The sequence below is a fragment of the Coregonus lavaretus genome (assembly GCF_964263955.1).
Source record: "Coregonus lavaretus genome assembly, chromosome: 5".
Lineage (NCBI taxonomy): Eukaryota > Metazoa > Chordata > Actinopteri > Salmoniformes > Salmonidae > Coregonus > Coregonus lavaretus.
Window position 1 is genome coordinate 58,066,922 of NC_139992.1, and position 144,179 is coordinate 58,211,100.

Below are 144,179 nucleotides of genomic sequence, written 5' to 3' on the forward strand. Positions count from 1 at the left end.
TACAGACACCTGTGATAATCTGAAGAACCCAAAAAGGCCACTAGATGTCATCTGATAAAATGTCATATATTCCTTGAAAGTTACCTAAATTCTGGTAGTTTACTGGTAAACTTCAAAAGTTTCCAGTAATATACCCTCCATTTGCAACCCTAGTAGTATCAGTTAGTAGATGAAAGTCATTTAATTTTTTTTACTTGGGATACCTAATGTTATAACGTTACAGATTTCACCTGCAAAGTAAAAATGTTAGTACAAGGCAGTGATCTAATGAACAAACAGTTCATCTCTCCCCTGTTCTCCACTGTTCAGATGTCCAAAGCTAAGGCTTCTCCCCCTTCTGGGTGCGCTCTGAACCTCAATGATACACAAATTCAAGAGGTTGCTATTCGCATCCAGGCATCATACCGAGGTCACGGGTACTGGATATTCCTTCTCTTTGCTGACTTGACACTAAAGCAACTGGACAAGTAAAGTCAAGGACAGGTGTAGGTTCTTAATTTCATCAGTTTCTCACAGCAGGGAAATAATCCTGAACAATCAAGAAATATGAATTTTTCTGTGGATTATAATTAATGGACATTTATGTAGGGGTTGATACATTTTTTGTTAGGGCAAATCAAGTCTGAATTTTAGTGGAAATTACAAACTTTAAAAACCTTTTAAAACCTAGAATACACTACATGTTTGCATTTCCTGCTGTGCAGGATAATTTCCTACAACAGGGTGATCAAATGAAGATCCTGTATCTGTACAATAAAAAAGTATATACACTGAACAAAAATATAAATGCAACATGTAAAGTGTTCAGTGTTTCATGAGCTGAAATAAAAGATCCCAGAAAGTTTCCATAAGCACAAACATGTATTTCTCAAAGATTTCGTGCTGAAATTTGTTTACATCGCTGTTAGTGTCGATAAGAATGGGGGCGTGCTCGGTCCTCTTCTTTTTCCTGTAGTCCCAAAATCATCTCCTTTGTCTTGATCACGTTGAGGGAGAGGTTGTTGTCTTGGCACCACACGGCCAGGTCTCTGACCTCCTCCCTATAGGTGGTCTCATCGTTGTCGGTGATCAGGCCTACCACTGTTGTGTCGTCTGCAAACTTAATGATGGTGTTGGAGTCGTGCCTGGCCATGCAGTCATGAGTGAACAGGGAGTAAAGGAGGGGACTGAGCACGCACCCCTGAGGGGCCCCTGTGTTGAGGATCAGCGTGGCGGATGTGTTGTTATCTTCCCTTACCACCTGGGGGTGGCCCGTCAGGAAGTACAGGATCCAGTTGCAGAGGGAGGTGTTTAGTCCCAGGGTCCTTAGCTTAGTGATGAGCTTTGAGGGCACTATGGTGTTGAACGCTGAGCTGTAGTCAATGAATAGCATTCTCACATAGATTGAGGGAAAAAAGTATTTGATTTTGTACGTTTGCCCACTGACAAAGACATGATCAGTCTATAATTTTAATGGTAGGTTTATTTGAACAATGAGAGACAGAATAACAACAACAAAATCCAGAAAAACGCATGTCAAAAATGTTATGAATTGATTTGCATTTTAATGAGGGAAATAAGTATTTGACTCCTCTGCAAAACATGACTTAGTACTTGGTGGCAAAACCCTTGTTGGCAATCACAGAGGTCAGACGTTTCTTGTAGTTGGCCACCAGGTTTGCACACATCTCAGGAGGGATTTTGTCCCACTCCTCTTTGCAGATTGTCACGACCCGGTGCGAGAAACAGTCACTAATAATTGTCAGAACCCAGAAGATGAGGCAGACACAGCAGTACTAGAGATGGTGGTTTAATAAAGAACAAAATCTTCAGGCAAAGAAACTAAATCCACAATGTCCAAAAATAAAGCCAAGAGGCACAAAGAGGAAAACCTCCAAAAAACAAAGAAACTCCACAAAGTGGTAAAAAACAGCAGGGAAAAACAAACCTCAAAAGACTACTCAAACAGAACACAATAACTAAACCAGAGAACCTCCGGAAAAATCCCACCAGAGAAATATCAATATAACACAAGGCTTGGGCTGGGGCTGGGTGCTAACTTACAAACACTGAGCAAGGAACTGAGGAACACACAGGGTTTAAATACTAACAAGGGAATGACCTACAGGTGCAAACAATAATTAGATCAAGAAAAAACAAAAGGTACAAAAAAGGTGCAATGGGGACATCTAGTGACCAAAACCCGAACAGTCATGGCCAAAACCTGACAGAATCCCCCTCCTAGGAACGGCTCCTGACGTTCCTACCAGCCTTCTCAGGGTGGAGGGCCCTGAACTGACGAATGAGGTCAGGGTCCAGTATGTCCTTGGCAGGAACCCAGGAGCGCTCCTCGGGACCGTAGCCTTCCCAGTCCACCAGATACTGCCAGGACCGCTGCACCCGGCGGGAATCCAGTATCCGGTGGACGGTATAAGCCGACTGGCCACCGATGACACGGGGCGGAGGGGGAGGTCTGCCTGCCGGAATAAGGGGAGAAAAAACAACAGGTTTTAATAAAGAAATGTGAAATGTTGGATTGATCTTAAGGGATCTGGGTAAGTGCAGGCGAAAAGTAACGGGATTGACTCTCCTGGCAATCTTAAAGGGACCGATGAACCTCTGGGACAGCTTGCGAGACTCCACCCGTAGCGGTAGGTTCTTAGTTGAGAGCCATACTCTCTGGCCGGGGTACAGGGTAGGACCGGGACGGCGACTTCTGTTGGCTTGTCGTTGGTACTGCTGAGAGGAACGCAGAAGATTAAGACGTGCCTTCTTCCACGTAAGCCGACAGCGTCTGATGAACCTCGAGGCTGAAGGCACTCTGACTTCTGCCTCCTGGTCCGGGAACAATAGAGGCGCATAGCCAAACTGACACTCATGCGGGGACATACCAGTGGAGGAGGAGCACAAGGTGTTGTGCGCGTACTCGGCCCAAACAATGAAGGATGACCAAGTGGACGGGTTGTTGGAAACCATGCATCTGAGGGTGGTTTCCAGCTCCTGATTCATCCTCTCAGTTTGGCCATTGGACTCCGGATGGTACCCGGAAGATAAACTGGCCGTGGCCCCTATGAGTTGGCAGAAGGCCTTCCAAAACCTTGAGGCGAACTGGGGACCTCTGTCGGAAACCATATCTTGCGGGATCCCAAAGACTCGGAACACATGGTTAATCACCAACTCAGCTGTTTCCTTGGCAGAAGGTAATTTGGTCAAAGGAACAAACCTGGCCGCCTTAGAAAACCTGTCGATGATGACTAGGATCGTAGTATTACCATGGGACGGAGGAAGGCCAGTGATAAAGTCCAATGAGATATGGGACCAGGGTCGGTTGGGAATAGATAGAGGGTGAAGGAGTCCTTGAGGGCGAAGGTGAGAAGATTTGCCCTGGCAGCACACGGAACAGGCCTTGATGAAAGTGGCAACGTCTTCCTTCATGGTGGGCCACCAGAACTTACGCTGGATGAACTCCAAGGTGCGGCCTACGCCCGGGTGACAGGTGAGGCGAGAGGAGTGCCCCCACCGAAGGACTTGGGACCTTGCTGCCTTGGGAACAAACAACCGATTAGCAGGACCTCCACCAGGGCCCGGTTCGATGGCTTGAGCTTGTTTCACGGTATCCTCCACTTGCCACGAGATCGGAGCCACGATCTTAGCGGCCGGAAGGACAGTCATGTCAGTATCTTCTCGAATGGCAGGAGAGTAGATTCGTGACAAGGCGTCCGGTTTGAGATTCTTCGACCCGGGTCTATAGGTGAGGATAAACTGAAATCGGCTGAAGAAAAGAGACCATCGAGCTTGTCTGGCGTTCAACCGCTTCGCCTGCTGGATATACTCCAGATTCTTGTGGTCCGTAAGCACTTGAAACGGTTGAGAAGCCCCCTCGAGCCAGTGTCTCCATTCCTTCAGTGCCATCTTAACCGCTAGGAGTTCACGGTCCCCCACATCGTAATTCCTCTCGGCCGGGGTAAGCCGGTGAGAGAAGAAGGCGCAAGGATGAAGCTTCTTGTCTTCACCCCTCTGAGACAGGACAGCTCCAACCCCAACCTCTGATGCGTCTACCTCCACCACAAAAGGTTCCTCCGCCGTTGGTAGTGTCAGGATGGGAGCAGAGAGGATGCGCTGCTTGAGTCCTTGGAAGGCCGTCTCAGCTTCTCTTCCCCACAGAAACCTTGTGTTGCCACCCTTGGTTACCGCCGAGAGAGGGGCTGCCACCGAGCTGAAGTTCTTGATGAACTTGCGGTAAAAGTTGGTGAAGCCCAGGAAACGTTGAACTTCCTTAACGGACTTGGGGGTGGGCCAATCCGCTACCGCCTCTACCTTCTTGGGGTCCATCTGGACTCGTCCGGGTTCCACTATAAATCCCAGGAATTGTACTCGAGAGGAATGGAATTCACACTTCTCCGGCTTAACGTACAAATGGCTGTCTAGGAGGCGTTTGAGCACTTGTCTGACATGCTTAGTGTGTTCTTGAAGGGAGCTCGAAAAGATGAGGATGTCATCCAAGTACACAAACACGAAGATGTTAAGCATATCCCTAAGCACATCGTTTATGAGCGCTTGGAACACAGCCGGAGCGTTGGTCAGGCCGAAGGGCATCACCGAGTATTCGTAGTGACCAGTAGGCGTGTTGAAAGCGGTCTTCCACTCGTCCCCGGGTTTGATCCGCACAAGATGGTATGCGTTCCGCAGGTCAAGCTTAGTGAAGACAACTGCTTCCTGGAGCAGCTCAAAGGCTGTGGCCATAAGAGGTAGCGGGTAGCGGTTACGGACGGTTATGGCATTGAGTCCCCGGTAGTCGATGCAAGGTCGTAAACCGCCGTCTTTCTTGGCCACAAAGAAAAACCCTGCTCCCGCCGGCGAGGTAGATGGACGCATGAGGCCTGCTGTCAGAGCGTCCTTGATGTAGGTATCCATAGCAGCTCGTTCGGGAGGAGAAAGGGAAAAGATCCGACCCCTGGGAGGGCAGGTCCCCGGCAACAGGTCGATGGTGCAATCGTAAGGTCTATGGGGTGGTAGTTTGGTGGCCCTCTGTTTGCTAAATACCAGTTTGAGGTCATGGTAACACTCGGGAACTCGGGACAAGTCGATGGATTCTAGAGACTCGGAAGGAGAACTCTGGGAACTCGGGAAGATACAAGTGGCTTGGCACGTGGGACCCCACTGCTTGATAGTGCCCACAGACCAGTCGATGTGAGGGTTATGGCTGTGAAGCCAGGGATAGCCAAGGACGAGAGGAAACTCGGAACAGGCGATCAGATGAAAGTTCATCACTTCCTTGTGTTGGGAAACTGAAAGTCGTAAGGGGGTAGTGGCACGAGTGACAAGTCCAGATCCCAAAGGACTTCTATCCAACGTAGTAACCCTTATGGGGTCACTTAGAGGTTCAGAAGGAACGCCATTCTCCTTCGCCCAGATCCCATCCATGAAGTTACCTGCGGCTCCAGAGTCTACCAAGGCTTGAAGAGAAACCTCGTGGTCGTCCCAGGAAAGGGTAACAGGAATGAGCAGGCGGGAGTTGGATGGATGGGAGGAGGTTATGTTTCCCGTTACAGTCCTCCCAGGCCTGCACGGGAGAGTGCGTTTCCCTGGAGCCCGGGACACGTGGAGCGGAAATGGCCCGGTTTGCCGCAATATAGACAGCATCGCTCCCTCATCCGGCGGTCTCTCTCAGCCTGGGAGATGCGTCCAACCTGCATGGGTTCTGGTGGAGCCAGCGAGGATAAAGGTGGAGACTCGGAGTTGGAACCGATAGGAACTAGGGTGAGCGGTCTATGGTTTTGTTCTCTCTCTCTCAGACGCTGGTCTATGCGTGAAGCCAACTTGATAAGGGACTCAAGGTTGTCCGGTGGTTCCCGAGTGGCCAGTTCATCTTGGATGGTGTCAGAAAGACCCTTCAAAAAACACACTGTGAGCGCCTCGTCGTTCCAGCCACTTGCTGCTGCCACAGTGCGGAACTGGATGGCATAGTCCGTCACGCTGCGCCGACCTTGGCGGAGAGTCAGGAGCTGTTTGGCTGAGTCAGGGCCGTTGGTAGGACCTTGAAACACTCGCTTGAATTCTTCAGCAAAGGTAGAGTAGCTGGCACAGCAGGGACTTTGGGCATCCCACACAGCAGTAGCCCAGGCTAGAGCCTTTTCCGACAGCAGGGTGATGATATATGCTATCTTGGACCGGTCGGTGGGAAACGACGATGGTTGCAGCTCAAAGGAGAGAGAACATTGGGTGAAAAACCCCTTACAAACACTTGGGTCCCCTGAGAACCGTTGGGGAGGCGGCAGACGAGGTTCCGCCAGGGGATTAACTGCCAGGGGCCCTTGAATCGGATGAACTGGAGCAGAAGCGGTTGCCGGGGAAAGTCGATCCGAAATCTGCTTTATGGAAGTCAGCATCTCTGACAGAAGTTGAGAATGTCTAGCCATTAAGGCCTCTTGCTGACCCAGAGCAGCTTCGTGGCGTTGGACAGTCCCCTCATGGTGGGACAGCATGGAAAAAAAATCCTGGGTACTGGCTGCCTCTGGGTTCATAATAAGGGCTCAGTGTTTCTGTCACGACCCGGTGCGAGAAACAGTCACTAATAATTGTCAGAACCCAGAAGATGAGGCAGACACAGCAGTACTAGAGATGGTGGTTTAATAAAGAACAAAATCTTCAGGCAAAGAAACTAAATCCACAATGTCCAAAAATAAAGCCAAGAGGCACAAAGAGGAAAACCTCCAAAAAACAAAGAAACTCCACAAAGTGGTAAAAAACAGCAGGGAAAAACAAACCTCAAAAGATTACTCAAACAGAACACAATAACTAAACCAGAGAACCTCCGGAAAAATCACACCAGAGAAATATCAATATAACACAAGGCTTGGGCTGGGGCTGGGTGCTAACTTACAAACACTGAGCAAGGAACTGAGGAACACACAGGGTTTAAATACTAACAAGGGAATGACCTACAGGTGCAAACAATAATTAGATCAAGAAAAAACAAAAGGTACAAAAAAGGTGCAATGGGGACATCTAGTGACCAAAACCCGAACAGTCATGGCCAAAACCTGACACAGATCTTCTCCAAGTCATTAAGGTTTCGAGCCTGACGTTTGGCAACTCGAACCTTCAGCTCCCTCCACAGATTTTCTATGGGATTAAGGTCTGGAGACTGGCTAGGCCACTCCAGGACTTTAATGTGCTTCTTCTTGAGCCACTCCTTTGTTGCCTTGGCCGTGTGTTTTGGGTCATTGTCATGCTGGAATACCCATCCACGACCCATTTTCAATGCCCTGGCTGAGGGAAGGATTTTCTCACCCAAGATTTGACGGTATATGGCCCCGTCCATCGTCCCTTTGATGCAGTGAAGTTGTCCTGTACCCTTAGCAGAAAAACACCCCCAAAGCATAATGATTCCACCTCCATGTTTGACAGTGAGGATGGTGTTCTTGGGGTCATAGGCAGCATTCCTCCTTCTCCAAACACGGCGAGTTGAGTTGATGCCAAAGAGCTCAATTTTGGTCTCTTCTGACCACAACACTTTCACCCAGTTCTCCTCTGAATCATTCAGATGTTCATTGGCAAACTTCAGACATGCCTGTAAATGTGCTTTATTGAGCAGCGGGACCTTGCGGGTGCTGCAGGATTTCAGTCCTTCACATCGTAGTGTGTTACCAATTGTTTTCTTGGTGACTATGTTCCCAGCTGCCTTGAGATCATTGACAAGATCCTCCCGTGTAGTTCTGGGCTGATTCCTCACCGTTGTCATGATCATTGCAACTCCACGAGGTGAGATCTTGCATGGAGCCCCAGGCCGAGGGAGATTGACAGTTATTTTGTGTTTCTTCCATTTGCGAATAATCGCACCAACTGTTGTCACCTTCTCACCAAGCTGCTTGGCGATGGTCTTGTAGCCCATTCCAGCCTTGTGTAGGTCTACAATCTTGTCCCTGACATCCTTGGAGAGCTCTTTGGTCTTGGCCATGGTAGAGAGTTTGGAATCTGATTGATTGATTGCTTCTGTGGACAGGTGTCTTTTATACAGGTAACAAACTGAGATTAGGAGCCCTCCCTTTAAGAGTGTGCTCCTAATCTCAGCTCGTTACCTGTATAAAAGACACCTGGGAGCCGGAAATCTTTCTGATTGAGAGGGGGTCAAATACTTATTTCCCTAATCTATTTATAATCTATTTATAACATTTTTGACATGCGCTTTTCTGGATTTTTGTTGTTGTTATTCTGTCTCTCACTGTTCAAATAAACCTTCCATTAAAATTATAGACTGATGATTTCTTTGTCAGTGGGCAAACGTACAAAATCAGCAGGGGATCAAATACTTGTTTCCCTCACTGTATACTTGCGTACTATTGTTTGTACAGATGAACGTGGTACCTTCAGGCATTTGGAAATTGCTCCCAAGGATGAACCAGACTTGTGGAGGTCTACCATTTTTTTGCCGAGGTCTTGGCTGATTTCTTTTGATTTTCCCATGATGTCAAGCAAAGAGGCACTTAGTTTGAAGGTAGGCCTTGAAATACATCCACAGCTACACCTCCAATTGACAAATGAAGTTAATTAGCCTATCAGAAGCTTCTAAAGCCATGACATCATTTTCTGGAATTTTCCAAGCTGTTTAATGGTGCAGTCAACCTATTGTATGTAAACTTCTGACCCACTGGAATTGTGATACAGTGAATTATAAGTGAAATAATCTGTCTGTAAACAATTGTTGTACAAATTACTTGTGTAATGCACATAGTAGATGTCCTAACCAACTTGCCAAACTATAGTTTGTTAACAAGAAATTTGTGGAGTGGTTAAAAAAGGAATTTGTATGACTCCAACCAAAGTGTATGTAAACTTCCGACTTCAACTGTACGTGTTTGAAGACCCCAACATGGTGGCTCTGGTGGGCAAAACAGGGTCCTGGGGGACCAGGGGAAATACACCATCACCATCAATAACCCGTTCGGGAATGCGGCCGGCTCCACCTGCATTCAAGTGGAAGGTGTGTACTTTTGTTGTTTTTGTTTAGCAACAATGACCCGGTCTACATCTGGTATTGAAAAGAACATCCACGTTGGGACCAGATATTTCCTTGGATTAAACGATTGATGCATATATAGGTATATTTGGTCACAACAAGGACACCAACTTGATCTCATAGTTTCACTTCGGGAATTTATGTAATTGGATGAATGTCAATTTTTGACCCATTAAAATAACGTAGATTTTTTACCCATTCATTCTGCGTAGTTACAGGGTTCATTCCGCGTTGTTACAGGGTTAAAACAGAAACAACTCAAAGGGTTACGTTTAGGTATTAATTCTGAGTGGTTAAGGTTAGGGCTATGGTTTGGGGAAAGCATAAAACTCAATAAAATAACAAATATGCGCTGTTTCCATTTAGTATCATCAAGTACTCTCCCTGCTTGCCAGACAATTGTGAACTGCTGTGGCGCAGTGGCCTCAGCAGTACATTCTGGCTATGAGTGTCGTGCATTCAAGCCCAATGTTGTGCCATCGTTTTTTTTCTCTCCAAAATCTACGTGTGTTTCTAGTGACCAGCCTGGGAGGACACCATGATCAAAATCAGATTAGGCAAGTAGTCCAGAAATGTCCAATCCCATTGAATGTCCGATTATAGGATGTATTTTAATACCAGATGTAGATGAATAATTGCCTCTAACCCATTGGCCAACATTTGGCATGGGTTGTCATCATTTTCTGTTTCAAATCTTGTTTTTTTGGTTGAAGTGACGTCAGATAATCAAATTACAACCAGGTAAAGACGTCTTTATCATGACTACATCAAAATTCCTGGGAAATATGTCATATTTTGGCTGTTATCTGAGGAGTTCTGTCCCCTGTTCAGAACTTTATGAATTTGAAACATAATTATTCTGGTTCCTATTAAACAACAAGCAAAAAAACATATTTTCAACCGATTTTGCTGACTGGGTAGCTTGAGCAAATGATCCTACAGGGATATGGAGAGGCTTTGCTCTCATGTTCCCACAGTTCCTGCAAAGGTTGCCAAGGGCCCAGACAACTTGAAGGTGAAAAAAGGCACAATGGTAGTGCTCAAGGCTTATATACAGTGCATTCTTAATGTATTCAGACCCCTTAACTTTTTCCACATTTTGTTATGTTTATTCTAAAATGGATGAAATAGTTTTTTCCCTCATCAATCTACACACAATACGCCATAATGACAAAGCAAAAACAAGTTTGTATACATTTTTGCCAATTTATTCAGAATAAAAATATCAAATTTACATAACTATTCAGACCCTTTAGTCAATACTTTGTTGATGCTACTTTGACAGCGATTACAGCCTCAAGTTGTCTTGGGTATGACGCTGCAAGCTTGGCACACCTGTATTTGGGGAGTTTCTCCCATTCTTCTCTGCAGATCCTCTCAAGCTCTGTCAGGTTGGATGAGGAGCGTCGCTGCACAGCTATTTTCAGGTCTCTTCAGAGATGTTCGATGGGTTCAAGTCTGGGCTCTGGCTGGGCCACTCAATGACATTCAGAGACTTGTCCTGAAGCCACTCCTGCGTTGTCTTGGCTGTGTGCTTAGGATCGTTGACCTGTTGGAAGGTGAACCTTCACCCCAGTCTGAGGTCCTGAGAGCTCTGGAGCAGGTTTTCATCAAGGATCTCTCTGTACTTTGCTCCGTTCATCTTTCCCTCGATCCTGACTACTCTCCCAGTCCCTGCTGCTGAAAATCATCCCCACAGCATGATGCTGCCACCACCATGCTTCACCGTAGGGATGGTGCCAGGTTTCCTCCAGACCTGACGCTTGGCATTCAGGCCAAAGAGTTCAATCTTGGTTTCATCAGACCAGATAATCTTGTTTCTCATGCTCTGAGAGTCTTTAGGTGCCTTTTGGCAAACTCCAAGCGGGCTATCATGTGCCTTTTACTCAGGAGTGGCTTCCGTCTGGCCACTCTACCATAAAGGCATGATTGGTGGAGTGGTGCAGAGATGGTTGTCCTTCTGGAAGGTTATCCCATCTCCACAGAGGAACTCTGGAGCTCTGTCAGAGTGACCATCCGGTTCTTCCCCCCTGTTTGCTCAGTTTGGCCGGGCAGCCAGCTCTAGGAAGAGTCTTGGTGGTTCCAAATTTCTTCCATTGAAGAATGATTGAGGCCACTGTGTTCTTGAGGACCTTCAATGCTGCAGAAATGTTGTACCCTTCCCCAGATCTGTGCCTCGACACAATCCTGTCTCAGAGCTCTACGGACAATTCCTTCAACCTCATGGCTTGGTTTTTGCTCTGACATGCACCGTCAACTGTGGGGCCTTACTTAGACAGGTGTGTACCTTTCCAAATCGTGTCCAATCAATTGAATTTACCACAGGTCGACTCCAATCAAGTTGTAGAAACATCTCAAGGATGATCAATGGAAACAGGATGCACTTGAGCTCAATTTCGAGTCTCATAGCAAAGTGTCTGAATACTTATGTAAATCAGGTATTTCTGTTTTCGCTTTGTCGTTATGGGGTATTGTGTGTAGATTGATGAGGATTTTTTTCATTTAATCAATTTTAGAATAAGGCTGTAACATAACAAAATGTGAAAAAAGTGAAGGGGTCTGAATACTTTCCGAATGCACTGTAAGGGGGGAGCCTCCACCAGATGTTGGCCGGAAAAAAGATGGTGAAGACATTGAGAAGCTGACAGTTAGGCCTGTGTCTTTTTTTACTTTGTTTTTATTGTCTGTAGTCAGACACAGTGCATATTCAATACACAGGCAACCTTTCAGACCAGACAGGCCTGTTTTATTCAACAAAACAATATATAGTTGGGTCAGAAATTCATCAATGGTTGGGAATATTTCTATCATGGTATCATCAAACAGACAATCATCAATGAATGAAAGCTTATATTATTGTTAGGAAACAATTATTTGAACAGATGACTTAATGACATTTACATATTTTGTCTCTCTGCCAAAAATGAAAATGACATCTGGCTTTATATTGATTTGGTATTTTCCTTGGTTTAGATTACAAGCCAGAGTTAGATGGACATTAATAAGAGTTTATCTATCTGTGATTCACGAGTATTCTACGACATTGGGGACACAACCCTGACAATCAAAAACTCAACGCTATCAGATGCGGGCAAGTATGAGAGTGTTTGTGGAGAACAACCTGGGAATGGACCAGTCCTTTGCTCGTGTGGACATTATGTAAAGAAGTTGACAATTTCCGTTTTTTATTTTTAACACATTTCTAAAAACCTATTTTTGCTTTGTCATTATGAGGTATTTTGTGTAGATTGATGAGGGGAAAAAATAATTTAATCCATTTTAGAATAATGCTGTAACGTAACAAAATGTGGAAAAAGCAGAGGTGGGTAGAGTAGCCAAAAATTGTACTCAAGTAAAAGTACTGTTACTTCAGAATAATATGACTCAAGTAAAAGTAAAAAGTAGTCATCCAAATAATTACTTGAGTAAGAGTAAAAAAGTACTTGGTGAAAAAACTACTCAAGTACTGAGTAACTGTTGAGTAACGTCTGATTTATTTTTTAACACAAGACAACAATCAGACAGACAATAATACAAAATAATCATCTTTAATGAATTACAAAATAGCTTAAATTAAAATAATTCAGGTAAATTCAAGTATTAAAAAATAAAATAATAATAAATAAAATATAAATAAGCACAAGTAACACAAATTTCCAAACCTTTATACTTTTTTTACCAGGCAGAACTAGAACGAGGCAGCCCATAAACTGTGTGTGTGTCTCCACAGTGACAGAACAACAGAAGGAAACACACAAACATTTCATACCAGGCATGCTGAACAGAAAACTGCACACCAGAAGGAAGCGGTCAACATAAAATAATCAATAGGTGTTGATTAGGCCTACTCAGTACCTTTGTATTGCATGGCAAGCAACAGCCCTTTTTCTGTGTGCCTAGAAATGAATACTCTGATCTGTGATTAGGCCACACTGCACATCTCACTGAGCAGAGGAAAAGAGCAGCAGTACACATCAACTGAAAAAGCACCAGTCCATGATAGATGGCCAAATAAAACAATATTGCAGGCCTAGTATCCCAGAACACAAATTAAGCTGAATGCATGTTCTCTAAAAGGCATTAGAGGAGAGTGATGTAGTTGTAGATCGGGCATTATGTTTACTTCCAGTTCCAATATCTAACAAGAAAAGTCAGCAAAAAAAAGTCACACTAACTATATTGCCACCCTGTGGTTTGTCACTGACACACTATAATCCTAAATGACAGTAACATTATACAGAGTTATATAGGTCAATGTCTACTGGTTCACATTTGAATTGATAAACAAGTATATTTACCAGCATTTAAGATGTTCTCCTCTGTGGTCCAGGATGTTCTGAATCTTGGTAGGAGTATTGCTGCTGCAATCAGCTCAGGCTCTTTCATGACGTCTCCAAAACGTTTCTGGATCCCTTGCTGCAGGGCGTGAACAAGAGGTGTACACATTTTGCAAGTTGACTCCAACTTCTTCAGCTTGTCCCGCAACTGGTAAAGTGTTGGCAGCAGGAGGCCCATATGCACAGATGATTCCCCTTGGAGGATATTAAGGGCCATGGCAACAGGCTTCATCACAGCAGCATACTCGACCAAAAACCCATTTTCAGCTGGATTGAACCTATAAAAGATGTAACGATAAAACAATTACTTATAGCTATTTCTGGTACAATGTCTTTATTATGCATTGTACATGTTAAATACAAAAAATATATATATATATATACATTTCATTCAAGTCATCCACAATTGTCACACCACCATGCAAAGAAAACTTAGTTACTTGAGACAAGTGGATTCACCCATTAATCAGCAAGGCTTATTTACTTTTATTATTCTTTAAAAACAAAATATACATTTTGTCAACTTACATCTTTATCTTTAATGCTGTGCAGACATTGCGAATTGCTTGTTCTCCTTGCTCTCGGTGAATGCGCACAATCCTTTCTACAGCGAGGAACAGGGAGCTCCAGCGTGTCTGATTGGGTCGGAGAAACTGCAGCTTGCATTCACGTTCCACTGTTTCATGAGCCATGGTTGACCTGCTGGTTTTATTCCAAAGAGCATGACATTTTGCAAAAGCAGACCGAGACAGCCTCTTGTAGGTTTCGTTTGCAGCTCCTCCTGCAGCAGTGGCATCAACTGTGGATATAAGATTGAGGAGATGGCATGCACACTTTTGGTGCCTTGGAAGTTGGTACTCAAGGCCTGTGTTGTCATCCAGAATTGCAGACATCTTGATACTCCACCTCTGACTCACTCTGATCTTCTGTTGCATCATCAAGGGTGGAGTCACTCTCCTCTTGTACATTGATGGCTTCCTCCTCTTTCTCCTCACCATATAATCGAAAGGAAGTTTGAGCCACTGTCTGTTGTCGTCCTGGTCACTTTTTCCCTGATGTGGTACTCAGAATGTATTTCCTCTAATGCAGCAGCAAGGACATCAAACGTGTGCGAGCCTTTGACAGGTCTACAAGCCAATGTGGAGTGCCTCTCCAGTGAGGTGTTGTCTATCCAGTGACAGGTGACACCTAAGTAGCTACGTTAACAACATAGTTCACAGCACTCAGCTTTTTGATGATTATGCTCTTCTTGTGTTTTGCAGCTTCTTGTATTCTTGTGCATAACGTTTTCCTTGTCATTACTGTATGAGGTTGCAAGGTTTCTATCAAAGTATTGAAGGATGGCGTCTCAACTACAGAAAATGGTTGGTTGGCCTCACATACCAAATTTAGCATCAGCTTGTTAAGCGTTGCTTGTGTTACCCGCCCTGGGGCAGCAAAGGCTGTGATTTTTGCATTTTTCACAAGAGTATCACTGGAAGAGGAGGACTTACGCTTTCTGTGGTTCTCTAGTAAGTCTGTGTACTTTGCCAGTTTGTTGGGGTGAATCCTCTGTGGACAAAAAAAAAATCTGTGAGGCTACAGGGAGATCAAGACATTAAAAGAGACTTATTATCACATCAAATGTGGATATATATATATATATATATATATATATATATATATATATATATATATATATATATATATATATATATATATATATATATATATATATATATATATATAGAAAATGTTTAAAACATATGTAACCTAAAAGACAAACATTCACCTATCCACAGCAAAAAAAAACGAATTTAGGAAACTTACCGCTACATGTTTCCTCAAGTTAGATGTTGAGTTCTTGAATGCTGAAATGTCCGTTTGTTTTGGTAGACACAGAAGACACCGCATAATGTAGCTGTTCTTTCGCACTTTTACTAAGGTAAACATGCTTTCAATATGAGGCCAGGGGTGCGGGTGTTCCTCCTCGTCTGTGTCTGCATTGCCGACGGCTAATTCGGACATTTTTGTGTTGCTATGACTGTAAAGCCAACCCGTCCCGCCACTGAGATTGAGTATGGTAAAGTGACGAGACTGCACAACTACGTTTGATTGGTGAAACACAGTCACGTGGTAGAGCCTTAGCGGAAGTCTCTCTCTCTGTCAAAATAAAACATTAAAATAAGGCATATGCGGGGGGATAAAGACAATGACGCGTAGAATACCAAAGAGGTAAAAAGAAAAGTAACGACCTCATTGTAGCCTAATGTAGCGGAGTAAGAGTACAGTTTCTTCTTCACAAATCTACTCAAGTAAAAGTAAAAAGTATAGTGATTTAAAACTACTCCTAGAAGTATAATTTTTTCAAAAACTTACTCAAATAAATGTAACGGAGTAAATGTAACTCGTTACTACCCACCTCTGGGAAAAAGTCAAGGGGTCTGAATACTTTCCGAATGCTCTTTATGTGTTTGGGCATTACTTTTCAGAATATTGTTATTTATTAACTAACAATGTTGACAGTCATTTGGTAACTCATGAATAAACAATGATAAATTATTGCAAATGTTATAATGGCTCATGAATTGTAATACTTATAATGCTTAAATGTTTTAAAATAACAAAATACTCATATATTAATAATATGTAGCAGGGTTGGGGTCAATTCCATTTCAATTCCTGTCAATTCAGAAATTAAACCAAATTCCAATACCAATTTCACATTTTCCCAATTGAAAAGCATTGAACAGAATTGGAATTTCAGTGCACTTCCGGGAATAGAGTGGTGAGGAGTAGGAGAAGCTTTGCCGACTCTTCGTGTCCGGAAGTAATTTAGCCATTCATTGTAGCCATTGACGGTCTGTGCAGTTGCTATTTTCTCAAGTTTTCTCGTGTCAATTAACTTGTGACATTCCTGGATTACACATTATACTAATAAAGTCAGATTTAATCAACAAATATGATAGTCAGATTAAAAAAGGATAAGGGTACAAGACTGTGTACATATCTAGCTGTGTTGGCAAAATCACTACCTATACCATCTAACCAAGCAGAGAGAGGCTGCCCATTTTCACAGTTCCAAGACCAGTCAGAAATGTCCAGCTAACCCTACGCCAATGATGCCAGTGGATCTCAAAACTAAACTTGGATCCGCGTTAAGTAGCAATTATATACATTGCCACTATTGTCTAAAGACAGATATCTTGAACCAGTCATGACTATACAACAAAATAAAACAATACATTATTTTGAAGGTTCTTTCCAGCGACTTTCTTAGTTAAATTATTGTATAACTAGCTAAGGAGCTTTGAAGTTGAGGGTGCAGTATTTATTAAGTATGGCAATGAGGACGAAAATTAGAATAGTTCAGCTAGCCAGCTAGTTTAGCCAGGGAAAAACTGAGAAAATGAGCTCGGGCTTAGTGCGCATGTGCGCAGCTGGGCAAACATGCGCACTAGGCTAAAAGCCAATTTATGCTTGATCCGAAAATGTGGTCGGAGGCGCAAAATGGATGGTGTGATGCAATTGCGGAGCCTCCGGAGGCACGCAGAGGCCAAATTGAGTTCCATACTGCATCGCCATGCGCTGGGCTCTGTATAGCTCCACATTGACATGATTGGTTGATGGTAGGTGAGGGTGTGAGGTCCTGTATAAACACAAACTCACTTCCTTGACAACTTCCTTCACAACAGCTCTGAGCTGCTCCACAAAGCGCAATAAGTATGAATGCCCTGACTTCTGCAGAGGCCATATCACCGTAAATGCTGCGCCGCCAATGTAGGAGACAGATTGTAGTTTTTATGCACTGATATCAGGAGCTGGCGGTGAAAAGTTTGATTAAACAATTCAGAGACTGAAACAAATAAATCAGGTGAAATATTTAAGGAGAGCGAATCGATATACAATCTTGAAATCAGCTGTAACTGTCAATAATAAAACAAAGCTTAAAACAATACAGAAAATGAATGGTGAAATCGCTTCCGGACACGGCAGATTCCTCCTCCTCACCACGCTATTGACTGGAATTTTAATGGAATTGCCCCCCAACCCTGATATGTACACTATCAGAGAGGAAGATCATATTTGACATTATACATAGGCCTAGTTTATTAATTCAAGTTATTATAAAGTATGACCAATAACTTCCTCAATTATTCACTTGCAGTGTTTTGCAGGTACAGTGGGGAAAAAATATATTTAGTCAGCCACCAATTGTGCAAGTTCTCCCATTTAAAAAGATGAGAGAGGCCTGTAATTTTCATCATAGGTACACGTCAAATATGACAGACAAAATGAGAAAAAAAAATCCTGAAAATCACATTGTAGGATTTTTTATTAATTTATTTGCAAATTATGGTGGAAAATAAGTATTTGGTCAATAACAAAAGTTTCTCAATACTTTGTTATATACCCTTTGTTGGCAATGACACAGGTCAAACGTTTTCTGTAAGTCTTCACAAGGTTTTCACACACTGTTGCTGTTATTTTGGCCCATTCCTACATGCAGATCTCCTCTAGAGCAGTGATGTTTGGGGCTGTCGCTGGGCAACACGGACTTTCAACTCCCTCCAAAGATTTTCTATGGGGTTGAGATCTGGAGACTGGCTAGGCCACTCCAGGACCTTGAAATGCTTTTTACGAAGCCACTCCTTCGTTGCCCGGGCGGTGTGTTTGGGATCATTGTCATGCTGAAAGACCCAGCCACATTTCATCTTCAATGCCCTTGCTGATGGAAGGAGGTTTTCACTCAAAATCTCACGATACAAGGCCCCTATAATTCTTTCCTTTACACGGATCAGTCGTCCTGGTCCCTTTGCAGAAAAACAGCCCCAAAGCATGATGTTTCCACCCCCATGCTTCACAGTAGGTATGGTGTTCTTTGGATGAAACTCAGCCTTCTTTGTCCTCCAAACACGACGAGTTGAGTTTTTACCAAAAAGTTCTATTTTGGTTTCATCTGACCATATGACATTCTCCCAATCCTCTTCTGGATCATCCAAATGCACTTTAGCAAACTTCAGACGGGTCTGGACATGTACTGGCTTAAGCAGGGGGACACGTCTGGCACTGCAGGATTTGAGTCCCTGGCGGCATAGTGTGTTACTGATGGTAGACTTTGTTACTTTGGTCCCAGCTCTCTGCAGGTCATTCACTAGGTCCAGGGGCGGCCTGTTCAATAGGGCGATATGGGCGACGCACTGCCAAACGGGAAAAGGAAGGGATTTTTTTTCTAATAAATTATATCACGGCAACAGTAGTTATCAGTGTTGTAATCTATACGTCTGATCTGCCACAGTGCCACACTGCCACTAAATGTCGAATCAGGCTAAAGTCGTGCTTCAAATGGCTCCCACCCCTTTTGGGGCGATTTCAGTCAGGTTGAAAATCGCCCAGAAGTCTCTCATAGCCTCTAATGTAAAATCTATTTTTTTCAAATTTCAGAGCCTTCAATACAATCTCTATGGGTGTCTGAGGGCTTGCACTTATGCGCTTTCGTCATACGTAACGTAACGTAACCATGAACGTAACTGAGAAAAGAGCGGATTGTGTCTTTGAAAGAAGTTCCTTTTTGTCGGCGAACAAATGAAGATAAATTGGCAACGAAACAATTAGGACCTCCCAGACCAAATTTAATAATTCAACAGGTTTCTACTAAAGGCGGAAAGTCCTACACCCGAGGATTTTCCAAAAATTGGTACGAACGGAAAAATAACATTGCCACTCAACTTGATGAGGGATACAGGCTAGCTGTCCGCCGCCACAACGATGAGGTTAGTGTTGATAATCACAAGTTTACTGGAGAACTGAGACCAAGTAGAGACTTTGGACAGGGTGGATATGGTATAATAAAGGCAGTTTATTCAGAGGTAAAGATATCTGGAATCGCGTGCACGGACCCGTTCGTCAAACTCTTAGGGAGCTATAAATTAAGCCCCATTACTTACCATATCAGATAAGAGAAATTGCTGCAGCTACATATATTTTACATCCTGGCCCTACATAGTTCACTATTTGCATCACTTACCAAAATATTACATGTGGTCATATATGCTTGGAAAGTGGAGATGCCATAGAACGTCAAAAAAGTAAACATTGCTGGAGACACATTGCCGTTTTGGAGAAGACATCGCGTTTGCTAGCGAAGAGATTTGTTGTGGCAAATGAACTTGGGCTGGGAATTGCCAGGAACCTCACGATAAGATATATGCATCAGCATTGCGAGTCTCATGATTCTATACGTATTGCGATTCGATACTGTGATTTTATTGCGCACCATATGTCTGTTGCAGAGGGATCAGAAAGCCATGAGAACGAGTTTTGATCAGTCATGGAAATAAAAGTGCTGAAAACAAATTGGCTCCCAATGTGAAAAGATTGAGAACAAGCTATGAAGGAACAATAATGGTGTTTTGGTGCAGGTACAGCCAACTAGCGCTAAAATATTGCGATATTGTCAATACAGTATATCGTAAAGTATCACTATGTAACTCGATTTCTTTCACCCCAATCCCTCAAATTAACGGTAAATAACTGAATTGTTTGCCCCACATTTAGCTAAGATGATTAGCTAGCCAGCTAAAATGTTTTATTTAGTTAGCAGTCGCATCTACAATAGTTTACTGTCAATAACATGTCTCCAAAAATGACGTGGTGTCTCCAATTGTGTTGACATTTTACAATTGCGATGCGCATCCATGAGTATCCACTTTCTGTAGCTCAGCTGGTAGAGCATGGCGCTTGTAACGCCAAGGTAGTGGGTTCGATCCCCGGGACCACCCATACACAAAAATGTATGCACGCATGACTGTAAGTCGCTTTGGATAAAAGCGTCTGCTAAATGGCATATTATTATTATTATTATTATTATCTGAAGAGAGCCCCGAAACATTGTGTGCAGACATTTTATGCAATAAATGAAGTAGGTTGAATCTAGTAGTTCTGATCTTCTGATTGGTCCTGATGAGTTGGGCGAGGTCCCCTCCAGGCTACTGTCACTGTTGCATTGGCTCTGAGTCGGGTTCTCTGTCTTCAAATGTTCAGCCTAAGAGAGGGGATTTTTGTGTGTGTGTGTGTGTGTGTGTGTTTAACAGTGATGATGTGTGTGTGTGTGTGTGTGTGTGTGTGTGTGTGTGTGTGTTTAACAGTGATGATGTGTGTGTGTGTGTGTTTGTGTGTGTGTGTGTGTGTGTGTCCTCAGAGCAAGAACTCGTGAGTTGGAAGAACTGAGAGGCCTATGGCGTGGGTGTTGTCCTTGGCCACCTGCTGACAAGGCTGACAAGATAGGACCCTTTTGTCCATTGTTATTGGATAGGAACAGAACTTATAACCAGCTCCTGACCTAAATAGATCTTAGCACAACATTTTACTCAACATATCATATTCCATATTCACTATAACAAATATATTTACTACGACATTAGCAAGAACCGCCACATCCTCAGCCGGCTAATCCAGTGTGTGAAGTTTTGCGGAGTGTTTGAGTTAGCTTTGCGAGGCAAAGATGAAACTGAGGGCTCCACCAACCCTGGTAAGCCAACACTTTTGAGATCAGTCAATAAATGCTTCTGGTATTGACTTATATGCTGCCCCTGTCTTCATGTTGTTGCTGGACATATCTTTTTTAAAATGTGTGTAGGTCACCTAAATCATCAGAAAAATTGCCCCCCCTGAGAAATTTTTCAGGAGCCGCCACTGACTAGGTCCCCCCGTGTGGTTCTGGGATTTTTGCTCACCGTTCATGTGATCATTTTGACCCCACAGGGTGAGATCTTGCGTGGAGCCCCAGATCGAGGGAGATTATCAGTGGTCTTGTATGTCTTCCAATTTCCTAATAATTGCTCCCACAGTTGATTTCTTCAAACCAAGCTGCTTACCTATTGCAGATTAAGTCTTCCCAGACTGGTGCAGGTCTACAATTTTGTTTCTGGTGTCCTTTGACAGCTCTTTGGTCTTGGCCATAGTGGAGTTTGGAGTGTGACTGTTTGAGGTTGTGGACAGGTGTCTTTTATACTGATAACAAGTTCAAACAGGTGCCATTAATACAGGTAACGAGTGGAGGACAGAGGAGCCTCTTAAAGAAGAAGTTACAGGTCTGTGAGAGCCAGAAATCTTGCTTGTTTGTAGGTGACCAAATACTTATTTTCCACCATAATTTGCAAATAAATTCATTAAAAATCCTACAATGTGATTTCTGGAAAAAAAAATCTCAATTTGTCTGTCATAGTTGACGTGTACCTATGATGAAAATTACAGGCCTCTCTCATCTTTTTAAGTGGGAGAATTTGCACAATTGGTGGCTGACTAAATACTTTTTTCCCCCACTGTAGGTCTACTGCACATGTAGCCTACACTGGCAATAAGTATTGTGTTTACAAGCATTTACCATTCTAGGGACGTATAGTTGAAGACGGAAGTACATACACCTTAGCCAAATACATTTAAACTCATTTTTTCACTGTTCCTGACATTTAATCCTAGTAAAAATTCCCTGTCTTAGGTCAGTTAGGATCACCACTTTATTTTAAGAATGTGAAATGTCAGAATAATATTAGAGAGAATGATTTATTTCAGCTTTTATTTATTTCATCACATTCCCAGTGGGTCAGAAGTTTACATACACTCAATTAGTATTTGGTAGCATTGCCTTTAAATTCTTTAACTTGGGTCAAACGTTTCGGGTAGCCTTCCACAAGCTTCCCACAATAAGTTGGGTGAATCTTTGCCCATTCCTCTTGACAGAGCTGGTGTAACTGAGTCAGGTTTGTAGGCCTCCTTGCTCGCACACGCTTTTTCAGTTCTGCCCACACATTTTCTATAGGATTGAGGTCAGGGCTTTGTGATGGCCACTCCAATACCTTGACTTTGTTGTCCTTAAGCCATTTTGCCACAACTTTGGAAGTATGCTTGGGGTCATTGTCCATTTGGAAGACCCATTTGCGACCAAGCTTTAACTTCCTGACTGATGTCTTGAGATGTTGCTTCAATATATCCACATAATCTTCATTCTTAATGATGCCATCTATTTTGTGAAGTGCACCAGTCCCTCCTGCAGCAAAGCACCCCCACAGCATGATGCTGCCACCCCCGCGCTTCACGGTTGGGATGGTGTTCTTCGGCTTGCAAGCCATCCCCATTTTCCTCCAAACATAACGATGGTCATTATGGCCGAACAGTTCTATTTTTGTTTCATCAGACCAGAGGAAATTTCTCCAAAAGGTACGATCTTTGTCCCCATGTGCAGTTGCAAACCATAGTCTGGCTTTTTTATGGTGGTTTTGGAGCAGTGGCTTCTTCCTTGCTGAGCAGCCTTTCAGGTTATGTCGATATAGGACTCGTTTTACTGTGGATATAGATACTTTTGTACCTGTTTCCTCCAACATCTTCACAAGGTCCTTTGCTGTTGTTCTGGGATTGATTTGCACTTTTCGCACCAAAGTACGTTCATCTCTAGGAGACAGAACGCGTCTCCTTCCTGAGCGGTATGACGGCTGCGTGGTCCCATGGTGTTTATACTTGCATACTATTGTTTGTACAGATGAACATGGTACCTTCAGGCGTTTGGAAATTGCTCCCAAGGATGAACCAGACTTGTGGAGGTCTACAATTTTTTTATATTTTCCCATGATGTCAAGCAAAGAGGCACTGAGTTTGAAGGTAGGCCTTGAAATACATACACAGATACACCTCCAATTGACTCAAATTATGTCAATTAGCCTATCAGAAGCTTCTAAAGCCAATTCCAAGTCTGGAATTTTCCAAGCTGTTTAAAGGCACAGTCAATTTAGTGTATGTAAACTTCTGACCCTCTGGAATTGTGATACAGTGAATTATAAGTTAAATAATCTGTCTGTAAACAGTTGTTGGAACAATTACTTGTGTCATGCACAAAGTAGATGTCTTAACCAACTTGCCAAAACTATAGTTTGTTAACAAGAAATTTGTGGAGTGGTTGAAAAACGAGTTTTAATGAGTCCAACCTAAGTGTATGTAAACTTCCGTCTTCAACTGTATATCTATCACATACTGTAACATGTCACAACATTTTTTCACTTTTGATATCAGTGAAACATTTTAAATCCCCCATTTAAAAAAATTATCCACATAATTCTATTTGAATTCAATGTCAATGTCAAATCTTAATACAGTACATATTTTGTCAAGTACTGTATATACCTGAATCTCTGCAGCGCCTCAGAGCAGTAGTCTAATACTGTAATACATTTTGTAATACATACACTACTGTAGGCCTACATAGTATAATAAACACTTTTAGCATCAGGCCTATTATATTACCTCAAAGCATTGAACAAAAATAAACAAGATTATTTGACAAGATTATTAAAACTCTTGTTGATGTGTGCTGCGCACACTTTGAAGACTATCCCTAACCTCCATTCTCCTTTTTTAGTCGGTTTCAAGGCTGCCCTCATCGGCTACTCCTGATCAACAAAGTTCACAAGAAACATTCAGCCTACAAGAAACAGCTCTCAAACATCGTTACGTCAACGGCCGATTGACATCAGCTTATTTTTGATCGTTGGACTTGTTTGGAGGAAAAGCTCAAATATTATTCAATAATATGTTGTCTTCTGTTAAATATGTTATGTTTTTTATGTTTTATGATCCGGTTACTGCATGCATTGATGAAAAGGCAAACATGCAAAATAAAGAGCTGTTTGTGACATTGGCTACATAATAACTTTCTCTTTTCCAATGTTGAATGACCTGAACTTCATTGTCACTTTAAGACTGGGCTGCCTTGATACCGTCAATTTCCAATGTTGTATCGCGAAATTGTTTGAAGTTTTCTGAATTTAACTCGATATCAAAATTAACCTTTTTTATTTCAACATTTTAATTCATATGCACCGATGTTTCCAATAGATTAGTTTTAGAATAGGGCTATTCGAAATTATTTTTCCTGCGCACAATGCTCATATGTAGCCAACGACAGGGAGTGGCAAAATATAAATAATATTAGCTATTTAAACACCTTGAGCTATTCTACATATTGAATATTATTAAACGGCTGCTTTTCTTGATTTACGGATGTAATGGACAACTCGTCCTCAATAATCACGCAAGTAACAAGAGATGAAGAGGATAACTATACTTTGCGCGAGGAAGGTGAGTTTGGAAAAGTTTTAAAGAAGTGTTGTGTTGCACATGACAGTGTATAGGCACAAGACAGGGTGGTGTTTTAGATTGTCGAGGTCAGAACTACAGAAAGAAAGCAATTGTAAAGTTAAACTGTATCTGTAGATACCGCTGAAATATTGCACTAATAGGCCTGATCAATAATTTAAATTATTGTAATTCACAGTCGACTTTTTGACTAATCGGAATGATCATTGTGAAGCCATCATAGACATGGCCTAATGAAATAGGATAGGCTGTTATTTTAAACGAATAATTTAATAATTTACTTATTTTAGTGTATTGTATTTACTAAAGGATATAGTTGAAATTATTGATGCAACATATAAATTGGAAATCACAACAGTGTTTACGAAAGTGTTGGGGGAAGGGGGCGGGGCCGACATGTTTGACTGTAGTCTGAGTTGTGTTTTTTGTAGTAAAGTGAAAAGTTATGGAAACATTGTAGGCTAGGCTAGACCTGCATGGCTAAAAAGACTGTTGGTCAAATATGATGGTAATGAAAATGTAAAGGCTAATTGTCCTCCAAGAGACATCAAGCTCCTCAGTTTCATACTTTTAGTAGTACGCTACACTATGCCCAGCACGCAATAAAAAGCATGCTACTTGCTGTGATTCGCCTTCCTAAAGCGGATGTAGCCTAACCGGCCGGGGGATGGCGGTATTATTCATTTGACATCGTTTGTCATTGTGTCCAACTGGAATCTATGCAGCCGGCGATGCACTCCTGTCCCCCGGCGACCGGCTCGTACATAAAACATCCTCCATTCAGGCTGCAAGGGCGTCTATTTCTTCCTTAACTAGCTTTAATGGTGAGTTTCCATATTCCCACGACACTGACAGTGTCTTAGAAGTGTATCTTTCTAAAGTGCTTGTTAGCACTTGCAAAGACGCATCATTGATGCCATAGATTTGATACAGATGTAATGCATTTCATACTATTTGATGGAGACATTGACATAGTAAATAATTTATGTGCTTGAGGTTTCCTACCCTTCAGAATATGCTCATCTTTAATGTCTCATTAACGTGGGCTGATCAACAATATTTGCAATGAATATGTACAGTGCATTCTGAAAATATTCAGACCCCTTGACTTTTTCCACATTGTTACCTTACAGCCTTATTCTAAAATTGATTAAATCGTTTTTTTTCCCCTCATCAATCTACAGACAGTACCCCATAATGACAAAGCAAAAACAGGTTTTTAGATTTCTTTTTAAAAAACGGAGCAGGTTTTCATCAAGGATCTCTCTGTACCTTGCTCCATTCATCTTTCCCTCAATCCTGACTAGTCCCCCAGTCCCTGCCGTTGAAAAACATTCCCACAGCATGATGCTGCCACTACCATGCTTCACCGTAGGGATGGTGCCAGGTTTCCTCCAGCTGTGACGCTTGACATTCAGGCCATAGAGTTCAAACCTGGTTTCTTCAGACCAGAGAATCTTGTTTCTCATGTTCTGAGAATCCTTTAGGTTCTTTTGGCAAACTCCAAGCGGTCTATCATGTGCCTTTTACTCAGGAGTGGCTTCTGTCTGGCCACTCTACTACAAAGGCATGATTGGTGGAGTGGTGCAGAGATGGTTGTCCTTCTGGAAGGTTCTCCCATCTCCAAAGAGGAACTCTAGAGCTCTGTCAGTGACCATCGGGTTCTTGGTCACCTCCCTAATCAATGCCCTTCTCCCCCGATTGCTCAGTTTGGCCGGGCGGCCAGCTCTAGGAAGAGTCTTGGTGGTTCCAAACTTTTTCCATTTAAGAATGATGGAGGCCACTGTGTTCTTGGGGACCTTCAATGCTGCAGACATCTTTTGGTACCCTTCCCCAGATCTGTGCCTCGACACAATCCTGTCTCGACAATTCCTTCGACCTCATGGCTTGGTGTTTGCTCTGACATGCACTGTCAACTGTGGGACCTTATATAGACAGGTGTGTGCCTTTCCAAATCATGTCCGAGTGGGTCATTCCGAGTGGCGCAGTGTTGTAAGGCACTGCATCGCAGTGCTAGCTGTGCCACTAGAGATCCTGGTTCGAATCCAGGCTCTGTCATAGCCGGCCGCGACCGGGAGACCCATAGGGCGGCGCACAATTAGCCCAGCGTCGTCCAGGGTAGGGGAGGGAATGGCCGGCAGGGATGTAGCTCAGTTGGTAGAGCATGGCGTTTGCAACGCCAGGGTTTTGGGTTCGTTCCCCACGGGGGGCCAGTATGAAAAATATAAAAAATAATGTATGCACTCACTAACTGTAAGTCGCTCTGGATAAGAGCGTCTGGTAAATGACTAAAATGTAAATGTCCAATCAATTGAATTTACCACAGGTGGACTCCAATCAAGTTGTTGAAACATCTCAAGGATGATCAATGGAAACAGGATGCACCTGAGCTCAATTTCGAGTCTCATAGCAAAGTGTCTGAAACCTTACACTACCAGTCAAAGGTTTGGACACACCTACTCATTCAAGGGTTTTTCTTTAGTTGTACTATTTCTTACATTGTAGAATAATAGTGAAGACATCAAAACTATTAAATAACACATATGGAATCATGTAGTAACCAAAAAAACTAATGAAAATATATTTTATATTTGAGATTCTTCGGACAGCCACCCTTTGCCTTGATGACAGCTTTGCACACCCTTGGCATTCTCTCAACCAGCTTCATGAGGTAGTCACCTGGAATGCATTTCAATTAACAGGTGTACCTTCTTAAAAGTTAATTTGTGGAATTTATTTCCTTCTTAATGCGTTTTAGCCAATCAGTTGTGTTGTGACAAGGTGGGGGTGGTATACAGAAGATAGCCCTATTTGGTAAAAGACCAAGTCCATATTATGGCAAGAACAGCTCAAATAAGCAAATAGAAACGACAGTCCATCATCACTTTTAGATATGAAGGTCAGTCAATCAGGAACATTTCAACAACTTTGAAAGTTTCTTCAAGTGCAGTCGCAAAACCCATCAAGCCCTATGATGAAACTGGCTCTCATGAGGACCGCCACAGGATTGGAAGGCTAAGTTCATTAGAGTTACCTGCCTCAGAAATTGCAGCCCAAATAAATGCTTCACAGAGTTCAAGTAACAGACACATCTCAACATCAACAGTTCAGAGAGGACTGTGTGAATCAGGCCTTCATGGTCGAATTGCGACAAAGAAACCACTACTAAAGGACACCAATAATAAGAAGAGACCTGCTTGGGCCAAGAAACACAAGCAATGGACATTAGACAGGTGGAAATTTGTCCTTTGGTCTGAAGTCCAAATTTGAGATTTTTGCTTCCAACCGCCGCGTCTTTGTGAGACGTGGTGTGGGTGAACATATGATCTCTGCATGTGTAGTTCCCACCATAAAGCATGGAAGAGGAGGTGTTATAGTGTGGGGGTGCTTTGCTGGTGACACTGTCTGTGATTTATTTAGAATGCAAGGCACACTTAACCAGCATGGCTACCACAGCATTCTGCAGCGATACGCCATCCCATCTGGTTTGGGCTTAGTGGGACTATCATTTGTTTTTCCACAGGACAATGATCCAACACACCTCCAGGCTGTGTAAGGGCTATTTTACCAAGATGGAGAGTGATGGAATGCTGCATCAGATTACCTGGCCTCTACAATCCCCCGACCTCAACCCAATTGAGATGGTTTGAGATGAGTCGGAGTGTGGGAACGGAGTGTGGGAACAGGTGAAGCTGGTTGAGAGAATGCCATGGTGTGCAAAGCTGTCATCAAGGCAAAGGGTGGCTATTTGAAGAATCTCAAATATAAAATATATTTTGATTTGTTTAACACTTTTTGGGTTAGTACATGATTCCAAATGTGTTATTTCATAGTTTTGATGTCTACACTATTATTCTACAATGTAGAAAATAGTAAAAATGAAGATAAACCCTTGAATGAGTAGGTGTGTCCAAACTTTTGACTGGTACTGTACGTAAATAAGGTATTTCTGTTGTTGTTTTTAAGTAACATTTGCACAAAAAAAAAAAAAAAAAAACTGTTTTCGCTTTGTCATTATGGGGTACCATGTGTAGATTGATGAGGTTTTTTATTTATTTAATCCATTTTAGAATAAGGCTGTAACGTAACAAAATGTGGAAAAAGGGAAAGGGGTCTGAATACTTTCCGAATGCACTGTATGTACACTTCTGTTGCCAAACCCTACACACATCCTGTTGGAACAATGTGTACTGAACAAAAATAAAACACGACATGTAAAGTGTTTGTCCCATGTTTTATGAGATTAAATAAAACGTCCCAGAAATATTCCATACGCACAAAAAGCGTATTTCTCAAAAATGTTGTGCAAAAATTTGTTTACATCCCTGTTAGTGAGCATTTCTCCTTTGCCAAGATAATCCATCCACCTGACAGGTGTGGCATATCAAGAACAATAATAGGCCACTCTAAAATGTGCAGTTTTGTCACACAACACAATGCCACAGATGTCTCAAGTTTTGAGGGAGCGTGCAATTGGTGTACTGGCTACAGGAATGTCCACCAGAGCTGTTGCCAGAGAATGTTCATTTCTCTACCATAAGCCGCCTCCAAAGTCGTTTTAGAGAATTTGGCAGTACGTCCAACCGGCCTCAAAACCGTAGACCACGTGTTACCACGCCAGCCCAGGACCTCCACATCCGGCTTTTTCACCTGCGAGAAATCGTCTGAGACCAGCCACCTGGACAGCTGATGAAACTGAGGAGTATTTCTGTCTGTAATAAAGCCTTTTTGTGGGTAAAAACGTATTCTGATTGGCTGGGCCTGGCTCCACAGTGGGTGGGCCTATGCCCTCCCAGGCCCACCCATGGCTGTGCCCCTGCCCAGTCATGTGAAATCCATAGATTAGGGCCTAATGAATTCATTTCAATTGACTGATTTCCCTATATGAACTGTAACTCAGTAAAATTTGAGAACTTGCTGCATGTTGCGTTTATATCTTTGTTCAGTTACAGTGGGGAAAAACAGTCTTTAGTCAGCCACCAATTGTGCAAGTTCTCCCACTTAAAAAGATGAGAGAGGCCTGTAATTTTCATCATAGGTACACGTGACAGACAAATTGAGATTTTTTTTCTCCAGAAAATCACATTGTAGGATTTTTTATGAATTTATTTGCGAATTATGGTGGAAAATAAGTATTTGGTCACCTACAAACAAGCAAGATTTCTGGCTCTCACAGACCTGTAACTTCTTCTTTAAGAGGCTCCTCTGTCCTCCACTCATTACCTGTATTAATGGCACCTGTTTGAACTTGTTATCAGTATAAAAGACACCTGTCCACAACCTCAAACAGTCACACTCCAAACTCCACTATGGCCAAGACCAAAGAGCTGTCAAAGGACACCAGAAACAAAATTGTAGACCTGCACCAGGCTGGGAAGACTGAATCTGCAATAGGTAAGCAGCTTGGTTTGAAGAAATCAATTGTGGGAGCAATTATTAGGAAATGGAAGACATACAAGACCACTGATAATCTCCCTCGATCTGGGGCTCCACACAAGATCTCACCCCGTGGGGTCAAAATGATCACAAGAACGGTGAGCAAAAATCCCAGAACCACACGGGGGGACCTAGTGAATGACCTGCAGAGAGCTGGGACCAAAGTAACAAAGCCTACCATCAGTAACACACTACGCCGCCAGGGACTCAAATCCTGCAGTGCCAGACGTGTCCCCCTGCTTAAGCCAGTACATGTCCAGGCCCGTCTGAAGTTTGCTAGAGTGCATTTGGATGATCCAGAAGAGGATTGGGAGAATGTCATATGGTCAGATGAAACCAAAATATAACCTTTTGGTAAAAACTCAACTCGTCGTGTTTGGAGGACAAAGAATGCTGAGTTGCATCCAAAGAACAGCATACCTACTGTGAACCATGGGGGTGGAAACATCATGCTTTGGGGCTGTTTTTCTGCATAGGGACCAGGACGACTGATCCATGTAAAGGAAAAAATGAATGGGGCCATGTATCATGAGATTTTGAGTGAAAACCTCCTTCCATCAGCAAGGGCATTGAAGATGAAACGTGGCTGGGTCTTTCAGCATGACAATGATCCCAAACAGACCGCCCGGGCAACGAAGGAGTGGCTTCGTAAGAAACATTTCAAGGTCCTGGAGTGGCCTAGCCAGTCTCCAGATCTCAACCCCATAGAAAATCTTTGGAGGGAGTTGAAAGTCTGTGTTGCCCAGCGACAGCCCCAAAACATCACTGCTCTAGAGGAGATCTGCATGGAGGAATGGGCCAAAATACCAGCAACAGTGTGTGAAAACCTTGTGAAGACTTACAGAAAACGTTTGACCTGTGTCATTGCCAACAAAGGGTATATAACAAAGTATTGAGAAACTTTTGTTATTGACCAAATACTTATTTTCCACCATAATTTGCAAATAAATTCATTAAAAATCCTACAATGTGATTTTCTGGATTTTTTCTCTCCTCATTTTGTCTGTCATAGTTGACGTGTACCTATGATGAAAATTACAGGCCTCTCATCTTTTTAAGTGGGAGAACTTGCACAATTGGTGGCTGACTAAATACTTTTTTCCCCCACTGTACATTTAACCTTTATCCTGGTTACAGCTGGGGCCTGTTCAGGAAGGTGCAGAACGTTGTGTAGAACAGGGAATAATGTCAGCTCTATTAATTACTATCTGCACATTCAGAATGTTTCACAATGTGTGCAGTTTATTTTTTTTCCAACAAGCATTAAAACCTGATTCAGCTAATTGTCAAGACCTTGATAAGATGCATTTGGTGTTTTAATGCTCAAACAGATGTTTTTGGGGGGCTGCTGGCAGTGAGTTGGTCTCTATTCTTGTGCACTGCACACACAACCCGCTGGGTACACCATGTCATTTCAACATGGAGAATTGGGTCATATTTGGTAGATACAAAAAGACTAAATGCCCTTAAGTTGATGACTTTTATCAGTTTTCCACGTTGATTCAACGTCATCACATAGATTTTTTTGGGTTGAAATGACGTGGAAACAACATTGATTCAACCAATTTATGCCTAGTGGGTTGTGTGTCCAATCAAGATAATCCTCTGACATATGTATGCTAGCAGACATTATAGTGAGACTTTTCCTTCACGCTCTCGTGCGTTGTGGATCGTTTGAGCTCTGAATGTACCAAGGCCTGCCTGACTGCCCCTCTGTGTTCGCTTTGTATTGCGAAATACGATCTAGAGGTGGCGGTACACTCCAAGATGGCTCTGAGGGCCTTCTCTCGTCTTCTCTTGGTTTACTTCCTCTTGGTCAAAGGTAATGTGGCTGTGACTGCATTCCAGTAGAGGGGGACAAGCTATGCCCTGTTCTTGCTGGGCCCTGTCAATTCACACAACTTTTAACCGAGTGTGAAGACGTCTCAGATAATTGTGTGATCTTTTAAACCAAAATCAAATAAGTTGTATAGATGTGTATAAGTAAGTGTGAGTTCAAAGCAATCATGCAATCAGTAGCCTATATCTTAGCTTTCATTATTTGATTGTTGACATGATTCATGTCAGATTTCCTACTAAAACAAATTAAGAGTTAATTTCCAAAACGTTATATCCACCAATTTTCCACATTTGTTTTTTTTCATCAAAAATGAATGCTTTTGGTTACCTTTATGTGTGTCCTCAGATTTTTTATTAATAGATTTTAGATGTTTATTGCAAAACGCTATATATCCATTGTTTAGCTGGAATGGAATGTTCGTATCCTGTATATTTAACATATAAATTCAACACATCATACATTTAGCCTCATGCTATAGTGTTTGTTTAGAGTTAGTATTTGGTTAGACCTTGTTCCAAATGGCACCCTATTCCCTATATACAGATGTAGGATCTTAATTTGAGCCAGTTTGCTACAGAGGGAAAATAATCCTGCAGCAACAGGAAATTAGAATTATTATGTGTATTATAATAAATTGACATTATTGTAGGGGTTGATACATTTTTCGTAAGGGAAAATCAAGTCTGAAATTTCAAAGTGGAAATTAGAAACTTCAGAAGCCTTTTTAAACCTCAAATACACTACAAGTTTTACATTTCCCACATTGCATGAAAGTTCTTCTTCAACAGGGAATTTCTATCTGCAACGTTCAAGAAAGGTTTTCAACTGAACGTGGCCCTGGTAACATTACCAGTAGCCTATATGAAAACATTTGGTGGCACAAAAAGAAAGGAAAAGGAATAGCAAACAATTTATTGACTAAATTCCTCTTGCCACTACACTATATCTGACTGGGTAAATAACATTATTTTGACTTAATTTGGACCAAGTGACTCAGACTTGAGCACTTGGACCAGGACTGGAGCACTGGGACTTGGACTTCAGCCATATGGACTCGTGACTCGACTCGACTCGTGATTCGACCATTGGTGACTCGGACTTGGACTCGGACTCGAGCACAGGGGACTTGAGACTCGATTCGGACCCAAGGTTTAGGGACTCAACTACATCACTGGGCAAAACAGTACATATGTTTGTGCATATGGAAGTCAGTGATTTATGTTTACTATATGTTGATGAGGCACACACACACACACACACACATACATATATATATATATATATATATATATATATATATATATATATATATATATATATATATATATATATATATATATATATATATATATATATATATATATATATATATATATATATATATATATAAATGAGATGTAACTAAAATGGCCCACTGTTTTATCATTTTGACTAACTACACTAAATCATTATTCAAAAATGTGACTTAATGATATTTTAGTCAAAATGACTAAGACTAGACTAAATATAAAAAAAGAGTGCCAAAATTAACACTGACCTAAACATAGCTCCTACCCCAACTCAGGACTAATGACACTGTTGCTGCCGTCCTGCTCGCTCCAGATGGCGTGAAACAAGTTGTCGGATTGTAACAGCGTATCTTGTGTCGAGGCGGTAAAGTCAGGCAGTAAAGTCAGACATGGAGTGGGCCTCTCTCCGTCTGGAATGGAATAGAAGCAGAGGTGTGCCCGAAAGAGACCCTAGATAAGCCACTTTTAACTCAGTGGGCTAAAACATGCTGGCCTTAATAACGCTTTCCCCTTGTAAAAGCTGTAACCTCATTATCAGTGCTGTAGCCTCTTGGGAGACAGGGTGTGAGCAGGGGAATAATACCTAATGAACTGAACCACTAATGTGGTGGTTAATGTTTGTTGATTATTGGACCATTGCTCCATTTATTTGTATGTTTATTTGTATGTGTACATTTACTACATTAGCACTTTAGCTGCATCAGATAAACATGAGGCTTAACCATTTCCTCCTGTGGCTGTTACCAACACAAAAAGGTTTTGTTTTGCGCCTCCGTTTATGGCCTGGAGTGAGTGCACGCTGGGCTATATATACAAAGAATCCCATCATTAACCACTGTCAGCAGCTGCTCGTGGTGTGCTATTTTAAAGTGCTCTGATGTGTAATATCAGAAGAGCTAACGTGGAGGGCAGTGTGATGTTTCTTCACACCCCTCCGTTCACCTGCCCAGTTCCTTCACACATGTTTGCACACAAACCTCGCGACTTGTAAACCCCAAACAAGTATGCGCCCTTGGTATGCATAATCCCATGTGTTTTAGTCCAGTTTCAGCTCCAATTGAAAGACATCTTCAATTGTCCTCTCAGTTCAACATTAATTAGTTTGTGAAATGGGTAAAGTTTATTTTAAGGGCGATGAAATGTAAACCATCTGCCATTGTAAATTGCTTTGGGTCAGTTTAATATTTGATAAGTTATATTCTTGCCATTATATTATGAAACAAGTTTAAATTGAAGATTACCTAGTTCAAAACAAATTACAGAACATTGTTGTCTCGGGAACCTCTTGGAAACAAGATGATTTATCTTTAAGGAGGATTTGATCTGGCAAAATATGTTTTACGGTGTTACTCCATTGATGTTTGTGTTGTCATGAGAGACTTGTCAGTGGCCCACTCTTACAGAGTGGCTTCAAGTGCCCTCTCATCTATTCAAAATGTTATGCCAGAGTTGTTTAACAGAAAGAAAATATCACCCATGGACACTTTGGGCAAAACCTTCAGTGTCACGTGGCACCCTAATCTCTCATGATGACAGCTCTCCATCCATCTAAAATAGGCTAATTTGTCATAGATTCTGTCCTGCAAAGACCAGCGTTCATCACTCTGTCAGTAAGCTAGTTTCTCAGATGTGTTTGTGCCAAGGAACTGTAGCTAGATAGATTCTTAATCTTGAGCACTGTTTTACTAGTCACAAAACAAGACAACATGTATTTCCTTTTACATTATTCTGTTGATTTAGACAACTATTGTTGTCTATAGTGCAATATAACTTTTAGATTAATTTTGCAACTACTGAACAAGTTATTTTATCTGACTTTTCATAACTACATCACAGTGGCTATAGCCAGATGAGTTTTAATGTGCAATAGTGATTTAATAGAAGACGTTGGTTTTTAGCTTAAATATTTTGAAAAACACTTCCATCTAGTCAGTCAGATGGACTTTGTAATACATTTAAAGAGAAGAACTAGAGCCACATTTCAGGCTTAACTTACTGAATATTTGTGATTCTTCTAAGACGATTTTTTAAAATATTGACTGAAAGATTCCACCTGATTATTCAAAATCATAGGAAATCTGCTGTATTCCAAACTAAGCATAGACAATGTAAACCAATGAAAAGATAAGGGAGTGCAAATAAATACTGTTTTTAAGTGTCAGTGTAGCTGTAGGTGGGTGTGGTGGTGGAATCAGGCGCAGGACGCAGAACGTAAGTCCAAAAGACTTTAGTAGATGCACAAACACAAGCACGAATAAATGCCCTGAGGCGAGAACTCCGCACGCAGGCGAAAACAAACGGGCGCACTAAACAGGTGCGACAAAACACTCCAAACAATGGAGAACAGCTCAACCGAGCAAACAGTATACGCACTAGCCAACCGTACGACAGTAAAACAATCACACACAACACTAGACAAACACAACGAGAACTTATAGGACACTAATGACACTAAACGATAACAGGTGTAACAACAATCAGACAAAAGCAAACGAACATAGAAACATGCAACGGTGGCAGCTAGTATTCCGGAGACGACGAACGCCGAAGCCTGCCCGAGCAAGGAAGAGAGGCAGCCTCGGCCGAAACCGTGACATTAAGGGCTAGTCATGTCTATCAACTTTCAACTATCGACTCAACTTTTTCATTTTAAATTCAATTATTATTTAAAATATTAAACAATGATTTATTATATACTAATTGTGTGATAAATTTGACAGATTTATTTTGTTAGTTCCTGTCACTTCATATTTTTTGTATTATTTCCATGACTGAGGTGGGCATCTGACTTTGTTATGTAAGCCCCGTCTACAACCACATTGAGGTAACATGAGGACAACAGAATATTATCTGAATAATTTCTCTTTTAGGTGCCCATGCCATTTCCTCGAAGAAACCCTGCAATCGTGGCTTTTTCCAAAGTCTCTTCTGCTGCCTCTGTCACAAAGAAACAAAGCAAATCCCCATCAACAACAATGACCCCTTATTGGTGGAAGAAAATGGGACCATTTCAAAAGTAAGCTGTCTTCGTCCTTACATCCCTCTCTCCCTCTTGCCCTTTCTTGTGATGTCGACTATCTCACACGTGGTCAACATGATTGAGAGCCACATGGTCGGTACACATGTTTTCTTTGCGCTATGTCCTTTCATGTTTACAAGCTCTCTGGTCAATAAACTATTGCAGTTCGCCCTTAAAAGTAAATATTTTCTACCAATAAATCAATCCAGATGACAGCACGAGTAAAAAAACATATCAAATAAAATCAGCACACACTATAATGTATTATCAGACCACAGTCATTCTGTGTCGGTGTATTAAGGCACATTACTTAATAGCATTCCGTACTAAACAGGAGATGATATCAGGCTATTCCAATTTTTTGGCAGATGACAAAGCCGCCCAAGACTCTATTGAACACATTCTTGGAAAACAACATGGCAGTTAGCTCGCTACGGACAGATCAGGTGTTCAAGACTCTATTGAACACATTCTTGGAGAACAACATGTTAGTTAGCTCACTACGGACAAATCAGGTGTTCAAGACTCTATTGAACACATTCTTGGAAAACAACATGTTAGTTAGCTCGCTACGGACAAATCAGGTGTTCAAGACTCTATTGAACACATTCTTGGAAAACAACATGGCAGTTAGCTCGCTATGGACAGATCAGGTGTTCAAGACGCTTCTCGGGTGTCAGTTTCAGATTTATGCCTTACTTCAGCTTTTTATAGTGATTTGATATTCCAGGAGTTATTTGTCACGTCTCTTGAAGCCCCAAAATAAATTGCTAAGTCTCCTGGAGAGGGAGCTGTGTGCTAGGCTCAGTGTGGTTGTGACCTCCTGTCATGTCAACATGTACACTGCTGCTGCTGTCTCAGACGGGCTGTGGACTCTGTGAATACCCCCAGCAGTGCAAGCCACCAGTACCAAAGGAGCTGTCTGTGAACTACCAGCCCTCTGGAGAAAACAAGTCTCTCTCTCTATGCTTGGAAGAGTTTAAAACCTCTGAACCCTACAAACCTATTGGAGAAGGTCAGCTCTCTGTGTACCTAAAGAAGCACTCTGGTCAAAGCAAAGCTTTTGACACATCTGCCAAAAGCATGCCTGCTGAACACTGTGAGGTGTCTGAACTAATTGAAGCCATGGATTCAAGCGAGCCTTCTGAGCAATCTGCTGAACCCTGCATCATTGTGGACGAAATCAAAAACTCTTTGGACTATACTGAACCCCAAAAGGTCAATGGACAGATTGATCCCTCTGTGCACAGTGCCGATCATTACAACATGAATGGAGAACATGCAGAGGAGAGCAAACCTTCTGTGCATTATAATAGGCATTCTGTGGGCTTTGAGCAATGCATCAATAAGCCCTGTGAGGACTATCCAGCTCTTCACAAGCACACTAATCAGTGTAAGTCTTCCGAGTTAAGCAAATCATTTGAACAATGTACTCAACATTGTGAGTGCTTTGAGTTCAGCAAGTCCTCTGAGCACTGTGCTAATGACTGTCTAGCTTCTGTATTTAGGCAACACTGCGAACATTGCACAGGACACTTTCAGTCATCTGAACAATGCAAGCCTTCTGATCAACACTGTATGTCCTTTGAGCCAAGCAAACCTGCTGAGAGCTCTGTGTTTTTTGAGCAATGTAAGATATATGACTTCATACCTGACATCTCTGAATCCACTAAATCAATCAGATCATTTGAGCACTGCACTGGTATTTGTGAGTATTCAGAAAAATACAATCATATTGAACACCCAACAGAATATAATGAGACTACAATGCCATGTAATGAGGATTTAAAGCCCTCTGAGCCAACAGTTCAACAAATTGAAATCTGTGGGCTTTTTGACTCTGAGTTTTGCACAACATTAGAACCTATACATTCTTCAGATTTGAACAAGCCTTCTCAACGCTATGCTGAACAAGTTGTTCCCAATGAAAGTAGACATGTCTCTAAAGTTTGTGAACCCACTGAGCAAACTCTGCTTACTGAACAAAGCAGTCATCAATCTGCTGAATATGATATACCCTCTGGGCACTGTGAACTGCAAAACAATCTCTACGAGCAAAGTGAGACAAGTGTACAGTGTGAACTGTCTGAGCGATGTAATTCTTGTGAGAGGTGTCCCGGTCAACATCAAAGCATAAATGACAAGTACTATGAGCCTAGCATTGCATTATATTCTGAGGAAGACAAGTCTTCTGAGTGCTCATCCATTGAAACAAGGTATTTTGAATCTTGCATAGATGACAGTATGAATTCAGACCCATTAACTGATTCAGCTGAATCCTATGAAGCATTAGTGGAAGAAGGAGCACCGGACAAATCCAGTGATGATAAAGTTAAATTCTGTTCAGAGATATGGGAATCTTTTGACAATTGTCCAGATGCGGTAGAATGTGAGGAAAGCAATCCTGATGAAGACAAACCTCACTCGGATGCAGTCGTTGTTGAGGAATTCTTTGACTTATTCGATAAAGAGGATACTTATACCTTTTCTCAAAGGCGACCTTATACCTCCTGTTTTGAAGGGGGAGGGGTTCATGAGCACATTTCTGAACAACTTAAACCTCACGTGTCTATTATGAATGAGGAAGAAACACATATGCCCTGTGCCAAAAAAGGGCTTGAACCACTTGCTTTAGATGAGAAAATCAATGAGAATGAAGATTTTAGTCAAGAAGAAGTTGATGAATCTTATGAAACTTGTGCTGAGGACAGACAATTGAATGTAGACTGTGCTGATGATGAGGCATCAGCCTCTGGATCCTTTGCAGAGGAGGAAACATGTGAATCTTGTTTTGAAGAAGCCTCAGCTTATGAAGTTGACGTTTATGAAGCTTTTGTAGCAAAAGAAAATGCTATTAAGGCTGAGGCCCACAAGCCCTTTGTTGAGGAAGATGAACTTTGCATTGCTGAAGATAAAGCTGGTGAGGCTCAGGCCAATGAACCCTTAGTTGATGAGGACAACATGTACGAACACAGTGCAGAGGAAGCTTCTCATGGATCCTCTGCTGATGTGTCTTTTGTTGACGATGATGAAGCATATGAGGGCCAAAATGATCAGACTTATGAACCATGCTTTGAAAAAGAGAAAACTTGTGATGAAGAAAACCAGAAAATACGCATCACAGAAGATGAATTATACAAGCCATATGCTAGAGACAAAGCTTATGGATCCTATGAACAGTGTGGTGAAGATTGCATCGCATATGGCTGTGAACATACAACATTTTCCACCGAAGGGGAAGCTTATACACTCTGCACTGAGGAGAAAGCCTGTGATGAAGAGCACCATGAATATGAAAGCAAAGCCAATGAATCTAATGTAAACCAAGAAGCTAACGGATTCTGTGATGAAGAAGACTCTCATGATACATGTAATGAAGGAATTGATGACAGCACTCCTGAGACATATTTTAAAGATGGAGTGTGCACTGAGGAGGGAGAGCATGATGCTCCATGTGCTGAGGAGAGTGAATGTTCTGACTCATTTGAGGTTATAACCAAAGACACTGTATTATGCACTGAAGGAAGCAAACCAGCTATGCCTGATGGTATTGCATTCAATGGAGATCAAACTGATTCCTCTACAACCTCTTTGAAAGAGATAGATGAGCAAAACAAGTCATCTGAATTGTGTGAGGATCTGAACACACCATATCTGTCTGAGAACTGGGAGGAACACAATGGTGTCTCAGAGCATCTCCAACCCTCAGAGTCAGAGGACTTTTCAGAGCAGGTGTCTAAGAAAACAAGCCCCTCTTTCGATGGTGCTGAACATAGTAAAAACTCCATGGTCAGCGAGCCACCTGAACATCACGCCGAACAAACAGAGCCCGCTGAAAAAAGTGAGCTGGATGAGAAAATGGAGTCGCATGAATTCTTTAAGATTGTGGCCTCTGAACAACCAAGTGAGGAGTCTGAGGAGGAGCTGAGTGACGATGAGTCTGAGGAGTCCTGTGAATGCGAGTACTGCGTTCCACCTAGAGACCAGGTATTTTAAGGTCTTTGCACCTTTCTTCCACTGGAATAGCTGTGACATGCACCTCATTTGATTTAGAGCTTCGCTTTCAAATGATATATGAACGTTTCAGGTATTGCATCAAACTGAAATTTGACAGAGAAAATAGTCAAATGTGTTTGTCAATGTATTTGGCCTATTTTCTTTATGTATTGACCATTCAGTTTTAGTTTTGGCTTTGGATCAAATTTGTGGCAACAGAACTGAAATAAAGGAGGATATGGCTAAACATAGGGCTCTTATTGCTTGACACAGCGGGTGGTAAATGTCAACCTATAAAATATATGATCTCCTGACCTGGTTATTTACTCTGCTGGGGAAAACAAATTTGGATTGCACGGTATTATAGGCTGCTTATTTGGTCATCACATATTCTCTAGCTAGTATAGTCGGTTTCACAGTGTTGACTACTTGATGAGGGAAGGGTTAGCTCATAGTCAGCCCACAGACCCATGATAGTCCACAGTCACATTGACATTTACTTGTTCCATCAACAGAACACCAGCTGTTTGGAAATTGCTGTCTTATGCCCCCCTATGGACACACTCCTCTATAACTAATTTCTCTCAACCTCACAAGCAAACCTTTTATCAGTGTGTTTTCTCACTACGATTTCATGAGGTAATGTTATTAATCATCAGTTTAATTCATGACCCACATGCACATTTTTGAATGGTTTTTGCATCATGTCACAGTGTTGTCTTGATTTGCTTTAGAGCACAAACATTGCAAAATAATCCAATTGCATCTATGAATTTGATGTCATCATTTGGCTCTTCATTTACCTAACATCTACCTATTTGCGTTTAGGTCCCAGCAAAACCTCTGCTCCCTCAAATCAAATCAAAAGATGCAGGGAAGATCTGTGTGGTGATTGATTTGGATGAAACATTAGTGCACAGTTCATTCAAGGTAAGCTGATGTGTGTGACCCACTCTTTAAGGACAAATGCTAACGGACTAGACTTGATTGTTTTCCACTCTCTCTTTTATACTAATTAGTAGAGCAAAATGTAAATAATAATTTATTTGATGAAGAGCATTGTTTTTATTCTATGTCCATATCAATATTAATTTCTTCAAAAAGACTTCAAAAGCAAACATACTTTTAGGAGATCCTATACTCAAGGGATCAAGAAACACAATTCTTGCCAAATTCAAGCAAGTTCTTCAGGGTCAGATAACCACTCTTGTAATGGCCATGGTTAAAGAATACATTTGACTTCCAAGGAACCGTTCACACCTAGTATTGAAATTATAGTCCATATCAAATAATGTGTTATATGTCCCTTTGTGTTCACAACTTGCCTATACAAGTTTCATGATTGTATCTGCTGTGATCAGATTTATTTGGAATGTTAATTGTTGTTAATGAATGTTTAAGTTGTTAAAGGGATAGTTCGGGATTTTGGCAATGAAGCCCTTTATCTTAACATCCCACTGGGCACACACTAGTTGAATCAACGTTGTGTTCACGTCATTTCAATGAAATTACATTGAACCAACGTGGAATAGAGGTTGAATTGATGTCTGTGCCCAGTGGGTTGTGGATACCGTTTTTATGTCTCTGCGTACAGTTTGAAGAAAGTTGCTAACTAGCATTAGCACGATTGCTAACTAGCGTTAGCGCATTGACTGTAAGTCTATGGGAAGAGCTAGCATGCTAGTTGTTCCTACAGACTTCCAGTCATTGCGCTAACGCTAGTTAACATTGGATCGCAAAACTGCCTCTAACTTCCTTCGTATTGAACGCAGAGACATACAAATGGTATCCACGAGTTAATCTGACTGGGGAAGCAGATAAAGGACTTCATTGCCAAAATCCTGAACTATCCCTTTAATGGTTGAGTGCACCATTAAAAATGTTGTTGTGTGGCTTCTAGCAAGTATTCTTATCTATGCTACTCGGTATATCCACAATTGGCTGCGTAATGGGCATTATGTACTCTTGCCCACCACAGATGGTCTTGGCAATCTAATCACAGTCTGTCCCAAAGGATGTCACCGGATTGGGCCACAGGTTTAAACTATCAATGAAAGTGGCAGCATTTGATTGAAGGCGAGTTGTAGTGGTGCAGTTTTGAGGCACTTGTAGTTTTGGTTAGGGTGTATATAATTGGATTGATGTTCAGTTTTGATAGACCAAATGTTAATTTTGTCTCTGGAACAGCAGTGGAGATCTTTATTTATTTCAGCATCTTGAGAGAATGCGAATGCGCGCTTAGGGACCAGTTGTGTAGCCTCAACGTGCAATTTCTTTCAGCAAAATAAAAGCTGACAGTATTTCATTTTCAACCACATAAAATAATTTTTACAAACATGTTGTATCGTTTTCACAGCTTTTCATTTCCTTAAAACCGGTCAAACTGATGTCATTTGGAAATCTCCCTGGTCCCTAAACGTCCTCACTCCATGAGAGAAGCATAAATGAAAGAGAAAACTTTACCGGTGTCAACTAGATTGTTGATGGTGTAATTCCTGTCCTAGAACGGAAATTATAGTTTAGGTTCCACCTCAAAGACTGACTCAGGCTGCTATTCAGCAATTGGGGGTGGGAACGTGGTGGTGATTTCCACATGTTTCAGAGAAATAACAACAAATAGGCCACTGACTGACAGCTGTCAGTGTAACTAGCTAGCATGCTAACATTGGCCAGCTAATGAAAGTTATGTGAGCACCATTTCAGTTAAGACGGGTGAAAATAATGATTTCCTAAAAAAGAATATCAGCATACCTGTCAAGAGATGAGTCTAAGCTAAATAGTGCCTATACGAGCTGTTGACATGTTGAGGGTTGTTGTTTGATAATTACAATGAAACCGTGTCGGATTCCAGACGTCATTACAATTGGACATGCACACGGACATGATCAAATAGCTATATACTTTGTTCTCTCTTATCATTTCAGAAAGTATTCATACCCCTTGACTTATTCCACATTTTGTTGTGTTACAGCCTGAATTCAAAATTGATTAAATAGATTTTTGTATCTCACCCATCTACACACAATACCCCGTAATGACAAAGTGAAAACATGTTTTTAGAAATGTTAGCAAAGTTCTTAAAAATGAAATACAGAAATATCTCATTTACATAAGTATTCACACCCCTGAGTCAAAACATGTTAGAATCACCTTTGGCAGCGATTACAGCTGTGGGTATTTCTGGTTAAGTCTCTAAGAGCTTTGCACACCTGGATTGGACAATATTTGCACATTATTCTTATTTAAAAACTCTTCAAGCTCTGTCAAGTTGGTTGTTGATCATTCCTAGACAGCCATGTTCAAATCTTGCCATAGATTTTCAAGCCGATTTATGTCAAAACTGTAACTAGGCCACTCAGGAACATTCAATGTCATCTTGGTAGGCAAATCCAGTGTATATTGTCCTGTTGAAAGGTGAATTTGTCCCCCAGTGTCTGTTGGAAAGCAGACGGAACCAGGTTTTCCTCTAGGATTTTGCCTGTGCTTAGCTCTATTCCGTTTATTTTTATCCCAAAAAACTCCCTAATCCTTGCCGATGACAAGCATACCCATAACATTATGCAGCCACCACCCTGCTTGAAAATATGAAGATTGGTACTCATTGATGTGTTGTCCTAACACTTTGTATTCAGGACATAACGTTAATTTCTTTGCCACGTTTTTTGCAGTTTAACTTTAGTGACGTATTGCAAACAGGATGCATGTTTTGGAATATTTTTATTCTGTACAGGCTTCCTTATTTTCAATCTGTCATTTAGGTTAGTATTGTGGAGTAACTACAATCTTGTTGATCCATTCTCAGTTTTCTCCTATTGCAGTAAACTCTGTAACTGTTTCAAAGTCAACATTGTCCTCATGGTGAAATCCCTGAGCAGTTTCCTTCCTCTCCAGCAACTGAGTTAGAAAGGACGCCTGTATCTTTGTGGTGATTGGGTGTATTGATACCATCCAAAGTGTAATTAATAACTTTACCATGCTAAAAGGTATACTCAATATGTGCTTTTAGAACATTTTTCCCATCTACAAATAGGTGCCCTTCTTTGTGAGGCATTGGTAAACCTTCCTGGTCTTTGTGGTTGAAGCTGTGTTTGGAATTCACTGCTCGACTGAGGTACCTTAGATACAGTGAGGGAAAAAAAGTATTTGATCCCCTGCTGATTTTGTACGTTTGCCCACTGACAAAGAAATGATCAGTCTATAATTTTAATGGTAGGTTTATTTGAACAGTGAGAGACAGAATAACAACAAAATAATCCAGAAAAACGCATGTCAAAAATGTTATGAATTGATTTGCATTTTAATGAGGGAAATAAGTATTTGACCCCCTCTCAATCAGAAAGATTTCTGGATCCCAGGTGTCTTTTATACAGGTAACGAGCTGAGATTAGGAGCACAGTCTTAAAGGGAGTGCTCCTAAATAGCTTGTTACCTGTATAAAAGACACCTGTCCACAGAAGCAATCAATCAATCAGATTCCAAACTCTCCACCATGGCCAAGCCCAAAAAGCTCTCCAAGGATGTCAGGGACAAGATTGTAGACCTACACAAGGCTGGAATGGGCTACAAGACCATCGCCAAGCAGCTTGGTGAGAAGGTGACAACAGTTTGTGCGATTATTCGCAAATGGAAGAAACACAAAAGACCTGTCAATCTCCCTCGACCTGGGGCTCCATGCAAGATCTCACCTCGTGGAGTTACAATGATCATGAGAACGGTGAGGAATCAGCCCAGAACTACACGGGAGGATATTGACAATGATCTCAAGGCAGCTGGGACCATAGTCACCAAGAAAACAATTGGTAACACACTATGCCGTGAAGGACTGAAATCGTGCAGCGCCCGCAAGGTCCCCCTGCTCATGAAAGCACATATACAGGCCCGTCTGAAGTTTGCCAATGAACATCTGAATGATTCAGAGGAGAACTGGCTGAAAGTGTTGTGGTCGGATGAGACCAAAATTGAGCTCTTTGACATCAACTCAACTCGCCGTGTTTGGAGGAGGAGGAATGCTGCCTATGACCCCAAGAACACCATCCCCACCGTCAAACATGGAGGTGGAAACATTATGCTTTGGGGGTGTTTTTCTGCTAAGGGGACAGGACAACTTCACTACATCAAAGGGACGATGGACAGGGCCATGTACCGTCAAATCTTGGTTGAGAACCTCCTTCCCTCAGCCAGGGCATTGAAAATGGGTCGGGGATGGGTATTCCAGCATGACAATGACCCAAAACACACGGCCAAGGCAACAAAGGAGTGGCTCAAGAAGAAGCACATTTAAGGTCCTGGAGTGGCCTAGCCAGTCTCCAGACCTTAATCCCATAGAAAATCTGTGGAGGGAGCTGAAGGTTCGAGTTGCCAAACGTCAGCCTCGAAACCTTAATGACTTGGAGAAGATCTGCAAAGAGGAGTGGGACAAAATCCGGGTGTGTTCGTAAATTTAATCTGGAGTGCCAGAGTGTGCTCTTGGCATTCGTAAACTCAGTTGTCAGATTGGCCTTTCGTAAATTCGGCACGTTCAGAGTGTACACTAGACGCTCTGGCCGAAAAGTAGTGTTGATCCGAGCGTTCTGACCTAACAACAGCAGTCAAGCAACATTCTATTGAAATAGTTACAATGAACCATAATCCCAACTCATAACGTTACTACCCTGCATGAATCTGCAGGTAGCTAACCAACCAGGTTCAATGTTAGCTAGCTAACATTAGGCTATAACTAGCAATGCAAATGACTCTGAGATACAAATAATATTACTACACAGATCATACATGTAACGTTAGGTAGCTAGCCAGCCAGCTAACGTTAGCTAGCGAGCTAACAGTACACTTTAACTTGAAATGAAAACAACAATATTAGAAACATGTAATATCTGAAAATGTTGCTAGCTAGACTCTCTTACCCGTATACATGGATGGATGCTTCTCCCTCTCTGTCATGGATGCCATGGTTGCCGTTAGTTTGAAGATGTAATCCGGAGACAGGTGTTTTATACAACAGCCTTCTGTGTGGTCTCTTTTCGACTCCGTCTGCATATTTGCAATCTAACGCCAGAATTTTCTCCATCTCCTTAGCTATCATATTCTAATTTCACTGATTTCAAAACTCTTCTACTACTACGTGATATCTTTCAAGAAAGCCTCGTTAGAAAGGATTACCTACACATACTGACCAGCTCATATTATAGACAGAGGCATGCTAAATGGCAGACCAATCCGAACTCGTCTCTCGGCATGTCCAACCCACTCATTATCTCAGCCAATCATGGCTAGCAGGAAGGTTGCTGTCTTTTTCTGTGGCTAAACCAACTAGGCTCTTAATTTAACAATTGTATTACTATTTACACATGGCACACAAGTTTGTTATTAAGGCACATGAAAGTTCACATGTTCCAGAAGGCATTTCTGCAAAAAAACGTATTTAGATTTTTTTAAAGATTTTACTTCAAATGCCGCTCCTGTGAAGTAGTGACGTGCGACATACGCCTGGTTTCCTGAAACAAGTCACATATCATATGGTCCTGTGTAGCTCAGTTGGTAGAGCATGGCGCTTGCAACGCCAGGGTTGTGGGTTTGATTCCCACGGGGGGCCAGTATGAAAATGTATGCACTCACTAACTGTAAATCGCTCTGGATAAGAGCGTCTGCTAAATGACTAAAATGTAAAATATCAATGCATTATCTAAATTGCGGCTGCGAATCCACCATAGAAATAGAAAAATATAAGCTCTGTTAATATGGATAGCTTATTGAATGGTTTGAAGCGTGTATTGAAGCAATGGACAAGTTCGTTTTGCATTAGGATAAATGGAATGGTCGAAAACTAGCAAACCCTGCACACCCGGGCCATGCAAAACGAATTTGCCTAAAACGTTAGTGGTCAAAACCATTAATCTTGGGGCGACGGGTGGAACGGGGTTCTAAAATGCAATCATATCACGCAATTTTAAAATGTATAAAATTGTCATAAAAACAAAAAATGCAGACTAGCTGACAAATTATCCAGTGGATGAAAAAAGGGGAGGTGGTAAAAAAGCAAAAACATTAGTTTGCACCCCCTATTTTTAATTTGCTACATGGCAAGGTGGCCAAGTGTAAGGTCGTCACTAGTTAACACAGCCACAAAGTAATAAACTTAGTTTATTTCAAAATGTTTCTCTTCTTAAAATGTTAAATCTAACTGACACCTTAACCCTAACCTTAACCACACTGCTAACCGTAGCCTAACCTTAACTTTAGACGAAAAAGCTCATTTTTGTTTTCATGAATTTGTACGATATAGCCAATTTGAACTTTGTGGCTGTTTTATCTAGTTGAAACACAAGTGTAGGCTACAGAGAAAAGTTGTTTGGCTCTCAGACGACTCGCGAATAGAAATAACTTTGCAGCAGGTGATTCTGATTAATAAACATTGCCATTTTGGTGGGTGGTAACATTGAAATAAAACCCAGCCCTTAAAACGTAATCTCACTGAAACATCTGATGTCACTCATTTGGATTTGGCACGTCAAGCCAAAATATATCATAATTTGACTAGAAATTATGACCTATTGACTTACATTGTTGTGCAACATCATGGGTAAGCTCTGGCCATCGTCTTTCAGCTCGAAAAGGTAGATTTCTACTGGTGTGGGCGTTTAAAAAAATATGTTTTTCCCACACTCCCTGTCGTTCCAGGGATGTAGCTCAGTTGGTAGAGCATGGCGTTTGCAACGACAGGGTTGTGGGTTCAATTCCCACGGGGGGCCAGTGTGAAAAAATAAAAAATAAAAATAAAATAATGTATGCACTCACTAACTGTAAGTCGCTCTGGATAAGAGCGTCTGCTAAATGACTAAAATGTAAATGTAAATGTTCCGCCATCCCTGAATAATTTGTGCAGGTAACCTACATGAGCCTTTTGAAGTTTGACATTCAGATGAAAACATCATGACTGGTTGTGTTTATGCCATATTAAAAGGTAGGCTAATACATGTTAAAAGCTAAACAATACATCTTTACTGTTAGGCCCATAGAGATCCTATTAAATTAATAGGGATTCTATATGTAATTCCATGATTTATTTTAAGCGCATGCACACATAGGAGGTCCAGGTACCGGGAATAAATTAAATCTACTTTCACTCCTGAATCTACTAGAATACCGAAACAAGGTTGGAAAACTTAATACCCTTCAATAATCTCCAATGACATTTATTTATAATGTCTCTGAATTAATATTTTGATATATAAATATAATGATATGTTTGTATATGAGGTATATATGACCTCATTGATTTACTGTGCTCTCTACAGTAAGCAGAGGAAGTGCACTTTACCCAGGAAGCCTTGTAGGATAAGCTTTTTATTTACGAGGGACTTCAGTTTTGCATCAACCCTGTGCTCAACCCTATGCTCACTGACCTGCATGTTGGGTGGCTACGGTCATGCTAGTGGTGTGGAGTAAGAAATGGGACATTAAAAATGGGACATTATGAATCACTGACATCTGTTAAATGGACTTGAAATGATTTAGCTATCTGTGCATGTGAACCAATGAGCATGAGGTAGCTAGTTATGTGAACAAGTCTGGTGTCCTGGTAGAACTTTCAGAGAGCAAAAGCAAGTGTCTCTCAAAATTAGCTAGCATCAAATTCTGACTTGGTGTCAGACGTGGCATGGAGTCAATAAACATTTTAAATTAGCTACACTTGTTGTCAAGGTAAACATTGAAAGCATTCCAACTGGTCACATGTGCATTGCAAAAAACCCATGCAGATACTGTAACTGTATGTAAGTATGTAGTGCAAAAGGGGCATGTCCAGCCATATAGTTTGCTAGGCTCAACACTTTATTACTTCATAGATTATGAATTTAGCTGTCCTACATAGCACATACTCGTGAATAACCTAACATTTGAGAGACATATTTTAGGTAACAGACCCATCTAAAAAAAATCTAACATTTATGGATGCTGTGAGATACAGTATATTTCAGTGACTCAAATTGAAACATGATGGACCTTTATCTTTACTTGACAGTCTTTACAAGCTTGTAAAGTACATCTTTAAAAATACTTCATTTAAACATCTCTTTCTTACTTAAAAGCTGCAATATGTAACTTTTTGGGCAACCCAACGAAATCCACATAGAAATTTAAGTTATAGATTTGTCATTGAAAGCAAGTCTAAGAAGCGGCAGATCTGTTCTATTTGCGATATTTTTATGCTTTCTGTTCTGTTTGTTTTTTGCATATTTTTACATTCAGTTTTGTACACCAGCTTCAAACAGCTGAAAATATAATATTTTGGGTTATTTAACAGTAGAACCGCCTGGCCTATCAGCCTATAAGTACCCGCTAGAGAACGTTGCCGAGCGTTCATTTTAGCATATGCATCAGATGCATATCAACCCGCAAGGTGCAGCAAACATGAGCACCAACACTTGATAAATAGTACATAAACTATAACATTTTAAAGGATTAATTGCATGAATAAATATTTGTGGAATATATCAATAAAATAAAAATAACAACAATAGTTAATTGTTTAGATAGAGTCAAGGATATGTTTTTTTTTATCAGTCTACAAAGTCCTAGAAGAAACAGGCCTGTAGCCGTTTCCCTTACAATAAAAACATTACAGTGGAATCCATTTGATCAACTTTATTTGTAGATTCGATTAGTAATAGAGTTATAGTAATTAATTAAGTCCAGTTACAGCTCCTTTGACAAAGTAGAAACGAATAAGATAATAATAATAATATAACCAGGTGCAAAGGTGAAATTATTTGCTGTATTCCTAAACAAAAGCACCAATGCATGAACAATTGTAAAGGATGAACTGCATTAATAAATAGCATTTTTTAATTTTATTATGTTCGTTTTTGCTTTGTAGCCAGAGCAATGTTCCTCACGAGTGGTGATGTGCTGAATGCATGGACAGCACGGATATTCTTGGAAACAGTGACATTTGGAAATAGAGCTGCACCTCTTGAATTATGAGAGTTATTTGACAAAGGTAAATGTAATAGAAACTGCAGAATATGCTCTTTCTGATACTATATACAAATCTAAACGTTTTACCTGCATGTGACTCTGAAGGAGGATTTGATGAAGTGATGATCCTTTCCCTGCATGTACATTTTGACAACTGATAGGCCTAATATTGTCACTCATCAGATTATTGTCAATGTAATCTTGTCTATAGGCTAACTCTTATTATGTGTGAAATTAGATTTGCTATAGTTTAGGTGTAGATGTGCCAGCTGTGCAGGCTAACTGGCATCAATTGTTTCCCGCTCATCAAGTTGGATGGAGTCAAGGATATGTTTGCATTATTCTAAAGGCCTACTGCAACACAGCATGATTTAATTTCCCTTACAATACATTTGATTAGTAATAGAGTTACAGTAAATAAAACAGTCCTGTAACAGTTTCTTTTTACAAAGTAAAACGTAAAAGAGAGTGGTATCAACCCGCAAGGCGCGCGGTCAAATTATTAACATGAGCGCCAATGCTGATAAATGTGACCGACTTCCTCGTTTCGGTCTTATGTAGCAAATTTTGAAATTGTGTTTTTTACATTGGATTAAAGTAGAGACTCAGAGCTAGACATGTGTATATGATATACTGCAGTTGAGGAACAATGGGAAAGTAATTCTGCTTTGAAAGTTGATAAACTTGTAACCCCACTTTTGAGAAAATGGCCCTTGAATGTTTTGGTACACCTACTGGTGAGCTCTTCTTTGTCTACACCCATTCAGCATCTTTCACACCCTCTTAAGCCTTAGCCCCACCTATCTCTTTAGGGATTCACATGTGAGTTTATTTGTCACATGCACAGGATACAGAAGGTGTAAACAGTACATTGAAGTGGTTACTTGCGTAGTGGCAATATCAATAACAGAAAGTGTCCAGATATTAATATTAGATGACGCTTACCCGACATGCTTGTCTAAATTGATGGGTCGGAAATGCTATAACCACCCCCCAGCCACATCTATCTAAGTGGATCGGCCACTAATGTCTAGACATGTACACATGTTAATGAAATACAATAGATGGCTGTAATCACCCCCAGACACACCTGGCTAATTTGATGGGTCACGTAATAATGTGGCCGAAGTGGAGTCTTGTGTTTAGACATGCAGCTAGCTAGCTAAACAATGAACCGGCATAATCCCAACTCATACTACTGCCAATACAAATATTGTCATAGCTCTAGCATGAATCTGCAGGTAGCTAAAGCTATCACACTAGTAGGTAAATGTTAGCTAGCTAACATTAGGCTATAACTAGCAATGCAAATGGTTTTCTGATTCAAATAATATTACTGTACACAGATCATACACATAACGTTAGCTAGCGAGCCAGCAAGCTAACGCTTGCTAGCTAACTAACAGTACGCTTTAACTTGCACTAAAAACGACTTTCTGACAAAATTAGAAACTTAGATCTGAAAATGTAGCTAGACTTTTACCTGTATACATAGATGAACACTTCACGGCAGACTGAAACCATTTAACTTAGTTTTGTTTATAGCTAGAGTGAGGGAAAAATTTATTTGATCCCCTGCTGATTTTGTACGTTTGCCCACTGACAAAGAAATGATCAGTCTATAATTTTAATGGTAGGTTTATTTGAACAGTGAGAGACAGAATAACAACAAAAAAAGCTGAGCAGCTGGGACGATAGTCACCAAGAAAACAATTGGTTACACACTACGCCGTGAAGGACACTCTTAAAGGGAGTGCTCCTAATGTCAGTTTGTTACCTGTATAAAAGACACCTGTCCACAGAAGCAATCAATCAATCAGATTCCAAACTCTCCACCATGGCTAAGACCAAAGAGCTCTCCAAGGATGTCAGGGACAAGATTGTAGACCTACACAAGGCTGGAATGGGCTACAAGACCATCGCCAAGCAGCTTGGTGAGAAGGTGACAACAGTTGGTGCGATCAAAGCAGCTGGGACGATAGTCACCAAGAAAACAATTGGTAACACACTACGCCGTGAAGGACTGACATCATGTAGCGCCCGCAAGGTCCCCCTGCTCAAGAAAGCACATATACAGGCCCGTCTGAAGTTTGTCAATGAACATCTGAATGATTCAGAGGAGAACTGGGTGAAAGTGTTGTGGTCAGACGAGACCAAAATCAAGCTATTTGGCATCAACTCAACTCGCCGTGTTTGGAGGAGGAGGAAACAAAATCCCTCCTGAGATGTGTGCAAACCTGGTGGCCAACTACAAGAAACGTCTGTTTTGGGTTTTTCCACCAAGTACTAAGTCATGTTTTGCAGAGGGGTCAAACACTTATTTCCCCCATTAAAATGCAAATCAATTCATAACATTTTTGACATGCGTTTTTCTGGATTTTTGTTTGTTATTCTGTCTCTCACTGTTCAAATAAACCTACCATTAACATTATAGACTGATCATGTCTTTGTCAGTGGCAAACATACTAAATCAGCAGGGGATCAAATACTTTTTTCCCTCACTGTATGCACATGATGGCATATTGCATTAGCATTCATGACAATTTTTTGCCAATTTAAAATGTTTTCTTTCCATGCTAGCACTCGTAACAACATAACTTGGTGAACTACAACAAGAGAATAGATTTCAGGCATTCACAGCTTACATTTTTTAATGCATTTTGTCTTATTTCACTGTTAAATGAACCTTGCATTGTTATACACAGATGCCATTTTTGTAAATTTGACATTTATCTCAGGTGGGTCTAAAGGGTACAGTAGCACAAAAAGCACTACCTCAATACAGAATGAAAATTACAATAAAGCAATATTGTTCAATATGATCAATACTAACTTAGCATAATATTGTAATCTATAGTGTATATTTATAACCCAGATCATTGGTTTCCAAATATTTTATTAGTAGACTTTGCTATTCTGTCTTTTTCACCATAAATCACTGCTGTTCCAATTAAGCCCAGTATGCTCCTATTAAGCCCGGTTTGCATTGAAACACATGGGGATATGATGATATCCATGTGATGATATCCATACTATTCAATGAACATGAGCATATGTTTTCTGTTCAGATTTAAGTTGATTAAAACACACAACTACAGTTATAATGGCGCCGGAGGAGATGGCTGCCATTTTACAGGATCCTAACCAATTGTGCTGGATATCAGAACAGCAATTACTCACCTTGAACTGGATGAAGATTCTTTCTTTAGCGAGTCGGACACGAAAGATTTACGACAGATAACGGACCAGGCCCAAATCCCCATCATTCGCATGATGAAAAGACACCGATACAGGGGACGCAGGTCCGGGTGCCTTGTGAGAATTCGTCGGCGAGTGGGTAACCCGCCTCTACCATCCGTCCTATTGGCCAACGTGCAATCATTGGAGAATAAACTGGATGAGCTCCATTCAAGACTATCCTACCAACGGGACATTAAAAACCGTAATATCTTATGTTTCACCGAGTCGTGGCTGAACAACGACATGGATAATATACAGTTGGCTGGGTTTTCCGTGCATCGGCAAGACAGAACTGCTGCCTCTGGTAAGACAAGGGGTGGCGGTCTGTGTCTATTTGTCAATAACAGCTGGTGCACGAAATCTAATATTAAGGAAGTCTCTAGGTTTTGCTCGCCTGAGGTAGAGTATCTCATGATAAGCTGTTGACCACACTATTTACCAAGAGAGTTTTCATCTATATATATCGTAGCTGTCTATTTACCACCACAAACCGATGCTGGCACTAAGACCACACTCAACGAGCTGTATAAGGCCATAAGCAAACAAGAAAATGCTCATCCAGATGCGGTGCTCCTAGTGGCCGGGGACTTTAATGGAGGGAAACTTAAATCCATTTTACCAGCATGTTACGTGTGCAACCAGAGGAAAAAAAACTCTAAACCATCTTTACTCCACACACAGAGATGAGTACAAAGCTCTCCCTCGCCCTCCATTTGGCAAATCTGACCATAATTATATCCTCCTGATTCCTGCTTACAAGCAAAAACTAAAGCAGGAAGTACCAGTGACTCGCTCAATACAGAAGTGGTCAGATGATGCAGATGCTAAACTACAGGACTGTTTTGCTAGCACAGACTGGAATATGTTCCGGGACTCATCCGATGGCATTTAGGAGTACACCACGTCAGTCAGCGGCTTCATCAATAAGTGCATCGATGACACTGCCGCTTTCAAGGAGTGGGACTCTAACCCGGACGCTTATAAGAAATCCCACTCTGGCCTCAGATGAACCATCAAACAGGCAAAAGTAAATACAGGACTAAGATTTAATCCTACTACAACGGCTCCGACGCTCGTCGGATGTGTCAGGGCTTGCAAACTATTACGGACTACAAAGTGAAGCCCAGCCGCGAGCTGCCCAGTGGCATGAGCCTACCAGACGAGCTAAATGACTTCTATGTGCGCTTGAAGGCAAGCAACACTGAAGCATGCTTGAGAGGACCAGCTGTTCCGGATGACTGTGTGATCACGCTCACCGTAGCTGATGTGAGTAAGACCTTTAAACAAGTCAACATTCACAAGGCCGCAGTGCCAGACGGATTACCAGGAGGTGTACTCCGAGCATGTGCTGACCAACTGGCAAGTGTCTTCACTGATATTTTCAACCTCTCCCTGACCGAGTCTGTAATACCTACATGTTCCTCCCGAGTGGCGCAGTGGTCTAAAGCTGTGCCACTAGAGATCCTGGTTTGAATCCAGGCTCTGTCGTAGCAGGCCGCGACCGGGAGACCCACGGGGCGGCGCACAATTGGCCCAGCATCGTCCAGGGTAGGGGAGGGAATGGCCGGCAGGGATGTAGCTCACTGGGGGCCAGTATGAAAAAAATAATAATAATGTATGCACTCACTAACTGTAAGTCGCTCTGGATAAGAGTGTCTGCTAAATGACTAAAATGTAAAAAATTTAATGTTTCAAGCAGACCACCATAGTCCCTGTGCCCAAGAACAGCAAGGTAACCTGCCTAAATGACTACCGACCAGTAGCACTCACGTCTGTAGCCATGAAGTGATTTGAAAGGCTGGTCATGGCTCACATCAACACAATCGTCCCAGAAAACCTAGACCCACTCCGATTAACATACTGCCCCAACAGATCCACAGATGACACAATCTCTATTGCACTCAACACTGCCCTTTCCCACCTGGACAAAAGGAACACCTACGTGAGAATGCTACAGCTCAGCGTTCAACACCATACTGCCCTCAAAGCTCATCACTAAGCTAAGGACCCTGGGACTAAACACCTCGTTCTGCAACTTGATCCTGGACTTCCTGACGGACCGCCCCCAGGTGGAAAGTGTAGGCAACAACACATCTGCCACGCTGATCCTCAACACGGGGGCCCCTCAAGGGTGCATGCTTAGTCCCCTCCTGTACTCCCTGTTCACTCATGACTGCGTGGCCAAGCACGACTCCAACACCATCATTAAGTTTGCAGTGGATGACACAACGGTGGTAGGCCTGATCACCAACAACGAAGAGACAGCCTATAGGGAGGAGGTCAGAGACCTGGTGTGGTGCCAGGACAAGAACTTTTCCCTCAACGTGTGGTGCCAGGACAACAACCTCTTCCTCAACGTGATCAAGACAAAGGAGATGATCGTGGACTACAGGAAAAGGAGGGCCGAGCACGCCCCCATTCTCATCGACGGGGCTGTAGTGGAGCAGGTTGAGAGCTTCAAGTTCCATGGTGTCCACATCACCAACAAACTATCATGGTCCAAACACACTAAGACAGTTGTGAAGAGGGCACGACAAATTCCTATTCCCCCTCAGGAGACTGAAAATATTTGGTATAGGTCCCCAGGTCCTCAAAAAGTTATACAGCTATACCATCGAGAGCATCCTGACCGGTTGCATCACCGCCTGGAATGGCAACTGCTCGGCCTCCGACCGCAAGACACTACAGAGGGTAGTGCGTACGGCCCAGTACATCACTGGGGCCAAGCTTCCTGCTATCTAGGACCTCTATACCAGGCGGTGTCAGAGGAAGGTCCTAAAAATTGCCACAGACTCCAGTCACCCTGGTCATAGACTGTTCTTTCTGCTACCGCACGGCAAGCGGTACCGGAGCGCCAACTCTAGGTCCAAAAGGCTTGTTAACAGCTTCTACCCCCAAGCCATAAGACTGCTGATTAGATAATCAAATGGCTACGCGGACTATTTGCATTGACCCATTTTTTTTACACTGCTGCTTACTATCTGTGCATAGTCACTTTACCCCTACCTACATGTACATATTACCTCAATTACCTTGACTAACCTGTACCCCCGCACATTGACTCGGTACCAGTACTCCTTGTATATAGCCTCGTTATTGTTATTCTATTGTTGCTCGTTTATTTTCTACTTTAGTTTATTTATTAATATTTTCTTAACTCTTATTTTTCTTATGTGCATTGTTGGTTAAGGGCTTGTAAGTAAGCATTTCACGGTAAGGTCTACACCTGTTGTATTCAGCGCATGTGACAAATAAAATGTAATTTTATTTAATTTTATGCATATTATGCATCTAGCCATGGTGTCTTTACAAAGATTGGAAACAATTAGGAACAATTAGAAACCTCTGTACTCTCTCTAAGACGTTTGGAGTGGACAGGCAGTCGTTGATGCAAAGAGAGGAGAATACGATCAGGGTTGAGGGATATCAGGGATAGAAGACCTACAAGTCAAAAAAAAAAAAAAAAAAACATTGTAAAGTGGTTATCCCACTGGCTATAAGGTGAATGCACCAATTTGTAAGTCGCTCTGGATAAGAGTGTCTGCTAAATGACGTAAATGTAAATGTAAAGTGGTGGACAATAAGGCAAACAAATGAGGGACATGAAGATGACTATTGGGCAGTGGTGGAAAAAGTACCCAATTTTCATACTTGAATAAAAGTAAAACTGCCTTAATAGAAAATACTACTTGAGTAAAAGTCTAAAAGTATTTGGTTTTAAATATACTTATGTATCAAAAGTAAATGTAATTGCTAAAATATACTTCAGTATCAAAAGTAAAAGTATGAATCATTTAAAATTCCTTATATTAAGGAAACCAGACGGCACAATTTTCAAGTTTTAGTTATTTACGGATAGCCAGGGGCACACTCCAACACTCAGACATCATTTACAAATGAAGCATTTGTGTTTAGTGAGTCCGCCAGATCAGAGGCAGTAGGGATGACCAGGGTTGTTCTCTTGATAAGTGTGTGAATTGGACCATTTCTGTCCTGCTAAGCATTCAAAATGTCACAAGTACTTTTGGGTGTCAGGAGTAAAAAGTACATTATTTTCTTTAGGAATGTAGTGAAGTAAAAGTACAAGTTATTTTAAAATGTCTTCAGATAGGCTTTAGGAAGACAAGTTGAACTAATTAACAAGAATAACAATATAGCACATGTGAATCAGCTTTCAGATAATTAATTGAAGGTTGTGTGTGTTATAGACTTTGTTGCATGGCTTCTTATCCACAGTGTGGGTTCAGGTTTGTGTTCTAACCAAGCAATAACACACCTGATTCAACTAATCATGTCTTGATTAAAGTCTATGATTAGTTGATTAGTTGATTCAGGTGTGTGTACTGGTTGGCAAGAACAAAAGCCTAAGTCCACATTGATCTATGTGGATACGATTGGACAACCCCCTGTTATAAGTGCTACTTTGATGATGAATAGCAATGATCTGTTTATTTTAATAACTTTAGGGGAGATTAATATAATCACATTTTAAATAAGAAATGTCAGTTTGTACGTTTTGAACATTTGGAAATTAATTTAAATTGATTATTTAAGAGGGGGGCTTATTTGGAATACCCATGGGCTTAAAGGGTACACTCTGTACCCACTAAGCCCAGTCCGGACTTTTCACATATTTTATCAAATATTTTTTGTCTTATTAAAACAGTCATAAAACTTCACATGAGAGATTAATCTTTCATTTTATATTAACTTTTCTTACAAAAATTATGGCAGTATATGTTAGAAATGTCTAAACTCAGATTTTGGTGGGCTTAATAGGTACACTTACCCTAACGCTTCTTACGCTTCGAACACACCGACTGCATCATTACGTTTTGGTACACCAGAAGTACATTCATTTCTAATGGAACGCTGCGTTTGCCTTGCAGCATTGCTTTGCAGAGGCAGTTGCAGTGCGTTCTGTATGGTGCATACGTTGGATTTATCGAACGTATGCGTCAAACTGTATGTGTAAACGGGTTGACAGAAATGGTAGCAGAAGGTGAATGTTTAACTTTTGTTGCACACATATCTAGATGATGCTGCATACTATTTTGCGCAATGACGCAGTCGGTGTGTTCAAAGCTTTGGACTTGCTTTCAATGAGAATGACAGATCTATAACTCACATTTCTATGTACATTTGGTCGAATCGCCCAAAAAGTTACATATTGCAGCTTTAAGTAAATGGGTTCTGTACTTGATTCTTACATCATATGTTCTTGCTCTCAACAGCCATTGAACAACGCTGATTTTATAATTCCAGTGGAAATCGATGGAACAGTTCACCAGGTAAGCACGATTCATTTGAGTTTAAATTCTTAGCCTTTTTCACAGGTTCTCTCCTTCATAGCACCACAATCGAAGCAACAGTAAAGTGGCCCTGACCTCAAATACAATTCTAGAATCTATTATCAGTGATATCCATGCTATGTTGGATGCCTCTCCTCAGTTTTGAAAGTGTTTCATTAGTTCCTACCAATGTTTATTCACCGGTGCTATAGCGCTAGTACGCTAGGCTAGCTACCTGACAGAGCATTGGCCTTCTCTGTTGACGGGTCCCAGCAGCCGGTGTCTATTTCTGTGGGCTGATGAAACAAGGATGTACTGACTGGCTTCTCAGAAATCACAGGGCCCATCAATCTCAGTCCCTAGAGCAGATTCTGCCCAGTCCATTGGAGATCACATCGGAGATTGCAGATACTGCTGCAGTTTTGCTTAGTGTAAAGGCTAACACTGGTCAGAAGACAGAAGAACACTCCTGTTTTATACCCCAGGCCTGGGTCTGTTTCAAGTAATCCAGGATAGGCTTGTTTAAGCAGGGAGAGCCTATTCGGGATGACTTGGTTCAGGAACAAGGCCGATAGCGTCATGCTCTTTCAAGGAATAGATGTGAGCAGAACTGGAATGAAAGTTCTATATTGACAGCCATATCCTTCCATATACAGATAATAGGCTGCACCTGATTGACCATTCCACATGGACATTTAGGGTCATCTGGCATTTATGAAGTCTGATATGCTGTCAGAGGTGTTAACCTCTCTTTCAGTCTCTTTCAACGTCTCATTTTTATGTCCCAACCCATTAACCTCAATATCATCTGGCACCCCATAGCAGTAAAGCTGGACAAACAAGGCAAGGTGCAGCCAAAAGTGACAGATGGGGGGAGTAGGCACAACTCTCACTCCAAAAATTATTTAAGATCCTCTAAAGGAAAAAAGTATTGTTGTCTATCAACAATGACAAGCCACCGGGGTCTGACAACTTGGATGGAAAATTACTGAGGATAATATCGGACGATATTGCCACTCCTATTTGCCATATTTTCAATTTAAGCCTATTAGAATGTGTGTGCCCCCAGGCTTGGAGGGAAGCAAAAGTCATTCTGCTATCTAAAAATAGTAAAGCCCCCTTTACTGGCTCAAATAGCCGACCAATTAGCCTGTTACCAACCCTTAGTAAACTATTGGAAAAAATGGTGTTTGACCAGATACAATGCTATTTTACAGTAAACAAATTGACAACAAACTTTCAGCATGCTTATAGAGAAGGACATTCAACAAGTACAGCACTGACACAAATGACTGATGATTGACTGAGAGAAATTGATGATAAAAAGAGTATGGGGGCTGTTTTGTTAAACTTTAGTGCGGCTTTTGACATTATCGATCATAGTCTGCTGCTGGAAAAACGTATGTGTTATGCCTTTACTCCACCTGCTAGATTGTGGATACAGAGTTACCTGTCTAACAGAACACAGAGGGTGTTCTTTAATGGAAGCCTCTCCAATATAATCCAGGTAGAATCAGGAATTCCCCAGGACAGCTGTCTAGGCACATTACTTTTTTCAATCTTTACTAATGACATGCCACTGGCTTTGAGTAAAGCCAGAGTGTCTATGTATGCGGATGACTCAACACTATACATGTCAGCTACTACAGCGACTGAAATGACTGCAACACTTAACAAAGAGTTGCAGTTAGTTTCAGAGTGGGTGGCAAGGAATAAGTTAGTCCTAAATATTTCTAAAACTAAAAGCATTGTGTTTGGGACAAACCATTCACTAAACCATAAACATCAACTAAATCTTGTAATAAATAATGTGGAAATTGAGCAAGTTGAGGTGATGAAACTGCTTGGAGTAACCCTGGATTGTAAACTGTCATGGTCAAAGCATATTGATACAACAGTAGCTAAGATGGGCAGAAGTATGTCCATAATAAAGTGCTGCTCTACCTTCTTAACAGCACTATCAACAAGGCAGGTCCTACAGGCCCTAGTTTTGTCACACCTGGACTACTGTTCAGTCGTGTGGTCAGGTGCCACAAAAAAGGACTTAGGAAAATCCCCAAGTCCCCATGTCCAGAACAGATTATGGGAGGCGCACAGTACTACATAGAGCCATGACTGCATGGAACTCTATTCCACATCAAGTAACTGATGCAAGTAGTAAAATTAGATTTAAAAAACAGATTAGAAAACAACTTATGGAACAGCGGGGACTGTGAAGCAACACAAACATAGGCGCAGACACATGCATACACACACACGATAACATGCGCACTATATACACACGGATGTTTGTACTGTAGATATGTGGTAGTGGTGGAGTAGGGGCCTGAGGGCACACAGTGTGTCAGGCCCACAGTGTGTTGTGAAATCTGCCTTGGCAGCAGCTAATGGGGATCCATAATAAATACAAATACAAATATTAAAAAAGTAGTTTAAAGCATTAACGTCTTGGGCAAAGAAAAAATAGAGTCAACTTTTTGTAAATATTCGGGAGTATTTCCCCATGTCTTGTGTTTCTATTACTTCAGGTGTATGTGTTGAAGCGACCCCATGTCGATGAGTATCTCAGAAGAATGGGGGAGTTGTTTGAGTGTGTTCTGTTCACTGCGAGTTTATCCAAGGTGAGATCACTTCACTGAATGCTACTGAATGCTGATTGACATAGCTACATTACAGGTTGAAAGGATCTAACATTTAGTCAACTACTAGGCTTAAAGGGAAGTTCAGGATTTAACAAGTTAGATGGTTCCTCATCCTGAAAGTATTCTATGGGCAAGGAAAAACTGTTTTCTTTAAACAGCCACTACAAATGTTAGCTAACTGAAGTCCGTGCTAGCTAACAATCAATGTAAGTGATGGGGGGCATCTAAAATACTGAACTTCCCCTTTAAGAATGTGACACATGTTTGACATGTTATATTTACATTCTAATCTCTTATTCATACACACAAACTTCACCATAAATGTACATATGCATCACACACGCTTTATGTGACCTACCATCAGTGACAATGTTGTGTGTATTTTCCTTTTGTGCCAGTATGCTGATCCCGTCTCTGACCTGCTGGATAAATGGGGTGCCTTCCAACACCGTCTCTTCCGGGAGTCCTGTGTTTTCCACCGAGGAAACTATGTGAAAGACCTGAGTCGTCTGGGCAGGGACCTCAACAAGGTCATCATTGTGGACAACTCTCCAGCCTCCTACATCTTCCACTCTGATAATGCTGTATGTCATTCATAATTCTATCTACCAGTATACATTTACATTTAACATTTACATGTTTAGTCATTTAGCAGACGCTCTTATCCAGAGCGACTTACAGTTAGTGCATACATTATTTTTTAATTTTTCATATTGGCCCCTGTGGGAATCGAACCCACAACCCTGGCGTTGCAAACGCCATGCTCTACCAACTGAGCTACATCCCTGCCGGCCATTCCCTCCCCTACCCTGGGCCAATTGTGTGCCGCCCCATGGGTCTCCCGGTCGCGGCCGGCTACGACAGAGCCTGGATTTGAACCAGGATCTCTAGTGGCACAGTGGCCTTAGACCACTGCGCCACTCGGGAGTATACTATACTAAGCCCTCAATTCAATCAATTGCAGATAATGGTGAAACTGCACTGCAGGTTCTCTCAGTTATTGCTGTTGTATCAGAGGTGTTTAAGAGAAACTGACACTCTTAACTACTTTACAGAAATGAAACAAACAGATAATCATAGTTGTGGTTTATGCTTCAAATGTACTTTATAAGAGGTTTTACAAATAGTTTCTATTTGACTCAAAATGGTATTACATATAGTCCAGCATTGTTGGCAGCATTATATGGATGCAGTCAATGCATGACTAATATAATTCAGCAATAAATGACTACACTGCAAAAAAATTAAAAATTAAATAATGTTGATTCAACGTACAATTGTAAGGCAACCAGCTGCAATAGGATTGTGAGTTTATTCAGCAAAAATGTTATTGAGCAAACTCACAACAAAAATGTTGTTGAGCAAACTCACAATCCTATTGCAGCTGGATGTCTTACAATTGTATGTTGAATCAACATATATATTTTATTACAGTGTAAGTAGTTTAATAAATATATCTATCGGTTTGTAAATCACAGCTATAACATTGTTTGCTGCCTCGGGGCCATTCAGGTGATGCACTGTTTGTGTCATTTACTCAATATTATTTGACAGAAATGGCAGTGATTTGAGAATCTCTACACAATCAATTCAGCTAGTTAAAAAGGATAATGATCACAAGTATGTCGCTAATAGCTTATCTATTTATGTACAGTATACCTACAGTAGTTGTTTATAAAAATGTGCAGAAAATGTTGTGGTTACAAAAACACCTGTAAATTTTTTTATCGGAATAAAATATACAGTGGGGAAAAAAAGTATTTAGTCAGCCACCAATTGTGCAAGTTCTCCCACTTAAAAAGATGAGAGAGGCCTGTAATTTTCATCATAGGTACACGTCAACTATGACAGACAAAATGATACATAAAAATCCAGAAAATCACATTGTAGGATTTTTAATGAATTTATTTGCAAATTATGGTGCAAAATAAGTATTTGGTCAATAACAAAAGTTTTTCAATACTTTGTTATATACCCTTTGTTGGCAATGACACAGGTCAAACGTTTTCTGTAAGTCTTCACAAGGTTTTCACACACTGTTGCTAGTATTTTGGCCCATTCCTCCATGCAGATCTCCTATAGAGCTGTGATGTTTTGGGGCTGTCGCTGGGCAACACAGACTTTCAACTCCCTCCAAATATTTTCTATGGGGTTGAGATCTGGAGACTGGCTAGGCCACTCCAGGACCTTGAAATGCTTCTTACGAAGCCACTCCTTCGTTGCCCGGGCGGTGTGTTTGGGATCATTGTCATGCTGAAAGACCCAGCCACATTTCATCTTCAATGCCCTTGCTGATGGAAGGAGGTTTTCACTCAAAATCTCACGATACATGGCCCCATTCATTCTTTCCTTTACACGGATCAGTCGTCCTGGTCCCTTTGCAGAAAAACAGCCCCAAAGCATGATGTTTCCACCCCCATGCTTCACAGTAGGTATGGTGTTCTTTGGATGCAACTCAGCATTCTTTGTCCTCCAAACACGACGAGTTGAGTTTTTACCAAAAAGTTCTATTTTGGTTTCATCTGACCATATGACATTCTCCCAATCCTCTTCTGGATCATCCAAATGCACTCTAGCAAACTTCAGACGGGCCTGGACATGTACTGGCTTAAGCAGGGGGACACGTCTGGCACTGCAGGATTTGAGTCCCTGACGGCGTAGGGTGTTACTGATGGTAGGCTTTGTTACTTTGGTCCCAGCTCTCTGCAGGTCATTCACTAGGTCCCCCTGTGTGGTTCTGGGATTTTTGCTCACCGTTCTTGTGATCATTTTGACCCCACGGGGTGAGATCTTGCGTGGAGCCCCAGATCGAGGGAGATTATCAGTGGTCTTGTATGTCTTCCATTCCCTAATAATTGCTCCCACAGTTGATTTCTTCAAACCAAGCTGCTTACCTATTGCAGATTCAGTCTTCCCAGCCTGGTGCAGGTCTATAATTTTGTTTCTGGTGTCCTTTGACAGCTTTTTGGTCTTGGCCATAGTGGAGTTTGGAGTGTGACTGTTTGAGGTTGTGGACAGGTGTCTTTTATACTGATAACAAGTTCAAACAGGTGCCATTAATACAGGTAACGAGTGGAGGACAGATGAGCCTCTTAAAGAAGAAGTTACAGGTCTGTGAGAGCCAGAAATCTTGCTTGTTTGTAGGTGACCAAATACTTATTTTCCACCATAATTTGCAAATAAATTCATAAAAAATCCTACAATGTGATTTTCTGGATTTTTTTTTCCTCAAATTGTCTGTCATAGTTGACGTGTACCTATGATGAAAATTACAGGCCTCTCTCATCTTTTTAAGTGGGAGAACTTACACAATTGGTGGCTGACTAAATACTTTTTTTCCCCACTGTATTTCTTCAAATGCCAGATTTGAATAGCAGAGAAGTAGACAAAGATGGCATACAGTGCTATGAAAAAGTATTTGCCCCCTTTCAAATTTTCTCCACTTTTGCATATTTGTGATACTGAATATTATCAGATCTTCAACCAAAACCTAATATTAGATAAAGGGAACATAAGTGAACAAATAACACAACAATTACATATTTATTTCATAAACAAAGTTATGCAACACCCAATTCCCCTGTGTGAAAAAGTAATTGCCCCCTTACACTCAATAACTGGTTGTGCCACCTTTAACTGCAATGACTCCAACCAAATGCTTCTTGTAGTTGTTGATCAGTCTCTTCCGTTGCTGTGGAGAAATGTTGGCCCACTCTTCCATGCAGAACTGCTTTAACTCAGTGACGTGTGGGTTTTCAAGCATGAACTGCTCGTTTCAAGTCCTGCCACAACATCTCAATTGGGATTAGGTCTGGACTTTGACTAGGCCATTTCAAAACCTCCAATGTGTTGCTTTTTAGCAATTTTCATGTAGACTTGATTGTGTGTTTTGGATCATTGTCTTGCTGCATGACCCAGCTGCGCTTCAGCTTCAGCTCACAGACGGATGGACTGACATTCTCCTGTAGAGTTCTCTGATACAGAGCATAATTCATGGTTCCTTCTATTAAGGCAAGTCGTCCAGGTCCTGAGGCAGCAAAGCATCCCCAAACCATCACACCACCACCACCATGCTTAACCTTTGGTATGATGTTCTTACTGTGGAATGCAGTGTTTGGTTTTCGCCAGGCATAATGGGACCCATCTCGTCCAAAAAGTTGACTCAAGTTTGCCAAAAAGCACCTGGATGATGATCAAGACTCTTGGAAGAACGTTCTATGGACAGATGATTCAAAAGTATAACTTTTTGGACGACATGGTTCCAGTAATGCCTGGCGAAAACCAAACTCTGCATTCCATAGTAAGAACATCATACCAAAGGTCAAGCATGGTGGTGGTGGTGTGATGGTTTGGGGATGCTTTGCGAGCACACTATTCCAGACCAATCTGTACGTTTTAAAGTTTACATGAAGTACAATTGATGGGACTTGCTTTAACTCTTTTAAAAGTATTGTTGTGGTAGTTGTAGAAGTTTAAAAACGTATTTTAAAGCAAAGCAGTTTTAAAGTATGTATGGTTTTGAGAAACGTTATAGTAGTGGTAGTGTCTGCAGTAGTAATGGTGGTGACTGGTTATAGTTGAAAAAGTAGTTAGAGGAAAAGTTAGAATAGCCTGAACATATGAATGTTGGTTTGGTGTATCTAGCTTGAACAGTTCAAGAGTTACTTTTGGTGAGTTGTATTATGCAAATGTATATAGTTAATATGTTTGAAAGAATGTGAAGTTAGGATAGCATGAACCTGTGAAAGTTGATTTGGTTTCTCTAGCTTGAACTGTTCGAGTTACAATTATTGTTGGTTGGTATTATATGCTAATTTATGCACATATAAGTAGTTATAATTTATAGTGCAGACCAGAGCTAGACCAGAGCTAGTGCATACCAGAGCAGTAGTTGTGGTCATTAGTTGTGGTCAGTTGTGATCAATAGTTGTGTGGTCAGTGGTTGTGGTCAGCAGTTGTGTTACTGTGGTCATTAGTTGTGTGGTTCAGTAGTTTTGTGGTCAGTATTTGTGTGGTTGTGGTCAGTTGTGCTCAGTAGTGGTCAGTAGTTGTGCTCAGTCATTTTGTGGTTGTGGTCAGTAGTTGTGGTAGGTAGTTGTGGAGGTGTTGTTTTGGTCAGCAGTTGTGGTCATTAGTTGTGGTCTGTAGTTGTGGTTGTGGTCATTAGTTGTGTGGTCAGTTGTTGTGGTCAGTAATTATGTGGTTGTGGTCAGTGGTTGTTGTCAGTAGTTGTGGTCAGTAGTTGTGGTTGTGGTCAGTAATTGTGTTGTTCAGTAGTTGTGTGGTCAGTAGTTGTGGTCGGTAATTTTGGTAAGTAGGTGTGTGGTTCAGTAGTTGTGGTGAGTAGTTGTGGCGGGTAATGGTCAGTGGTTGTGTGGTTGTGGTCAGTACTTGTGGTTTAGTAGTTGTAGTTGTGTTTGTGTGGTTGTGTTCAGTAGCTGTGGTCGGTAGTTGTGGTAAGTAGTGGTCAGCAGTTGTGGTCAGTAGTTTCGTGGTTGTGGTCAGTATTTGTGGTCAGTAATGGTCAGTAGTTTTGGTAAGTAGGTGTGTGGTTCAGTAGTTGTGGTCAATAACTACAGTTGGATGTGCTGACAAATTCTCTAAAACTACGTTGGAGGCGGCTTATGGTAGAGAAATGAACCTTAAAATCTCTGGCAACAGCTCTATTTGACATTCCTGCAGTCAGCATGCCAATTGCACGCTCACTCAAAACTTGAGACATCTGTGATGTCCTCAGCACAAGGTGCACCTGTGTAATGATTATGCTGTTTAATCAGCTTGTTGATATGCCACACCTGTCAGGTGGATGGATTATCTTGGCAAAGGATAAATGCTCAATAACAGGGATGTAAATAATGTTGTGAACAGAATTTGAGAGAAAGAACCTTTTTGTGCGTATGGAAATTTTTTGGGAGCTTTTACTTAAGCTCGTGAAAAAGGGGACCAATATAGTTAAAAAAATATATAAAAGATACAGTATCAAAAAGTTGTATAGAAGCACACTCTTCCAGATTGATATACACGTTTTATATTTTTTATGATGTTTCTAGCTTAAACGGTCTAGGAGGAGTAGCATTCATAATAATAATAATAATAATAATAAGAAGAAGAAGAAGAAGAAGAAGAAGAAGAAGAAGAAGAAGAAGAAGATTTAGAATGGGACGGTTGCTTCGCCAGTACCATTAAATAGAATAATCAAATCAAATGTTATTTGTCACATACGCCGAATACAACAGGTGTAGACCTTACAGTGAAATTCTTACTTACAAGCCCTTAACCAACAATGCAGTTCAAGAAATAGCGTAAAATAAATATTTACAAAAGTAAAAAAAAGAAAAGAAAAGTAACACAATAAAATAACAATAACGAGGCTATATTCAGGGGGTACCGGTACCGAGTCAATGTGCGGGCGTACAGGTTAGTCGAGGTAATTTGCACATGTAGGTAGGGGTAAAGTGAGGGGGGGGGGTCAATGTAAATAGTCCAGGTGGCCATTTGATTAATTGTTCAGCAGTCTTATGGCTTGGGGGTAGAAGCTGTTAAAGAGCCGTTTGGACCTAGACTAGGCACTCCGGTACCGCTTGCTGTGCGGTAGCAGAGAGAACAGTCTATGACTTGGGTGGCTGGAGTCTTTTTTGGGCCTTCCTCTTGACACCGCCTGGTATACAGGTCCTGGATGGCAGGAAGCTTTTCCCCAGTGATGTACTGGGCCGTATGCACTACCCTCTGTAGCGCCTTACGGTCGGATGCTGAGCAGTTGCCATACCAGGCGGTGATGCAACCGGTCAGTATGCTCTCGATGGTGCAGCTGTATAACTTTTTGAGTATCTGGAGACCTGTGCCAAATCTTTTCAGTCTCATGAGGGGGAAAAGGTGTTGTCGTGCCCTCTTCACGACTGTCTTGGTGTGTTTGGACCATGATAGTTTGTTGGTGATGTGGACACCAAGGAACTTGAAACTCTCGACTGGCTCCACTGCAGCCCCGTCGATGTTAATGGGGGCCTGTTCGGCCTACCTTTTCCTGTAGTCCACGATCAGCTCCTTTGTCTTGCTCACGTTGAGGGAGAGGGTGTGGTCCTTGCACCACACTGCCAGGTATCTGACCTCCTCCCACTAGGCTGTCTCATCATTGTCGGTGATCAGGCCTACCATTGTTGTGTCATCAGCAAACTTAATGATGATGTTGGTGTTGTGCTTGGCCACACAGTCATGGGTGAACAGGGAGTACAGGAGGGGACTAAGCACGCACCCCTGAGGGGCACAAGTGTTATAGATCAGCATGGCAGATGTTGTTGGCTACCCTTACCACCTGGGGGCGGCCCGTCAGGAAGTCCAGGATCCAGTTGCAGAGGGAGGTGTTTAGTCCCAGGGTCCTTAGCTTAGTGATGAGCTTTGTGGGCACTATGGTGTTGAACGCTGAGCTGTAGTCAATGAACAGCATTCTCACATAGGTGTTCTGTAAATCGCTCTGGATAAGAGCGTCTGCTAAATAACTAAAATGTAAATGTAAATGACAATATGTTCCTTTTGTCCAGGTGGGAAAGGGCAGTGTGGAGTGTGATTGAGATTGCGTCATCTGTGGATCTGTTGGGGCGATATGCGAATTGGAGTGGGTCTAGGGTTTCCGGGATGATGGTGTTGATGTGAGCCATGACCAGCCTTTCAAAGCACTTCATGGATACCGACGTGAGTGCTACAGCTTGGTAGTCACCTTCGCTTTCTTGGGGACAGGGACTATGGTGGTCTGCTTGAAACATTTAGGTATTACAGACCCGGTCAGGAACAGGTTGAAAACCTGTCCCTGACACTTGCAAGTTGGTCAGCGCATGCTCGGAGTACACATCCTGGTAATCCGTCTGGCCCCGCGTCCTTGTGAATGTTGACCTGTTTAAAGGTCTTGCTCACATCGAGGCGAGCATAAAAGGCATTTAGCTCACCTGGTAGGCTCGCGTCACTGGGCAGCATGCGGCTGGTTTCACTTTGTAGTCCGTAATAGTTTGCAAGCCCTGCCACATCCGACGAGCGTCAGAGCCGGTGTAGTAGGATAATAAAACATTTAGTTAAAATAACAACCACACAAGAACTACGAGGTGAGTTAGAATCACGGGAATGCAAGTACTATATATATACAGGTCATTGCCAGTACCTTATTAAATGTGCAGGGATACTGGAGTGGTTGAGGTGGGTTTTATACATAAAATGTGACTGGTAGTAGGAATATATAAATACTTATGGTAATATACTAATGGTAATATATACATGTAAACAGGAGTAATAGTTACCAGTAGCAGGATAAATAGATAAATACTAATGGCAATCAATAATCAGTCGACAGTGGTGTAATGGAGTCAGTCTCGATAGGCTGTGGGAGAGGGAGAGCAGTAGTTGTTTGCCATTTACCATTCTTATCGCCAGGGGATAGAAGCTGTTTCGAGGGGTGGGACCTCTGGCTTTCTCATCCAATGGGTTTTGAGGAGGAGGTGAGGAGAGCGCACACGAGGAGTATGCAATTGAGATTCACCCCACGCAGCATCGCCCTTTCAAAAAACGTGCAACAGATTGGCTAGTGAAACGCACACTCGACCCTCTGATTGGACCATCAAACTGTCAATCAACACAGGTTGGGTGAGCTACCAAACAGATTGCTGATTTGCTGTAAAACTATTAGATCACATGCAGCGCAAAAGTCAAAGTGAAGGGAGAGAGGATTGCCATGGTAAATAAATATGCAGCTCCAAAGAAATGTGGTGATCAATAATATTAACTGCTTACTTTGCAAGCTCACCAGCAATAGGGTATCAAGCAACAATTACTAGCGTATGCCTAATGGTATTTTGGTATGTCAAAATTGCTTGAAATTAATAATTTACTTATGAAGCTTGCACTTGGAATTTGTTGTTAAAATGTATTATAACTTTGGCGAAGACGCACCAAAGGCTCTTCTTTCCACTTGCGCTCTCCAAACTCCCGCCAGTGGAGAGCGCTTTGTTCTCTTCTTGAGATGTTTGCTGTTGCTTTCACTCGTTTAAATGTGGTAAATCTATTTTCCATCTAATCCGACAATAATTGCTAGTTTTGAATCATTCCATCCCCGTACCATTTATTGCAACACTTAGACGTGTTTCATGATTGAGGTATGGGTTTCTCCGTACATCACGTGGACAGGAAGAACTCTCCGGGAAAAAGAAAGGCAGAAGTGTATGTTTCATGATTAACTACTCAAGGTGTGATTGTGGTAACGTACAGGAACTCAAGTCCATTTATTCTCCCAATTTGGAATACCTCACCATCAAATGCCATACACATTACCTACCGAGAGTTAATAGAGAGTAATTAATAAAGCAATTCTGAGGAAAACGCTACCAAAGTTAATCAACACATCTCCTGCTCTACTCACTCATCAAGAACTCTAGACCATTGCTCCTCCCCCTTCCGGGACAGCTTCAAGGCCTTCCCTTCGGCAAATCAGATCACTCCTCCATTCTGCTCCTCCCCTCCTATATGCAGAAACTTAAACAGGACGTACCCGTGATAAGGACTGCTCAACGTTGGTCTGACCAATCGGAATCTATGCTTCAAGATTGTTTTGATCATGCGGACTGGGATATGTTACGTTTTGCCTCTGAGAATAGCATTGACGTATACACTGACTCAGTAACGGAGTTCATCAGGAAGTGCATAGAGGATGTTGTTCCCACTGTGACAATTACAACTTATCCAAACAAAAGAATGTGGATAGATGGCAGCATTTGCGCAAAACTGAAAGCGCGAACCACCGCATTTAACTACGGCAAGGTGACTAGGAACATGGACGAGTATAAACAGTCCATCGATGCCCTCCGAAAGGCAATCAAACAGGCAAAACTTCAGTACAGAGAAAAAGTGGAGTCGCAATTCAACGGCTTAGACACGAGACGTATATGGCAGGGACTCCAGACAATCAGAGATTATAAAGGGAAAACCAGCCACGTTGCAGACCCCAACGCCTTGCTCCCGACAAGCTAAACACCTTCTTCGCCCGCTTCAAGTGCTGTCGACGTGAACCACCACCCGCGTCATTCTCCGAGCTCTTGTTCTCCATTGCCGACGTGAGTAAGACATTTAAGTGTTATTGGAGTGTCTTCGGACATTCAATCTTTCCCTATCCCAGTCTGTTATCCCCACTTGCTTCAATATGTCCACGGTTGTTCCTATACCCAAGAAAGCGAAGGTAACTAAACTAAATGACTATTGCCCTGTAGCACTCACTTCTGTCATCATGAAGTACTTTGAGAGGCTAGATCCACGGAGGATGCAATTGCCATCGCACTGCCCTATCCCATCTGGACAAGAGAAATACCTATGTTAAAATGTTGTTAATCGACTACAGCTCAGCCTTCAACACCATACTGCCCTCCAAGCTCATCACTAAACTTGTGACCCTGGGTCTGAACCCCACCCTGTGCAACTGGGTCCTGGACTTTCTGACGGGCCGACCCCAGGTGGTGAAGGTAGGGAACAACAACACCGCTACGCTGATCTTTAACACGGGGGCCAAACAAGGGTGCGTGCTCAACCCCCTCCTGTACTCCCTGTTCACCCATGACTGTGTGGCCATGCAAGTCTCAAATTCAATCATGAAGTATGCAGATGACACAACAGTAGTAGGCCTGATTACCAACAACGACGAGACAGCCTACAGGGAGGAGGTGAGGGTCCTGGCCCTCTCCCTCAACGTCAACAAAACGAAGGAGCTGATTGTGGACTTCAGGAGACAACAGCGAGAGCATGCCTCCATCCACATCGACGGGGCCACAGTGGAGGGTGAAAAGCTTCAAGTTTCTCTGCGTGCACATCACTGACAATCTGAAATGGTCCATCCACACAGTCAGTGTGGTGAAGAAGGCGCATCAGCGCCTCTTCAACCTCAAGAGGCTTAAGAAATTTGGCTTGACCCCTAAGACCCTCACAAACTTCTACAGATGCACCATTGAGCGCAGCCTGTCGGGCTGTATCACCACCTGGTACGGCAATTTTACCGTCCACAAACGCAGGGCTCTCCAGAGGGTGGTGCGGTCAGCCTAACGCATCACCGGGGGCACACTGCCTGCCCTCCAGGACATCTACAACACCCGGTGTCACAGGACGGCCAGGAAGATCATAAAGGACCTCAGCCACCCGAGCCACGGCCTGTTCACCCCACTACCATCTAGAAGGCGGAGATAGTACATGTGCATCAAAGCTGGGACCAAGAGACCTAAAAAAACAGCTTCTATCTCCAAGCCATCAGACTGTTAAAAAGTCACCACTAGCCGGCCTCCGCCCAGTACCCTGCCCTGAACTTTAGTCACTATTACTAGCCGGTTACCACCCGGTACTCAACCCTCCACCTTAGAGACTGCTGCCCTAACTACATAGTCATTAAACACTGGTCACTTTAATAATGTTTACATACTGTTTTACCCACTTCATATTTATATACTGTATTCAAGTCAAGGCTCGTCCTATATCACTACTGCTTTACACACCATTTATATACTGTCCATAATGTCTATACACACCATCATATACATATATATTTATATTCCGGACTGACATTGCTCATCCTAATATTTCTTAATTCCTTTCTTTTTTGGGAGGTATTTGTTTGTATTGTTTGTATTGTTAGGTAATACTGCACTGTTGAAACTAGAAACACAAGCATTCCGCTGCACCTGCGATAACATCTGCAAAAACTGTGTACGCGACCAATAACATTTTATTTTATGTTTCATATGATACAATTTCTTACCCCAAGTGGGCGTGATGTTTATTGTGCACATGAACGTTCGCAAGACTCATGAGGTAGAAGTTCTGTTCATTTAATTAAATGTATCGTTTCCTTATTTCATATTTCCCAGGTTACATCGGAGTTCCGTGTGTCTGTGTCATTCTGGTTGTGCGTAATAGGAGCGTGTGCACATAGAAATAGGCTAAGTGCCCTGCATGCCACGCTTTGGAGTCAGTACATTGAATAAGAGAAAAGTATTGTTCCATGTATGAATGGTGATGAAATATCATTAATAATCATTAAGTCTGATTAAGACGAATGTACCAACGTAACAATGGATGTGGAAATGGACTTATACATTGTAGAACCAGTTTATTGGTTGTAATTGGAAATGCATCGCGGATGTCATCCCCACAGTGAAGGTTTGCTGCTTCCCCAATCAAAAGACCTGGATTAACACAGAGGTGCGCGCTAAGCTAAAAAAGTGGTCACCAATCGACTTGTCGATCGTCAAGGCATTCCTAGTCTGTAGAAAAGCCAGCGCTCTTTTCTTTTTCCGTGTTGCGCTGTTGGCGGTAGGTGCACTTGATTCAGAAGCCCTGCGCACTGAGTATGCAAAGTGTTCCCATTTTGAACCATTTCATTTGTCTGAAAAGACAAACAGCCTACCCGGCAGACCGGGAGATCTGTGACTAAATCGAGTGCGCCTACTGTGCTGGCCAATCGGTTAGCTCAAATCACTGTGCCTACAGTTTCCACAACCCAGGCCACAGCAAAGTTTGATACTAGCTAATGTGAGATTCATAACTTTTAAAACCTTGACCAGAGATAGAGCGAGAATGTCAAAGAATACAGCAAAGAGCTGTTTTTATTCAGCACAGTCAACACTCTTTTTATTCAACGCTATTACAAAACATAAAACGTGCTTCTCCCTACTTCTACTGGTGCTGCAATGAATGAGTAGCCAAGTGTATCGATAGCCCTGCATTTTTATTATTATTAGCAGTTCATTGTTTATTTTAAAATCAAGGAATATTTCACTTTCTCTGGTCATAGGAACAACATGAATTTGTGCATGAGGCAGATGCGATGCGACTCGAGTTTCCCCATGGAAGACTGTGTCCCCTCTCTCTGGTCAGTGTCACCGGGGGAAAGGAAGGGGAAAGCAGGGACCGTGAGAGGTGGACACTCTGGTACTCTCTCCCTCCCTCCGTTGAGACTAATGCTATGTTCAAAACAACTGGGAACTCGTAAATCTCCGACTTCAGTGTGTTCAAGACAACTGGGAACTCTGAAAAAAATGAGATCCGACTGGCAAAAATCGGTTTGAACATCATACAACTCGGAATTCCAAGTCGGAAACGGGTATCTTTCTAGAGCTCCGACTTTCCGACCAGAAGATCACTGACGTCATGATTTGACCTTGTTTTTTCCGAGTTCCCAGTTGTCTTGAAAGCACCATGACCATCAGATGCAGGTACCATCAGTCCAGTAAAATAAAAAACAATTTTTGTGTGAATTATTTCAATTTATCCTGAGCTGTGCCTCGCAATTGCTACACCAACTGATCTATTTTGTTATCAAAGCTCGAGTTCTATATAATATGGTCTGATAAGAACAATATTGGCAGGCCAGGCATATAGACAATATGCTGTGATAATGTATTAGGCCTACTGCACAAACCTCATTTTTATGAGGTTAATGTTAAATTTTTTAAGTCATCTTTAAAGAAAAATCTGAGCGGTAGATCTCTGCTTGCTTTTTGACTACGAAAGTGATCTTGACTCAGAAAAGGTTGGCGACCACTGAGCTAAAGGATAGAGCTACCACTCACAGAGCTACTGCAGCCAACCCTGAGGACATGAACACGTACAAGACGTCCCGCTACGACCTCCGCAGAGCCATCAAACAGGCAAAAGGACAATTATCGGAACAAGGTGGAATTCTATTATACTGGCTCCGATGCTTGACGCATGTGGCAGGGGCTACAGTACATTACAAAGGAAGCCCTAGCTGTGATCTGCCCAACGATGCCTCTCTACCAGACGAACTCAATGTCTTTTATGCATGATTTGACAAAAACCACACAGAGCCCTTCATGAGGGCCCAGGCTGATCCAGAGGAATGTGTGATCTCTCCGAGGCTGATGTATGTAAGGTTTTTAAATGGGTCAACACTCATAAGGCCGCAGTGCCAGACGATATTCCAGGGTGTGTCTTCAGGGCATGTGCAGACCAGCTGGCAGGCGTCTTCACTGATATTTTCAACCTCTCCTTGTTCCAGTCTGTAATCCCCACATGTTTCAAGCTGACTACCATCATTGATTCTATCCCCTGGCCATAAGACTGTTAAATGGCTAACATCTACTGCTCCCCCTCACACCTACGCTGCTGCTAAAAGGATTATTGATTCGATATATTACGACCACTACGCCGCTGTTCATTGATAATTGATTTCCATTACCATTAGTATCTATCTATTTATCCTGCTATTGGTCACTATTACTCCTGCTTACATGTACAGTTGAAGTTGGAAGTTTACATACACCTTAGCCAAATACATTTAAACTCAGTTTTTCACAATTCCTGACATTTAATCCTAGTAAAAATTCCCTGTCTTAGGTCAGTTAGGATCACCACTTTATTTTAAGAATGTGAAATGTCAGAATAATAGTATAGAGAATGATTTATTTCAGCTTTTATTTCTTTCATCACATTACCAGTGGGTCAGAAGTTTACATACACTCAAATAGTATTTGGTAGCATTGCCTTTAAATTGTTTAACTTGGGTCAAATGTTTTCGGGTAGCCTTCCTCAAGCTTCCCACAATAAGTTGGGTGAATTTTGGCCCATTCCTCCTGACAGAGCTGGTGTAATTGAGTCAGGTTTGTAGGCCTCCTTGCTCACACATGCTTTTTCAGTTCTGCCCACAGATTTTCTATAGGATTGAGGTCAGGGCTTTGTGATGGCCACTACAATACCTTGACTTTGTTGTCCTTAAGCCATTTTGCCACAACTTTGGAAGTATGCTTGGGGTAATTGTCCATTTGGAAGACCCATTCGCGACCAAGCTTTAACTTCCTGACTGATGTCTTGAGATATTGCTTCAATATATCCACATAATTTTCCTTCCTCATGATGCCATCTATTTTGTGAAGTGCACCAATCCCTCCTGTAGCAAAGCACCCCCAGAGCATGATGCTGCCACCCCCGTGATTCACGGTTGGGTTGGTGTTCTTCGGCTTGTAAGCATCCCCTTTTTCCTCCAAACATAATGATGGTCATTATGGCCAAACAGTTCTATTTTTGTTTCATCAGACCAGAGGAAATTTCTCCAAAAAGTATGATCTTTGTCCTCATGTGCAGTTGCAAACCGTAGTCTGGCTTTTTTATGGCGGTTTTGGAGCAGTGGCTTCTTCCTTGCTGAGCGGCCTTTCAGGTTATGTCGATATAGGACTCGTTTTACTGTGGATATAGATACTTTTGTACCTGTTTCCTCCAGCATCTTCACAAGGTCCTTTGCTGTTGTTCTGGGATTGATTTGCACTTTTCGCTCCAAAGTACGTTCATCTCTAGGAGACAGAACGTGTCTCCATCCTGAGCGGTATGACGGCTGCGTGGTCCCATGGTGTTTATACTTGCATACTATTGTTTGTACAGATGAACGTGGTACCTTCAGGCGTTTGGAAATTGCTCCCAAGGATGAACCAGACTTGTGGAGGTCTACAATTTTTTTTCTGAGGTCTTGGCTGATTTCTTTTGATTTCCCCATGATTTCAAGCAAAGAGGCACTGAGTTTGAAGGTAGGCCTTGAAATACATCCACAGGTACACCTCCAATTGACTCAAATGATGTCAATTAGCCTATCAGAAACTTCGAAAGCCATGACATCATTTTCTGGAATTTTCCAAGCTGTTTATAGGTACAGTCAACTTAGTGAATGTAAACTTCTGACCCACTGGAATTGTGATACAGTGAATTATAAGTGAAATAATCTGTCTGTAAACAATTGTTGGAAAAATTACTTGTGTCATGCACAAAGTAGATGTCCTAGCCGACCTGCCCAAACTATAGTTTGTTAACAAGACATTTGTGGAGTGGTTGAAAAACAAGTTTTAATGACTCCAACCTAAGTGTATGTAAACTTCCGACTTCAACAGTATATATTACCGTTAGGATATTACCATAAGTATTTATACACTCAGTGGCCAGTTTATTTGGTACACCAACTTGTTTACAAATGGCTTGCTCCTACAGACCGTGAGTCATGTGGCCGTGGCTTGCTATATAAAGCAGGCAGACAGGCATCTAGGTATTCAGTTACTGTTCAATTGAACGTTAGATTGGGAAAAACGAGTGACCTAAGCTACTTTGAGCATTGTATGATTGTCGGTACCAGGCGTGCCGGTTCCAGTATCTCAGAAACGTCCGGCCTCCTGGGCTTTTCACGCACGACAGTGTCTAAGGTTTACCGAGAATGGTGCGACAAACAAAAAACATCCAGTCAGCGGCAGTCTTGTGGGCGAAAACAGCTAGTTGATGAGAGAGGTCGAAGTGGAATGGCAAGTATCGTGCAAGCTAACAGGCGGGCCACAAACAGGCAAATAATGGCGCAGTACAACAGTGGTGTGCAGAACAGCATCTCGGAACGCACAACTTGTCGGTCCTTGTCACGGATGGTCTATTGCAGTAGACGACCACACCGTGTTCCACTCCTATCAGCTAAAAACTAGAAGAATGTGAATGCGATCACCAACAGTGGACAATTGAGGAGTGGAAAAACATTGCCTGGTCCGACGAATTCAGTTCCTCTTGCGTGATGTTGATGGCAGAGTCAGGATTTGGCCTAAGCAGCATGAATCCATGGCCCCATCCTGCCTGGTGTCAACGGTATAGGCTGGTAGCGGTGGTGTAATAGTGAGGAATGTTTTCCTGGCACACGTTAGGTCCCTTGATACCAATTGAGCAATGTTTGAACGCCACACCTTGTAGAATCCATGCCCGAAATAATTCAGGCTGTTCTGGAGGGAAAGGGGGATCCGACCCGGTACTCGATGGCTGTACTTAATGAACTGGCTGCTGAGTATATATTCCTGCTACCAGTCACTTTTCAGCCTTGATTACATGTACAGTGAGCTCAAAAAATATTGGGGACAGTGACACATTTGTTGTTTTGGCTCGGTACTCCAGCACTTTTGATTTGAAATAATACAGCAATTTCAGAAATTACAGCACTTTTTGTACATAGTCCCCCCCATTTTAGAGGACAAAAGTATTGGGAAAAATTCAATTACAGTATATGTGTAGTAAAGTAGTCCAACAGTTTAGTATTTGGTACCATATTCCTAGCAGGCAATGATTACATCAAGCTTGTGGCTACAAACTTGTTGGATGCATTTGCTGTTTGTTTTGGTTGTGTTTCAGATTATTTTATGCCCAATAGAAATGAATGCTAAATAATGTATTGCCATTTTTTTACTTTTATTGGAAATAAGAATAGAATATGTTTCTAAACACTTCTACATTAATGTGGATGTTACCATGATTATGGATAGTCCTAAATTAATTGTGAATAATGATGAGTGAGAAAGTTACAGATGCACAAATATCATACCCCCCCCCCCCCCCCCCTCCTCCAAAAGAGAATGCTAACATCCCCTGTTAATGTAATGGTGAGCGGTTAGCATGTCTTGAGGTTATGATATTTGTGTGTACTTGTGAGTATGGTCCTCGGAGGGGCCAACCCAGCAAACATGCCCACATCGTGCCAATGCGGGCTACAATATTGGCCCCATATTGGCTGCAAACATTGGGCAATTGCGCCTTTGCTCATCGGTTCCACATTTGCCCCTAAGGCATTTGCCCAATGTGGCCCAGTGTGGGAAACCCATATCTGGTGAGGGCAGCCCTCACTTTGTCTGAAATAAGCCTATCTTTTCTCAGCAAACATGCCCACATTGGCACGATGTGGGCCCAATGCAGGCTAAAATGTTAGCCCCATGTAGGCTGCCCACATTGTGACGAACTGTGGGCTAGCCTGTGTTGGGCTGTTATAGGCTAGCCTGTGTTGGGGTGGTGTGGGCTTTGTGTGGGCTAGCCTTTGTTGGGCTTGGTGTGGGCTGGCCCTCCTTGGGCTGGTGTGGGCTAGCATGTGTTGGGCTGTGGTAGGCTAGCACGTGTGGGGCTGGTGTGGGCTTGGGGTGGGCTAGCCCGTGTTGGGCTTGGGGTGGGCTAGCCCATGTTGGGCTTGGGGTGGGCTAGCCCGTGTTGGGCTTGGGGTGGGCTGACCCATGTTGGGCTGGTGTAGACTAGCCCATGTTGGGCTGATGTGGAATTGGTGTGGGCTAGCCCGTGTCGGGCTGGTGTGGGCTTGGTGTGGGCTAGCCCATGCTAGCCTAGCCCGTGTTGGGTTGATGTGAGAATGATGTGGGATTGTTGTGGGCTAGCCCGTGCTGGGCTAGTGTGGGCTTGGTGTGGGCTAGCCCGTGCCCACCTTCCCCACCGAATACCCACATGGGGCCAATGGGGTCATGTTTACTGGGAAGTGATTACACTGTGAACAAAACATTAGGAACACCTTCCTAATATTTAGTTTCCCCCCCTTTTGCCCCTCAGAACAGCCTCAATTTGTCGGGGCATGGACTCTATAAGGTGTTCAAAGCGTTCCACATGGATGCTGGCCCATGTTGACTACAATGGTTCCCACAGTTGTGTCAAGTTGGCTGGATGTCCTTTGGGTGGTGGACCATTCTTGATACATAAGGGAAACTTTTGAGAATGAAAACCCCAGTAGCGTTGCAGTTCTTGACACAGTCAAACTGGTGTGCCTGGCACCTACTACCATACCCCGTTCAAAGGCACTTAAGTATTTTGTCTTGCCCATTCACCCTCTGACTGGCACACACACAATCCATGTCTCAATTGTCTCAAGGCTTGAAAATATATGTTTGACCTGTTTCATCCTCTTCATCTTGTGCATGACACAAGTAATTTTTCCAACAATTGTTTACAGACAGATTATTTCACTTATAATTCACTGTATCACAATTCCAGTGAGTTAGAAGTTTCCATACACTAAGTTGACTGTGACTTTAAACTGCTTGAAAAATTCCAGAAAATGATGTCATGGCTTTAGAAGCTTCTGATAGGCTAATTGACATCATTTGAGTCAATTGGAAGTGTACCTGTGGATATATTTCAAGGCCTACCTTCAAACTCAGTGCCTCTTTGCTTGACATCATGGGAAAATCAAAAGAAATCAGCCAGGACCTCAGAAAAAAATTTGTAGACCTCCACAAGTCTGGTTCATCCTTGGGAGCAATTTCCAAACGCCAGAAGGTACGACGTTCATCTGTAGAAACAATAGTGCCCAAGTATAAACACCATGGGACCACGCAGCCGTCATACCGCTCAGGAAGGAGACACGTTCTGTCTCCTAGAGATGAATGTACTTTGGTGCGAAAAGTGCAAATCAATCCCAGAACAACAGCAAAGGACCTTGTGAAGATGCTGGAGGAAACAAGTACAAAAGTATCTATATCCACAGTAAAACGAGTCCTATATCGACATAACCTGAAAGGCCGCTCAGCAAAGAAGAAGCCACTGCTCTAAAACCGCCATAAAAAAGCCAGACTACGGTTTGCAACTGCACATGGGGACAAAGATTGTACTTTTTGGAGAAATGTCCTCTGGTCTGATGAAACAAAAATAGAACTGTTTGGCCATAATGACCATCATTATGTTTGGAGGAATAAGGGGATGCTTGCATGCCGAAGAACGCCATCCCAACCGTGAAGCACAGGGGTGGCAGCATCATGCTCTGGGGGTGCTTTGCTACAGGAAGGATTGGTGCACTTCACAAAATAGATGGCATCATGAGGAAGGAAAATTATGTGGATATATTGAAGCAACATCTCAAGACATCAGTCAGGAAGTTAAAGCTTGGTCGCAAATGGGTCTTCCAAATGGACAATTACCCCAAGCATACTTCCAAAGTTGTGGCAAAATGGCTTAAGGACAACAAAGTCAAGGTATTGGAGTGGCCATCACAAAGCCCTGACCTCAATCCTATAGAAAATGTGTGGGCAGAACTGAAAAAGCGTGTGCGAGCAAGGAGGCCTACAAACCTGACTCCGTTACACCAGCTCTGTCAGGAGGAATGGGCCAAAATTCACCCAACTTATTGTGGGAAGCTTGTGGAAGGCTACCCGAAACGTTTGATCTAAGTTAAACAATTTAAAGGCAATGCTACCAAATACTAATTGAGTGTATGTAAACTTCTGACCCACTGGTAATGTGATGAAATAAATAAAAGCTGAAATAAATCATTCTCTATACTATTATTCTGGCATTTCACATTCTTAAAATAAAGTGGTGATCCTAACTGACCTAAGACAGGGAATTTTTACTAGGATTAAATGTCAGGAATTGTGAAAGGACTGAGTTTAAATGTATTTGGCTAAGGTGTATGTAAACTTCCGACTTCAACTGTATATGTACCTGTTTAACCTCCTGTTAGACAGATTCGATTTGGTTTCTCAATGGGAGGTTGTGCAGTCTTGCCCTCTACCTGTGTCCGTTCAGATAGGACATGTTAATCCTGACACAGAGGCTATTTCTTTTGGGCTATCGCTCATGTATATTTGGGAAATCTACTTGTATATTGTGTATGATATGGCACTTCACCATTGGATCAACAAGACCTGTAAATAAATCTACACTCTGAGCATGTCAACCTGCTTGCCTTCTGCTGATTTCATGCCCTTACGACTGCTACAAGGTCCCTATTTTCAATTACATAATCAACATGTTTTGTAGACAAAATAATGAAAGGGCTGTCTGGTAGCCTCAATAAATAGACATCGTTTTGTAGTTGTATATCTATTTTTTTTTACTTGACTTGCTCTTAGAATGCACGACTTGGAATTGACTCGAGACTTGACCCTGTCGTTTCTCTTTGCTTATTTGAACTGTTCTTGCCATAATATGGACTTGGTCTTTTACCAAATAGGGCTATCTTCTGTATACCCCCCTTACCTTGTCACAACACAACTGATTTGGCTCAAACGCATTAAGACGAACTGTGGGCTAGCCTGTGTTGGGCTGTTATAGGCTAGCCTGTGTTGGGGTGGTGTGGGCTTTGTGTGGGCTAGCCTTTGTTGGGCTTGGTGTGGGCTGGCCCTCCTTGGGCTGGTGTGGGCTAGCATGTGTTGGGCTGTGGTAGGCTAGCACGTGTGGGGCTGGTGTGGGCTTGGGGTGGGCTAGCCCGTGTTGGGCTTGGGGTGGGCTAGCCCATGTTGGGCTTGGGGTGGGCTAGCCCGTGTTGGGCTTGGGGTGGGCTGACCCATGTTGGGCTGGTGTAGACTAGCCCATGTTGGGCTGATGTGGAATTGGTGTGGGCTAGCCCGTGTCGGGCTGGTGTGGGCTTGGTGTGGGCTAGCCCATGCTAGCCTAGCCCGTGTTGGGTTGATGTGAGAATGATGTGGGATTGTTGTGACCCTGTCGTTTCTCTTTGCTTATTTGAACTGTTCTTGCCATAATATGGACTTGGTCTTTTACCAAATAGGGCTATCTTCTGTATACCCCCCTTACCTTGTCACAACACAACTGATTTGGCTCAAACGCATTAAGAAGGAACGAAATTCCACAAATGAACTTTTAAGAAGGCACACCTGTTAATTGAAATGCATTCTAGGTGACTACCTCATGAAGCTGGTTGAGAGAATGCCAAGAGTGTGCAAAGCTGTCATCAAGGCAAAGGGTGGCTATTTGAAGAATCTTAAATATAAAATATATTTTGATTTGTTTAACACTTTTTTGGTTACTACTTGATTCCATGTGTGTTATTTAATAGTTTTGATGTCTTCACTATTATGATATATTACTTAAAACTATGTGTAGGCAGGTTACTTAGGATTCAAACCTTCTCAAACAGCCTAATTCATGTTATTTCAAACAGAATATAACGTTGTTAAAAAAGATGCCTAAATTGGTCATGCGTAAGTGGACAATTGAAAGCATTTAAGTGTGTTTGGTAAAAATGATAGACCTTTCAAATGTTTTATGCAACATTATTGGCAAGTAAATTGATGCCTACTGTGCCAAAGTGATTTAGAGTGTGTGGATATAATGGTAATATTATCAAAATCCCACTTTTAAACCATTGTAATGTATGATTCAGTGCAAAATGCCTATCACACTATTCAAACAATCGGAATTGGTAAAAATGTATATATATATATATATGAATGCCAACATATTAGGCAAGAATTAAGAGTAGGCACAGTGATCGTGTCAGGCAAAAATTATATCAAACGTTTTACCATTGCAACATTTGGTGTACAGTCAAATTCACCGTGATTGTCTGAAACGTGCTATACATTTCACAGCTGGTGAAGCCTCATCGCGATTGGTTATTCCCCATCATTTGCATCAGGTCCATGAGCGTCATCACTATCTTTCCTTTGCGGTACCTCAAACTGTCGTGAATACCAGCTGAGAAACATCATCCTAAAACCTACTCTGAGCTGGGAGTTTTTTTGTTGTTGTCTTAAAACTGGTTTTAACAGGGTTCCTAGGACCTTTTCTAATATGTTTTGTGGATACAGGCCCTGGTCTCTCCTTCGTTCTAGCAAGATGCACACAGTAGTACACACCACAACACTCAGTGCCACTTGCTTGCCTCTCCACGAACCCAAAGGCTCTTTTAAGAGACACCTAATAAATTAAAATAAGTGTGTGTGTGTCGGGAGGGGGTTGTCAAAACAATTTAACTAAAGAGTGGTCAAAATATCTCCTCCAAGAGGCGAACCTACAATGTTCTGATCCACAGGCGGGAACTCTAACCATTATACGATGAATCCTGTTCTTAACACCTTGACTTCAACAGACCATTTAAATGTCTGGAAGTGTTTGTTCCAAATGATTTTCTTCATTCACTCAGTAATGATAGCATGTTTATTTATCTTGCTTTGTTAAAATATAATAGTCTAAAACAGTTGATTTGTTGACAACAGACTAATTTAATCAAGTAGTTAACCAAGTTAGCATTTCATTTTCTTTTGACTGTACGCTATTGCAACCTGATCTCATAGCATTTTGTATTATTCTGTAAGTAAATCCGAGACACTCCATTTAGTATGATATGTTATGTTTCGTATGGTATGTATTAATTTGTGGATGTCCATCATCCATTTCGTATGATCTGTTAGGAATTACAATTCGTATGATATGTTACGAATTGCAATTCATATGATATGTAACAAATAAAAATGTGTACAATATGTTACGAATTTCCAATACGTATGATATGTTACGAATTCCAATTTGTTGTTGCTAATGTTTGCTAGGTGGCTAACATTAGCTAGACTAGGGGCTAGAGTTAAGGTTAGGGTTAGGTCTAGTCTATGAGACCAGGCTGGCACACGGATTGTCCAGCAAGCAGTAATTCTGAATGATGATGTTGTTTTACCATGGTGCACCATGTATTTGTATTTATTAGGGATCCCCATTAGCAGCTGCCAAGGCAGCAGTTACTCGTCCTGGGGTCCAAACACATTAAGGCACAAACATCACACATAAAACAAAAGATAAAACAGTACATCATATAACATTATTACACCACTACATATCTACAGTGGGGGCAAAAAGTATTTAGTCAGCCACCAATTGTGCAAGTTCTCCCACTTAAAAAGATGAGAGAGGCCTGTAATTTTCCCATAGGTACACGTCAACTATGACAGACAAAATGAGAATTTTTTTCCCAGAAAATCACATTGTAGGATTTTTAATGAATTTATTTGCAAATTATGGTGGAAAATAAGTATTTGGTCAATAACAAAAGTTTCTCAATACTTTGTTATATACCCTTTGTTGGCAATGACACAGGTCAAACGTTTTCTGTAAGTCTTCACAAGGTTTTCACACACTGTTGCTGGTATTTTGGCCCATTCCTCCATGCAGATCTCCTCTAGAGCAGTGATGTTTTGGGGCTGTCGCTGGGCAACACGGACTTTCAACTCCCTCCAAAGATTTTCTATGGGGTTGAGATCTGGAGACTGGCTAGGCCACTCCAGGACCTTGAAATGCTTCTTACGAAGCCACTCCTTCGTTGCCCGGGTGGTGTGTTTGGGATCATTGTCATGCTGAAAGACCCAGCCATGTTTCATCTTCAATGCCCTTGCTGATGGAAGGAGGTTTTCACTCAAAATCTCACGATACATGGCCCCATTCATTCTTTCCTTTACACGGATCAGTCGTCCTGGTCCCTTTGCAGAAAAACAGCCCCAAAGCATGATGTTTCCACCCCCATGCTTCACAGCAGGATTTGAGTCCCTGGCGGCATAGTGTGTTACTGATGGTAGGCTTTGTTAATTTGGTCCCAGCTCTCTGCAGGTCATTCACTAGGTCCCCCCGTGTGGTTCTGGGATTTTTGCTCACCGTTCTTGTGATCATTTTGACCCAACGGGGTGAGATCTTGCGTGGAGCCCCAGATCGAGGGAGATTATCAGTGGTCTTGTATGTCTTCCATTTCATAATAATTGCTCCCACAGTTGATTTATTCAAACCAAGCTGCTTACCTATTGCAGATTCAGTCTTCCCAATCTGGTGCAGGTCTACAATTTTGTTTCTGGTGTCCTTTGACAGCTCTTTGGTCTTGGCCATAGTGGAGTTTGGAGTGTGACTGTTTGAGGTTGTGGACAGGTGTCTTTTATACTGATAACAAGTTCAAACAGGTGCCATTAATACAGGTAACGAGTGGAGGACAGAGGAGCCTCTTAAAGAAGAAGTTACAGGTCTGTGAGAGCCAGAAATCTTGTTTGTTTGTAGGTGACCAAATACTTATTTTCCACCATAATTTGCAAATAAATTCATTAAAAATCCTACAATGTGATTTTCTGAATTTTTTCTCTCAATTTGTCTGTCATAGTTGACGTGTACCTATGATGAAAATTACAGGCCTCTCTCATCTTTTTAAGTGGGAGAACTTGCCCAATTGGTGGCTGAATAAATACTTTTTTTCCCCACTGTACAATACAAAATGTATAATAAGACCATACAACAATATTACAATGTACATGTGTTTAGAGTGTGTGTGCTAGCGATTGTGTGTGTGTGTGTCTCTTCAAAGTAGCCGCTGTTCCATAAGGTGTATTTTTTCTAATCAGATTTTTAAAAATCTGATTCTACTGCTTGCATCAGTTACCTGATGTGGAATAGAGTTCCATGTAGTCATGGCTCGATGTAGTACTGTGCACCTCCCATAGTCTGTTCTGGACTTGGGGATTGTGAAGAGACCTCTGGTGGCATGTATTGTGGGGTATGCTTGGGTGTCCGAGCTGTGTGCTAGTGGTTTAAATATACAGCTCGGTGCATTCAGTTGTCAACACTTCTTACAAAAACAAGTAGTGATGAAGTCAATCTCTCCTCCATTTTGAGCCATGAGAGATTTACATGCATATTAATGTTAGCTCTCCGTGTACATTTAAGGGCCAGCCGTGCTGCCCTGTTCTGAGCCAATTGTAATTTTCCTAAGTCCCTCTTTGTGGCACCAGACCACACGACTGAACAGTAGCCCCATGACTACTTTTTACTTTTGCATGTCGACTTCAGATTTTCTGTGAATACACTGAAAAGTAACATCACACTGTGTTGATCAGTCAGCACAAATTTGGATTATAAGAATGACAAGACAGCTGGAGAAAGAGCTTATGCCGGAGCTGGAATTTATTCTACACATGTTTGAAACAACGATGCTGTCATTTGAGTCTGGTAAATGTAAGTAATGCTAGCTAGCATGCACAACTGAGGTTCAGTTTACATGTGCGTTTAGGGTTCAACCATTTACTAAACAGTGGGGAGAACAAGTATTTGATACACTGCCGATTTTGCAGGTTTTCCTACTTACAAAGCATGTAGAGGTCTGTAATTTTTATCATAGGTACACTTCAACTGTGAGAGACGGAATCTAAAACAAAAATCCAGAAAATCACATTGTATGATTTTTAAGTAATTAATTTGCATTTTATTGCATGACATAAGTATTTGATCACCTACCAACCAGTAAGAATTCCGGCTTCCACAGACCTGTTAGTTTTTCTTTAAGAAGCCCTCCTGTTCTCCACTCATTATCTGTATTAACTGCACCTGTTTGAACTCGTTACCTGTATAAAAGACCTGTCCACACACTCAACCAAACAGACTCCAACCTCTCCACAATGGCCAAGACCAGAGAGCTGTGTAAGGACATCAGGGATAAAATTGTAGACCTGCACAAGGCTGGGATGGGCTACAGGACAATAGGCAAGCAGCTTGGTGAGAAGGCAACAACTGAAGTTCAAGATCATGGTCATTCACCCTCGGTCTGGGGCTCCATGCAAGATCTCACCTCGTGGGGCATCAATGATCATGAGGAAGGTGAGGGATCAGCCCAGAACTACACGGCAGGACCTGGTCAATGACCTGAAGAGACCTGGGACCACAGTCTCAAAGAAAACCATTAGTAACACACTACGCCGTCATGGATTAAAATCCTGCAGCGCACGCAAGGTCCCCCTGTTCAAGCCAGCGCATGTCCAGGCCCGTCTGAAGTTTGCCAATGACCATCTGGATGATCCAGAGGAGGAATGGGAGAAGGTCATGTGGTCTGATGAGACAAAAATAGAGATTTTTGGTCTAAACTCCACTCGTCGTGTTTGGAGGAAGAAGAAGGATGAGTACAACCCCAAGAACACCATCCCAACCGTGAAGCATGGAGGTGGAAACATCATTCTTTGGGGATGCTTTTCTGCAAAGGGGACAGGACGACTGCACCGTATTGAGGGGAGGATGGATGGGGCCATGTATCATGAGATCTTGGCCAACAACCTCCTTCCCTCAGTAAGAGCATTGAAGATGGGTCGTGGCTGGGTCTTCCAGCATGACAACGACCCGAAACACACAGCCAGGGCAACTAAGGAGTGGCTCCGTAAGAAGCATCTCAAGGTCCTGGAGTTGCCTAGCCAGTCTCCAGACCTGAACCCAATAGAAAATCTTTGGAGGGAGCTGAAAGTCCGTATTGCCCAGCGACAGCCCCGAAACCTGAAGGATCTGGAGAAGGTCTGTATGGAGGAGTGGGCCAAAATCCCTGCTGCAGTGTGTGCAAACCTGGTCAAGACCTACAGGAAACGTATTATCTCTTTAATTGCAAACAAAGGTTTCTGTACCAAATATTAAGTTCTGCTTTTCTGATGTATCAAACACTTATGTCATGCAATAAAATGCAAATTAATTACTTAAAAATCATACAAAGTGATTTTCTGGAATTTTGTTTTAGATTCCGTCTCTCACAGTTGAAGTGTACCTATGCTAAAAATTACAGACCTCTACATGCTTTGTAAGTAGGAAAACCTGCAAAATCGGCAGTGTATCAAATACTTGTTCTCCCCACTGTTCATGTTGAATGGAGCCCAAACTGAAAAAGTGCCTTCAGTCTGTAGATCAGCTATTGCCTGGTTCACAGAGGAGGCAGAACAGTACAGCACAGTGTCATCAGCATAAACGTATACCGATTTTTTACTAAGGAACCAATATTGTTTATATACAGTGTGAAATAGACCCTTTAGGAACTCATTTTGTGACCTCTGGGAATTTTGATTTGACAGTCAGCAACTATACATTGAGATATATCCATAAGGTAATTTTTTGTGTCGAAAGCTTTAGATAGGTACATAAACAAGGCAGTACAGTGCTGTTGTTTTCTATCTAGAGAGCATACAATATCATTGACAACAAGGGACGCAGCTGAAATGGTACTATGTCCCTGTTTAATAAATCCAGATTAATATGTATTTAGGATACACTTCCTGGTTAAGATGGAGTGAAGTTGAGAGTTTAACAATGATTCTAATATTCTGGCCAAACAGGAAAGCTTTGATATGGAGCGGTAGTTGTTTAATTCGCTAGGGTAGTTTAGGTCACTTGCTTTTCAAAAAACTGATAACTAATACAATCTGTTTCCACTAGCATTCCTACATTCTCCAAACATGCTAGCCAAGAGATTTTGGCCATTGCTACATAACCAGCTAAAACATTTGAAAACAGTTTGGAGGAAACAATAACCCCTTGGGGAAGTAGAAAATAAGATAAAACTTCAACAACATAAAAGTCAACTATCACTTGATAATTTTTTCAGAACAGCATGTTTGATATAACTGATGTCCTCTCTGCACCAAAATAATGTCTGTGGCTTCCATAGTTATGTAATTTTGGTGCTTATATAGGTAAAGAATATGCTCCAATGGAGAAAATTGAGATGGGTGTACAGTGAGGGAAAAAGGTATTTGATCCCCTGCTGATTTTGTATGTTTGCCCACTGACAAAGAAATTATCAGTCTATAATTTTAATGGTAGGTTTATTTGAACAGTAAGAGACAGAATAACAACAAAAAAATCCAGAAAAACGCATGTCAAAAATCTTATAAATTGATTTGCATTTTAATGAGGGAAATAAGTATTTGACCCCCTCTCAATCAGAAATTTTTTTGTCTCCCTGTTGTCTTTTATACAGGTAACAAGCTGAGATTAGGAGCACACTCTTAAAGGGAGTGCTCATAATCTCAGATTTTTACCTGTATAAAAGACACCTGTCCACAGAAGCAATCAATCATTCAGATTGCAAACTCTCCACCATGGCCAAGACCAAAGAGCTCTCCAAGGACGTCAGGGACAAGATTGTAGACCTACACAGGCTGGAATGGGTTACAAGACCATCACCAAGCAGCTTGGTGAGAAGGTGACAATAGTTGGTGTGATTATTCGCAAATGGAAGAAACACAAAAGAACTGTCGATCTCCCTCGGCCTGGGGCTCCATGCAAGATCTCACCTCGTGGAGTTGCAATGATCATGAGAACGGTGAGGAATCAGCCCAGAACTACACGGGAGGATCTTGTCAATGATCTCAAGGCAGCTGGGACCATAGTCACCAAGAAAACAAATGGTAACACACTACGCCGTGAAGGACTGAAATCCTGCAGCGCCCACAAGGTCCCCCTGCTCAAGAAAGCACATATACATGCCCGTCTGAAGTTTGCCAATGAACATCTGAATGATTCAGAGGAGAACTGGCTGAAAGTGTTGTGGTCAGATGAGACCAAAATGGTGCTCTTTGGCATCAACTCAACTCGCCGTGTTTGGAGGAGGAGGAATGCTGCATATGACCCCAAGAACACCATCCCCACGTCAAACATGGAGGTGGAAACATTATGCTTTGGGGGTGTTTTCTGCAAAGGGGACAGGACAACTTCACCGCATCAAAGGGACGATGGACGGGGCCATGTACCGTCAAATCTTGGGTGAGAACCTCCTTCCCTCAGCCAGGGCATTGAAAATGGGTCGTGGATGGGTATTCCAGCGTGACAATGAACCAAAACACACGGCCAAGGCAACAAAGGAGTGGCTCAAGAAGAAGCACATTAAGGTCCTGGAGTGGCCTAGCCAGTCTCCAGACCTTAATCCCATAGAAAATCTGTGGAGGGAGCTGAAGGTTCGAGTTGCCAAACGTCAGCCTCGAAACCTTAATGACTTGGAGAAGATCTGCAAAGAGGAGTGGGACAAAATCCCTCCTGAGATGTGTGCAAACCTGGTGGCCAACTACAAGACACCACCAAGTACTAAGTAATGTTTTGCAGAGGGGTCAAATACTTATTTCCCTCATTAAATTGCAAATCAATTTATAACATTTTTTACATGCATTTTTCAGGATTTTTTTGTTGTTATTCTGTCTCTCACTGTTCAAATAAAACTATAGACTGATCATTTCTTTGTCAGTGAGCAAACGTACAAAATCAGCAGGGGATCAAATAGTTTTTTCCCTCACTGTAAATGTACTGAACAACATGCGCCCTCTCGACCCATACTTTCTGGTGGGGATGTAGAGCTTTCGTGATGGATGTCTAACGTCAATCAAAAAATGTGTTCAATATAACTAAATCACTGGTACACATAGATTTGTGTCATGATGTCTAAACCTGACTTTGTTTATGACTTCACCTCTTCACACACTCAGGTCCCTGTAGCATCCTGGTTTGACGACATGGCTGACACAGAGCTACTCGATCTCATCCCGTTCTTCGAGAGACTAAGCAAAGTGGACGATGTCTACGATATTCTCAAGCAGCAGAGGACTGCAAGCTAGTGTGTAATAAGACACCGGCAGCAACTTTTCACCACGGGGGGCCATGGAGGAGGCTGGTGGGCAACAGGCTTCAAGTTTCTTCCCACTAGAAGGACCAGCTAGTGTCTTTCAGTCGTCGTCACCCAGCGAATTCCATTCACACACAACGTGATATAGAGGCCACTCAATTTGGCACAGAGACAGAACTGGGAGGAACTACTTCATGGCAAACATTGAAAAGAGTGGTATGAGTAATTTTTTTTCACATTTGATGCAGTAATCCCCTCATAGTTACGACTTTTCCTCCTGAAGACAAGGTTGAGTAAAGCCCTTGTTCGTGGGACGGTGATCATTTAAGCAGGCAATAAAGTCATTTTTGCAAAGCAATCGGTGAATACAATATTAAATACTAAGGGTGTTTATCTGGAGATCAAGATAACTCAACCCATTCCCACGTTTGAATAAGTTTTACCCAAAATGCCCAAGTAAGGGCATACGTTACGACAATCATTTAAAGATTATTGTTTCCAAAAATGTCCTACTGTACCACAAGTGTATTGTTTTTGAATTTCAATCATTTTTCATCCCTCTTAACCGAACATTACTGTATATCAAGTGTCTTCAACATTAAATACCATTTTAGGAAATTATTCACTACAGCATGCACATTTGTGACTGTGTCAAGGATGTACGATTATCAACAAGGATGCACTATGTAGCAACACAGCACATCATCGTATTTTGAACATTGGAAAAGCTGTCACATGCACATGTGTATGTATGTGTTTGTATTTTTATTCCATGTCAGCTGATGTAAGATCAGCTTTGAAAAAGATACAGTAATAATGTTCACCCTAGTGAGATAGTCAGCATTTGAACAGCAATTAATTATTTACATTTACGTCATTTAGCAGACGTTCTTATCCAGAGTGACTTACAAATTGGTGCATTCACCTTATAGCCAGTGGGATAACCACTTTACAATTTTTTTTGTTTGTTTGTTTTTGTTTTTTTGGGGGGGTGGGTGGGGTAGGAAAGTGGGGGTTTAGAAGGATTACTTTATCCTATCCCAGGTGTTCCTTAAAGAGGTGGGGTTTCAAATGTCTCCGGAAGGTGGTGAGTGACTCCGCTGTCCTGGCGTCGTGAGGGAGCTTGTTCCACCATTGGGGTGCCAGTGCAGCGAACAGTTTTGACTGGGCTGAGCGGGAACTGTGCTTCAGCAGAGGTAGGGGAGCCAGCCGGCCAGAGGTGGATGAATGCAATGCCCTCGTTTGGGTGTAGGGACTGATCAGAGCCTGAAGGTACGGAGGTGCCGTTCCCCTCACAGCTCCATAGGCAAGCACCATGGTCTTGTAGCAGATGCGAGCTTCAACTGGAAGCCAGTGTAGTGTGCGGAGGAGCGGGGTGACGTGAGAGAACTTGAGAAGGTTGAACACCAGATGGGCTGCGGAATTCTGGATGAGTTGTAGGGGTCTAATGGCACAGGCAGGGAGCCAGGCCAACAGCGAGTTGCAGTAATCCAGACGGGAGATGACAAGTGCCTGGATTAGGACCTGTGCCGCTTCCTGTGTAAGGCAGGGTCGCACTCTCTGAATGTTGTAGAGCATGAACCTACAGGATCGGGTCACCGCCTTGATGTTAGCGGAGAACGACAGGGTGTTGTCCAGGGTCACGCCAAGGCTCTTCGCACTCTGGGAGGAGGACACAACGGAGTTGTCAACCGTGATAGCGAGATCATGGAACGGGCAGTCCTTCCCCGGGAGGAAGAGCAGCTCCGTCTTTCCAAGGTTCAGCTTGAGGTGGTGATCCGTCATCCATACTGATATGTCTGCCAGACATGCAGGGATGCGATTCGCCACCTGGTTATCAGAAGGGGGAAAGGAGAAGATTAGTTGTGTGTCGTCTGCGTAGCAATGATAGGAGAGGCCATGTGAGGATATGACAGAGCCAAGTGATTTGGTGTATAGCGAGAATAGGAGAGGGCCTAGAACTGAGCCCTGGGGGACACCAGTGGTGAGAGCACGTGGTGCGGAGACAGCTTCTCGCCACGCCACTTGGTAGGAGCGACCGGTCAGGTAGGACGCAATCCAAGAGTGAGCCGCGCCGGAGATGCCCAGCTCGGAGAGGGTGGAGAGGAGGATCTGATGGTTCACAGTATCAAAGGCAGCAGACAGGTCTAGAAGGACAAGAGCAGAAGAGAGAGAGTTCGCTTTAGCAGTGCGGAGAGCCTCCGTCACACAGAGAAGAGCAGTCTCAGTTGAATGACCAGTCTTGAAACCTGGTTATATCTAGTTATGCTCTTTTCATAATTAATCAAGAAAAAAAAAGAAAAAATTGAATCACATCAGTCAAACATTATGATGACACATTTATCCATTCTATCAGATACACTACCGTTCAAACGTTTGGGTTCAATTAGAAATGTCCTTGTTTTCGAAAGAAAAGCAATTTGGTGGTCCTCTGTAGCTCAGCTGTAGCTCAGTTGGTAGAGCACGGTGCTTGTAACGCCAAGGTAGTGGGTTCGATCCCACTATAATTTTTTGTCCATTAAAATAACGCCAAATTGATCAGAAATACAGTGTAGACATTGTTAATGTTGTAAATGGCTATTGTAGCTGGAAACGGCTGATTTTTAATGGAATATCTACCTAGGCGTACAGAGGCCCATTATCAGCAACCATCAGTCCTGTTCCAATGGCACATTGTGTTTGCTAATCCAAGTCTATCATTTTAAAAGGCTAATTGATCATTGGAAAACCCTTTTGCAATTATATTAGCACAGCTGAAAACTGTTGTGCTGATTAAAGAACCAATTAACTGGCCTTCTTGAGACTAGTTGAGTATCTGGAGTATCAGCAATTGTGGGTTTGATTACAGGCTCAAAATGGCCAGAAACAAATAACTTTCTTCTGAAACTCATCAGTCTATTCTTGTTCTGAGAAATGAAGGCTAGTCCATGCGAGAACTTGCCAAGAAACTGAAGATCTTGTACAATGCTGTGTACTACTCCCTTCACAGAACAGCACAAACTGGCTCTAACCAGAATAGAAAGAGGAGTGGGAGGCCCCGGTGCACAACTGAGCAAGAGGACAAATGCATTTGAGTGTCTAGTTTGAGAAAAGACGCCTCACAGGTCCTCAACTGGCAGCTTCATTAAATAGTACCCGTAAAACACCAGTCTCAATGTCAACAGTGAAGCGGCGACTCCGGGATGCTGACCTTCTAAGCAGAGTTGCAAAGAAAAAGTCCAGTGTCTGTGTTCTTTTGCCCATCTTAATCTTTTAGTCTTTTATTTTTTTTTGGCCAGTCTGAGATATGGCATTTTTTTTGGCAACTCTGCCTAGAAGGTCAGCATCCCGGAGTCACCTCTTCACTGTTGACGTAGAGACTGGTGTTTTGCGGGTACTATTTAATGAAGCTGCCAGTTGAGGACCTGTGAGGCACCTGTTTCTTAAACTAGACACTCTAATGTACAGTGAGGGAAAAAAGTATTTGATCCCCTGCTGATATTTTACGTTTGCCCACTGACAAAGAAATTATCAGTCTATCATTTTAATGTAGGTTTATTTGAACAGTGAGAGACAGAATAACAACAAAAAAATCCCAAAACAATTGACGCATGTCAAAAATGTTATAAATTGATTTGCATTTTAATGAGGGAAATAAGTATTTGACCCCCTCTCAATCAGAAAGATTTCTGGCTCCCAGGTGCCTTTTAAACAGGTAACGAGCTGAGATTAGGAGCACACTCTTAAAGGGAGCGCTCCTAATCTCAGCTTGTTACCTGTATAAAAGACACCTATCCACAAAAGCAATCAATCAATCAGATTCCAAACTCTCCACCATGGCCAAGACCAAAGAGCTCTCCAAGGATGTCAGGGACAAGATTGTAGACCTACATAAGGCTGGAATGGGCTACAACACCATCGCCAAGCAGCTTGGTGAGAAGGGGACAATAGTTGGTGCGATTATTTGCAAATGGAAGAAACACAAAATAACTGTCAATCTTCATTGGCCTGGGGCTCCATGCAAGATCTCACCTCGTTGTGTTGCAATGATCATGAGAACAGTGAGGAATCAGCCCAGAACTACACGGGAGGATCTTGTCAATGATCTCAAGGCAGCTGGGACCATAGTCACCAAGAAAACAATAGGTAACACACTATGCCGTGAAGGACTGAAATCCTGCAGCTCCCGCAAGGTCCCCCTGCTCAAGAAAGCACATATACATGCCCGTCTGAAGTTTGCCAATGAACATATGAATGATTCAGAGGAGAACTGGGTGAAAGTGTTGTGGTCAGATGAGACCAAAATGGAGCTCTTTGACATCAACTCAACTCACCGTGTTTGGAGGAGGAGGAATGCTGCCTATGACCCCAAGAACACCATCCCCACCGTCAAACATGGAGGTGGAAACATTATGCTTTGGGGGTGTTTTTCTGCTAAGGGGACAGGACAACTTCACCGCATCAAAGGGACAATGGACGGGGCCATGTACCGTCAAATCTTGGGTGAGAACCTCCTTCCCTCAGCCAGGGCATTGAAAATGGGTCGTGGATGGGTATTCCAGCATGACAATGACCCAAAACACACGGCCAAGGCAACAAAGGAGTGGCTCAAGAAGAAGCACATTAAGGTCCTGGAGTGGCCTAGCCAGTCTCCAGACCTTAATCACATAGAAAATCTGTGGAGGGAGCTGAAGGTTCGAGTTGCCAAACGTCAGCCTCGAAACCTTTATGACTTGGAGAAGATCTGCAAAGAGGAGTGGAACAAAATCCCTCCTGAGATGTGTGGAAACCTGGTGACCAACTACAATAAACATCTGACCTCTGTGATTGCCAACAAGGGTTTTGCCACCAAGTACTAAGTAATGTTTTGCAGAGGGGTCAAATACTTATTTCCCTCATTAAAATGCAAATCAATTTCTAACATTTTTGACACGCGTTTTTCTGGATTTTTTTGTTGTTATTCTGTCTCTCACTGTTTAAATAAACCTACCATTAAAATTATAGACTGATCATGTCTTTGTCAGTGGGCAAACGTACAAAATCAGCAGGGGATCAAATACTTTTTTCCCTCACTGTATATTACAAGCCCCATATTACTTGACAGAACCCGTTCTTCACAGTAGCTTGAATTTATGCCTCCAACAAAACAACTTAAAAATGTAAAAAACAATGTCTATACAATGGACACATGATGAAAAATACAAATGAAATTATGCAATTATAAGTAATGATAATAAAGACATTTGAATGATAATAAAGACAATTTAAAAAAAAATGTATATAGTTACAGTGGGGGAAAAAAGTATTTAGTCAGCCACCAATTGTGCAAGTTCTCCCACTTAAAAAGATGAAAGAGGCCTGTAATTTTCATCATAGGTACACGTCAACTATGACAGACAAATTGAGGAGAAAAAAATCCAGAAAATCACATTTTAGGATTTTTAATGAATTTATTTGCAAATTATGGTGGAAAATAAGTATTTGGTCACCTACAAACAAGCAAGATATCTGGCTCTCACAGACCTGTAACTTCTTCTTTAAGAGGCTCCTCTGTCCTCCACTCGTTACCTGTATTAATGGCACCTGTTTGAACTTGTTATCAGTATAAAAGACACCTGTCCACAACCTCAAACAGTCACACTCCAAACTCCACTATGGCCAAGACCAAAGAGCTGTCAAAGGACACCAGAAACAAAATTGTAGACCTGCACCAGGCTGGGAAGACTGAATCTGCAATATGTAAGCAGCTTGGTTTGAAGAAATCAACTGTGGGAGCAATTATTAGGAAATGGAAGACATACAAGACCACTGATAATCTCCCTCGATCTGGGGCTCCACGCAAGATCTCACCCCGTGGGGTCAAAATGATCACAAGAACGGTGAGCAAAAATCCCAGAACCACACGGGGGGACCTAGTGAATGACCTGCAGAGAGCTGGGACCAAAGTAACAAAGCCTACCATCAGTAACACACTATGCCGCCAGGGACTCAAATCCTGCAGTGCCAGACGTGTCCCCCTGCTTAAGCCAGTACATGTCCAGGCCCGTCTGAAGTTTGCTAGAGTGCATTTGGATGATCCAGAAAAGGATTGGGAGAATGTCATATGGTCAGACGAAACCAAAATATAACTTTTTGGTAAAAACTCAACTCGTCGTGTATGGAGGACAAAGAATGCTGAGTTGCATCCAAAGAACACCATACCTACTGTGAAGCATGGGGGTGGAAACATCATGCTTTGGGGCTGTTTTTCTGCAAAGGGACCAGGACGACTGATCCGTGTAAAGGAAAGAATGAATGGGGCCATGTATCGTGAGATTTTGAGTGAAAACCTCCTTCCATCAGCAAGGGCATTGAAGATGAAACGTGGCTGGGTCTTTCAGCATGACAATGATCCCAAACACACCACCCGGGCAACGAAGGAGTGGCTTCGTAAGAAGCATTTCAAGGTCCTGGAGTGGCCTAGCCAGTCTCCAGATCTCAACCCCATAGAAAATCTTTGGAGGGAGTTGAAAGTCCGTGTTGCCCAGCGACAGCCCCAAAACATCACTGCTCTAGAGGAGATCTGCATGGAGGAATGGGCCAAAATACCAGCAACAGTGTGTGAAAACCTTGTGAAGACTTACAGAAAACGTTTGACCTGTGTCATTGCCAACAAAGGGTATATAACAAAGTATTGAGAAACTTTTGTTATTGACCAAATACTTATTTTCCACCATAATTTGCAAATAAATTCATTAAAAATCCTACAATGTGATTTTTTAGATTTTTTTTCTAATTTTGTCTGTCATAGTTAACGTGTACCTATGATGAAAATTACAGGCCTCTCTCATCTTTTTAAGTGGGAGAACTTGCACAATTGGTGGCTGACTAAATACTTTTTTCCCCCACTGTATATTTGATAAAGTGAAAAAGAAATTGAATTTAGGATATGTGACGTTTTAAAGTTGGTCTTGTAGCTTAATTGGCCAAGGAGCAGGACCATTTTGAATAGCTACCTCTGCAATCCTGTGGTTCTCATTCAAACTCATGTTAATTTATTCACATTTTAAATGGTTATAGTTTAAAAAGTATAAATAGTATCAAAAATCGGTTAAAAACAACAATGATCTAAGTTGGGTCAATCTGAACATGTCAGTGTTGGTTTGTTGTTGGTAGCTTGAACGATGTAAGAGCAGTGGCGAATTCAAATACTTTCCATTCAAGCTTTTATGAACATTTAAAATGGTTATAGTTCAAAAATGTAAAATGTAATCAAAATTCTGAATCCAATTTATCTAAATTTGGTCAGTCTCAATATCTCAACGTTGGTTTGGAGTTGATAGCTTAAACGTTTCTAGATAGGTCTAGAATGTTTTTTTTGTTTTTTTACCATTCAAGTCTATGTGCCTTTTTTTGCAATTGAAATGCATTGGGAGCTCATTTATACTAAACAATCATATTTATGGATTTCGCATGACTGGGCAGGGGCACAGCCATGGGTGGACCTGGGGGGGCATAGGCCCACCCACTGGGGAGCCAGGCCCACCCACTAGGGCATCAGGCCCAGCCAATCAGAACAAGTTTTTCCACACAATAGGGCTTTATTACAGACATAAAGCCCTAATGCATAATGGCTCAGGTGATACATTAGGAGAAATTAGCTTTTAGCAAATTTTTTCAATGCAAGGTGTAAAGTGGTTCTGTATGTACAATTTTTTACGCTCACGGCAAACTTTGACCGCATTAATGTGATGAATGAACATAATACTTATTCACTTATAGACCATGTTATAAAACGAAAAGTATTTTACTACTGTCAGCCTGTAAATATAGCCTTAGAAGTCTACCAGGATATACATTCCATCTCGTCTGTCCTAGATGTCAATGCCCATGGAGAGAACTGCACATAAACACCAAACATAGCTTACAGTATGTCACACTTCTCTCGCCATGTGCAGCTGTTATGCCAAATCACATGTAAAAGGAAAAGGGTTCGCCTACTCTTGACGTGGAGCTTGGCGCTGCTCTTGGCTTTTCCCGACGTGAACTCCACCAAGCCGTTCATGTCGACAGAGGTCTGTCGGAGGGTGAGTCGGTGGACATTGCCCATCTTCTCTAGGCTGACCTTGGGCCCCTGCTGCAGGGCCTCCCCCTTTAGGCTCCACACGGGGGCTTTGAGGATGGGGACCGAGACCTCACACTCGAAGCAGGCCTCATCTGGGGCCACCACCGCCACGCTCTTCAGTTCCCTCACCATCAGGAGAGACTGGGCTGTGTTGCAAATAGAAAGATAAATACATTGAGGGAAGAATGGGGGACGCCTTAAAGGTACACTCATCAAGATGACATCATCATCAATGATAAAACAACATCAGACCACAATGTCACCAACATTCAGATCTACAACGACTGCCATACACAATTTGCACCTTCCCCAATAATGTCTGTTTTGAAGTCTGTTGAGGTTGTTGTCCATGTTGTATGAGGTTACCCCGTTGTGTTTGATGATGTCACCTTGCTAAGTATACCCTTAAACATGATTACACTACACACTCTAATCACTCTATGATTAATTAAATGAGAATCAAATTACTCACCTGCACATCTTAATTGCAGATAAGGTGCATGGAACAATGCTTAAATTGGATTTAAAACACGTTACTTTCATACCTGAGTAACACTGTAAGTACACTAGTAACAACATGTTGATACAATGATGTTAGATAGTACTTTAGTAACTGCATTATAATTGCACAGTACTAGAGTTGACCTATGATCCTATCAAATACTGAACTGAGTGAGCTGTAGTCTGCAGTGTGTAATGAATAGGAATGTCTTACTGCCATGTTCCCAGTAGATGGAGCTGTTATATTCAGGACACTCATCCTTCTACGCTCCTGGTAGAAGTTTCCCTTAGACAGATCTAAGATTATCCTACTCTCCCCAAATCCTAACCATCAGGGGGATGCAAAACTTACCTTATATTACTGATCTTGTTATGTTACTGAATAAAATTGGGAAAATATTTAGTGCCTACTTTTTCTATTCATTTGAAATTCAGCCAAATACTGTGGCTGTATCAACACAATAAATGGAGTGGGACATGCCCTCATTTTGACAAAAGGCAAATTTTCATGTAAAATATCTGACAAACTTTGATTTTGTGGTGAACTGTCACTTTAATAGATGTTCTTACCTTCTACGGTCAGTTTCGCAGAGCATGTGTGTTCTCCAACCTGCACACTGTAGGTTCCCTCATCGTCCAGTGCCACCTGTTGAATGACCAGCTTGCGATAGCAGCCCTCACTGCAGATCTCAAAGTGCTCTGAGGGCAGGATGACATTGCTGCCTTTGTACCAGCGGATACTACACCGCTGAAGAGGACATTGTTTCAAGACATTGTTTCAAGTGAGTAGGGGTATCTGCATTGGGAAATAATTATACAAAATATTTTAATAACTTATTGTTAAAAGCGTTGACACAAACTATTCACTCCCTTTTTAAAGACAGGAAAATATATTTAAATTCTAATCCATACATTCGAATTTCACATTACAAATATGAACACAAATAAATTGGTGGATAAGATATTGATCCATCTCATTCTGATGTTGATACTGCATCAAGACGCTACTGCGTCTGTCAAGGATCACCTGTTGAAGAGTAGAAAATAAATACACAAATACTCAGAACTATCAATCCTATATGTACAGTATGTTCTATTCAAGCAAAATGGTAAACTGGTGTCCGCAATAAGACAAGATTGTCTGTCTTAATTCATGCATTCCAAATTCAATTTTTTGTATGATGATATTAGTGTAAATATGAATATAATTTGAATTTACAAATTCACAGATTTCACACATATAATTACTGAATGCATAAACTGCATTTGTATTTCATTATTTGAAATTTAAACTAAATTTATGTTGGCACTCCATAGTGTTGATTCATACTATATAGAGTGAAAGAGTTTACATGAAACAACATGACAAGTACATTTCCCGAGGAAAATGTGGTGTGCTTGCTAGCTTGTGAAGGATCAATTGATTGATAGGATAGGATAGCCTGAACATGTGAAAGGTGGTTTGTTGTCTCTAGCTTAATTGGTTCAAGAATTACTGTTGGTGGGTTATTTAATGCTAATTTATGCAAATGTTTATAGTTGATACAGGTTTTAAGGAATTTGAAGTTAGGATAGCCTGAACATGTGAAAGTTTGTTTGGTGTCTTTAGCTTAAATGGTTAAAGAGTTACTGTTTGTGAGTTATTTTATGCAATTTAAAAAAAAATGTATATAGTTACAGTGGGGGAAAAAAGTATTTAGTCAGCCACCAATTGTGCAAGTTCTCCCACTTAAAAAGATGAAAGAGGCCTGTAATTTTCATCATAGGTACACGTCAACTATGACAGACAAATTGAGAAAAAAAATTCCAGAAAATCACATTGTAGGATTTTTAATGAATTTATTTGCAAATTATGGTGGAAAATAAGTATTTGGTCACCTACAAACAAGCAGGATTTCTGGCTCTCACAGACCTGTAACTTCTTCTTTAAGAGGCTCTTCTGTCCTCCACTCGTTACCTGTATTAATGGCACCTGTTTGAACTTGTTATCAGTATAAAAGACACCTGTCCACAACCTCAAACAGTCACACTCCAAACTCCACTATGGCCAAGACCAAAGAGCTGTCAAAGGACACCAGAAACAAAATTGTAGACCTGCACCAGGTTGGGAAGACTGAATCTGCAATAGGTAAGCAGCTTGGTTTGAAGAAATCAACTGTGGGAGCAATTATTAGGAAATGGAAGACATACTGATAATCTCCCTCGATCTGGGGCTCCACGCAAGATCTCACCCCGTGGGGTCAAAATGATCACATGAACGGTGAGCAAAAATCCCAGAACCACACGGGGGGACCTAGTGAATGACCTGCAGAGAGCTGGGACCAAAGTAACAAAGCCTACCATCAGTAACACACTATGCCGCCAGGGACTCAAATCCTGCAGTGCCAGACGTGTCCCCCTGCTTAAGCCAGTACATGTCCAGGCCCGTCTGAAGTTTGCTAGAGTGCATTTGGATGATCCAGAAGAGGATTGGGAGAATGTCATATGGTCAGATGAAACCAAAATAGAACTTTTTGGTAAAAACTCAACTCGTCGTGTTTGGAGTACAAAGAATGCTGAGTTTCATCCAAAGAACACCATACCTACTATTTTTATTTTTTATTTAACCTTTATTTAACCAGGTAAGCCAGTTGAGAACAAGTTCTCATTTACAACTGCGACCTGGCCAAGATAAAGCAAAGCAGTGTGATAAAAACAACAACACAGAGTTACATATGGGGTAAAACAAAACAAAGTAAAAAATACAACAGAAAAAATATATATACAGTGTGTGCAAATGTAGCAAGTTATGGAGGTAAGGCAATAAATAGGCTATAGTGCAAAATAATTACAATTAGTATTAACACTGGAATGCTAGATGTTCAAGAGATGATGTGCAAATAGAGATACTGGGGTACAAATGAGCAAAATAAATAACAATATAGGGATGAGGTAGTTGGGCGGGCTAATTTCAGATGGGCTGTGTACAGGTGCAGTGATCGGTAAGGTGCTCTGACAACTGATGCTTAAAGTTAGTGAGGGAGATAAGTGTCTCCAGCTTCAGAGATTTTTGCAATTTGTTCCAGTCATTGGCAGCAGAGAACTGGAAGGAATGGCGGCCAAAGGAGGTGTTGGCTTTGGGGATGACCACTGAGATATACCTGCTGGAGCGCATACTACGGGTGGGTGTTGCTATGGTGACCAATGAGCTAAGATAAGGCGGGGATTTGCCTAGCAGTGATTTATAGATGGCCTGGAGCCAGTGGGTTTGGCGACGAATATGTAGTGAGGACCAGCCAACAAGAGCGTACAGGTCACAGTGGTGGGTAGTATATGGGGCTTTGGAGACAAAACGGATGGCACTGTGATAGATTACATCCAATTTGCTGAGTAGAGTGTTGGAGGCTATTTTGTAAATGACATCGCCGAAGTCAAGGATCGGTAGGATAGTCAGTTTTACGAGGGCATGTTTGGCAGCATGAGTGAAGGAGGCTTTGTTGCGAAATAGGAAACCGATTCTAGATTTAACTTTGGATTGGAGATTCTTAATGTGAGTCTGGAAGGAGAGTTTACAGTCTAACCAGACACCTAGGTATTTGTAGTTGTCCACATACTCTAGGTCAGACCCGTCGAGAGTAGTGATTCTAGTCGGGTGGGCGGGTGCAAGCAGCGTTCGGTTGAAGAGCATGCATTTAGTTTTACTAGTGTTTAAGAGCAGTTGGAGGCTACTGAAGGAGTGTTGTATGGCATTGAAGCTTGTTTGAAGGTTTGTTAACACAGTGTCCAATGAAGGGCCAGATGTATACAAAATGGTGTCGTCTGCGTAGAGGTGGATCTGAGAGTCACCACTGTGAAGCATGGGGGTGGAAACATCATGCTTTGGGGCTGTTTTTCTGCAAAGGGACCAGGACGACTGATCCGTGTAAAGGAAAGAATGAATGGGGCCATGTATCGTAAGATTTTGAGTGAAAACCTCCTTCCATCAGCAAGGGCATTGAAGATGAAACGTGGCTGGGTCTTTCAGCATGACAATGATCCCAAACACACCGCCCGGGCAACGAAGGAGTGGCTTCGTAAGAAGGATTTCAAGGTCCTGGAGTGGCCTAGCCAGTCTCCAGATCTCAACCCCATAGAAAATATTTGGAGGGAGTTGAAAGTCTGTGTTGCCCAGCGACAGCCCCAAAACATCACTGCTCTAGAGGAGATCTGCATGGAGGAATGGGCCAAAATACCAGCAACAGTTTGTGAAAACCTTGTGAAGACTTACAGAAAACGTTTGACCTGTGTCATTGCCAACAAAGGGTATATAACAAAGTATTGAGAAACTTTTGTTATTGACCAAATACTTATTTTCCACCATAATTTGCAAATAAATTCATTAAAAATCCTACAATGTGATTTTCTGGATTTTTTTTCTTCTCATTTTGTCTGTCATAGTTGACGTGTACCTATGATGAAAATTACAGGCCTCTCTCATCTTTTTAAGTGGGAGAACTTGCACAATTGGTGGCTGACTAAATACTTTTTTTCCCCACTGTATATTTGATAAAGTGAAAAATAAATTGAATTTAGGATATGAGATGTTTTAAAGTTGGTCTTGTAGCTTAATTGGCCAAGGAGCAGGACCATTTTGAATAGCTACCTCTGCAATCCTATGGTTCTCATTCAAACTCATGTTAATTTATTCACATTTTAAATGGTTATAGTTTAAAAAGTATAAATAGTATCAAAAATCGGTTAAAAACAACAACGATCTAAGTTGGGTCAATCTGAACATGTCAGTGTTGGTTTGTTGTTGGTAGCTTGAACGGTGTAAGAGCAGTGGCAAATTCAAATACTTTCCATTCAAGCTTTTATGAACATTTAAAATGGTTATAGTTCAAAAATGTAAAATGTAATCAAAATTCTGAATCCAATTTATCTAAATTTGGTCAGTCTCAATATCTCAACGTTGGTTTGGAGTTGATAGCTTAAACGTTTCTAGATAGGTCTAGAATGTTTTTTTTGTTTTTTTACCATTCAAGTCTATGGGCCTTTTTTTGCAATTGAAATGCATTGGGAGCTCATTTATACTGAACAAAAATATTTATGGATTTCGCATGACTGGGCAGGGGCACAGCCATGGGTGGACCTGGGGGGGCATAGGCCCACCCACTGGGGAGCCAGGCCCACCCACTAGGGCATCAGGCCTAGCCAATCAGAACAAGTTTTTCCACACAATAGGGCTTTATTACAGACATAAAGCCCTAATGCATAATGGCTCAGGTGATACATTAGGAGAAATTAGCTTTAAGCAAATTTTTTCAATGCAAGGTGTAAAGTGGTTCTGTATGTACAATTTTTTACGCTCACGGCAAACTTTGACCGCATTAATGTGATGAATGAACATAACACTTATTCACTTATAGACCATGTTATAAAACGAAAAGTATTTTACTACTGTCAGCCTGTAAATATAGCCTTAGAAGTCTACCAGGATATACATTCCATCTCGTCTGACCTAGATGTCAATGCCCATGGAGAGAACTGCACATAAACACCAAACATAGCTTACAGTATGTCACACTTCTCTCGCCATGTGCAGCTGTTATGCCAAATCACATGTAAAAGGAAAAGGGTTCGCCTACTCTTGACGTGGAGCTTGGCGCTGCTCTTGGCCGTTCATGTCGACAGAGGTCTGTCGGAGGGTGAGTCGGTGGACATTGCCCATCTTCTCTAGGCTGACCTTGGGCCCCTGCTGCAGGGCCTCCCCCATTAGGCTCCACACGGGGGCTTTGAGGACGGGGACCGAGACCTCACACTCGAAGCAGGCCTCATCTGGGGCCACCACCGCCACGCTCTTCAGTTCCCTCACCATCAGGAGAGACTGGGCTGTGTTGCAAATAGAAAGATAAATACATTGAGGGAAGAATGGGGGACCCCTTAAAGGTACACTCAACAAGATGACATCATCATCAATGATAAAACAACATCAGACCACAATGTCACCAACATTCAGATCTACAACGACTGCCATACACAATTTGCACCTTCCCCAATAATGTCTGTTTTGAAGTCTGTTGAGGTTGTTGTCCATGTTGTATGAGGTTACCCCGTTGTGTTTGATGATGTCACCTTGCTAAGTATACCCTTAAACATGATTACACTATACACTCTAATCACTCTATGATTAATTAAATGAGAATCAAATTACTCACCTGCACATCTTAATTGCAGATAAGGTGCATGGAACAATGCTTAAATTGGATTTAAAACACGTTACTTTCATACCTGAGTAACACTGTAAGTACACTAGTAACAACATGTTGATACAATGATGTTAGATAGTACTTTAGTAACTGCATTATAATTGCACAGTACTAGAGTTGACCTATGATCCTATCAAATACTGAACTGAGTGAGCTGTAGTCTGCAGTGTGTAATGAATAGGAATGTCTTACTGCCATGTTCCCAGTAGATGGAGCTGTTATATTCAGGACACTCATCCTTCTACGCTCCTCGTAGAAGTTTCCCTTAGACAGATCTAAGATTAGCCTACTCTCCTCAAATCCTAACCATCAGGGGGATGCAAAACTTACCTTATATTACTGATCTTGTTATGTTACTGAATAAAATTGGGAAAATATTTAGTGCCTACTTTTTCTATTCATTTGAAATTCAGCCAAATACTGTTGCTGTATCAACACAATAAATGGAGTGGGACATGCCCTCATTTTGACCAAAGGCACATTTTCATGTAAAATATCTGACAAACTTTGATTTTCTGGTGAACTGTCACTTTAATAGATTTTCTTACCTTCTACGGTCAGTTTCGCAGAGCATGTGTGTTCTCCAACCTGCACACTGTAGGTTCCCTCATCGTCCAGTGCCACCTGTTGAATGACCAGCTTGCGATAAGAGCCCTCACTGCAGATCTCAAAGTGCTCTGAGGGCAGGATGACATTGCTGCCTTTGTACCAGCGGATACTACACCGAGGGTTGGAAACTGAGAAGTCCATGATTGCACGACTCCTCTCAAGGGCTACCTTGTCCTGGAGAGGGTTCGTTATGTTCAACGGAAGCTCTGCAAGGATAAAATACAAATTGGTTCGTTTCCGAATGTGTTGCGAGGTGTGTTCTGAGACCTGACAATAATTCATTTGGACAAGTGTCAGGAAACAAAATCAATAATTCTATATTTACCTATATCCTATTGGGAGAAAAGCATCTGATATTGACATAGACTTTCCATATCCGCCCCCATAACTAATTTGCCCCCGAAACATTATTTTGTTACTACAATAATATATATACACAGTGCATTCAGAAAATAGCCAGACCCCTTCCCCTTTTCCACATTTTCATACGTTACAGCCTTCTTCTAAAATTGATTAAATTACTTTTTTCCCTCATCAATCTACATACAGTACCCCATAATGACAAAACAAAAACACGTTTTTAGACATTTTTGCAAATGTATTCAGACCCTTTGCTATGACACTTGAAATTGAGCTCAGATGCATCCTGTTTCCATTAATCATCCTTGAGATGTTCCTACAACTTGATTGGAGTCTACGCGTGACTACGTGTTTGTGCATGTGAGTCTGCATTACCTTAAAAGTGAAATGCAGCATTCATTTGACAAGATATATATATTTCAATACAAAAAATCTTTCAATTATTATAATGACTTGCTGTTTTTTTTTAACTGCATGCAACAAGAGTGTTGACATCCAAGTAAAGAAACTTGTGCTAAATCAAGTGTTTGAATGAGTTATAGCTGCTCGTCAAATTTAAGAATAGAAAGAACTAGACAACGATTTGTACCACAATAAAGCATGATTTATTGAAAGAGTTCATATCCTAATACAATGAATGATGCATACACTAATGGTGCAATTCAATACAATGTAGGGGGTGTTGGAAACAAATTAAATTAAAAAGAAAAAGGAATATGGAACTGACTTCACTTCATATGAAAACCATATTCATTAATTATTCAATACAATATAATTATATTACTCAGTCAACTCTGCATGTAAACTGGAATATAATCTAATAAAATGTTCAATATTTACATTTTTGTCTGTCACGGATTCTGCCGAGACTGCCCTTCCTTCTGGTTCGGGCAGGCTACGGCGTTCGTCGTCACCGGAATTCTAGCTGCTGCCGATCTATGTTTTATGTTTCTATGTTCACCTGATTGTTGTCTAGTGTTGCGCACCTGTTTCCCATTATAGTATTATGTCATTCCCAATTTAACCTGTTTGCTCCCACTGTGTGTTGTGCATGTTTGTTACTTGTTACGAGTGTCGTTTGTAAGCGGGTTTGCTCCTCCCTTTGTTTGGAGGTTTTGCTTGTTTCTTTACTATTCAGTAAAGTAGATTTTCATTTCATTCTGTGTCCTGCCCTTGACTCTGGCCTACCACATTCCACAGACATTCATGACATTGTAATTTAGCAGAAGCTCTTATCCATAGCGACTTACAGGAGCAATTAGGGTTAAGTGCCTTGCTCAAGGGCACATCGACAGATTTTTTTCACCTAGTCGGCTCGGGGATTAGAACCACATACAATTCGGTTACTGGCACAACATTCTTAACCACTAAGCTACCTGCCGCCCCATATAAACTACCTTTCTAAATTAACCAATTTTGGCCGAATGTATTTACAGTGGGGAAAACAAGTATTTAGTCAGCCACCAATTGTGCAAGTTCTCCCACTTAAAAAGATGAGAGAGGCCTGTAATTTTCATCATAGGTACACGTCAACTATGACAGACAAAATGAGAAGAAAAAAAATCCAGAAAATCACATTGTAGGATTTTTTATGAATTTATTTGCAAATTATGGTGGAAAATAAGTATTTGGTCACCTACAAACAAGCAAGATTTCTGGCTCTCACAGACCTGTAACTTCTTCTTTAAGAGGCTCCTCTGTCCTCCACTCGTTACCTGTATTAATGGCACCTGTTTGAACTTGTTATCAGTATAAAAGACACCTGTCCACAACCTCAAACAGTCACACTCCAAACTCCACTATGGCCAAGACCAAAGAGCTGTCAAAGGACACCAGAAACAAAATTGTAGACCTGCACCAGGCTGGGAAGACTGAATCTGCAATAGGTAAGCAGCTTGGTTTGAAGAAATCAACTGTGGGAGCAATTATTAGGAAATGGAAGACATACAAGACCACTGATAATCTCCCTCGATCTGGGGCTCCACGCAAGATCTCACCCCGTGGGGGAAAAATGATCACAAGAACGGTGAGCAAAAATCCCAGAACCACACGGGGGGACCTAGTGAATGACCTGCAGAGAGCTGGGACCAAAATAACAAAGCCTACCATCAGTAACACACTACGCCGCCAGGGACTCAAATCCTGCAGTACCAGACGTGTCCCCCTGCTTAAGCCAGTACATGTCCAGGCCCGTCTGAAGTTTGCTAGAGTGCATTTGGATGATCCAGAAGAGGATTGGGAGAATGTCATATGGTCAGATGAAACCAAAATAGAACTTTTTGGTAAAAACTCAACTCGTCGTGTTTGGAGGACAAAGAAGGCTGAGTTGCATCCAAAGAACACCATACCTACTGTGAAGCATGGGGGAGGAAACATCATGCTTTGGGGCTGTTTTTCTGCAAAGGGACCAGGACGACTGATCCGTGTAAAGGAAAGAATGAATGAGATTTTGAGTGAAAACCTCCTTCCATCAGCAAGGGCATTGAAGATGAAACGTGGCTGGGTCTTTCAGCATGACAATGATCCCAAACACACCGCCCGGGCAACGAAGGAGTGGCTTCGTAAGAAGCATTTCAAGGTCCTGGAGTGGCCTAGCCAGTCTCCAGATCTCAACCCCATAGAAAATCTTTGGAGGGAGTTGAAAGTCCGTGTTGCCCAGCGACAGCCCCATATCATCACTGCTCTAGAGGAGATCTGCATGGAGAAATGGGTCAAAATACCGTGTGTGAAAACCTTGTGAAGACTTACAGAAAACGTTTGACCTGTGTCATTGCCAACAAAGGATATATAACAAAGTATTGAGAAACTTTTGTTATTGACCAAATACTTATTTTCCACCATAATTTGCAAATAAATTCATTAAAAATCCTACAATGTGATTTTCTGGATTTTTTTTCTTCTCATTTTGTCTGTCATAGTTGACGTGTACCTATGATGAAAATGACAGGCCTCTCTCATCTTTTTAAGTGGGAGAACTTGCACAATTTTTGGCTGACTAAATACTTTTTTTCCCCACTGTATATTACTAGCCCCATATTACTTGACAGAACCCATTCTTCACAGTAGCTTGAATTTCTGCCTCCAACAAAACAACTTAAAAATGAAAAAAAAAACGATGTGATGAAAAATACAAATGAAATGATGCAATTAGAAATTTGACTGACTGACTAAATGGACACTTAAAGTAAATAATAAAAAACTAATGGAACTTTTTAAGAACCTTTTTTAAACTTAGGACTGAATCCTAACTTGAGAAAAGGTTGTATCTCAAAGTTCTGGATAAATGCATTGATGTCAATGGGAGATTTATGTGAAAAAGCTGGTAGCTCAAGTTAGGATTCGTCACTTCTAAACAACATACAGTGTCTCAATAGTAGCTATAAGTAACCATTATGGCCCAAATTCTGACATAGGATGTCAGTGCGCAACACAGACTTTTGCATAAAGCATGCATTCATACCTATGGGAGATTTGCAAGCAGATTCCACTCAAACATGGATCTCAAGTTGCGCACTGTAATCAATTGCATTCTCCAACTGTATGTTACGGCTGACTTTAGAACACATTTTTATATTACATAAAATGTTTATATTACGTGATATGGATTAAGCACATGCTCGTATTCAGAGAGACATTGTAGTCAACTCTGTACTTATGTTGGTTGATAATTGAATTTACCTAGAGCCTCTGAGGAGGACATTGTTTCAAGACATTGTTTCAAGTGAGTAGGGGTATCTGCATTGGGAAATAATTATACATCTTTCAATAACTTATTGTTAAAAGCGTTGACACAAACTATTCACCCCCTTTTTAAAGAAGGAAAATATCTTAAAATTCTAATCCATACATTCGAATTTCACATTACAAATATGAACACAAATAAATTGGTGGATAAGATATCGATCCATCTCATTCTGATGTTGATACTGCATCAAGACACTACTGCGTCTGTCAAGGATCACCTGTTGAAGAGTAGAAAATAAATACACAAATACTCAGAACTATCAATCCTATATGTACAGTATGTTCTATTAAAGCAAAATGGTAAACAGGTGTTGATACATTGAAACAACATGACAAGTACATTTCCTGAGGAAAATGTGGTGTGCTTGCTAGCTTGTGAAGGATCGATTGATTGATAGGATAGGATAGCTTGAAAATGTGAAAGGTGGTTTGTTGTCTCTAGTTTAATTGGTTCAAGAGTTACTGTTGGTGGGTTATTTTATGCTAATTTATGCAAATGTTTATAGTTATAGTTGATACAAGTTTTAAGGAATTTGAAGTTAGGATAAATTGAACATGTAAAAGTTTGTTTGGTGTCAGCTTAAACGGTTCAGGAGTTAATGTTGGTGAGTTATTTTATGCAATAAAAAATAATGTATGTAGTTATAGTTGATAAAGTAAAAAAAATATGAATTTAGGATATGTGATGTTTTAAAGTTGGTCTTGTAGCTTAATTGGCCAAGGAGCAGGACCATTTGTAATTGCTACCTCTGCAAACGTATGGCTCTCATTCACTCATGTTAATTTATGCACATTTTAAATGGTTATAGTTTTTAAAGTATAAATAATATAAAAAATCGGTAAAAAAAAAATACAATCTAAGTTGGGTCAGTCTGAACATGTCAACGTTGGTTTCCTGTTAATAGCTTGAACGGTGTAAGAGCAGTGGCAAATTCAAAAACGTTCTATTCAAGCATATGGAGCTTTTATGAACATTTAAAATGGTTATAGTTCAAAATGTATAAATGTTATAAAAATTCTGAATCCAAGTGATCTAAGTTGGTTCAGTCTCAATATCTCAACGTTGGTTTAGAGTTGATAGCTTAAACGTTTCTAGATAGGTCTAGAATGTTTAATATTTTTACCATTCAAGTCTATGGGCCTTTTTTTTTGCCATTGAAATGCATTGGGAGCTCATTTATACTGAACAAAAATATAAACGCAACATGTAAAAATGTCATAGATTTTACTAAGTTACAGTTAATGGAAGGAAATCAGTCAATTGAAATAAATTAATTTAGCCCTAATTTATGGATTTCACATGACTGGGCAGGGGCACAGCCATCGGTGGACCTGGGGGGGCATAGGCCCACCCACTGGGGAGCAAGACCCACCCACTTGGGAGCCAGGCCCACCCACTAGGGCATCAGGCCCAGCCAACCAGAACAAGTTTTTCCACACAAAAGGGCTTTATTACAGACATAAAGCCCTATTGCATAATGGCTCAAGTGATACCAGCTCTGCACCCTCCGCTGCAACTTGCCCATGCCCCCCCCACTTCTCCTTCACCCAAATTCAGATAGCGGATGTCCTGAAAGAGCTGCAAAATCTGGACCCCTACAAATCAGCTGGGCTAGACAATCTGGACCCTTTCTTTCTAAAATTAGCTGCCGAAATTGTCGCAACCCCTATTACTAGCCTGTTCAGCCTCTCTTTCGTATCGTCTGAGATCCCCAGAGACTAGAAAGCTGCTGAGGTCATCCCCCTCTTCAAAGGGGGTGACACTCTAGATCCAAACTGTTACAGACCTATATCCATCCTGCCCTGCCTTTCGAAAGTTTTTGAAAGCCAAGTTAACAAACAGATCACCGACCATTTCTAATCCCACCGTACCTTCTCCGCTGTGCAATCTGGTTTCCGAGCTGGTCATGGGTGCACCTCACCAACGCTCAAGGTCCTAAACGATATAATAACTGCGATCGATAAAAGAAAGTACTGTGCAGCGTCTTCATCGACCTGGCCAAGGCTTTTGACTCTGTCAATCACCGCATTCTTATTGGCAGACTAAATAGCCTTGGTTTCTCATATGACTGCCTCGCCTGGTTCACCAACTACTTCTCAGATAGAGTTTAATGTATCAAATCGGAGGGCCTGTTGTCTGGACCTCTGGCAGTCTCTATGGGGGTGCCACAGGGTTAAATTCTCAGGCCGACTCTTTTCTCTGTGTATATCAATGATGTCGCTCTTGCTGCTGGTGACTCTCAGATCCACCTCTACGCAGACGACACCATTTCGTATACATCTGGCCCTTCATTGGACACTATGTTAACAAACCTCCAAACGAGCTTCAATGCCATACAACACTCCGTCCGTAGCCTCCAACTGCTCTTAAACGCTAGTAAAACTAAATGCATTATCTTCAATCTAACGCTGCTTGCACCGGCCCGCCCGACTAGAATCACTACTCTCGGCGGGTCTGACTTAGAATATGTGGACAACTACAAATACCTAGGTGTCTGGTTAGACTGTAAACTCTCCTTCCAGACTCACATTAAGCATCTCCAATCCAAAGTTAAATCTAGAATCGGCTTCCTATTTCGCAACAAAGCCTCCTTCACTCATGCTGCTGAACATGCCCTCGTAAAACTGACTATCCTACCGATCCTTGACTTCGGCGATGTCATTTACAAAATAGCTTCCAACACTCTACTCAGCAAATTGGATGTAGTCTATCACAGTGCCATCCGTTTTGTCACCAAAGCCCCATATACTACCCACCATTGTGATCTGTACGCTCTCGTTGGCTGGCCCTCACTAAATATTCGTCGCCAAACCCACTGGCTCCAGGTCATCTATAAATCACTTCTAGGCAAATCCCCGCCTTATCATAGCTCATTGGTCTCCATAGCAACACCCACCCGTAGTATGCGTTCCAGCAGGTATATCTCACTGGTCATCCCCAAAGCCAACACCTCCTTTGGATGCCATTCCTTCCAGTTCTCTGCTGCAAATGACTGGAACAAACTCTTATCTCCCTCACTAACTTTAAGCATCAGTTGTCAGAGCAGTTTACTGATCACTGCACCTGTACACAGCCCATCTGTAATTAGCCCACCCAACTACCACATCCCCATATTGTTATTTACATTGTTATTTATTTTGCTCATTTGCACCCCAGTATCTCTATTTGCACATCATCTTCTGCACATCTATCACTCCAGTGTTAATACTAAATTGTAATTATTTTGCACTATGGCCTATTTATTGCCTTACCTCCATAACTTACTACATTTGCACACACTGTATATTGATTTTCTATTGTGTTATTGACTGTACGTTTTTGTTTATTTCATATGTAACTCTATGATGTTGTTGTTTTTATCGCACTGCTTTGCTTTATCTTAGCCAGGTCGCAGTTGTAAATGAGAACTTGTTCTCAACTGGCTTACCTGGTTAAATAAAGCTGAAATAAAAAAATAAAAAATACGTTAGGAGAAATTAGCTTAAATCAAATATTTTCAATGCAAGGTGTAAAGTGGTTCTGTATGTACAATTTTTTACGCTCACGGCAAACTTTGACCGCATTAATGTGATTAATGAACATAATACTTATTCAATCATAGACCATGTTATAAAACGAAAAGTATTTTACTACTGTCAGCCTGTAAATATAGCCTTAGAAGTCTACCAGGATATACATTCCATCTCGTCTGACCTAGATGTCAATGCCCATGGAGAGAACTGCACATAAACACCAAACATAGCTTACAGTATGTCACACTTCTCTCGCCATGTGCAGCTGTTATGCCAAATCACATGTAAAAGGAAAAGGGTTCGCCTACTCTTGATGTGGAGCTCGGCGCTGCTCTTGGCTTTTCCCGACGTGAACTCCACCAAGCCGTTCATGTCGACAGAGGTCTGTCGGAGGGTGAGTCGGTGGACATTGCCCATCTTCTCTAGGCTGACCTTGGGCCCCTGCTGCAGGGCCTCCCCCTTTAGGCTCCACACGGGGGCTTTGAGGACGGGGACCGAGACCTCACACTCGAAGCAGGCCTCATCCGGGACCACCACCTCCACGCTCTTCAGTTCCCTCACCATCAGGAGAGACTGGGCTGTGTTGCAAAGAGAAAGATAAATACATTGAGGGAAGAATGGGGGACCCCTTAAAGGTACACTCAACAAGATGACAGCATCATCAATGATAAAACAACATCAGACCACAATGTCACCAACATTCAGATCTACAACGACTGCCATTGTTGGCCTTACACAATTTGCACCTTCCCCAATAATGTCTGTTTTGAAGTCTGTTGAGGTTGTTGTCCATGTTGTATGAGGTTACCCCGTTGTGTTTGATGATGTCACCTTGCTAAGTATACCCTTAAACATGATTGCACTATACACTCTAATCACTTTATGGTGAATTAAATGAGATTCAAATTACTCACCTGCACATGTTAATTGCAGGTAAGGTGCATGGAACAATGCTTAAATTGAATTTATAACACTTTACTTCCATACCTGAGTAACACTGTAAGTACACTAGTAACAACATGTTGATACAATGTTGTTAGATAGTACTTTAGTAACTGCATTATAATTGCAGAGTACTAGAGTTGACCTATGATCCTATCAAATACTGAACTGAGTGAGCTGTAGTCTGCAGTGTTTAATGAACAAGAATGTCTTACTGCCATGTTCCCAGTAGATGGAGCTGTTATATTCAGGACAGTGATCCTTCTATGCTCCTGATAGAAGTTGCCCTTAGACAGATCTAAGATTAGCCTACTCTCCCCAAATCCTAACCATCAGGGGGATGCAAAACGTACCTTATATTACTGATCTTGTTATGTTACTGAATAAAATTGGGAAAATATTTAGTGCCTACTTTTTCCATTCATTTGAAATTCAGGCAAATATAGTGGCTGTATCAACACAATAAATGGAGTAGAACGTGGCCTCATTTTGACCAAAGGCACATTTTCATGTCAAACATCTGACAAACTTTGATTGTGGGGTGAACTGTCACTTTAATAGATTTTCTTACCTTCTACAGTCAATTTCGCAGAGCATGTGTGCTCTCCAACCTGCACACTGTAGTTTCCCTCATCGTCCAGTGCCACCTGTTGAATGACCAGCTTATGATAGCAGCCCTCACTGCAGATCTCAAAGCGCTCTGAGGGCAGGATGACATTGCTGCCCTGGTACCAGCGGATACTGCACCGAGGGTTGGACACTGAGCTGTCCATGATCGCACGACTCCTCTCAAGGGATACCTTGTCCTGGAAAGGGTTTGTTATGTTCAACGGAAGCTCTGCAAGGATAAAATACAAATTGTTTTGTTTTCTGAATGTGTCGCGAGGTTCTGAGACCTGACAATAATTCATTTGGACAAATGGCAGGCACCAAAATCAATAATTCTATATTTACCTACAGTATATTCTATTGGGAATAAAGCATCTGGTATTTACATAGACCTTCCATATCCGCACCCATAACTAATTTGCCCCAAAACATTATTTTGTTACTATAATAATATATATACACTGTGCATTTGGAAAGTATTCAGACCCCTTTCCTTTTTCAACATTTTGTTACGTTACATCCTTATTCTAAATGGATTAAATTACTTTTTTCCCTCATCAATCTACATACAATACCCCATTATGACAAAGCGAAAACAGGTATTAGACATTTTTGCAACTGTATTAAAAATTAAAAATAAAAATACCTTATTTACATAAGTATTCCGACCCTTTGCTATGAGACTTGAAATTGAGCTCAGATGCATCCTGTTTCCATTAATCATCCTTGAGATGTTCCTATAACTTGATTGGAGTCCACCTGTGGTAAATTCAATTGATTGGACATGATTTGAAAGGCACACACCTGTCTATATAAGTTCCACATTTGACAGTGAATGTCAGAGCAAAAACCAAGCCATGAGGTCAAAGGAATTATATGTAGAGCTCCGAGACAGGATTGTGTCAAAGCACAGATTTGGGGAAGGGTACCAAAACATTTCTGTAGCATTGAACGTCCCCAAGAACACAGTGGCCTCCGTCATTCTTAAAAGGAAGAAATTTGGAACCTTCCGTCCGGCCAAACTGAGCAATCGGGGGAGAAGGGCCTTGGTTAGGGAGGTGACCAAGAACCTGATGGTCGCTCTGACAGAGCTCTAGAGTTCCTCTGTGGAGATGGGAGAACTTTCCAGAAGAACAACCATCTCTGCAGCACTCCACCAATAAGGCTGCATGACGGAAGCCACTCCTCAGTAAAAGGCACATGACAGCCCGCTTGGAGTTTGCCAAAAGGCACCTAAAGGACTCTCAGATCATGAGAAACAAAATTCTCTGGTCTGATGAAACCAAGATTGAACTCTTTGGCCTGAATGCCAAAGCGTCATGTCTGGAGGAAACCTGGCACCATCCCTACGGTGAAGCATGGTGGTGGCAGCATCATGCTGTGGGGATGTTTTTCAGCTGCAGGGACTGGGAGACTAGTCAGGATCGAGGCAAAGATGAACGGAGCAAAGTACAGAGAGATCCTTGATGAAAACCTGATACAGAGCGCTCAGGACCTCAGACCTCCAACAGGACAACGACCCTAAGCACAAAGCCAAGACAACACAGGAGTGTTGAGTGGCCCAGCCAGAGCCCGGACTTGAACCCTCAATACTCCTGAGTGGCGCAGTGGTCTAAGGCACTGCATCGCAGTGCTAACTGTGCCACTAGAGATCCTGGTTCGAATCCAGGCTCTGTCGCAGCCGGCCGCGACCGGGAGACTCATGGGCGGCGCACAATTGGCCCAGCGTCGTCCAGGGTAGGGGAGGGAATGGCCGGCAGGGATGTAGCTCAGTTGATAGAGCATGGCGTTTGCAACGCCAGGGTTGTGGGTTCGATTCCCACGGGGGCCAGTATATGTTAAAAAATATGTATTCACTAACTGTAAGTCGCTCTGGATAAGAGCGTCTGCTAAATGACTAAAAATGTAAATGTAAAAAAAACCCGATCAAACATCTCTGGAGAGACCTGAAAATAGCTGTGCAGAGACGCTCCCAATCCAACCTGACAGACCTTGAGAGGATCTGCAGAGAAGAATGGGAGAAACTCCCCAAATACAGGTGTGCCAAGCTTGTAGCGTCATACACAAGAATACTCGAAGCTGTAATTGCTGCCAAAGGTGCTTCAACCAAGTACTGAATAAAGGGTCTGAATACTTATGTAAATGTGCTATTTCAGTTTTTTTTTTTATACATTTGAAAACATTTCTAAAAACCTGTTTTTGCTTTGTCATTATTCTAAAATCAATTTTAGAATAAGGCTGTAACATAACAAAATGTGGAAAAAGTCAAGGGGTCTGAATACTTTCCGATTGCACTGTACATTGTCAGCTCTATTCATTTTATTTCTATCTGCAACGTTCAGAGTTCCACATCCCAGAATACACATCCCTGAATACAGATAGGCAACAGACTACCTGTATGACTGGAGAGTGGTCTCCAATAAGCAGATGCCTTGTAGCTGGACAGAATGACGACAGACTGATGGGTCTTTCAGCCCTAATATCTGATGGTCAGAACTACAAGTGCCAATATGGATGTGGTGAGATAACATTTGTACAGCTTTCAATATTTAGGCAGTTGTTTTGATTATTAATTTTAAGTATATTAAAGATGTCATGTTTTATGTTGTAGATTAACCGATATGGGCAAAATAAAATGTGCTAGCTTGGAATAATTCTAGTACGGTGTCCAGGTGGGGAAATGGTTTGTAATCCATATGCTGGAGATGTATATGTGACATTTGATTTTAACAAGTGCTTGTACTTGACCTTTTTGATATGCGATATCATATTGCAAGTCTAATGTAGTGGTCATTTAACCTGTACAGTCAGATGAGTGGGGAGCCTTGTAATAGCTCCTTGTATTACATGCCTTGTAAAGATCCTCATTTACTTCATGACACTTCCTGCCGTGCTTGCTTGCGTGTGACTATGTGTCTGTGCATGTGAGTCTGCGTTACCTTAGAAGTAAAATGCAGCATTCATTTGACAAGATATACATCTTTCAATACAAAAGATCTTTCAATTACTATAATAATTTGCTGGGTTTTTTTCACAGCATGCAACAAGAGTGTTGACATCCAAGTAAAGAAACTTGGGCTAAATCAAGTGCTTGAATGAGTTATAGCTGCTAATCAAATTTAAGAATAGAAAGAACTAGAAAACGATTTGTACCACAATAAAGCATGATTTATTGAAAGAGGTCATATCCTAATACAATGAATGATGCATACACTAATGGAGCAATTCAATACAATGTAGGGGGTGTTGGAAACAAATTAAATTAAAAAGAAAAAGGAATATGGAACTGACTTCACTTCATATGAAAACCATATTCATTAATTATTCAATACAATATAATTATATTACTCAGTCAACTCTGCATTTAAACTTGAATATAATCTAATAAAATGATCAATATAAACTACCTTTCTAAATTAACCAATTTTGGCCCAATGTATTTATATTACAAGCCCCATGTTACTTGACAGAACCCATTCTTCAAAGTAGCTTGAATATCTGCCTCCAAAAAACAACTTCAAAATGTAAAAAACGATGTCTATACAATGGACACGTGTTGAAAAATACAAATGAAATGATGCAATTAGAAATTTGACTGACTGACTAAATGGACACTTAAAGTAAATTATAATAGAACTAATGGAACCTTTTAAGAACCTTTTTTAACTTAGGACTGAATCCTAACTTGAGAAAAGTTTGTATCTCAAAGTTCTGGATAAATTCGTTGATGTCAATGGGAGATTTATGTGAAAAAGCTGGTAGCTCAAGTTAGGATTCGTCACTTCTAAACAACATACAGTGTCTCAATAGTAGCTATAAGTAACCATTATGGCCCAAATTCTGACATAGGATGTCAGTGCGCAACACAGACTTTTGCATAAAGCATGCATTCATACCTATGGGGAAAAAAAAAAAAAAAAAAAAAAAAATTGCAAGCAGAGTCCACTCAAACATGGATCTCAAGTTAGGATTCGGTGCCACGCCTGTAATCAATTGCATTCTCCAACTGTATTTTATGGCTGACTTTAGAACACATTTTTATATTACATAAAATGTTTATATTACATGATATGGATTAAGCACATGCTCGTATTCAGAGAGACAATTTAGTCATTTCTGTACTTATGTTGGTTGATAATTGAATTCACCTAGAGCCTCTGAAGAGGACATTGTTTCAAGACATTGTTTCAAGTGAGAAGGGGTATCTGCATTGGGAAATAATTATACAAAATATTTTAATAACTTATTGTTAAAAGCGTTGACACAAACTATTCACCCCCTTTTTAAAGACAGGAAAATATATTTAAATTCTAATCCATACATTCGAATTTCACATTACAAATATGAACACAAATAAATTGGTGGATAAGATATTGATCCATCTCATTCTGATGTTGATACTGCATCAAGACGCTACTGCGTCTGTCAAGGATCACCTGTTGAAGAGTAGAAAATAAATACACAAATACTCAGGACTATCAATCCTATATATACAGTATGTTCTATTCATGCAAAATGGTAAACAGGTTTCCACAATAAGACAAGAATGTCTGTCTTAATTCATACATTCCAAAATCATTTGTATTTCATTATTTGAAATGTAAACTACATTTATGTTGGCACTCCATAGTGTTGATACATTGAAACAACATGACAAGTACATTTCCTGAGGAAAATGTGGTGTGCTTGCTAGCTTGTGAAAGATCGATTGATTGATAGGATAGGATAGCATGAAAATGTGAAAAGTGGTTTGTTGTCTCTAGCTTAATTGGTTCAAGAGTTACTGTTAGTGGGTTATTTTATGCTAATTTATGCAAATTTATATAGTTATAGTTGATACAAGTTTTAAGGAATTTTAAGTTAGGATAGCCTGAACATGTGAAAGTTTGTTTGGTGTCTTTAGCTTAAACGGTTCAGGAGTTACTGTTGGTGAGTTATTTTATGCAATAAAAAAAATGTATATAGTTATAGTTGATAAAGTCAAATAAAAAAATGAATTTAGGATATGTGATGTTTTAAAGTTGGTCTTGTAGCTTAATTGGCCAAGGAGCAGGACCATTTTTAATTGCTACCTCTGCAATCCTATTGTTCTCATTTAAACTCATGTTAATTTATGCACATTTTAAATGGTTATAGTTTTAAAAGTATAAATGGTATCAAAAATCTGTAAAAAACAAAAACAATCTAAGTTGGGTCAGTCTGAACATATCAACGTTGGTTTCGTGTTAATAGCATGAACGGTGTAAGAGCAGTGGCAAATTCAAAAACGTTCTATTCAAGCATATGGAGCTTTTATTAACATTTAAAATGGTTATAGTTCAAAAAGTATAAATGTTATCAAAATTCTGAATCCAATTGATACAAGTTGGGTCAGTCTCAATATCTCAACGTTGGTTTGGAGTTAATAGCTTAAACGTTTCTAGATAGGTCTAGAATGTATTTATTTTTTTTACCATTCAAGTCTATGGGCCTTTTTTTTTGCCATTGAAATGCATTGGGAGCTCATTTATACTGAACAAAAATATAAACGCAACATGCACAAATTTCAAAGATTTTACTAAGTTACAGTTCATGGAAGGAAATCAGTCAATTGAAATAAATTAATTTAGCCCTAATTTATGGATATCACATGACTGGGCAGGGGCACAGCCACGGGGGCATCAGGCCCAGCCAATCAGAAAAAGTTTTCCCACACAATAGGGCTTTATTACAGACATTAAGCCCTATTGCATAATGGCCCAAGTGATACGTTAGGAGAAATTAGCTTAAATAAAATATTTTCAATGCAAGGTGTGAAGGGGTTCGTTATGTAATATCTATTACGCTCACGGCACACTTTGACTGCATTAATGTGATGAATGAACATAATACTTATTCAATTATAGACCATGTTATAAAACGAAAAGTATTTTACTACTGTCAGCCTGTAAATATAGCCGTAGAAGTCTACTAGGATATACATTCTGTCTCGTCTGACCTAGATGTCAATGCCCATGGAGAGAACTGCACATAAACACCAAACATAGCTTACAGTATGTCACACTTCTCTCGCCATGTGCAGCTGTTATGCCAAATCACATGTAAAAGGAAAAGGGTTCGCCTACTCTTGACGTGGAGCTCGGCGCTGCTCTTGGCTTTTCCCAACGTGAACTCCACCAAGCCGTTCATGTCGACAGAGGTTTGTCGGATGGTGAGTCGGTGGACATTGCCCATCTTCTCTAGGCTGAACTTGGGCCCCTGCTGCAGGGCCTCCCCCTTTAGGCTCCACACGGGGGCTTTGAGGACGGGGACCGAGACCTCACACTCGAAGCAGGCCTCATCCGGGGCCACCACCTCCACGCTCTTCAGTTCCCTCACCATCAGGAGAGACTGGGCTGTGTTGCACAGAGAAAGATAAATAAATTGAGGGAAGAATAGGGGAACACTTAAAGGTACACTCAACAAGATGACATCATCATTAATGACAAAACAACATCAGACCACAATGTCACCAAAATTCAGATCTACTACGACTGCCATTGTTGGCCTTTCACAATTAGCACCCTCCCCAATAATGGCTGTTTTGAAGTCTGTTGAGGTTGTTGTCCATGTTTTATGAGGTTACCCCGTTGTGTTTGATGATGTCACCTTGCTAAATATACCCTTAAACATTATTACACTATACACTCTAATCACTCTATGATGAATTAAATAAGAATGAAATTACTCACCTGCACGTGTTAATTGCAGATAAGGTGCATGGAACAATGCTTAAATTGGATTTATAACACTTTACTTTCACACCTGAGTTACACTGTAAGTACACTAGTAACAACATGTTGATACAATGTTGTTAGTTAGTACTTTAGTAACTGCATTATAATTCCACAGTACTAGAGTTGACCTATGATCCTATCAAATACTGAACTGAGTGAGCTGTAGTCTGCAGTGTGTAATGAATAGGAATGTCTTCCTGCCATGTTCCCAGTAGATGGAGCTGTTATATTCAGGACACTCATCCTTCTACGCTCCTCGTAGAAGTTTCCCTTAGACAGATCTAAGATTATCCTACTCTCCCCAAATCCTAACCATCAGGGGGATGCAAAACTTACCTTATATTACTGATCTTGTTATGTTACTGAATAAAATTGAGAAAATATTTAGTGCCTACTGTTTCTATTCATTTGAAATTCAGGCAAATACTGTGGCTGTATCAACACAATAAATGGAGTGGGACATGGCGTCATTTTGACAAAAGGCAAATTTTCATGTCAAACATCTGACAAACTTTGATTGTGGGGTGAACTGTCACTTTAATAGATTTTCTTACCTTCTACGGTCAGTTTCGCAGAGCATGTGTGCTCTCCAACCTGCACACTGTAGGTTCCCTCATCGTCCAGTGCCACCTGTTGAATGACCAGCTTGCGATAGCAGCCCTCACTGCAGATCTCAAAGTGCTCTGAGGGCAGGATGACATTGCTGCCCTTGTACCAGCGGATACTACACCGAGGGTTGGAAACTGAGCAGTCCATGATCGCACGACTCCTCTCAAGGGCTACCTTGTCCTGGAGAGGGTTCGTTATGTTCAACGGAAGCTCTGCAAGAATAAAATACAAATTGTTTTGTTTCCGAATGTGTCGCGAGGTGTGTTCTGAAACCTGACAATAATTCATTTGGACAAATGACAGGCACCAAAATCAATAATTCTATATTTACCTATATCCTATTGGGAAAAAAGCATCTGATATTTACATGGACTTTCCATATCCGCCCCCATAACTAATTTGCCCCAAACACATTATTTTGTTACTACAATAATATATATACACAGTGCATTCGGAAAGTAGCCAGACCCCTTCCCTTTTTCCACATTTTCATACGTTACAGCCTTATTCTAAAATTGATTAAATTACTTTTTTCCCTCATCAATCTACATACAGTACCCCATAAAGACGAAGCAAAAACAGGTTTTTAGAAATGTTGGAAATGTATTAAAAAAAAACTGAAATACCTTATTTACATAAGTATTCAGACCCTTTGCTATGACACTTGAAATTGAGCTCAGATGCATCCTGTTTCCATTAATCATCCTTGAGATGTTCCTACAACTTGATTGGATTCTACCTGTTGTAAATTCAATTGATTGGTAATGATTTGAAAGGCACAAACCTGTCTATATAAGGTCTACATTTGACAGTGCATGTCAGAGAAAAAAACAAGCCATGAGGTCGGAGGATTTGTCCGTAGAGCTCTGAGACAGGATTTTGTCAAGGCACAGATTTGGGGAAGGGTACCAACACAGTTCTGCAGCATTGAAGGTCCCCAAGAACACAGTGGCCTCCATCATTCTTAAATGGAAGAAGTTAGGGACCTTCCGCCCAGCCAAACTGAGCAATCGGGGAAGAAGGGCCTTGGTTAGGGAGGTGACCAAGAACCCAATGGTCACTCTGACAGAGCTCCAGAATTCCTCTGTGGAGATGGGAGAACCTTTCAGAAGGACACCATCGCTGCAGTACTCCACCAATCAGGCCTTTATGGTAACGTGGCCAGAGGGAAGCAACTCCTCAGTAAAAGGCACATGACAGCCCGCTTGGAGTTTGCCAAAAGGCACCTAAAGGACTCTCAGACCATGACAAAATAAGATTCTCTGGTCTGATGAAACCAAAAATTGAACTGTTTGGCCTGAATGCCAAGTGTCACATCTGGAGGAAACCTGGCACCATTCCTACGGTGAAGCATGGTGGTGGCAGCAACATACTGTGGGGATGTTTTTCAGGGCAGGGACTGGGAGACTTGTCAAGAACGAGGGAAAGATGAACGGAGAGATCCTTGATGAAAACCTGCTCCAGAGCGCTCAGGACCTCAGACTGGGATGAAGGTTCAACTAAGCACACAGCCAAGACAATGCAGGAGGGGCTTCAGGACAAGTCTCTGAATGTCCTTGAGTGGCCCAGCCAGAGCCCGGACTTGAACCCGATCTAATATCTTTGGAGAGACCTGAAAATAGATGTGCAGCGATGCTCCCCATCCAACCTGACAGAGCTTGAGAGGATCTGCAGAGAATAATAGGAGAAACACCCCAAATACAGGTGTGCCAGGCTTGTAGTGTCATTCCCAAGAAGACTCGATGCTGTAATCACTGCCAAAGGTGCTTCAACAAAGGGTCTGAATCCTTATGTGAATGTGATATTTCAGTTTGTTATTTTTAATACATTTTCAAAAATTTCTGAAAACCTGTTTTTGCTTTGTCATTATGGGGTGTTGTGTGTAGATTTATGAGGGGGAAAAACAATGTAACCATTTTTAGAACAGGGCTGTACGTAACAAAATGTGAAAAAAGTGAAGGGGTCTAAATACTTTCTGAGCGCACTATATATATACAGTACCAGTCAAAAGTTAGGTCACACCTACTCATTCAAGGGTTTTTCTTTATTTGTACTATTTTCTACATTGTGTAATAATACTGAAGACATCAAAACTATGAAATAACACATATGGAATCATGTAGTAACCAAGAAAGTGTTAAACAATTCAAAATATATTTTTTATTTTTTATTCTTCAAAGTAGCCACCCTTTGACTTGATGACAGCTTTGCACACTCTTTGCATTCTCTCAACCAGCTTCATGAGGAATGCTTTCCCACATATGCTGAGCACTTGTTGGCTGCTTTTCCTTCCCTCTGTGGTCCAACTCATCCCAAACCATCTCAATTGGGTTGAGGTCGGGTGATTGTGGAGGCCAAGTCATCTGATGCAGCACTCCATCACTCTCATTGGTCAAATAGCCCTTAAACAGCCTGGAGCTGTGTGTTGGGTAATTGTCCTGTTGAAAAACAAATGATAGTCCCACTAAGCGCAAACCAGATGGGATGGCGTATCGCTGCAGAATTCTGTAGTAGCCATGCTGATGAAGTGTGCCTTGAATTCTAAATAAATCACCGACAGTGTCACCAGCAAAGCACCCCCACACCATAACACCTCCTTCTCCATGCTTCATGGTGGGAACCACACATGCAGAGATCATCCGTTCACCTACTCTGCGTCTCACAAAGACTCATCAGACCAAAAGACAGATTTCCACCGGTATAATGTCCATTGCTCGTGTTTCTTGGCCCAAACAAGTCTCTTCTTATTATTGGTGTCCTTTAGTAGTGGTTTATTTGCAGCAATTCGACCATGAAGGCCTGATTCACGCAGTCTCCTCTGAACAGTTGGTGTTGAGATGAGTCTGTTACTTGAACTCTGTGAAGCATTTACTTGGGTTGCAATCTGAGGTGCAGTTAACTCTAATGAACGTATCCTCTGCAGCAGAGGTAACTCTGGGTCTTCCATTCCTGTGGCAGTCCTCATGAGAGCCCGTTTCATCATAGTGCTTGATGGTTTTTGCGACTGCACTTTAAGAAACTTTCAAAGTTCTTGAAATGTTCCTGATTGACTGACCTTCATGTCTTAAAGTAATGATGGACTGTCGTTTCTCTTTGCTTATTTGAGCTGTTCTTGTCATAATATGGGCTTGGTCTTTTACCAAATAGGGCTATCTTCTGTATGCCACCCCTACCTTGTCACAACACAACTGATTGGCTCAAATGCACTAAGAAGGAAAGAAATTCCACAAATTAACAAGGAACACCTGTTAATTAAAATGCATTCCAGGTGACTACCTCATGAAGCTGGTTGAGAGAATGCCAAGAGTGTGCAAAGCTGTCATGAAGGCAAAGGGTGGCTACTTTGAAGAATCTAAAATAATATATATATATTTGTTTAACACTTTTCTGGTTACTACATGATTCCACAATGTTAAAAATAGTAAAAATAAGGAAAAACCCTGGAATGAGTAGATGTGTCCAAACTTTTGACTGGTACTGTATATATATATATATATATATATACAGTGAGGGAAAAAAGTATTTGATCCCCTGCTGATTTTGTACGTTTGCCCACTAACAAAGACATGATCAGTTTATAATTTTAATGGGAGGTTTATTTGAACAGTGAGAGACAGAATAACAACAAAAAAATCCAGAAAAATGCATGTCAAAAACGTTATAAATTGATTTGCATGTTAATGAGGGAAATAAGTATTTGACCCCCTCTCAATCAGAAAGATTTCTGGCTCCCAGGTGTCTTTTATACAGGTAACGAGCTGAGATTAGGAGCACACTCTTAAAGGGAGTGCTCCTAATCTCAGTTTGTTACCTGTATAAAAGACACCTGTCCGCGGAAGCAATCAATCAATCAGATTCCAAACTCTCCACCATGGCCAAGACCAAAGAGCTCTCCAAGGATGTCAGGGAAAAAAGATTGTAGACCTACACAAGGCTAGAATGGGCTACAAGACCATCGCCAAGCAGCTTGGTGAGAAGGTGACAACAGTTGGTGCGACTATTCGCAAATGGAAGAAACACAAAAGAACTGTCAATCTCCCTCGGCCTGGGGCTCCATGTAAGTTCTCACCTCGTGGAGTTGCAATGATCATGAGAACGGTGAGGAATCAGCCCAGAACTACACGGGAGGATCTTGTCAATGATCTCAAGGCAGCTGGGACCATAGTCACCAAGAAAACAATTGGTAACACACTACGCCGTGAAGGACTGAAATCCTGCAGCGCCCACAAGGTCCCCCTGCTCAAGAAAGCACACATACAGGCCCGTCTGAAGTTTGCCAATGAACATCTGAATGATTCAGAGGAGAACTGGGTGAAAGTGTTGTGGTCAGATGAGACCAAAATTGAGCTCTTTGGCATCAACTCAACTCGCCGTGTTTGGAGGAGGAGGAATGCTGCCTATGACCCCAAGAACACCATCCCCACCGTCAAACATGGAGGTGGAAATATTATGCTTTGGGGGTGTGTTTCTGCTAAGGGGACAGGACAACTTCACTGCATCAAAGGGACGATGGACGGGGCCATGTACCGTCAAATCTTGGGTGAGAACCTCCTTCCCTTAGCCAGGGCATTGAAAATGGGTCGTGGCTGGGTATTCCAGCATGACAATGACCCAAAACACACGGCCAAGGCAACAAAGGAGTGGCTCAAGAAGAAGCACATTAAGGTCCTGGAGAGGCCTAGCCAGTCTCCAGACCTTAATCCCATAGAACATCTGTGGAGGGAGCTGAAGGTTCGAGCTGCCAAACGTCAGCCTCAAAATCTTAATGACTTGGAGAAGATCTGCAAAGAGGAGTGGGACAAAATCCCTCCTGAGATGTGTGCAAACCTGGTGGCCAACTACAAGAAACGTCTGACCTCTGTGATTGCCAACAAGGGTTTTGCCACCAAGTACTAAATCATGTTTTGCAGAGGGGTCAAATACTTATTTCCCTCATTAAAATGCAAATCAATTAATAACATTTTTGACATGCATTTTTCTGGATTTTTTTGTTGTTATTCTGTCTCTCACTGTTCAAATAAACTTACCATTAACATGATAGACTGATCATGGCTTTGTCAGTGGGCAAACTTACAAAATCAGCAGGGGATCAAATACATTTTTCCCTCACTGTATATAATATGCAATTTGAACACTTTTATCCAAAGCAACTTAGTTGTGAGTGCATACATTTTATGTATACGTGTACACTGGAATCAATCCAACTATCCTAGCATTGCAAGGCCCATGCGCTAACAACTGAGCTACAGGTACAGTTGAAGTCAGAAGTTTGCATACACTTAGGTTGGAGTCAATAAAACTCGTTTTTCAACCACTCCACAAATAGTTTTAGCAAGTCGGTTAGGACTTCTACTTTGCGCATGACACAAGTAATTTTTCCAACAATTGTTTACAGACAGATTATTTCACTTATAATTCACTGTATTACATTTCCAGTGGGTCAGAAGTTTACATACACTAAGTTGACTGTGCCTTTAAACAGCTTGGGAAATTCCAGAAAATGATGTCATGGCTTTAGAAGCTTCTGATAGGCTAATTGACATCATTTGAGTCAATTGAAGGTGTACGTGTGGATGCATTTCAAGGCCTAACTTCAAACTCAGTACCTCTTTGGGAAAATCAAAAGAAACCAGCCAAGGCCTCAGAAAAAAAATTGTAGACCTCTACAAGTCTGATTCAGCCTTGGGAGCAATTTCCAAATGCCTGAAGGTACCACGTTCATCAGTACAAACAATAGTACGCAAGTATAAACACCATGGGACCACGCAGCCAACATACCGCTCAGGAAGGAGACGCGTTCTGTCTCAATCAATCCCAGAATAACAGCAAAGGACCTTGTGAAGATGCTGGAGGAAACAGGTACAAAAGTATCTATATCCACAGCAAAACGAGTCCTATATCGACATAACCTAAAAGGCCGTTAAGCAAGGAACAAGCCACTGCTCCAAAACCGCCATAAAAAAGCCAGACTACGGTTTGCAACTGCACATGGGGACAAAGATCGTACTTTTTGGAGAAATGTCCTCTGGTCTGATGAAACAAAAATAGAACTGTTTGGCCATAATGACCATCATTATGGTTGGAGGAACAAGAGGGTGACTTGCAAGCCAAAGAACACCATCCCAACCGTGAAGCACGGGGGTGGCAGCATCATGCTGTGGGGGTGCTTTGCTGCAGCAGGGACTGGTGCACTCCACAAAATAGATGGCATCAAGAGGAAGGAAAATTATGTGGAGATATTGAAGCAACATCTCAAGACATCAGTCAGGAAGTTAAAGCTTGGTCGCAAATGGGTCTTCCAAATGGACAATGACCCCATGCATACTTCCAAAGTTGTGGCAAAATGGCTTAAGGACAACAAAGTCAAGGTATTGGAGTGGCCATCACAAAGCCCTGACCTCAATCCTATAGAACATTTGTGGGCAGAACTGAAAAAGTGTGTGCGAGCAAGGAGGCCTACAAACCTGACTCAGTTACACCAACTCTGTCAGGAGGAATGGGCCAAAATTCACCCAACTTATTGTGGGAAGCTTGTGGAAGGCTACCCGAAACGTTTGACCCAAGTTAAACAAGTTAAAGGCAATGCTACCAAATACTAATTGAGTGTAAGTAAACTTCTGACCCACTGGTAATGTGATGAAATAAATAAAAGCTGAAATAAATCATTCTCTATACTATTATTCTGACATTTCACATTCTTAAAATAAAGTGGTGATCCTAACTGACCTAAGACAGGGAATTTTTACTAGGATTAAATGTCAGGAATGGTGAAAAACTGAGTTTAAATGTATTTGGCTAAGGTGTATGTAGAATTCAGACTTCAACTGTATGAGTTTACCTGATATTTAAATGTGAGGCAGTATTTTCCTGCCTACATTGTGTCAGGAGATTTGACTACATTTCATGTGTACAGGAAAGGAGGAGGCCTGCATGGTCTAGAGTAGTTAGTTCTACCAGAGGTGACAGGGGTTTGAAATCGAACCACTGCCCCTCCGACTCGCACTTCTCCTACCTTTCCTGTCTCTTCACTGTCCTATCCGTTCAACAAAACCACACAAGTATGAAAGGAGTGGGAATACACAGAAGAAGTAATCATATTACCCTCCACCTCCAGATAGGCTGTGCATTCTAAGTGTTTCGCGACAAACTTGATCTCTCCGGAGTCCTCTCCTCTCACATTGCACATTAGAAGAAAATGCTTGGTCCCTAAAAAGACATGCAAAATCAGTTACCATAGAAGCTTAATTTGTTTTCCAGCTATATTAGTGTGTTGAGAATTTAAAGTCATGTTTCTAAGAGCCGCATGTTCATAAAGCATTACACATGCACTTAAAGCTAGAATCCTTAATTTAAACAATAAGAAAGTGCCCTCCCCGCCCCTGTTTCGCTAAAAAGCTAAGGGCTGGAGAAATGTAACCACTCTCAAATTCATAGACAGCTATGGATGCAAGGACTGACCATACATGATATAAAATGTATAGTTTTAACCATGTTTTGAGGCTATACAATGTTTGTTTACATTTACGTTGTTTATAAACATTGGAGTAAAACAAGCTCATATCTTGGGTTCTTATGAGGTACGACAGTTGAACTAAGCTCATGTGGCATTTATAAGTTATATTCTTCAAGAATCAATGGGTATACCGGTATATCATGAATTTATAAGTCAAAAAATGGTTGAGGCAACTAAGGATTCTAGCTTTAAGGTGCCAAGTGTCACCCCACAGGGCATTATAAAATGTGTTATAAGCACTTATTACAGGTGGTAAAATGCATCATAACATTTGTTTTAAACACTCATAGTTGATCCTCGACTATTCAAACATACACTGCTCAAAAAAATAAAGGGAACACTTAAACAACACAATGTAACTCCAAGTCAATCACACTTCTGTGAAATCAAACTGTCCACTTAGGAAGCAACACTGATTGACAATACATTTCACATGCTGTTGTGCAAATGGAATAGACAACAGGTGAAAATTATAGGCAATTAGCAAGACACCCCCCAATAAAGGACTACTTTTGCAGGTGGTGACCACAGACCACTTCTCAGTTCCTATGCTTCCTGGCTGATGTTTTGGTCACTTTTGAATGCTGGCGGTGCTTTCACTCTAGTGGTAGCATGAGACGGAGTCTACAACCCACACAAGTGGCTCAGGTAGTGCAGCTCATCCAGGATGGCACATCAATGCGAGCTGTGGCAAGAAGGTTTGCTGTGTCTGTCAGCGTAGTGTCCAGAGCATGGAGGCGCTACCAGGAGACAGGCCAGTACATCAGGAGACGTGGAGGAGGCCGTAGGAGGGCAACAACCCAGCAGCAGGACTGCTACCTCCGCCTTTGTGCAAGGAGGAGCAGGAGGAGCACTGCCAGAGCCCTGAAAAATGACCTCCAGCAGGCCACAAATGTGCATGTGTCTGCTCAAACGGTCAGAAACAGACTCCATGAGGGTGGTATGAGGGCCCGACGTCCACAGGTGGGGGTTGTGCTTACAGCCCAACACCGTGCAGGACGTTTGGCATTTGCCAGAGAACACCAAGATTTGCAAATTCGCCACTGGCGCCCTGTGCTCTTCACAGATGAAAGCAGGTTCACACTGAGCATGTGACAGACGTGACAGAGTCTGGAGACGCCGTGGACAACGTTCTGCTGCCTGCAACATCCTCCAGCATGACCGGTTTGTCGGTGGGTCAGTCATGGTGTGGGGTGGCATTTCTTTGGGGGACCGCACAGCCCTCCATGTGCTCGCCAGAGGTAGCCTGACTGCCATTAGGTACCGAGATGAGATCCTCAGACCCCTTGTGAGACCATATGCTGTGACAGCAGTTCCTGCAAGAGGAAGGCATTGATGCTATGGACTGGCCCGCCCGTTCCCCAGACCTGAATCCAATTGAGCACATCTGGGACATCATGTCTCGCTCCATCCACCAACGCCACGTTGCACCACAGACTGTCCAGGAGTTGGCGGATGCTTTAGTCCAGGTCTGGGAGGAGATCCCTCAGGAGACCATCCGCCACCTCATCAGGAGCATGCCCAGGCATTGTAGGGAGGTCATACAGGCACGTGGAGGCCACACACACTACTGAGCCTCATTTTGACTTGTTTTAAGGACATTACATCAAAGTTAGATCAGCCTGTAGTGTGGTTTTCCACTTTAATTTTGAGGGTGACTCCAAATCCAGACCTCCATGGGTTGATAAATTTGATTTCCATTGATAATTTTTGTGTGATTTTGTTGTCAGCACATTCAACTATGTAAAGAAAAAAGTATTTAATAAGATTATTTCATTCATTCAGATCTAGGATGTGTTATTTTAGTGTTCCCTATATTTTTTTGAGCAGTGTATATAAATACCTATAATGTATGTATAAATAAATTAGTGGCTCATAAAGAGTATTGGCGCTATCTACAGATCAACATGCACAGACTTTGATATAATATTTCAATCCTAGTCAGATGTCTTATAGATGTCTTACTGGATCAAGACAGAAAAATGTACGTTTTCAAAGGTAGGTAGGTAACACTTTATAATAACTTTCATTACTAACTATAAATACTGCACATACACTATTGATACATTAGTATATCATTATTTGTAAACATTTATAAACACCTTTATAAGCATTAAAATGCATATGCATGGATAACATACAGTACCAGTGAAGAGTTTGGACACACCTACTCATTCAAGGGTTTTTCTTTGTTTTTACTATTTTCTACATTGTAGAATAATAGTGAAGACATCAAAACTATGAAATAACACATATGGAATCATATAGCAACCAAAAAAGTCTTAAACAAATCAACATCTATTTTATATTTGAGATTCTTCAAATAGCCACCCTTTGCCTTGATGACAGCTTTGCACACTCTTGGCATTCTCTCAACCAGATTCACCTGGAATGCTTTTCCAACAGTCTTGAAGGAGTTCCTACATACGCTTAGCACTTGTTGGCTGCTTTTCCTTCACTCTGCTGTCCGACTCATCCCAAACCATCTCAATTGGGTTGAGGTTGGGGGATTGTGGAGGCCAGGTCATCTGATGCAGCACTCCATCACTCTCCTTCTTGGTAAAATAGCCCTTACATAGCCTGGAGGTGTGTTGGGTCATTGTCCTGTTGAAAAACAAATGATAGTCCACTAAGCCCAAACCAGATGGGATGGCGTATCGCTGCAGAATGCTGTGGTTGTCACGTCTCCTCCCGTTGCTCCCCTCCGGCGCTCTGATTAGCCGGTCTACTGAGCCACCGGTCTGAGTACACCACCTCGGCAACACCAGAATGGAAACCCAACGCACCCTAATCACCTCCAGCGCACCTGCACCTCATCATCTCATCACCCCCCCCTATATAGCCCGGGACTGTTCAGTGTTGTGTTGTGTGTGATTGTTAGTGACATGTCGTGTACTCTCTCTTTGTTGTTCTCTTGCTCAGTGTTAAGTAAACCTTTACATTGTTGATTCCTGCGTCTGAGTCCTGCCTCTTCGTATACTTAGTACTCATCACAGAATCACACACCAATCACAAAGATGGATGCAGCAGGTAATCCTCCTGGAGTTTCCCAGCGCCTCGACCAGCACCAGCAGCATATTTCCCAGCTGAACACCGCCATGCAGGAAGAGCTCCAAACGGTGCATAAACTGACCATCGCTCCGGTTCCACCTCAGGAGGCGGCGAGTGCACCCAGTCCCCCTCTTCCCATGCTATCACCAACGTCTGAGGGACCCCTCGCCCTGCCGGAGCGCTATGATGGGAAAACAACTAAATGTAGAGGCTTCCTGCTTCAGCTCTCACTGTATCTGGCACTTCAGCGTGGGGCATCTCCATCAGACCAAGCCAGGATAGCGCTGGTGATTTCACTACTAAAGGGAAAGGCGCTGGATTGGTCCACGGCAGTCTGGGAAGGAGGTGAGGCCGCGGCGCTCCCCTACTCCACATTCCTCGCTCGGTTCAGGGCGGTGTTCGATCATCCCACGGAGGGAAACGACGGGGGTGAGCGTCTCCTCCGGCTACAACAGGGAGAGGAGGCCGCGTTCGAGTACGCCCTGAGCTTTCGCATGGTGGCAGCGACTTCCGGCCTTCAGGAGAGGCTTACGGGAGGACATCACGATGGAACTCGCATGTCGGGACCACGAGATGGACCTTGATACCCTCATCGCCACGTCCATTCGTCATGACTTGAACTCTGTGAAGCATTTATTTGATGATGCAATTTCTGCTTCTGGTAACTCTAATTAACTGATCCTCTGCAGCAGAGGTAACTCTGGGTCTTCCATTCCTGTGGCGGTCCTCATGAGAGCCAGTTTCATCATAGCGCTTGATGGTTTTTGCGACTGCACTTGAAGAAACTTTCAAAGTTCTTGAAATGTTCCTGATTGACTGACCTTCATTTCTTAAAGTAATGGACTGTCATTTCTCTTTGCTTATTTGAGCTGTTCTTGCCATAATATGGACTTGGACTTTTACCAAATAGGGCTATCTTCTGTATACCCCCCCTACCTTGTCACAACACAACTGATTGGCTGAAACGCATTAAGAAGGAAAGGAATTACACAAATTAACTTTTAAGAAGGCACACCTGTTAATTGAAATGCATTCCAGGTGACTACCTCATGAAGCTGGTTGAGAGAATGCCAAGAGTGTGCAAAGCTGTCATCAAGGCAAAGGGTGGCTATTTGAAGAATCTCAAAAATAAAATATACACTACCGTTCACAAGTTTTGGGTCACTTAGAAATGTCCTTGTTTTCGAAAGAAAAGCAATTTTTTTGTCCATTAAAATAACATCAAATTGATCAGAAATACAGTGTAGACATTGTTAATGTTGTAAATGGCTATTGTAGCTGGAAACTGCTGCTTTTTAATGGAATATCTACATAAGCGTACAGAGGCCCATTATCAGCAACCATCAGTCCTGCGTTCCAATGGCACGTTGTGTTTGTTAATCCAAGTTTATCATTTTAAAAGGCTGATTGATCATTAGAAAACCCTTTTGCAATTATGTTAGCATACCTCACACAAGCCATATCTCAGACTGGCCAATAAAAAGAAAAGATTAAGATGGGCAGTCTGAGATTTGGCCTTTTCTTTGCAACTCTGCCTAAAAGGTCAGCATCCCGGAGTCGCCTCTTCACTGTTGACGTTGAGACTGGTGTTTTGCGGGTACTATTTAATGAAGCTGCCAGTTGAGGACCTGTGAGGCACCTGTTTCTCAAACTAGACACTCGAATGTATTTGTCCTCTTAATCAGTTGTGCACCGGGGCCTCCCACTCCTCTTTCTATTCTGGTTAGAGCCAGTTTGCGCTGTTCTGTGAAGGGAGTAGTACACAGCGTTGTACGAGATCTTCCGTTTCTTGGCAATTTCTGGCATGGAATAACCTTCATTTCTCAGAACAAGAATAGACTGAATAGAGTTTTAGAAGAAAGTGATTTGTTTCTGGCCAATTTGATCCTGTAATCGACCCCACAATTGCTGATGCTCCAGATACTCAACTAGTCTTAAGAAGGACAATTTATTGCTTCTTTAATCAGCACAACAGTTTTCAGCTGTGCTAACATAATTGCAAAATGGTTTTCTAATGATCAATTAGCCTTTTAAAATGATAAACTTGGATTAGCAAACACAACGTAGCATTGGAACACAGGACTGATGGTTGCTGATAATGGGCCTCTGTACACCTATGTAGATTTTCCATAAAAAATCTGCCGTTTCCAGCTACAATAGCCATTAACATTGTCTACACTGTATTTCTGATCAATTTGATGTTATTTTATTGGGCAAAACATTTGCTTTTCTTTCGAAAACAAGGATATTTCTAAGTGACCCTAAATTTTTGAACGGTAGTGTATTTTGATTTGTTTAACACTTGATTTTATATGTGTTATTTCATAGTTTTGATATCTTCACTATTATTCTACAATGTAAAAAATAGTAAAAATAAAGAAAAACCCTTGAATGAGTAAGTGTGTCCAAACTTTTGACTGGTAGTGTATATCATAATTTGTAAGAAAGGCTTTATATATTAAAGTTATTATAAAGTGTAAACCCCAAAAGTATTAAAACTTGTCATAAGAGATGATAACGATTGTAAGGATGACCTTCCTGACGGATCTTGATGGTGCTGGTTGGTGTAATTCTCACTCCATTTTTTAACCACTCTCCAGGCACATCCTCCAGGGAGATCTCAACCACAAACACAGCATTCTGGTCCTCCTGTATGTCCAGGTCCTCCAGGCCTTGCAGGACCACAAGCTCCCGTTCTGCCGAGGGAGGTAAAGACATAAGCTCTCACGTCAACACGTCATTTGAGGATTTTAGTAGGTTGATGCTATATGTCTTTCTTATTGGTGTTTGTATCACCCTTTCAAAACAAGAAAATAGTTGGAAAAGGGCATTTAAAAAATATATTATTAAAATGTAAAAAGATCCCATGTAACAATACTGCCCTACAAAGGCAAAACTCAGTAACTATGCCAACGGTGAAACGGAGAAAATGGCTTTCAAGTAGTTTTACTAGCCAGCCAGATATGTTATAGGTAGATAAGTGATAATGCACTGATGTATCATCTTATTATCAAGTAATTTTTATACATATCAACAATGACCACTGATTTGACCTATGACCCCTTAAATGCAGATACTGCACCCTGCCTTTATATGACCTTAAACAACTTAATGGGTAATGCAAAGGCAAAGTGCAGTATGTACAATCTAAATGTGTTAATCCAACTTTCTTGTTGTTTTGCTGTTAGACGGAAACAGTTTGAGAGTTGTAATTACTGTACAATCCAACTGTATTTAATGGTTTTATATAGTTATGTTTTCATGTTTTGAATGTTGTATTGTAATAATAATAATGTATGCGCTAACTGTAAATCACTCTGGATAAGAGCGTCTGCTAAATGAGTTTAATGTAATGTATTCCCAAGTGGTTTTAGGAGCCAAAGTCTTTATCGACAGTCTTGACTAATTCGCGATTGCATTGGGCAGACAAAAAAAAAAAAACCTTCCTTGAGGGGAGGCTATTCTTGGTTTTAAACAAAAAAAAAATATTTTTTTATTTTTATTTGTATGTTTCTAAATACAAAGTATACAGGCACCAAAAGCACATTAGGGTACTCTTGTTCCATGCGCATATAGGCAGTGTGTGTCACGGCTGGATAGGCTGTGTTTCCGCTATCAAAATTCATTCCATAACCAACTGCGTTACCGCTAAAACCAGCTTTTGGTTGGTCATAAATATCCCTATCAGTGCTGCCTGAAATTAGCACTTTGGATCATGTTTTTAAGGACACACCTCAAATATGTCCACCCCGCCTATCTGAGCGCAACCGAGCTGATATAAGACAGGTAAATTGCCGAACCTGGTGTTAGGGCTGGAAAATGCCAGTGTGACAGATTTTACATGACGAAATTGTAAAACTAACATGCGTTTGACACTAGCGCCGCCTTAACACCAGCAGAAAATAGAGCCCTAACACTGTAAAGTGTTGTCATACTTTAACACTGAAGTGTTACCATAAAGTACAGTATATCTAATCAAATCTACAAAACCTATCTAATCAAACCTAGAGGTGAGGCAATGAATGACTAGCAGGTGATATTATACATTTAGTTAGTCATCAAAATATTGTTCATATGGGAGATTATTAAGGCGGCAGACAGTACCGTAGACCTCTATATTGCAGGATGTACTGGAGTCTCCAGCGTCACATGTGTATGTGCCAGAATCACTGACTTCACACTTCAGGATTTGGAAATAGTGTTTTCTTCCCATAGCATAAGTACGCAAATCCTTGCGCGGTATAACCTTGATCCCATTCTGAAGATAAAACATTTTTAATTGAGAAATATTCATCATCTCCACATTTTATTATTATTTAAATGTGTCATATCATTTTAGTAAATTAATAATGTATAAGTAAACATACTTTTTTTTGTAGATGTTGTATTTTACAAACCTAGCTATTCATGGGTTGCACTCCCGTCACTCGGTCGAGTCGCTGCCATTGTTATCAACGTTCTACAGATGCTGCAGTTTATTGATGTACGACTGATGGTTAATGCTCAGTCTTTCTGAACGGTGGCTAATGACTGTTCGGTAAACATTACACAATAGTGGCCTGGAAATACGATGACATTGCTAAAGTAGGCAAATAATTAGTATGAAAACAACTTTGGCATCATTATGACGTCGTCAAGTTTACTTTAGAGATAATGCAATGTTGCCATGAGCTTGCAAAGTTTGTCAGAAATAGCTAGCAATACTAACGTTAGCTAGCTACAATTCCGGTGCTCTTCCCTCAATTTTAGCTAGCTAGCTAAAATTGTACTGCATCTAAAGTCAATCTGGCAACATCACAATGATGACAAAAGCTTGTCCTACTAATTATTTTGAAAGCCATAGACAATCAATCAACAATATAATAATATTCCTAGGAAAGGTTTTCATCTTAACTCACAATCTGTGGATACTATGCGATTAGAAAGGTTCAAAATTAATGTAAAACATTACAGCACAGTTAAAATATATGGCACATGGAAACCAAACGAGGGTGGTCTACGGTGATAGGTGGGATGGGCTGAGAGTAGCTGAGGGGTGGAATTAAAGAGCTCATGATCGGGAATGGTATTATTGAAAACACTACATATAATATAATGTATACCGTAGTAAAATCTAATGTATGTATACTGTACAAAAATATATATGCAACTTGTAAAGTGTTGGTCCTATGTTTAATGAGCTGAAATAAATGATCCCAGAAATGTTCCATGCGCATAAAAAGCTTATTTCTCTCAAATGATGTGCACAACTTTGTTTACATCCCTGTTAGTGAGCATTTCTCCTTTGCCAAGATAATCCATCCACATGACAGGTGTGGCATATCAAGAAGCTGATTAAACATCATGATCATTACACAGGTGCACCTTGTGCTGGGGACAATAAAAGGCCACTTTAAAATGTGCAGTTATGTCACACAACACAACGCCACAAATGTCTCAAGTTTTGAGGGAGCGTGCAATTGAAATACTGACTGCAGGAATGTCCACCAGAGCTGTTGCCAGAAAATGTAATGTTAATTTCTCTACCATTATCCACCTCAAACGTTGTTTTAGAGAATTCTTGCAGTACGTCCAACCGGCCTCACAACCTTAGACCATGTGTATGGCGTCGTGTGGGCGAGTGGTTTGCTGATGTCAACGTTGTGAACAGAGTGCACCATGGTGGCGGTGGAGTTATGGTATGGGCAGGCATAAACTATGGACAACGAACACAATTGCATTTTATCGATGGCAATTTGAATGCACAAAAATACCATGACGAAATCCTAAGGCCCATCGTGAGGCCCATTTTTTAAAAAGTATTCGTGACCAACAGATGCATATCTGTATTCCCAGTTATGTGAAATGCATAGATTAGGGCCTAATGGATTTATTTCAATTGACTTATTTCCTCATATGAACTGAAACTCTGTAAGATCTTTGAAATTGTTGCATGTTGCGTTTCTATTTTTGTTCATTATATGTATGTATGTATGTACAGTGCATTCGGAAAGTAGCTTGACTTTTTCCACATATTGTTATGTTACAGCCTTATTCTAAAATTCTAAAATTTATTTCATATTATTTATTTTTATATATTTTTTTCTCATCAATCTACACACAATACCCCATAATGACAAAGTGAAAACAGGTTTTTAGAAATGTTTGCAAATTTATAAAAAATACAAAACTGAAATACCTTATTTACATAAGTATTCAGACCCTTTGCTATGAGACTCGAAATTGAGCTCAGTTGCATCCTGTTTCCATTGATCATCATTGAGATGTTTCTACAACTTGATTGGAGTCCACCTGGGGTAAATTCAATTGATTGGACATTATTTGGAAAGGCACACACCTGTCTATATAAGGTCCCACAGTTGACAGTGCATGTCAGAGCAAAAACCAACCCATGAGATTGAAGGAATCGTCCGTAGAGCTCCGAGACAGGATTGTGTCGAGGCACAGATCTGGTGAAGAGTACCAAAAAATGTCTGCAGCATTGAAGGTCCACAAGAACATAATGGCCATCATTCTTAAATGGAAGAAGTTTGGAACCACCAAGACCCAAACTGAACAATCGGGGGAGAAGGGCCTTGGTCAGGGAGGTGACCAAGAACCCGATTGTGGAGATGGGAGAACCTTCCAGAAGGCCAACCATCTCTGCAGCACACCACCAATCAGGCCATTATGGTAGAGTGGCCAGACGGAAGCCACTCCTCAGTAAAAGGCACATGACAGCCCGCTTGGAGTTTGCCAAAAGGCACCTAAAGACTCTCAGACCATGAGAAACAAGATTCTCTGGTCTGATGAAACCAAGATTGAACTGTTTGGCCTGAATGCCAAGCGTCATGTCTGGAGGAAACCTGGCACCATCCCTACGGTGAAGCATGGTGGTGGCAGCATCATGCTCTGGGGATATTTTTCAGCGGGACTGGGAGACTAGTCAGGATCGAGGGAAAGATGAACGGAGCAAAGCACAGAGAGATCCTTGATGAAAACCTGCTACAGAGCACTCAGGACCTCAGACTGGGGCGAATGTTCACCTTCCAACAGGACAAGGACCCTAAGTACAAAGCCAAGACAACCCAGGAGTGGCTTCTGGACAAGTTTCTGAATGTCCTTGAGTGTCCCAGCCAGAGCCCGGACTTGAACCCGGTCGAACATCTCTGGAGAGACCTATAAATTGCTCTACAGCGACGCTCCCCATCCAACCTGACAGAGCTTGAGAGGATCTGCAGAGAAGAATGGGAGAAACTCCCCAAATACAGGTGTGCCAAGCTTATAGCGTTATACCCAAGAAGACTCGAGGCTGTAATCACTGCCAAAGGTGCTTCAACAAAGTACTGAGTAAAGGGTCTGAATACTTTTGTTTTGTGCAAAACAATTCTTACAACCTGTCATTATGGGGTATTGTGTGTAGATTGATGAGGGAAAAAAAACAATTTAATCCATTTTAGAACAAGGCTGTAACGTAACAAAATGTGGAAAAAGTCAAGGGGTCTGAATACTTTCCGAATGCTATATATGTATGTATGTACAGTTGAAGTCGGAAGTTTACATACACCTTAGCCAAATACATTTAAACTCAGTTTTTCATTTTTTAATCCTAGTAAAAATTCCCTGTTTTAGGGCAGTTAGGATCACCACTTTATTTTAAGAATGTGAAATGTCAGAATAATAGTAGAGAGAATGATTTATTTCAGCTTGTATTTCTTTCATCACATTCCCAGTGGGTCAGAAGTTTACATACACTCAATTAGTATTTGGTAGCATTGCCTTTAAATTGTTTAACTTGGGTCAAACATTTTGGGTAGCCTTCCACAAACTTCCCACAATAAGCTGGGTTAATTTTGGCCCATTCCTCCTGACAGAGCTGGTGTAACTGAGTCAGGTTTGTAGGCCTCCTTGCTCGCACACGCTTTTTCAGTTCTGCCCACACATTTTCTATAGGATTGAGGTCAGGGCTTTGTGATGGCCACTCCAATACCTTGACTTTGTTGTCCTTAAGCCATTTTGCCACAACTTTGGAAGTATGCTTGGGGTCATTATCCATTTGGAAGACCCATTTGCGACCAAGCTTTAACTTCCTGACTGATGTCTTGAGATGTTGCTTCAATATATCCACATAATTTTCCTTCCTCATGATGCCATCTGTTTTGTGAAGTGCACCAGTCCCTCCTGCAGCAAAGCACCCCCACAGCATGATGCTGCCACCCCCATGCTTCACGGTTGGGATGGTGTTCTTCGGCTTGCAAGCAACCCCCTTTTTCCTGAGCGGTATGACGGCTGCGTGGTCCATTGTGTTTATACTTGCATACTATTGTTTGTACAGATGAATGTGGTACCTTCAGGCATTTGGAAATTGCTCCCAATGATGAACAAGACTTGTGGAGGTCTATAATTTTCTTTCTGAGGTCTTGGCTGATTTCTTTAGATTTTCCCATGATGTCAAGCAAAGGGGCACTGAGTTTGAAGGTAGGCCTTGAAATACATCCACAGGTACACCTCCAATTGACTTAAATGATGTAAATTAGCCTATCAGAAGCTTCTAAAGCCATGACATCATTTTCTGGAATTTTCCAAGCTGTTTAAAGGCACAGTCAACTTAGTGTATGTAAACTTCTGACCCACTGGAATTGTGATACAGTGAATTATAAGTGAAATAATCTGTCTGTAAACAATTGTTGGAAAAATTACTTGTGTCATGCACAAAGTAGATGTTCTAATCGACTTGCCAAAACTATAGATTATTAACAAGAAATTTGTGGAGTGGTTGAAAAACGAGGTTTAATGACTCCAACCTAAGTGTATGTAAACATCCGACTTTAACTGTATGTATGTATGTGTATATACACTGAGTGTATATTAGGACACCTGCTCTTTCAATGACATAGACTGACCAGGTGGATGGCTTAATAAAAAATATATATGCCTCATTTTGAAATGTCATCGTGTTTCCAAGCCACAGTAATGCACTTTAGACTCAATCTTAATCAGCCCCTATTAAGACTGCACTGAGTAGCATGCTCAGCTGGGTATCAGTCCTAAAACTAACGTCCAAAACAATATTGTGACGAGACGTGCAACCCATGAATATGACTTTATTTTTCACCATAGTATTATTGAGTGAAAGGTTGCTAACAAAATAGTGTAATTATTGGTTGGAAAGGGTATGAATTGTTTACCTTCATCCATTTCACTTCAACATTAGGCCTTGATAGCTCACAATCCATTGATGCCACAGCCGCTTCTGGAAAGCGCAAGTCCTCCAGTTTTTTTATGACTGTCACTGGTGGCTCTGCAAACAAAATGAGATCAAATTCAAGGTGAGCGAAAGCGTAGAGATGAAACTGTATCATAAGTGTGAGCGTGAAATGCTCACTTTATTGTGGCACTGCTTCGAGTGTGAGGTGACATAAGCACATACATATTTCACTGGCTTAAAGTTATAAAACCTTTGTGTCTTTTCATTTTCATAATGTTTATGTAATCTATCTGCCAGTTCTGACTGCGTTATTTGGACTGGCAAAATCCAAGACTGGCAAAATCTATTTCTGATGGGAAAAGTCTAAGTGGGATCCTTGGGATGTCCAACTCTGATGTCACCCCATTGAAGTTGACATTTAAAACGGTTAAGGTAAGGATTAAGGTTACGGTTAGGGTTAGGTACGGTTTATGGTTAAGGTTAAGTAAATGTAAGGGTTAAGGTTTTGGGTGGGGTTGTCCCAAGGATTCCTCTTAGAAACTTAGCATGTACCATTTATGTTGCACCTCCCTTTATTTAAGAGGGGATGTGTCCCTTTAAGAAAAAGTAGCATTTGGGGAAATGTTTGGTGTACCTGGGGCTGAGATTTTAATGGCTTAAAAAGCCTTGAAATAGACATTAATTAAGTCCATAAACTGCTCATATTTGTGGAATTTACTCACCCTTCAAAAGAGTAAGATGTTTGTTGGTTTTGCGAATACCATTCCGAGGAAGTCTCTACAAGGCCGGATTTCCCTTGCTACTGGGCAGTTCCACGATAACAGATTGATGCCGAGACTCACTTTTTCACTTTTAAATGTATGCCAAGCAAAAACCATTGGTTGCAAAGTTTAACAAACCATACACCTATATGCAGAAATCTACTTTTTACAATTGCCACTGAAAATGTTAATAAAACACATTTACTTGAGGAACAGTGACGATGCAAAGTTTGGAAACAGAATGACAGTAAAATCTCCCTCAGTTTTTTATGTGACAACGTTTTCCAAAAACTCTGTTAAATATCTACTCCGAATTAAGATTCAAAGAGGTCTGCAGAAAGAATGAGGTGTCAGCTATGACATGACACCTTGAGTTTGGTTATCGAACTACAGTAAGTGAGGTGGATCAACACCTGGTAACAGAATGATAGTAACATAATTACATCATGGGTCCTTGATCTGTGCTATACATAAATGCAGAATTATAAATGTAATTATCTTCATGGTGATGTATCCTGAATCGGTACACAAAGGTAGAAAATTGTAATATCCTCCTTTGCATGTTTGGGTATTATTCTATACACTGGCTATTATTCTAA

At 41.5% G+C, this 144,179-nt stretch overlaps 2 protein-coding genes across 2 annotated transcripts; both read left to right on the forward strand.

The window, feature by feature from the left end:
• Positions 1-309: 309 nt before the first annotated feature.
• LOC311129312 (SPEG neighbor protein-like) lies at positions 310-12,161 on the forward strand (the record flags this gene model as incomplete). The annotated part of the gene is given in 6 exon segments (XM_084161592.1): positions 310-416; positions 8,877-8,962; positions 9,976-10,054; positions 11,585-11,639; positions 12,020-12,100; positions 12,102-12,161. Coding segments are annotated over 6 exon segments (468 nt in total).
• Positions 12,162-24,371: 12,210 nt separating this feature from the next.
• On the forward strand, positions 24,372-91,108 carry LOC311129969 (carboxy-terminal domain RNA polymerase II polypeptide A small phosphatase 1-like; the record flags this gene model as incomplete). The annotated part of the gene is made up of 7 exons (XM_084162541.1): positions 24,372-24,444; positions 35,898-36,043; positions 40,871-40,972; positions 58,489-58,545; positions 61,074-61,166; positions 61,586-61,771; positions 90,980-91,108. 7 exons carry the CDS (start codon positions 24,372-24,374, stop codon positions 91,106-91,108), a joined length of 786 nt encoding a protein of 261 aa, XP_084018667.1.
• Positions 91,109-144,179: the final 53,071 nt, after the last annotated feature.